We start from the raw sequence: 138,936 nt of genomic DNA on the forward strand, positions 1-138,936 counted from the left end.
AGAAAGGGCCCTTGTGTCTTGTCTGGTCCTGCTTCCTGTGTTTGCCTCCCTGGGCCCTTCTCACTTCGGTTAAATGGATTCCTTGCGTCCCTCACTTGCGTCGTTTCCCTGTGACTAGTCCCTCCCACCAGGGAAGCATGGAGAGACGCAAGGAAACCACGAGAAGCAGGGGAATGAGTTTTAAGAGCAATGGGACGTCCTTTCCTCCGGAGCGTCACGTGAAGCGACGTCCGTTTGTGATGACGCTGCACAGCTGATCGTCTGACAGCAGCTCTGTCCCCCTTATTTCCACAAACACCCCCGCCTCTGTTAGTACACATTTACTGACACAAACATTTGTATCATCTGTTGTAGACCCAAATAAATAAAATCAAATAAGAACTCATTCTCAAAAAAGATAAACGCCATTCTTAAAATGTAAAATGAAAAAAGCGATCATGAAAATGTTTCCAATAAATGAATAAAATGATTTTTGACCACTTTGTTGTTCAGATATATCACATATTTGTAACTAAATGAAACATGAATTGAAACAAAACACAGTATAAACTGAGGAGTGACTCTCGTGAGTTTCATGTATTTTCTTCACTCCGCTGGGAAACTGCTCTCATGTCAAGAAGCATCAGATCAGTGCATGCACTGCATCGTCCAATCAGTGAGCGATACACAGTAAGGGGGCGGGGCGAGTGTCTGAGGATTTCATCAGAGGATGGTCTGGTGGTTCCTCGGTTATAGCTCCTCCATTATCGCTCCTCCGGCAGAAATAAGGCCATTGGGACGCTACTCAAGATGGCGCAGACAAATCAACTTCCGGTGAGACCGAGACCGAGGAAATGAAAAATAAGAGAAGTGAGAAGGGCCCCCTGTCGTTAGTTTCCCTGGTGTGTTTGATTGTCTCATTGTGTTCACCTGTTGCCCTTGTGTTTCTCCTCCCCTGCCCAGCTGTGTCTTGTCCTGTGATTACCCTTCTGTGTATTTAGTATTGTCTTGTCCTGTGTTCCATGTCTGTTCGTCGTCGTTTCATGTCCCTGCTACCTTGTCTCTTCATGTCCTTGTTCCCTGCCTCGTCTATGCTTGTCCATGTCTCCTGCCTGTTCCCGTCTGTCGTGCTCCCCGGTTTTGGTTTTGTTAATTAGTTTCTTGTTTTTCATGTCTTCGGCTTTTTTATAATAAAGCTCGCTTTTTGTTAACAAAGCTTTTTGTATGTTTTAACTGCACTTGGGTCCTATTTTCCCCACCCTGACACTCCTATTATGCAAAGTCACAAGACACTGATAGACCTGCTGGTTTGGTTTCCTCTAACAATGTTCTTATGAGAAATGTAATTAACACAGTCACTAACAAATGATATCACTATGCAAACTAAACAAGCAAACCCTACAGCTTCCCATGAGTAACCAAATAATGTTGTTGTCCCTCCCACAGGATGCAATGCACAGTCAGATGGTGAGTAATGCTCTTATACCTTTTTTTAATTCTTATTTATTAATTTATTTGAAAGGTTTCATTATTATTATTATTATAATCATTATTAGAGCTTTTATTGTTCCCTCATTGCTTGCAGTCTCTTTATAATTTACAAACATTAACTCATTCATTTACATAGTTACCCCCCTTGGTTTGCATATTGTAATAACAAACATATTTCAATCTTTTTATTATTAGTCATTTTTCTTTACTTATTTATGTATTCTTTTTTGTGTCTTGTGAATAAAAAGAGGTTAAAGGTGCTCAAGACGTACATGTTTTAAAACTTTTTAACCCTGTTTAATGTCCTAATATTAGAAATAATAAAAAAACGAAACTACGCTTAATAAAAGGTAAAAACGACACTTATTAAAGATGTTAAAATTACTGCTAAATAAATAACGATGATAATAAATAATGATGATTAAATAATAGTAATAATTATACTTAATTACTAATAATAACATAACAACAATCAAGAACCTGGCAAAAATAGATAACAGATCAGCTAGCAAAGCAAGTGTTAAAAGATTGCACAAGTACCACTGAAAAACATTAAAGGTCCCATATTATACTATATTTGAACAATATATTATGGGGTCATATCTATACAAAACATATCTCTGAAGTGTTTAGCTCCAAATACATTGTAGCCATGCCTCATACCCCTCTATTTCAGCCCTGCTACAAAAGTGCTGATTCTGGGTCAGTAGCTTCATATATCTCAACTTTACTCTAAGTCCCTCTCGTAGACATCCTGCTGAATACAGACACACAGCTGTGGGAGGGGATTCAGCTAGCCGACTGCTGTATGGGGAGGATAGGTTGGGCCACATTTTAGTAATGTATTCATGACCGCAGCAAATCTGGATCAGCTCCATTGTACCCCTGTTTTTAGAGATGCGGGTAAGGAGGCAAAGAGAGAGGGTTTTATACATATTTATGTATAAAATACATAAAATAGTGGATTTTGGATAATAGGTGACCTTTAACACTAATTAAAAAAAACAGACAAGAGTTAGAAAAAACTTAATTAAAGCATCACAATCAGGAATTTACATTGCATTTTGATGAGTGATAAAAAATAGACAAACGATTCTCTACTGTACAGTTTTTAATTTTGTCTCATCTGATTTGAATGAAAACTTTATTACAGACTCAGGGTCCAGATAAAAGACAAGGCATTACATATAATAAATTACATACACAGCATAAAAATAATTCATAGTTTAAGAATAATTTAAATCAGTGTCCTACAAAGAGACAACTATACAAATGTCTCCACAGCTGCGATTGGTAGCGTGTAGTACTACACCTTATGTTCGATAAGGCCAAGAGGATTTCATTATCAGAGTCATTAAGCCGGCAAATACATTTATACATAAGATTTCTTAAAGCAGCTTGATTTGATTTCACATGTATATAGGTTACTAATTCCTGCATTTAATTTTATCCACTTGTGTTACATGCAACAATTCATTTCTTTATGTTTTCATGTCTTAAGTATAATATATAGTATTTTTGGAGGAACCTGGGACTTCACTTTCATTACAAACAACACATCTTTTGAAAGCTAAGCTAATCACCTGACTCTATTCCCTATCCATGTGAGCATCTCAGTCTAAACAACAGTATTTCACAAAATGTCAAACTGGCCTGAGCGCACTGAATAATATGGTGATATTTATTGAAGAAACTTTTCTCTGAACCCTGATGCACTGTGTCCCTGCAGTCTGTGGCATCGCACCGCTCAACACTAAGATTGTGGGGGGGGAGGCTGCTCCTGCAGGCACGTGGCCCTGGCAGGTCAGCCTGCACCGTAACTTGAGACATATCTGTGGAGGCTCTCTGATCAACAACCAGTGGGTGCTGACTGCAGCTCACTGCTTCTCCAGGTGAGACACCACTCTGCACCTCACCTGTCCAAACCATAGGTCCTAACACAGTCTGCTAACACAACAAAAAGAGTGTGTACTGAGGGTTTGGCAGGGAACATTCAAATCAGCATGCTCTTCTTTGTGTAAAATATAATGTGAAAATGTTCAAAAAGCTGGGTAAATAGATTTCATGGTTCCAGAGTAACTGCTTCTCCTTAAAACAATGTTAATGATAATGTTGAGGATTGTGAGGGGGGCATTTTTGGCTCATTCCTCACTATTTTCAAAAAGCAAATGGGTGGTGGAAAAAATAACTTAGTCTAAAATACTCCAAGTAAAAGTCCTGAGTTAGACATATTTTGCTCATTTTCAGGTTCATATTTGTATTTTGTGCCATGTTCAGAAAGGTCTCTGTCTGAAACCAGAGCCCAGTCTGCTCTGATTGGTTAGCTGGCCGGCTCTGACGTGATTAGTCAACCGCTTAGAGATGTCCCACCACTTAGCACGTACAATGTGTTGGAGCGCTAGCCAATGGAACCCCGAGTAAACAAACGAGTCTAAAAAGAATCAAATCTAAAAGTAATTCTTATGCTGAATGGATCTTTTAAAAGTTTTGTATTTTTATAGTTTTAATATTTATAACTAACAAATACATAACGTTTTTTTTGTTTTAATCCTTCAATGCAGAGAAAAGTTTGGATTCTATGTGTACTACTCAGTAAATGATTAGTATAGTACAAAGTGGCAGAAACTTGTAATACTCTGGCAGAGTACAGTACTTGAGAAAATGTTCTTAGTTACATTTCTCCATTGGAAACAGTCAATGGATTAATGGATAAAACAATGAGAAGCATGGGCGGATCTGGGGGGGGTTGTATTTGTCTCTTTTAATAACTGTGTATCTCTTTGTAATCTTTTGTGTCTCTTGTCATTTCCCGTTGTATTAGTTTGTGTCATTGTCTTGCTTTGGTCGTGTTGTGTGTTTGTGGTTGTTTTGCCCTGTTGTGTAGATATTTTGAGTCTATTATCTTTTAATTACCTTTTTTGTGTGTCTTTCTAATTATTTTGTGTCTTCTTGTTGTCTCTTGTGTCAGTTTGTAATAGTTGTCATCTTTCGTTTTTTATTTATTCTCTTTGTCATCGCATTTTGTCTCTTTGTAGTCATTTTCTGTATCTTCTTCAGCATTTTAGGCCCCTGTTCATAATGCATCATCCATTTGATCTGACCTGAGTGCTTCCTTTGCATCTGTATTGAACATGTTGTCTCTGTTTCTCAGCTCCAGCACTTTTGGTTATACCGTGTATGTCGGAAGGGACACCCAACAACTCTCCAACCCAAACGAGGTGTCCCGGAGCCTGTCACAGGTCATCAGACACTCAGGCTATGACTCAACCACAAGCGATAACGACATCGCCTTGTTGAAGCTGTCCACACCTGTGACCTTCACAAACTACATCAAACCCGTGTGCCTGGCCGAAGACGGCAGCACGTACGCTGCCGGGGCGACCTGCTGGGTCACCGGCTGGGGAACCATCCGGAGTGACGGTGAGAATTAATTTTATTAAAAAAAATACTATACAAACGGGGAGTAATGGATAACATGGTACGGGATTACGTAATCAGGATACATAAACGGTAACTATATTCCCCTACAGTTAAATAAAAAAACAAGTAATCAGATGACTGGTAAATGTTTTTTGAAATGGGGATTACTAGCAGGATTACAATGTTATAAATCTTGTATAAGTAAGAATGATATATTATACGAACTATCTGAATTTTCTTTTTGCATTTCATTTAGGCTTATTTAATTTTTTTCTTTAAATGGACACATGATTTATTAAACAAAAATACTGTGTTTGCATTTAATAAATGTGTTAAACTAAAAACATTTATAAACTTTACTATTCTTTAACCTAGCCTAAGAAAATAAGAGGATATTGATATTTACTCTATTTATTTGCATTGATATTAAGGAAATCCAAAAGTAACGAAAGTAATCGGGTTACATTACTTTTAGATTGTGATACTCAGATTACGTTGCAGATCATTGTTGTACTACAGGTATCTAGTAAAAGTACCCCTCCAATCCTGTATACAAACCAGAAATACTCATCAAAATGTGAAACCATGTGCCAGGATAGTAATAATATTAATAATTTATTAGCAGCTTTCTGATGATTCAGGAGTTAATGAACTCAGTAAACTGTTTATAATAAATGTGAAATTGACTTCTGCCTAAATGCACCTATTTTAGCCTCTTCAGGCCACACCCCCAACCAGTGATGTCACAACAGGTGTTTTCCACCAGGGACACTGAAATAGCAGACACTCCCTCTGGTGACATTCGCAAAGAACTGAGTCATCCTGCAAAAGCCCTGCTACTTGTATTATCATCCTTCATCAGACGGACGTCTTTGTGTGCGGGTGAATGTCAATGATCTGGCCAAACTGGAATGATCTACGTACGTACTGCTTGTTGTTGGTTTCGCTAAGGGCCCGAGGGAGTGCATTTATGCCCACAAAGTTATTTGGACCAGTAGTTCAACCCGGAGAGACGTGATGTATGGAATACATATTTATTGTTACACGTCATATGAATAAAATGATTGCCATGATAATACAACAGGAGAATGGAATAGTGTTTGGCGATTAGGACCCGGTTTGCAGGATAATCATTCAGGAGGGAAAGAACCGCTCCGATGAAATCCCCGGGGTCTAGACACTGGTGATGGTGATAAGTAGGTGGGACCGGTCTGAAGGAGGAAGGTTTTAGCTTTGTCCTGGAGGAGACGGGAGGCGAGAGGGGTGGAGGAGGGTTGCGTGTGGTCACCTGAAATGACAACTGACAGGAAGGAAGAGCAGGCATTTAAGGAATTTAACATGTGCAGCAATTGGCTGTTGAGGGGTGACGCCCACGCATTTAATGAGGGGGGAGAGAGCAATAGAGTGATGTGTAAGTGACTCATTGTTAGGTCTTCCTTATTGAACTTGCGCTAAAGCTTTCATTTCTGTAACAAACTGACTTAAACTGGTCTGTCTGGTCAGACTTGTGTTGGCATTGTTGCTTAGCCCTAAAAGTGTCAAAGAAGAAGAACTGTGTAACGTCAGATATTAACCCTTACTTATCAGGGTTAATGCTCATCAATTCATTTTCTAAGTAATCTAGGTCATTGTTAACACCTTAAAAAATCGATAAAAACGTTTTTACTATGAACCAAATTTTCACTATCGTGATCGTCCGCCATTTTTCTGTGATATGACGTTAACTTGGCAAATCCTTTAGTTAAAAAAAATGCTGCTTATCTTCTGGTGGTAGTTCTGAATTTGCACACACTCCCTAGAGGAGAACCATTTAAATGGACCTATACGGCAATGCTGATTTGAGTTGTCCCAAGGCCAAACATATCAAGACTCTTTAGCCTTTTTTCCAGAATGGTTAAAGGTAACATGTCCCAACCCATACTATGTCATATGCAGTATTCTTAAAATACCAGGATGTACAACTGCATATATGGTTACATTTTACAGTAAGGCTGGCCATTCATGAGTCATGACCCACAGTCCTTTGCACAGCATATGATCAAGATGGTCAAATTCGCAGTATTTCCCAATAGCATGCACACATGAAACAGTACGTGCTTTTTAAAAAAGGTGGCTGCGATTCTTATTAGAAGTTAAAAAGAGAGTATTACATTTGGAAAGCGACTGTAGTTTTTGTGTTTTTAAAAATCTAAATCATTTTTTAACTGCTTACTGTAATTTATATCAAACAACCAGGAGAAAATATATTTATTTTTTTTGGGACTTTTTTTAGCAGAGTATAATCAATTTGATGCTCTTTGTGTGAGCAGGACAGAGAACTACATTGTATGTTTATGGTAATAATGAAGGACCATACTTAATACTATTTATTTGTTTTTCTTCAGTTTCACTCCCGTTCCCTCAGCGCCTGCAGGAGGTGAGCGTCCCCATCGTGTCCAACACGCAGTGTAGCGCCTCCTATGATACCATCACAAGCAACATGATGTGTGCAGGTCTGGATGAGGGAGGAAAGGACTCCTGTCAGGTGAGTCCGCTGAACTGTCCTGTGTTTGGTGTGCTTTGCGAGAGTAAGAGGGATCAAAGCTGGGCTATAGGCTCAAGTACAAGTCCCTCAGAGTTGTACTTGAGTATATTTCTTGAAAGTAAATGTACTTAATATCTTAGTCTGCTGCTGTTATAACCCACATGTCTGGCCTCTACAGGGGGACTCAGGCGGCCCCTTTGTGAGCAAAAGCGGCTCCAGGTGGGTCCAGGCCGGAGTGGTGAGCTTTGGAAAAGGCTGTGCTCTGGCCAACTACCCAGGAGTGTACACCCGAGTGTCGCAGTACCAGTCCTGGATCAACACTCAGATCAACAGCCCAGACAACAGCACCCAGCCGGGCTTCGTCACCGTCACAGCGGACGGGTCGTCCTCTGGAAGCACTCGTCTGGCTCCTCTCTCTCTGCTGCTTTCCTGCCTACCCGTCCTCTTCTCTCTCTTTGTGCTCTCATAGGACGTCTAGAGGTCATTCTTCTCATTCTTTAAAACAACCAAAATAATCTGCATATAAAGTGAAATATTTTTATTTCAAGGAATTTCCCTGAACAATTTACGGAAGTCCTCAGAAGCAAGTGAGAATTTCCTTTCTGGTGATCCAAAGTCTGTGTTTTAATGGGTTTTTTTTTAAGGCCATCTTGGGGAAAAAGTTTGCTTGGTAAAGAAAATTCCCCCCAAAAATGTTCAACTATATAAAATAGATAAAAAAGATAGTTTTAAAAAGGTGTTTGTTGTTATAATGGGTTACTATTTTCAGCGACAATAGGCTGAGATTGAACATTAGCCAATAATATAATAAGGATTAAAATCATTCATGTATTCTCCCAGGGTAGTTTTAAGACATTTCACCTGGAAGAAAACAAGATTCCTTTTAATCAAATTAATACAGTAATAAGTAATACACACTTAGACAAATTCTCCTGACAAAAAAAGTCCCCTGCTTAACTTTGTTCACCTGATACACAGATATGAAAAAGTGACATTCCAGAAAGTTGGTCATGTTAATTTCTATTCTCTCCTATTCTTAAATCATAATTACAGGAGAGAAGACATTGTAGATCCTAAAAAATGGAACACCAGATTTGTTTTCCTCACTTGCATCTCAGGGCAACCAATATCAAGACTGACACTCGTTTTTAAAAAAACAAACATAATAACTTTGCTCATTCTGTTCTCAATTAATCAAAGGTATTTTCTTTACAACGAGAGAGATAAGGCAATATCTAAATATACTTTTGGCATATCCTTTCTTTATTCTTCCCTTATGCTATACAACTTGTATGCAGCAGTTTTGCACAAAACATGTAGTTCAGAAGAATATAAACATCTAAAATGTTATAACTCAAGGATATGTAGCATAACGTTATGTCTGATGTGTCGTTAGTTTTTGTTGGGGCTGCAAATAACGATTAGTTTCTTTAAAGATTTGAATGCAGATCATCTTTCTTGATCTAAATCGATTTTTTTATAAAATATTTAAAAATTGTGAAGAAAAGATATAACTTTTGCACTGACGGTGAATTGTAGGGTTAACAAACCTCTGTGATGTGAAAGAGGCAATACTAAAGACATGTATTTGTGTGATTATACTAACATTAATCTCTTTTAAATTAATTACTGTATCTTATGACACATTTTCTAAAATGTTTTGTACTGAGCAAATGCAACGGTGATTTTATTCAAGCTTTAAATACATGAAGTACAAACATTTACAATACATCATTTTAAATTTAGTCAAATGTTTAACTTCATTGAGATTCCAAATGACACCAATAAATCACAAATGAAATGTGTATGTCTGATTGAATATATTATATAAAAAATATATTAAAATCTCTAGTAAGATTTTTTTGATTATGAAGTTTTCTGATCATTCGCTTGGAAAAGGAAAAGTAGCATGGATAAAGTAGCAATAAATGCAGGGACGTGCACAGGTACGGGCTAATGTTGCCAGGGCAACGGCCCGTTTTCCCTTTTTGGCTGACCTGCCCCTCTGGAGAGAGCGAGGTTTTTGTTTTTTGTTTCTGTTGTGGTCGAATCAACATGATAAGCCCACAATTAGTATTGTAGTGTCTCGCTACGGGAAACACACCAGCTTCATTCTTCTTCTACTACTTCTTTGACTTCTTCTTACATCTAATTGCCCGCGAAATGATGAATGAAGAACTCGTTTCAGTGTGAACTCATTCCACAGTATGACCACAAAAGTGTTTTAAACCAGGTAGGCCTACGTTTTTAATATTTATGTTCTATATCGCTAAGTGTGTGATTACACATGTTACGTGTTTGGGGCAAAACAATGGACTCCAGTGAACGCTATAGAGGTTTCTCAATACTCAAATGTCCCCTCCTCGACTCCTCGGCCGTTTCTCAAAGTAGATATCTACAAACAAAGAGTCGATATTTTTCTAAGACCATTTAGTGCTTCACATAATAAAATACACAACGGCTGTAGCCTGATTATGCTTTAGGAGCTGTAGGTGTGAGTGGTACAGTGTGTGTGTGTGTGTGTGTGTGTGTGTGTGTGTGTGTTACAGTGTGTGTGTGTGTGTGTGTGTGTGCAGTGCAGTGCGTAGATGCGGCGGACAGACGGGTCTCAGTTGGTTTGGTGTCCTATGCTTACTTTTAATACTTATATAACTTTTGGCCCGTAATTTCAATTCCCCATTTCAGCGACCAGAATGAATGAATGACAACTTTATTACAGACTCAGGGTCCAGATAAAAGACAAGGCATTACATATAATAAATTACATACACAGCATAAAAAGAATTCATAGTTTAAGAATAATTTAAATTAGTGTCCTACAAAGAGACAACGATAGTTACGGCTGTAACTACGGTTCTATGAGTCCCGGATGACCGCCAGAGGCGGTGCTTTCAGCACTGGATATGTCGATTGCGCGCATGCGCAGCTCGAGTACCAATACCAACAAAGTCACCTGTGACCCACGTGACACCGGCTATATCAGCCGGTGTCGTCAGAGGATCTGTTCCCAGAATCTTCTCGTGAGCACACAAGAATTCTGAGTGACAGGAAACTCTGGCGGTCATCCGGGACTCATAGAACCGTAGTTACAGCCGTAACTATCGTTCTATTTCGTCCCTACTGACCGCCAGAGGCGGTGCTTTCAGCACTGGATGACTTATACCAACAATGTCATGAAGAATCCAAGCCCTTGCTCACCACTGGAAACAGCGGAGCTCGGCAAAAGGACCACGCCCAAAGAATGGGGAGTGGCGACATTGACCTGATGACAACTGGAGAATGTGCCAGAAGACACCCACGACGCCGTGGCGTAGATGGTCTCCAGGGGCACCACCCTCAGGGCAGCCCAAGATGTTGAGATGCTCCTTGTAGAGTGGCATCTCAGCCTGATGGCAGGGGGGCGGCCAATGGCCCCGTAAGCCTGTGAGATGGTATCGACAACCCAGTGGGGCAGCCACTAGTTAGAGGGCATAACCTCCTTTAGTGCCGCAAGGGCAAAATCAAGAGTTGCTCCTACTACCGTATACAGGCAGTAGCCTTGATATACGCCCTTTGGGCACCCCCAGGGCACAGCAACTTCGACGTGCCGTACTCCTGAATGTCAAAGCGTGCCAGCTGGGCAGGCTGATTGAAGTGGGTTTGTGGAAGGACCCCGGGCCGGAATGCCACATTTGCCCAAAGGGCAACGCCTGAGTCCCACCTCGGGCATGTATTGTTTATGGAGAGGACATGCAACTCCCCGACTCGCTTCCCTGAGGCTATGGCAAGCAGAAATGCTGCCTTCGTGGGCAGCCACCTAAGCCCCACCTGGGCCAGGGTCTCGAAGGGAGGAGATGATAGGGCATCCGGCAGCAGGGGCAGGTCCCAAGCCGGAGCCCTCGGGGTGCTAGGGGGACGCTGCCATAAAGCCCCTCTCATAAAGAGGGACACCGACCTGTGGCACCCCGCCGTGGCGCCGTCGACCCGAACATGTTGGGCAGAAATCGCAGCCACATAAATTCAGAGTGGAGTGAGAACGTCCACCATCTAGAAGGGACTGTTGTCTAAGCAACAACGTACATGCTGTCCCCAAGGAACACACATTCTTGCCCCCCAGTTGGGGTAGGAAGTGCGTGAGTGCAAGCTGCACAGCCCGAAGCTCTAGCACGTTGATCTGGCGCGCACTCTCCTGGGCAGACCGCTGACCCTGAACGGTCCTGCCCTGCCGCACTGCACCCCACCCTGAGAGACATGCACCTATGTTGATGGTCTCCTGGCGTGATGGGATGGTGCCCATGGGCACGCCCACTAGGAGATAGGCCCTGCCCCTCCAGCGTGACAGAGAGTGGAGGCAATGCTGCAACACCCTGACTTCCCTGTGCCTGTGCCACTTGGCGTCCAAGTGAAGGCTGTTCAGCCACATCTGCATGGGGCGCAACGACAGCGGGCCTAAGGGCCCAGCGGCCGAGGCAGCTGCCAGTCTGCCCAAGGGCCGGAGGAACTGAATATAAGGCACCATCTTGCCCGGCCCACGTGGAAGTAGGCATCCCTCAAGTCCACGGTTGAGAACCACTCCACCTGTGCATATGCAGTGGTCAGAATATAGAATGGCAGCACCTTCGGGAATCTGTTGATTCCTCTGAGGTCCAAGATCGGGCGAAATCCGCCGACTTTCTTGCTCACGAGAAAGTACGCCGAGTAGAACCCCCTGGGCTAAGCAGAGGGTCTTACTGGCTTGATTGCGTCCTTGGACAGAAGGACGGACAACTCTTGGGCCAGAGCTAGGGCCCCTGCCGGATCGCTGACGACTGTCAATTAGACCCAGCCGAAGGCTAGGGGCCGGAGCTGCGGTCCGTACCCCTGGGTTAAGGTGAAAACCACCCAAGGGACGGAAGTGCAGACCACCCAGTAACTAAGCTGCTGCTGGGAAAGCAGCCGACGACCGGGGGGGCACGAGGCCGTCTGGAAGGCGGGCGACTTGGGGCACGAAAGTCATTGGGTCGCGCCGCTAAGACCTCTGCAGACCACCCCTGTAATCCGGCGGCTGAGTGCGGCTGCTAGAGCGGCCCCTGGGCCTGCTGGGAGTGGGCACAGGTCTGCGAAGACCCGAGAGCTGCTGCCTGGTCTGCCTAGCTTGGGCGGCACGCTCCAGTGCCTCCAGGGCAGCTGCCCTAAACAGCTCCCCTAGCTCGACTGGTACGCTACGGAGGACTCTCCTACATGCCTCCGTTAGTGGTGACTGGGCCAGCGAAACCTGGCAACGAGTCTGTACCAGCGACAAGGCCTCCTCATACAGAGGTGCATCAACCGAAGGAGGTGCGTCAGCCGCCAACCGAAGGAGGTGCGCCAGCCGAAGGAGGTGCGCCAACCGAAGGAGGGGCGTCAACCGAAGGCCCCTACACCTGGCCCAGGCTGAAGGACCAAGAGGCGACTTCATCATGCCCCTATCGGCAGCTAGCCGATCCACTTTAGAGGACAGCTTTTCTAGTCCTTCTATTGGGGGGAGCACACAGCCATCGCTCCCTCAAGTCGCCGGGAACGGCCGAATTGATCTGGAGGAGGATGTGACAAGGAGAGGTGTCTGTTGGCTGCTGCCAGACGTTCCACCTCAGTGATTCTAGCCACTCTGAGCGCCCGAGGCATGCAGCTACAGCTCATGCAGGCGTTTACCGTGAGAACCTCCCTCAGATGCTCACATTTCTCAATGGCTCAAAAGAAGCCATACAGGCGCTACATGAATGAGCCACTCCGGTAGGTAGCCAGATGCAGCGTAGCCGGGAGCGGGTGCGGGAACACAGCCTTCACCAGCTACCTGTATAATGGAAAGAGTAGAGCGTTGCTGCTACTCGCCGAACAGAAAGAGGGATGTAATTACACCCACGTTACCGGCAGAGGGAGCGGGAGCGAGAGCACTGCCTTCACCTGGCTGGATTAATAAACACGGCAGTTCAGCGTCTACCAGGAGCGGGGGTGAGAACACTGCCGGCTGAGTTAGAGACGAATGCCAGATGCAGCATAACCGGGAGCGGGTGCGGGAACACAGCCTTCACCAGCTACCTGCTTAACGGAAAGACAAGGCAGTTCAGCGCCTACCAGGAGTGGGGGCGAGAACACTGCCTTCACTGGCTGAGTTAGAGACGAATGCCAGATGCAGCGTAACCGGGAGCGGGTGCGGGAACACAGCCTTCACCAGCTACCTGCTTAACGGAGAAACAAGGCAGTTCTGCGTCTGCCAGGAGCGGGGGCGAGAACACTGCCTTCACTGGTTGAGTTAGAGACGAATGCCAGATGCAGCGTAACCGGGAGCGGGTGCGGGAACACAGCCTTCACCAGCTACCTGCTTAACGGAAAGACAAGGCAGTTCAGCGCCTACCAGGAGTGGGGGCGAGAACACTGCCTTCACTGGCTGAGTTAGAGACGAATGCCAGATGCAGCGTAACCGGGAGCGGGTGCGGGAACACAGCCTTCACCGGCTACCTGCTTAACGGAAAAACGAGGCAGTTTGGCGTCTACCAGGAGCGGGGGCAAGAACTGCCTTCACTGGTTGAGTTAGAGACGACTGCCAGACGCAGCGTAACCGGGAGCAGGTGCGGGAACACAGCCTTCACCGACTACCTGCTTAACGGAAAAACGAGGCAGTTCAGCGTCTATCAGGAGCGGGGGCGAGAACACTGCCTTCACTGGTTGAGTTAGAGACGAATGCCAGATGCAGCGTAACCAGGAGCGGGTGCGGGAACACAGCCTTCACCGACTACCTGCTTAACGGAAAAGCGAGGCAGTTCAGCGTCTACCAGGAGCGGGGGCGAGAACACTGCCTTCACTGGTTGAGTTAGAGACGAATGCCAGATGCAGCGTAACCGGGAGCGGGTGCGGGAACACAGCCTTCACCAGCTACCTGCTGAACGGGAAGAGTAGAGCGGTGCTACTACTCACCGAACAGAAAAAGGGATGTAGCTACATCCGCATTACCGGTAGAGGGAGCGGAAGCGAGAGCACTGCCTTCACCTAGCTGGGTAAAATAAAGAAGCTTAACAGTACACGCAAGACGTTAGCCGAGCAGCTGCTGCTAACGATCAAGCGATATCAAGTCAAATAACACACATGTTTAAGACCAGATAACTAGCTTCGAAAGAAGAGAACAGCACAGAGCTGTAGTTACAGCAGTAACCATGGCCAGTGCTCACACGGCATATAACCGTAGTTACAGTAGTAACTATGGCCAGTACTTACACGGCTTAGAACCGTAGTCACAGTCGTAACTATGGCCAGAACTTACCCAGCATAGAGCCGTAGTTACAGTAGTAACTCTGGCCAGTACTTGCACGGCTTGGAACCGTAGTTACAGTAGTAACTATGGCCAGTACTTACATGGCTTGGAACCGTAGTTACAGTAGTAACTATGACCAGTACTTACACAGCATAGAGCCGTTTATGGTATTGACTATGGCCAGTACTTACACGGCTTGGAACCGTAGTTACAGTAGTAATTATGGCCAGTACTTAGGGCTTAGAACCTTAGTTACAGTAGTAACTGTGGCCGGTGCCTAAAAGTGTCAGCCAAACGGCTGCCCACTAGATAATATAATATTGGGAGGATGAAATCCTCCTTAATGGCCACACATGCAGAGCACACAGCACACAGTGAAGATTGTTCTCTGCATATCGTCCTAGTGCTAGGAGTCTAGTACTAGGAGCAGTAAATACAACGATATAGCGCTACTGCAACCATACCATGCGTTTACCGCTGAGTTAAATAATGAAGCTTAAAGACCCCGTGAAGTGTGCGCCTGTGCATGATCTGTTATGCTAATACGTATAGTAATGACCAAAATTGTCCATTGGAACCATATCAAAAGATGTTGGAATAGCAACGAATTTGACGAGTTTTGAATTTGCCGCAGGGAAATCCGCAGTTGACCTCCGCCTTCGTGGGCGTGGCTTGCGATCTACTGCGTGACGTCACGAGATGGTCGCCGCCGAAGTGTTTACATTCATCACAGTTTATTGTTTCTCTGTTTCAAAGTCGAATTTATCAAAGTTTTTGAGCGAGTATTTTACTGGAAAGTGTGTTGGAGTCGACTGGAAGTGATTGCCAATCGAGAAAACCTGACAATGGAGGCAACAGTGAAGAAAAAGGGAGGAAAAACACACGGGAAGCGATGCATTGCCGCTGGCCGTATTAATGTCAAGTCTGCCGAAGTGGCAATGTTTCTGTTCCCAAAAGATGAAGGTGAGCCTGGCTGGTGTCATTGTTTCGTAGATTCGTTGATTGTTCATGACAAATAAAGGCCACTGGTCGATTCGAGAGAGAGAGAGAGACTGAGAGAGTTACAGGGTTGTTGTTAGCATCTGGTGCTAGCTCGGAGCTAACGGAGATTAGCTGTTTCAACAATAAGGAGAGGGAGAGTCCTCTCCTGTGGGACAGAGAGATAACGTCAGCTCAGGGAGGTAAAGGACTCTGAGTGATTAGATTGTAAACTGTAGCCTAAGTTATCTCAGTGGGTTTAATAATTTAATAGTTTAATAATACTCTAGCACATGACATGTACATAAGCTAATTATTTCCCAGAGGCTGAGCCCAAGCAGAGATTGGGCTCCCCCCCCCCCCCCTATTTTCCAATCGACAGTGACAGCACAGTCACTGCTAACCTGCTAACCATTCAGTGTTCTGTAGCCGGTCAATGTCTTCCCCATCGTCCATGTCGTCGCCATCATCCTCCCCACTTGACGTCCCTGACGGCTCAAATCTGTAGGGTTCAATGATGTCCTGCACTTCCATCTTCTGTGCCACTTTCCTCATCTATCCTGTCAAAATCAATCATTTCTCTCGCACTTGTATCACTTTCCAAAGTCTCCGCCATGTTTACAATCACAACAGGGCCCATCTTGTGACGTCACAGCCGCTATCGTCTTAGGCTTAGACGGCCGTAATTATTCAAATTAATAATGAATTAAGTAATAATTAAAAATTATTTTAGCCATGAACAGGCGCAATGATATGTAAGGAATGAAACTGCCATTTCATTTTGGCGCAAAAACATGCACTTCACGGGCACTTTAACAGTACATGCAAGGTGTTAGCCAAGCGGCTGCTGCTAACAATCAAGCGACCAAGTCAGAACACAAATGTTAAGACCAGATAATAGCTTCTAAGAAATACAAAGTACTTACCTTACTCTCTGCATCTAAACGAAAAACGGGTTAAATTGAATGAGGGACACAGCCAAAGCTGGGACTCAAATGCTAATGATAGCTCGGGCACAACGCCACAAGCAGAACTTTCAAAAGAGCATAAGGGCAACTTTATGGGAGAGGAAGCGGGAACACTGTCGTCACCAGAAAGTCTAAGCCAAACAAAAAATAAGACAGCAATCAGGACAACTTGGCTGGGAGAGGGTGCGGGGACACAGCCATCACCAGCAACAAGCTGACACCAACCTGTCTGTCGAGGCTCTGCACAGCCGGCCACAGCTCCTGGAGGACGCGTTAACGACCCGTAGCTCCGACTGTCAGTCACGAAGCTGCACGCGGCCTGCTGCTTGCAGAGAAATCCCTCAGATCAAACGTTCAAACCTGAACGCTGTAGGCTACAAAAATGTAGCCGCGGTACCCTCGCACAGCGAGAAGATGAAAGGAACAGATCCTCTGACGACACCGGCTGATATAGCCGGTGTCACATGGGTCACAGGTGACTTTGTTGGTATTGGTACTCGAGCTGCGCATGCGCGCGATGGACATATCCAGTGCTGAAAGCACCGCCTCTGGCGGTCAGTAGGGACGAAATAGAACTACCAATGTCTCCACAGCTGCGATTGGTAGCGAACACCTTATGTTCGATACACCTTATGTTCGATAAGGCCAAGAGGATTTCATTATCAGAGTCATTAAGCCGGCAAAAACATTTATACATAAGATTTCTTAAAACAGCTTGGAGAGTATTGACTCCTGCAGCCACAAACATTTCACTTGCACTAGACCAGTGGTTCTCAAATGGGGGTACGCGGACCCCTAGGGGTACGTTGGAGTACTGCTGTACGTGAGATTTATTTTATGCTAATGAAAAAACAAACATAATTAATGCATTTAAACAAACTACTAAGATGAACTACTTTATTCAAAGGTTTTCAGAAACTCTGGATAATAAAATGGGAAAATAAACGGGGTGCTCTCTTTTCCTCTCCCTCTCCTGACAGCCCGTCAGTCTCGTGCAGCTCGCTGAACCTCTAATAAGTGACCCGACAGTAAAGAATAAATAAATAAATATATTCTTAACTAGTTTAGCTAGTTCCAGAGTATATAAACTAGTTAAGTGTGTTAGGTATACCCCCTAATCCCACCAGGAGCGTCTGCGCTGCGTTGCGCTGCGGCTGCGTTGCGCTGCGGCTGCGTTGCGCTGCGGCTGCGTTGCGCTGCGGCTGCGTTGCGCTGCGGCTGCGTTGCGCTGCGGCTGCGGCGTTTTTAGCGATCGCGGCCACTCTAGTCAATGGGTGCTATTCCACCAGACCCGCTGCGCCGCGGCTCGAAGCGTCCCAGAAGCTCCTCGCTGCAAGGAATTTCTAAAATATAGGATGAATTCTATTTTTGACGCGGCGCAGCGCAGCGCAGGCAGGAAGTGGAATGTTCATCCAACAACTGCGAGGCTGCACACACGACGCTCCGCTTCCGCAACGTTTTGAAACGCGCCTGGTGGGTTATGACGCATGAGGAGGTCACAGCGCGGCACAGCCGCAGCGCAGACGCTTCCGGTGGGATCAGGGGGTTAGTGTATTTTGCTCCACTCAACGGTGCGTCACAGCGGCGGAGCTGTGATCTTGCAGAGCTGCGTGTTCTCCGTCAGCAGCAGCTGATCTGATCTCATCTCTCTCTCCCGTCCGGTTAGACTTCACTCTCGTTTATGTCCAAATCTATCAGATCTAGCTAGTTCTAGTTAATTATATGACTGCCTGCTTATCAAAAGGACCTAAATAATAAGCGTTGCTTGACAACGGCGTGTGGCCGCAAAGTATAGCGCAGCATTATGCATATGCTTATATGAGGGGTCAAAATCCCATGCTCATAAAATGCTCATATATTTTTTTCTCTTCATTCCCCACGCCCCAAAATAAATAAATATACAAATTTTAGGAAAAGTAACGAAGTTTGAGCAGTGTGGGTTTTATATTAACAGAGTTACACATATTTCAAAACGCAAAGTGTAATAACTACAGTGGCCTCCCTGTCAGAATAACAAAGATCCTCAGTGAAGCACAAGCCCATGTTTCACTATACATTGTAAGGACAACTTATTAAAAAGATCAGTTCAATGCAACTAATGCCGTCTTAGTGTTATTGCATGATGTTAACATTTGAAATGTAGCATTGAAGTGTTTCTCAGTTACAATGTTGTTGTTATAATACATCAGACTCTGATGGTGCAGCGCTGTACTGTACCTCTTTATATAGGCATTTTTTCCTTAACAAATTGTTGTTGCGCTGATCAGGGGGTACGTGGCTGCATTTTTTTTTCAAAGGGGGTACATGATTGAAAAAAGTTTGAGAACCACTGCACTAGACCATCGAGGTCTCTTCAGCAATATTCTCATGGCATCATTATAAGCTACTTGAAGTTTCCGTAAACTTGCTTTTCTGTAGTTTGGCCACAAATGTGCCGTATAGAGCGGTGTGCAATATGCTCATCTGTACACGCACTAAACTTACGTAGGAGAATGTTTGCTTGTGCACATCATGCGGCATTGCCTATACATATCTTCATCATCTGTCATTTGTTCTGTAATAAAGTGTCCAAGATATTTTAACTTATTACAGACACTAAGATTAATATCAGACAATTTAAACATTTATCCTCTTTGGTTCTAAAGATCATGACAGCACTCTTACTGGCGTTGTATTTGATGTCATGTTCCACACCGCACAGAACAAACAGCAAGAAGCTGCTGGAGACCAGCGCTATGGACTCAGCACAACAAGATCATCTGCATACATAATATGGTTCACTAGAGAGTACTACCAATCATGCATCCAGTATTACAGGCTTTCAGTCGCTTGGACAGATCATCAATATAAAGGTTAAAAAGAACTGGGGACATCATTCCACCTTGTCTGACACCATTGCTAACCCGAAATGGGGCTGAGAGAGAGAGGGGGGGGGGGATATCGTCTCTGATTGTGTTACGTTATTATGAGTGCTCTCATACTTGTTTGATTCTGAAATTGTATAAATATATGTGTGTGTGTGTGTGTGTGTGTGTGTGTGTGTGTGTGTGTGTGTGTGTGTGTGTGTGTGTGTGTGTGTGTGTGTGTGTGTGTCCGCATCTGTAGGCTGTTATTCTCTCATTAATACCGCACTGTCAATTAATCAAAGTAAATATAAGTGGTCATGAACACATGTGTCCATCAGACAGAGGGCTGCTGTGCCTCCTGTCATCATTAATGGACGTCTCTTTAAAATGACCGCTCAGAGGAGAGGAGTTCTCATTTCTCTAACCGCCTGCTGCTTCCCTCCTCTCTCCTCGGTTCCACAGTCCTCCGGTCGCATCTCCTGTGGGCGGGACTAAGTATCGAGGATTGGAGTCGAGGAGGGGACATTTAAGAATTGAGAAACCTCTTATTACGGGCACTATAGAGCACGCACAAAAGCGCGAGCGCACCGGAGCGCACGCATGCACACCTGTCCCTCCACAAAGAGAACACAGATGAACTGGTGCACAGTAGCGTGGCGTGGGGAAAAATGTAGGGGAAGCCCATTTTTTGGGTCGGGGGGTGGTCAATAACGTAACCAGATGAGTGATTACAGCGCCCGGTATCATTTGACACACATTTGTATCACACAGATGCAGGACTTGCACACGCCTGTTATCTAACCGACAGGTCCGCACGCACTCTCCAGCTGAAACTCTCTCCTTATTAATTTAAGCATTTTACTTATTAATGTATGCAGACAATCACACAATCTATGTGATTTTTGGATTTACCGTGCCTCTCAATTGCCCGTGACAGGTTGGCAAGGTCGATGAATCCTGAAGTTGCCCAAGGATTGTTCAGGGAGCACGAATCCTTGTCAAAAAGAAGACATGGCCAGCAAATTAGACGCTGAAGTTTAGCGCTTCCAGTTAGCCACTCCGTGCGGACATAATTGTCCTCATTGAACGTCCGATTCTCTCCCTGTTTCCTCTGCGTACACAGCTCGAGTGCGGGCATTGGCCTGTCATCTGATTTAATTTGTAGTTGCTGCTGTAGCGGAAGTTTAGTAAAGTTATGTTTGATTAAGTACGCCAAATCTCCACCCTCCATAATACTTCATTTGCTTGATAATTTCTAACGGCGGTGATGACAGTTACAGTATTAAAACTGATGTTGATGTGATTTGATTGGATGGCAGTGTCCAATCAAATCGCCAGCCGCCAGCCGCCTCTGAAGGGAAGCAAGAGGCGGCTAGCTTCCCTTGGCATGGCCCTGACCAATCACAGGTTGGCAGGGGCATCACGTGGGCCTCATCTGATTGGTCAATCCCTCCATTTTTTTTCACCAAGGGAAGCTAGATTCGGCTGGCCTCCTCTCGCAACAGTGAGTGCAATCTACTGTTTCACCATAACATCTAGAGGGGCGCTGTTTGTTTCACTCTTTGTAAAATAATCAATGAGAATGGGGGAGAGCCGGGCCGGCAGCAACACACAGCAAAGGAGAATTATCGAAACAAAACAAAGTGTTTGTATTTATTTATTTAAATTATAACTACAATCCGAAAAAACAGGGGAAGCCTGGCTTCCCTTGGCCTCCGGGAGAAAACGCCACTGCTGGTGCATGCAGGAAAATCCGGATTTTGAACTATAGGTGACACTGATGAGTCAGAATACATTTATATGGGTTCAACAGCTCAGTAAAATATTTTTATTATAGGAAATTAATCATTCACGTAGCCTACTTGGTGACCTATTCAAGGGTGATGTTTTCTTATCTTTCTGGCAGTTACAAGAAATATTTAGATCACGTAACAGTATTTATTTGGATATCTGCAAATAAGGCATTTTGTATCTTCACTGACTACGTTTTTCTTTTAACCTGCCTTGCAATGAAACAGAGCAGTTTATCTTCTTGCTGCCACATATCCCACCCACCCACGGACAGGTGCAATTGTAACGAGATAATCAATGTTCTTCACTTCACCTGTCAGTGGTCATAATGTTAAGGCTGATTGATATATTATTGTTCATTGATTTTAAAATGTCTCCCGTTGGTGACATCTAGTGGAAATATTAAGAATGACACCAAACCTAGTTTGACTGCCTTTACTATTTAAATTAAGCATTAAATAGATGTGTGTTCAAATAATTTATACTCAAACACATTTCTTATCCTTTAAAATGAAAATATCAAACCGCTTTTTTAATTTTTTACTCACTGAATGTATGAACAAATAAATGAAAACAAATTGATTTTTGCATCTTGAGTTTTGATGCAAACAACACATTATCGTTTATCTGTTGAAAGAACCACCTAAATAATCTGCAAACATTTGACTGGCAGCCATCTTTATTCCCCAACGTGTGCTTCAAGAAAGAGTGATACAAATGATATGACATAATATTAAAATGTAGTACCATCTGATCCCGACAGCTTGTTTGGGCATTAAATACTATTAATTAAATACTTTTTATTGCTTTATCATTATTAGGAAAAACTAAAAAGATTCTCCTGGAATGTAAGTGTGTTTCTTTAGACTCAAATATGAACCTGAAACTTGCAGCTCAAACATGAATTACAATCATTTGTTTTTCTTCAGTCAGTCTGCAGATGGAGACAAAGTGATGTAACAGCCGCCATTAATTTAATTAAATAAAATGAATTTGGACGGCTGAAGAGAGCGACGAAGGAGAAGTTCAGCCGAGGAAGGTGGAGATGAAGACGCTGGTGTCCAGGTTGAGGGTGGCGTGCCACCAGCGGTCGGGGAAATACAGAACCTGACGGAGAAACAACCAAAACAATGAGTCTCAGACAGCAGAGCTGCAAACATATTTAGAATTATATTAACAAGTCATTTTTCATGCAAAAATGTTTTTAAGTTCAGTTTTTTCAGCCTCTTAAATGGAGATTTGCTGCTTTCTTTTCTTGACTTAATTTCATTTTCTATTTCAGGAATAAACACATATTCACTCTTTTGCCCACAGTTTTTATCCAAATTGTTCTAACTTTGTATTGGCCAGCCAGAAAAAGATGACGATGTTAAACTGCAGGTAAAGATCATTTATTTTACATTTATTTATTGTTTTTGTATGTTTTTCTTCACAGAGAGCATCAGTAGTCCTAACAGAAATGTTGAGTGATGTTTCAGCTAAAATAATGTCTGTATCCTTGGGCTTTGTCCAATGTGTTGAGTACATTTAATTTCTCATAAAACATTTGCACAGCTACTTATTACGCTTTTGAAGTATTTAAAACCTGCATTGTTTTCATGCTTGCTTGTGTTTTTCTCTTTCTTTAATGCTCTGCAAAAAAGGTTTCTTAGTGTACTGAATGGAAATGTATTTAAAAATCTGCTCTCTGCTGTTTTTAGTCTGAGTAAAACAGACTCACCTCTCCAGGCCTGATGGTGCACTCCAGCGGAGCCTCCTCCTCAGGCAGGTGGGGGTACGTGTCCCTCAGCCAGGACAGGGTGGTGCGGTTCGGGTGGAAATGAGGCTCCCTGTCCGGCGGGTAGAGGAACCATCGCTGTGGCAACATAAGGTAAACAAGATGTTTATCTGTGTCAACACGTTCAGGATATTAACACAGATTAAATTAATCAGCATGACGTGCAGAGAACTGAACAAATAAGAACCTTTCTGCCATAGATGACCTCAGAGTAACCGGGGCCGTGCCAGTGGAAGGGGACGCCGGTCCCAGGACCTGAGGACACAAACCAGGATCTGAAAGTTTTTATTCAACACATAACACTGCTGAAAATAATTAACAAGCAAACAATAGGCGCTTTCACACCGCAGTACTTTTCCCACTTTAGTTAGTTCCGAAATGTCGCGTTCACACCAAAAAAATCCAGAACAAAAATGAGTTCATGAGAACCTTTTTACCCCCTTTTCCGTCCCTGCTAGAGAGCAGGGACTTTCGTGGGAGAAAAAGGTTCCTGTGTCTGATTGGCTGGGCGGATTGCAAACCACGCCCCGTAAAACTCCCAAAAAGTTTTGTGAAGCCGCCATTTTATTATCCTCGCATTGAATTAATAGCATTAGCATTAGCCCAGCGCACAAACGCAGAGAGACTAACTTATGGCAACACAAAAGAAAACGTGGGAGTGGTGGAGATGAGGAGGTGTCGGCGTTCTGGCGATTTACTCTGAAGGCTTCAGTAGAAGCTGCTGGGACTCCCAGCAGCTTCTACTGAAGCCAGTCCCCAACTCCGGGGACTTCCGGCCGGGGACTTCGGGTGGCAGTATACGCCGTGAAGTGGTTTGCGGCCTGCCAGTAAGCCCAAAGCAGAAGAAGAAGATGTGACGTCAGCATCATCTTCATTTGCCTAACGGCCCCTACACACGGCGGCGTGCGTTGAAGCTTGCCGGCGGGCATGTCTGAAGCTAGACCAACAACCAATCACCTGAATCTCCCACCCCGGACACACAAGCAGCAGTTTGATTGGCTAGAGCTTGTACTGGCATATGATTCGATTGGCTGAAGCTTCGAGGCTTCAAAAGTAGAACAATACGCTTTGCTCCCACAATGCAGTTCGGCGAAGCGTGACGTCAACCCATTCAAAGTGAATGGGCAGAAGCGTTGAAGCGTCAACGCACCCCGCCGTGTGTAGGGACCGTAACCCCTAGATTCCACCGGGTCCGTCTGCGTCGTGTTACGGACGCATTACGGACGCGTTACGGACGCGTTACGATATGGCGCCGCGGCGTTCGCAAAGACCGTGGCCACTCTAGTCAATGGGTGCTATTCCACCAGACGCGCCGCGTTACGGCTCAGAAGCGTCCCAGAAGCGTCTATGCGCTGGGCTCCGCTCAAAATAGGATTCAAGTCTATTTTTCGACACGAAGCGTTGCAGAGGCGCCGGGCAGGAAGTGGATCGGTCAGAGCATCCAGCCCATCCCCAAAATAAACAAATGTATCCCTCCGTAGTCTTTCAAGTAGGAGGAGAAATACCAGCGTTCTCCTCCGGTTTACAGGCACTGTGTCAAATATATATATAGAATAATTATGATGATGAATGCATTTTTTACCACTAAAATACAGCAACACATCTTTGATTCATGTAGATTCATGTTTGTCTGTACAAAGTAGCCTGTGCAGGAAATATGCCCAAATCAACAAAAACTGCGAGCCGGCAGGCAAGACGCTCCGCTTCTGAAACGCGCCCAGTAGGGTATGACGCCGGAGGAGGCCGGACCAAAACCGCGACGCAGACGGACCTGGTGGAATCGAGGGGTAATCCTCCCCCAGGGACTTATTCCGGTGTGAACGCGATCTGTAGGCTACTTAGTTCATGAGAACTAAATAGTTCTCATGAACTAAGTTCTGGTGAACCTTTGTGGGAAATGTACTGCGGTGTGAACGCGGCTATAGAGGCAGGAATTTTACAGTCAAGTTAAGGAGAAAAAAAGAAAGAAAAAAGTAACATTAAGAAAAGTGAAACAAAAGAATGACATCAAGGAGCTCAAAGAAATAGAGAAACATAGTAAACAACAGAGAAAATCTCATCAAATCCAAGAAACACTTTTATTCAAAGTAACTGAGATAAAGTGCAATCAAAAGTACTAACTCAGAACAGCGATAACACTGCTAGTACTTTAGCTTAAAAAAACAGCAACTTTTTAAAGTTCTTTATTTTTTTTATTGTTTTGGCCAATAGGCTTTGGCCACATTGCATTCAGCTAAAGTGGAACATCATTCCTTCATGTAGAACATGATGACATTTTCTCTAGGTCGAGACCAAAAACGAAGCAGAGAAACAATATTTATATAAATCTTTTGATGACCAAAAGAGACTAAATGATTTATCGTTGATGATCTTTGTAGATTATTTCATCCTTAGGAGTATTTGCATGCATGTGTTTAAACGTTTGACATCACAACCAGCGTAGGACTAACAGGCCACACGTTGACATTCTGCAGCATTGGGTGTGATTTGTAGAACGAACCTGCGATCCCGAAGCTGTACGCTCCGCTGGTGCGAGGCAGGACGTACGGGGGAGACTCGTACTGCTCAAACAAACTCTGCCACTCTGTGAAGTTGTTGTCTCCAAAGAAATACAGCGTCTCTGCAGGAAGAGAAACATCAATATAAAGCTCTGTGTGCAGACATGGAAGAAGAGTCAAAGTAGAAACACTATGTTTATATATGATGATTTCAATAATCCATCACAAAATCCTGAATCATTTATTATACTGGTAAAAATGTGCTTTAAGTGTTTAAAGGTGCCTGTTTTCAAGTTACATGTTAAATTGACAGATTTTGAAATTGAGTTTGGTGCGAGTAGCAGCCGGTCTCGGGGCTATGCTATGCTAGGCAACATTTTGCATTTGATGCAATTGATTTCCTGGTAACATTTAAATTAAATAAAACCCAGAGGTGGATAAAGTACTCTGAAAAGGAGAAGAAATCTGCATATATCCACCTGCAGAACCTCTAACTGAGACAGGGTTCATTACTGGTGGTGAGTCACATTCAAAACTCTGAAACTAGGCCTGAAAAAGATTTTAAATACACACAAAACATCTTTTATCTACGGAGCCCTGGAGGGTTCATAGAGAGAAAAATAAATAAAACGTGGCCACGTTTTACTTTCTCGTGCGCACGCTTTAGTAACTCGTGCGCACGAGTTACTAAAGCATGCGCACGAGTTAATAAAGCGTGGCCTCGTTTTATTTAAATTGAGGGATTCCTGTCCGTGACTCACAGTATCTGCTGCCCACAGCTGTTTTATAGAAGGAAAACCTCCTTCACTTTATGAAATCTCAGCGGCACCAGTGGCCTGTACTACGAAGCAGGATTGGCTATTTACACTATTCATTCATGAAGTATGACGCTGCGCTGTCAGCACGCGTCTCCATGTTTGTGATTGGTCAAATGTTGCTAACCCCGTCCCTTTCACCTGAGCGCGCTCTCAGCCGGACAGAGAAACCCTGGTTGATTTACTGAGTTGATAACCAGCTTCGTAGGACCGCTTATCGACATCGCGTTTGTTAGGGTCAGTTAAGCCGGGTAAATCGAACATATTCAGGTCCAGGGTCTGTTGAACTGGCTTCGTCGTACAGGGCACTGGAGGCAGTAACGTGTAACTCAGCAGAATCTGAGAAGAGCAGCACCAGCTGCAAAGAGCTGTGCCTTTTACTGTTTACTTCACTGCGTTTCCCTTCATTAGAACCGCTGAATAGAGATCGAGGCTGCTACGTTTAACCACACACACCTATACACACATCGAACTACCAGAGTATTCCCCCTCGCTTTATGAAGGAGATGTCCTGTCACCGGGGCGCATGATGTGTGTGTGTGTGCTCAGCTCCGCTCTGTGTGCGTGTTCGTGTGTATCCGACACCACCGGCATTTTTTTTCAAATTACCACGAACAGTACTTTAAACAAATCTGGTTCCCCATAGTTAAGTGTATTCCCAAGTGAAAGAAACGTGTTTAATCTTAATCTCGATGTGCACCGGAACGAACGATACTATCATAAACAAATGCCCCCCCCCATATACACACACACACACACACACACACACACAAAACGAGGCCATGCTTTATTAACTCGTGCGCACGCTTTATTAACTCGTGCGCACGCTTTATTAACTCGTGCGCACGCTTTAGTAACTCGTGCGCACGCTTTAGTAACTCGTGCGCACGCTTTAGTAACTCGTGCGCACGAGTTACTAAAGCGTGCGCACGAGAAAGTAAAACGTGGCCACGTTTTATTTATTTTTCTCTCTATGAACCCTCCAGGGCTCCGTATTTATCCTCAAATCCTTCTTTCAAGTAAGGCTAAACACACATTGTTTTTGAAGTTGATCCACTTCTTTTTCATTAAGATTTTGGCTTTCCAATATTTGAATTATTAAGACAAGATATCGGAGGTGGAACAATTGTTCTGGCACAAGTTAATGCTCTGGTTTTGTGTTTTGGTAGAAATCCAACACACCCCCCCTTTTGTTTGCAGCATTACCGACTCAATGATGTGGAAGATACTTGATTTAAATATATGTTCGGCCATTTCAGTAGGTTGTGGCAGATCACTACGACACATTTGATATAATGAATTGTTCTCAGAATGTCTTTAACATGTATAATATAATAATAATAATAATAATAATACATATGTATAATATTCAGTAGGTTGTAGCACTACGACAGTTTATCTTATTTAGATTTTTTTTTGTCACTAGTTTGTGACAGTACACTATCTTATTTATTATTATATTGTATTTAACTGCATTCACAGTTACATATTAGTATTGTATATGACTTTAATAAAAAAAACTAACTTAATTATATTTAAAGTTCAAGAAAATCCACAGTTAGAGTTATTTATTTATTTTTTTAAATGCATGACGGTTCCCGAACTAAAGCTGAATCCTCCAGAGGTCAAGTGTCAAGGTCAAGGGCGTTATTGTCATATTCACAGACATAACATCTTAAGTCCCAAGCTCCTCCCACAATGCAACATAATGTATATAGGACATACACAAATAAAACATATTTAAAAATAAAAGTAAATACTCTTTGAACTCACCGCTGCCGAGTGCGTCTGCAGACTGCGGCCGCAGCAGATCGTCCACATACTCCTGCAGAGGGATGTCCACTGGAACAAAATAATCACTTATAAACAATAAATAAACAACAACAAACCCTGCGGGGTACATGCAGACTGTCAGTTACCTTTCCTGTAAGAGAACGTGTTCGCTGTGCTGAGACGAACTTTGCGGGCGCCGTATTCTTCCAACAAACTGGCCTTGGAGCACAGCGACCTGAACCTCTGAAAGTATTGATCCGATTCTTTATCTAAGTAATAACAGAGGGGCACGTTCTGCCCACCTGTCACTTTTTAAACACTTGTTGAGGTTTCAAATGGTGACTTTCAGCTGTCATTTCAGATCAAAAAGAAAGGAGTTGTTTTTTGTTGTAATATGTCAGTTTCATTCAAAACAATTCACAGAGATGGAAACATTTATATTATCAAAAATATAATAGGGCAAAAAAATCAAGAATTAGTGCAAGAAACATAAATATACAAAAATGAATAATAAAATAAAGATATGAGAAATTAGTGTGAAGAAAAAGTAGAGTATATCTAAATGAAAACAAGTTGTGTGATGGAGGAATGTGCTAAATTAAATACAACATCCTGAAAATACACACAATAAAATCCTACTGACAACTTCCTCTAGTCTACAGTATGTGCATAATGGATGCATCAAGGAGAAATGCAGTAACATGATGTACTTGCACGTGTTCAAAATACGCACCGTGTTGTCAGTCAGACCTCTGAGGATCACCGGTCTGCTGTACGCATATCTGAGGAAACACTTGAATCAGCAGGGTTTCATTCAGAAATCAGGACGAATGATGAGGAAACAAAATGGAAATAATGTAAATGTCGTTTTTTAAGACAACTTTCAGTGTTTCTGCATGTTTTACAGAGAGGCTGTTTTTCAAATGAGCAAACTGATTATATGATAATGGTGTTTATACATTTAAAAAAGTTATGCTAATTACAGGACTCCTGAATTCCTGAACCCGACAACTCCGCCCTCTATGTTAGAGGCAGAGCTGGAGTATAACGGGGGATCAACACCAATCTCCCGGGGGGAGGTCACTGAGGTCGTCAAACAACTCCACAGTGGCAAAGCCCCGGGGGTGGATGAGATCCGCCCGGAAATGCTGAAGGCTCTGGGTGTTGAGCGACTGTCATGGTTGACACGTCTCATCAATGTTGCGTGGAAGTCGGAAACAGTACCGAAGGAGTGGCAGACCGGGGTGGTGGTTCCCCTTTTTAAAAAGGGGGATCAGAGGGTGTGTGCCAATTACAGAGGCATCACACTACTCAGCCTCCCCGGGAAAGTTTACTCTAAGGTACTCGAAAGGAGGGTCAGGCCGATTGTCGAACCTCAGATTGAGGAGGAACAATGCGGATTCCGTCCTGGTCGTGGAACGACGGATCAGCTTTTTACTCTCGCAAGGACCCTGGAGGGGGCCTGGGAGTACGCTTATCCGGTCTACATGTGTTTTGTAGACTTGGAGAAGGCGTATGACCGAGTTCCCAGGGAGTTACTGTGGGAGGTGCTGCGGGAGTATGGGGTGAGGGGGTCTCTACTCAGGGCCATCCAATCTCTGTACTCCCAAAGCGAGAGCTGTGTCCGGGTCCTCGGCAGTAAGTCGGACACATTTCCGGTGAGGGTTGGCCTCCGCCAGGGCTGGGCTTTGTCACCAATCCTGTTTGTAATATACATGGATCGGATTTCGAGGCGTAGTCATGGGGGAGGGAGTCTGCAGTTCGGTGGACTAAGGATTGCACCACTGCTTTTTGCAGATGATGTGGTTCTAATGGCTTCATCGGTCTGCGACCTTCAGCACTCACTGGATCGGTTCGCAACCGAGTGTGAAGCGGCTGGGATGAGGATCAGCACCTCCAAATCTGAGGCCATGGTTCTCAGCAGGAAACCGATGGACTGTCCACTCCAAGTAGGGAATGAGTCCTTACCCCAAGTGAAGGAGTTCAAGTATCTCAGGGTCTTGTTCTCGAGTGAGGGAACAATGGAGCGTGAGATGGGCCGGAGAATCGGAGCAGCGGGAGCGGTACTGCAGTCGCTTTACCGCACCGTTGTGACGAAAAGGGAGCTGAGCCAGAAGGCAAAGCTCTCTGTCTACCGGCCATTTTCGTTCCTACCCTCACCTATGGTCATGAAGGATGGGTCATGACCGAAAGAACGAGATCGCGGATACAAGCGGCCGAGATGGGTTTTCTCCGCAGGGTGGCTGGTGTCTCCCTTAGGGATAAGGTGAGAAGTTCGGTCATCCGGGAGGGACTCGGAGTTGAGCCGCTCCTCCTTCGCGTCGAAAGGAGCCAGTTGAGGTGGTTCGGGCACCTAGTTAGGATGCCACCTGGGCGCCTCCCTAGGGAGGTGTTCCAGGCACGTCCAGCTGGGAAGAGACCAAGGAGTAGACCTAGGACCAGGTGGAGGGATTATATCTCTTCGCTGGCCTGGGAGCGCCTTGGGATCCCCCAGTCAGAGCTGGTTGATGTCGCCAGGGAAAAGAAAGTTTGGGGCTCTCTGCTGGAACTGCTACCCCCGCGACCCGACCACGGATAAGCGGGAGAAGATGGATGGATGGATGGATGGTAATTACAATAAAGTAAACATTAAAAGCAAAGACGAAAGGAAACATTTTTCAAACCTGAACTACTTACAGTAACAGTTTCAAGTTGTACAAAAAATAGATGCTGTTTAAAACATAAATACAATTGATACGATTTGGCGACTGAGAATTTCTAAATAAATTTGACACAAAAAAACATGTAAAACTGGTGTTTTATGCTTTTTTTCAAAGACACAAACATGTTTGACAAAACTTGGTATGTATGACCTTTGTCTATTAGTAGCAATATAGATAAGCCTTTTGGAGAAAATATGATTTAAGCTAAACCTACATTCAGTTATTTTCCATAGAATGGGGGTGTCACAATCATGTTCAATCCGTGGATAACTTTGAACAACAATCGAATTTTACATCAGTATTTGACTAAAGTGATCACATATTTTAGGGGCATTATTAATGCATTAAGATTCAAGATTCAAGGCTTTTATTGTCATTCGTACAGAGCTACAGAGTAGTTATGACAATGAAAATCTGAGGTCCCAGGCTCCTCCAACAGTGCACAATAACACAGATAAAATGATGCAAGTAAATACAATAAAATAGAATAGAAGTAGTGCCATAAGAATCTATACAAGTGATACATCATTTGTAAGTTAAAAACTGGTGAATGTTATGGATGTTCTAAGTTCAGGTGTTTAACAGTCTTCTGGCCTGTGGGATGAAGCTGTCTCTGAGTCTGGTGGTTTTAGCCCGGATGCTGCGGTACCGCCTGCCAGACGGCAGCAGACAGAACAGTTTGTGGCTGGGGTGATGGGGGTCTTTGATAATCTTTCTTCCTGAGCCGCTGGGAGTAAAGGTCTTCCGTGGATGGCAGCTCTGAGATATTTAGGAGATATTTAGGAGATGTTAATACTACACGTACCTTTCAATGAACTGTTGATGTGAGAGGGAAAAGCCGTCCAAAATGTCGATGTTACAATTTCCTTCATCCTGTAGTCTGAAGCCTGAGTCTGAAGACCTGAACACACAACATACATGAACATAAGAACAAAACAAATCTTCTATTCAGAAAAAGACATATTAGACACTGTGGTAATTGTATACAAAACATTATTAAACTTGTGTTTATTTTATTTTGGAATCAAGTTAAGAAGAGTTTGGTCAGTTGAATCATGAAACTTTCTGCTCAAATCACTTGAGCTGTCGTAATAAACATTTCAGTTTGCAGTTTATTCCAATGATTCCATTATTATTCAATCCACCCTGCAGTGTACTCAGTTAGTTTCCACTTCAGGTAAAGTGAGAAATTGCTTCAGGTGTTAAAATCTGCTTGATTTGTAAATGGAGCTTGGTGTTAGAGTAACAGCAGGTGTCAGGACGGATGTGTGAGACACTTTGCATGTGTTGCAATGTATTATGTATAATCCAGAGTCAGTTCAAGTAAAAAAAACGATTTATCAACAAAATGTACTTACAATATTAAAAAAACAGTAGGTAGTATTACGGCATCATATCACATAAGGAAGGTGGTTGTTTAAGTAAATGTCAAAAAATGTCGTGCAGTAAAAAGTACAACATTTCCCTTGATGGTACAAATACCTAAATATTCGAAAAATGCACATGCCTAATAAGTACACAACTCGGGAAAATACTTATTTACGATTCACTAATAGTAATTTAAAAAACTTCTCCTAGTGTTTAAGTTTTAGGGAAGACTTGGTAAACTGACAACATTTTAAATGGGATTCGGTGTAAAGCTCGGTCAGAGTATGAGGGCTGAACTAGGCAACATGTTGCGTGTAGTGCAAGAGATAAAATGGTCAAATAAAAACATTATGTTAAAATAACTTCACACATAGGCTATGTCAGTTTTTCAGTGTCGACTCGACTCACCATCCGCCTCCCGACGGTTCAGCTGCTTTTATCCCAATAAAACATAATAAAACAAACTGAGCACATGCAGTTAATACAGCCGTATTATATTCCATTCAAAACTTTATCACAGAAATCTAAATTATAACTAAATGAAGGAGAAACCCTGTGAATTTCTCGCATCATCCCTGAGAATGAAGTATTTTCACTTCCTGCCAAAGAGCCAATCAGAAACCACCACATTAGAAGCTGAATGCGTGCTGCGTTCAAGTGTAATGGGAAGAACATTTGATTGTTTCACTGTCTCGATAATACAACAGTGTTCTGGATACATTACCGATAACTGAAATACAATGTGAGACGTCATGCTAAATTTTAGTAAAGATATGATTGCATTTTTTTTAATATATCATAATAACGTGCTGTATATATTGTGTATATAATTCAGTATTTACTGCTTTTATTTTGTTGTGTATCCATTTCTGACTAACTCTCACATGAAAGTGGCAATAAAAAACACGATGTTGGTCGTTATATTTTATTGTTTTACAGCCTTAAATAGCATATTATTTATATACCACCCTGCATGACCTCTTGTCACTGTAAAATGTTCTAGATCCACCGCTGTATGCTCAAGCAATGCAGTTTGTAGAAACAGACGGGTGTACAAGCAGTGGCGTTTTCTCCTGGAGGCCAAGGGAAGCCAAGCTGCCCCTGTTTTTTTGGATTGTAGTTATCATTTTAATAAATAAATAAAAACACTTCGTTTAGTTTCGGAAATTATTTGCTGTGTGTTGCTGCCGGCCCGTCTTTCCCCCATTCTCATTGAGTATTTTATCTATTCTGAGCACGATCTCTGTAGATAAATAAAAATAAAGAACTACGACAGATGTGTAACATATTTAATGCAGCCGAACCATTTATTACAATGCATTCATGTGATGACTTTCAAAGAGTAAAGCAAGCACTGCTGAATAAAGTATGATTTTATCTTTTACGAAACGATTTTTTTCATATGGAATGCAGTTGGAGGTCAACCAATCACAGAGTTTGAGAACTAATCACGGGGTTTGTCAAACAGAGCACATGGTGTAGTCCTAAACGATAGCTGGGGATTCTGGGTAGTGTAGTGTCTTCTGCCATCCTTTACTCCGAAAAAATATTTGTTTCTCCGAATCGAAGGGGAAAAATACAAAAGCATTGCACACAATTTAAACCAATCAATGTTGTGTAATTAACAAGGATAATCTGGTGTTTTTTAGTCGATGAGTAGTGCAGATATCACTGTAAAATCAATCGACAGTAAGGGGTACAATGCTCCGTTATCCAATGGGAATGGACGCTCACATTGCCTTTAAAGGCAGCCGACACAAACGAATGCCGTGCTTCCATGAGCGTCAAATCCCGCCGCAGATGGGAATACATTGCAAGTTGAAAGCTATTTGCGTCCCTTTATGAAGCTGAAGGAGCCTAGGAGCGTCACAACTGGACGCCACGGACACTGACCAAACGTCGCTCCTGGACGATTATGGAGTGAGAGTGTGTTGAGGGAGGAGGACCTGCACCAGCTGTATGGAGTCAGATTTGGGTCAATATTCTCGCGCGTAAAACAAGCTACTCACGGGCGGGAAATGTGCTTTTACACGCGCATAAAATGACCCTCGCGCGCAGATTAAACCCCCGCGAGCGGCTCTGCGCTCGCTCGCGAGAGAGACAGCCCTCTTGCTTGCTCACGGGAGTGTCAGCCTCGCGGAGTCTGTCTACGCGCGCGTGAAACGTTTCTGGCACTTTGGGGCGGAGCCACTGGACTTTGATTGACAGCTGCCAGGAAACCCGGGGTTGCCAGGTTTGATAAATGCCTGAACTACCAAGAGCCGAGCAGTGACGGTAGCTAAATCTAGGTGCGTACAGCAGACAGTAGCTAGCAGTTTTCGACGGACACAGCCCACTGAAAAATATATTGTTTTATATCAAATTAATGTATATTACATTACATTACATTGCATTTAGCTGACGCTTGTATCCAAAGGGACTTACAATAAGTACATTCGACCAGGAAGACACAACCTTGAAGAAAACAGAATCATATATATATATATATATATATATATATATATATATATTAGCTGTACACTTTACGAATATAATAGTTTTTTATGGACAACTTTACCATTCAATCTCGTCCAACTGATTTTGCTGCCGTCACTGCTCGGCTCTTGGCAGTTCAGGCATTTATCAAACCTGGCAACCCGGGGTTTCCTGGCAGCTGTCAATCAAAGTCCAGTGGCTCCGCCCCAAAGTGCCAGAAACTTTTCACGCGTGCGTAGACAGACTCCGCGAGGCTGACACTCCCGGGAGCAAGCAAGAGGGCTGTCTCTGAACTAGCGGCTCTGCGCCCGCGGGGGTTTAATCTGCGCGCGAGGGTCATTTTATGCGCGTGTAAAAGCACATTTTCTGCTCGTGAGTAGCTTGTTTTACGCGCGAGAATATTGACCCAAATCTGACTCCATACGGCTGCACCTACAGAACTTAGCCCATGCTGGGCATAGCTGTTACCACCTGCACAGGCCTAGTCTGTCAATTAACAGATTAACATTTAGTGTAATTTATGTATATTATTTATGTATATTATTTCGTTATTTAAAAAAAAAAATGGTGATGGTTCATGCTTGATAACTTTTAGTTCACATTTCAATACATTGTATATGCTCTCCTTTTGTCCGTTATTCTTACTGAAATGTTAAATTACACATTCACATCTGACTGAAGATTGGTACCATTTATTTGTGACGTTGCAAACTCTGCGGTAGAAGGCACAAGTATTGTGAAGCTCATAAAGTGAGGCAAATGCATTTGATCAGCTGACTGACCAAACTTTATAGGCCTGACAATAATCACACTTTCTCTGAGGTGCAATGTAAAACACAAAAATGAAGTTCCTGTTAGACTACAAAACTAGTCAGTGTTACAATATAAGTGTCTCTTAGTGAATGTCCTGTGCTCTTAAATCATCAGCTTCTCCTTTCCCTCTTGGATGTTCTTCTAGACCAGGGGTGGGGAACCTCCGGCCCCCGGGCCGTATACGGCCCGCGAGACCATTTGGTGTGGCCCTCGAGGTAATTTATAAACACACGCAAAAAATTAAAGAAATCTAGACCGCAAAATAATTAAACAAGTGAATAACTGTTTTTCCTGGCTAAAGTCAGGGTCCTTGAACACAACACAAGCCTAAAACTTGTCATCACGTGGTATATGTCTCGTCTGACAGAGGTGCAGTTCTGACCATGGATGTATAATAAGGTTCTGACCCTTATTATACATCCATGGTTCTGACGGGGAGCAGTGAGCACCAGAACGCAGCTCCGTTCCGGCACTTCCAAAAATTGCAGTACCCATAAGGAGCCGTACACATGCCGCAGTTTCTGCGTGTCTGTGTCTTTAGTTGAAAGCCCAGTGGCGATCTGTTCATCTGTCATACTGATCATACAGTCAATAACTTTGTTGTTATTAGCATCTGGTTAGCTAGCTATGCTAACGAATATAAGAAGCTTTTTCTACAACCAGTGAGGTAAAGGCACATCTTTATATGATCATTATAGTTATAAAAAAATAAGAGAATAAAGTAAACAGGTATAAAATACTATATGACAGTAAAAAAAGTTATTATTAATAAACAAGAATACAGTTTGAAAGGGGAGTGATTTGTAAAATATCCATAAAGAAAAAGAAAATCTGCTTCCAGTTCTGTTTCATATGGGTGTTGAGAGATGTATCCATAGCTCTCTTAATGTTGCTCTCAAAGTGCACCAGATTGATGCTTTGAACTTCAACATTTAAAAAAAAATCTTCCCGGGGGAGCATGACCCCCGGACCCCCCTAGAAGAGGTTAGGTCCCCCCAACTTAAATCATGTTCACATGGATAGGAGTCTAAATACATTTGCACACATCTTGTGTCCATATCTTTCTGTTTTGGTGGTCATGCCACAACCGTGCACGTGCATGCATGCGCGAGTCATGGTGAGATATCTGGATTTAGAGGTTGCTTTTTCTTTGCACAGCATGAAAGAAAGGCGAAATGAGTGGGCTGTGATTTTAGTTTTTTTAAGCAGAGGTCAATAATTTGTACGGCCCTCGGAGGATGTTGAAAATATTGAAATGGCCCTTGAGAGGAAAAAGGTTCCCCACCCCTGTTCTAGACCCTCAGAGAAAGAGAAAATGGTGAAGCAGTCCTGTCTCTCAGGCGTGTCCTTTCCTAACAGAAATATCAAAAAACATATTATTGCAGAGCAAGTTTGTTATTTAAGAAAGAGGTGTCTTTGTCTTTGTTTGTTCAGGGGCTATAGATATAATGATTTTCTTATTTAAATGTGTTTTTTAAATCCAACAGTGTACTACAAAGATAATCAGGTTATGAATAAACCGTTCTAAATTAATCAACATTGAAATAAATGGATTATTAAAATAATATGTAACTGTTATCAAAACTTTTAACATGTTTTTACAGTCAATATGCAGAGACAAAGGGTCGCAGTTCTCACTATGTTCAATCATATTTGCCTTAAATACATTGAAATGTGAAAGTTGAACAAAAAAGTTATGTTGCTTGGTCAAATGTAAATGATCTAGTATTTAGTTATGTTTAATGGCATGTATATCAGTGTATTAGAGTCATTACTTGATGCATTATTTGTAAAGTATGAAAAAGGTGTACCTTGGAATCCGTGCTGAAGTTATCTGCTGTTAGGAGTCCCGATCTGTCTCTCCTCCTCTAGTCCAGCCTGTCTGGATCACCTTAAGGACACTGTTACGACCCTGGTCGTTCTATTTCGTAGCTATATGGCTTCGCCCTCTAAGGCTATCGCTATTGAGTAATCCCCCTGGGCCCCCCGTGCAGCACTGAAAACTTGTAGTCCACGCCCACCCGCAAGGTGGGCCCCACCCCCGGCAATCTGCTCCCTCTTTTCTTCAGCAAACCAGCACAGTTACTGAAGCACAGCAATTGAGAATCATCATGAACAACAACTGTGTCCGTGATTGTCCCTCATGTAGCTCTGGGTTCATAATGAATTATGACCAGCAGAGATAAAAGCAGTATGCGAATCCTGCCTGGGGTCGGAGCACGCGTACGCGGCTCTAAACCAGCAGGTAGCATGCACACACTGCGCCCGTCTCCCCTCGGGCGACAGGAAGCGGAGAGCGGACGCTCTTGCTGCTGCGGCCGAGGAGGACGATTGGCCCGTCCAGGCTTACGAGCCGCGGACGGGGCCTCGTGTCCCTGGGGCCGAGAGCCGGGCAGGAGTCCGAAGAAAATAAATAACCCAGCGACTGTATTCGCCATGACACAGGCAGTCTGTGGTTTGTACTTGTTTAACTTTTGTCAAGTTTCTGAACAGATATGAGGAGCTGTGAGCTCTGAGTGCTAAGAGCTAACGGCTGTGTTGTTTTTCTGGGGCTCTCACTGAAGATGACGTCACGGCTCCGCCTACACTGCGTTACTATAGTAACTACTCCAGTTCCTAAACTGTAATGGAAGCGCAGCATTAAAGTGAGCCGGGCCTAATAAGGGCTAACCAAACCGAGCGAGGCCGACCGAGGCCTGCAGTGGAAACGCGCCATTAGTCTAGGAGGCGAGCTCGAGTATTGACTCGCGTATATTAAAAAAATCAGATACCTTGCTCGTTCCATTCAGGTGCTTTATTGAGAGGTTCAATAGATCAGCTGGCGGCCAACTGCCGACGTGCAACATTTGCACGGTATTTAAACAAATAAACAAACAAGATAGGCCTACATTGGTCATACAGATGTGTGCGTCTGGATCACTCTTCAGCCCTTCTGTGAAGTAATGGCAAAAATATATAGGACATAGGAACAGGAAATTGCCATTACATTAAGTGGAATCGGTATGCTCTCTCCTTCTGTGTCCCATATATTTTTTCACAGCATGCCTGACTTCACAGCAGATGTCGAGTTACACAAATCCGACGCAGTGCCTCAGGAAGAAGCCAAACCTGTGGCCGAGAAAGTGGAGAACGAACCAGAAGTGGAAGTGAAGATGTCAGATGGACATACTGCCTATAGACTTGCCATTCAGACAAGAAAATCCCAGCTTGCCCAACAACAAACATGTTACCGAGCAGCTCATCTGCGATTTTGCTGTTATGGTACCTGGGCACCGACTGAATCCAAGTGACAGACCTGAAGAAGTGACTGACTCATCAATGCAAGAGCCAATTGTAAGAGCCATTTAGGCACATTATTTTATGGTAATGAATTATGGTTTTGTGAGCCAATTGAATATTCTTTAATTTAACTTAAATGAGCTGAATAACTATGAATTATTATTATTATACTGTTTTTGTAACGTGTCATCAGCTCTAGTTTATGTTTTGTTATTATTTATACAAAGCAATAGTAGGGGCGTGCTCAGGTATAAATGACGCTGCCAGCATGACACAGTAGGAAGTCTAGAGGAAGTTGGAAAAAGTTTTTGACCGCACACATCCGTATGACCAATGGATCTTGTTTGTTTATTTGTTTAAATACCGTGCAAATGTTGCACGTCGGCAGTTGGCCGCCAGCTGATCTATTGAAAGATGTCGGTCTCGTAAACCGAAGATCGCGGGTTCGATTCCCGTCCGTGCCTTACCCGTTTCGACCCGACTTTACTTCTTTTTCGCATACATCTTTAACTGCAGATACCGAAGCATATAATTGTAGATATTAAATAGATTGATGTCAACTAACTGCAACTTCTGCAATTAACTGCAACTTCAATCAATAATGCAAAGGTCACATAATTGTACAAACACATGTATAGGATTAATTGTACAAGTTATTAGTAAATAAGCCCAATAAGTATTTTGGATTATGACTGAATGCAATTTCTACACACAAATGCTCTCCCTTTGTGAAATATATCTTCAAAGTACACAAGAAGGCGCTAAAACAACACTTATAGGTCTAAATAAGATTTATTAGGGCACTGGAACGCTCACCTTGCTGATCTGATAACTGCAGATTCAAACATCACACCTGCATGACTAAAATCCTGACTAAAATGACAGTTAAATGAGGCATCCTAATAAAAATGGTCGTTTTCTCACTTACAATGAAGATTTCTAACTTTTGGCAAAATGCAAGTGCACAAGTCATAACAAATTTAACATAAGCCTTTTTTTTGGACATTTTAATGCAGAATGTTACAAATTATATACCTTTCATTTAAGGTAAAACAATTTGTGTACATCTTTATCACAGACCTGCTTTTTCATCAACAAATATATCATACAGTTAATGTGGGTGTGTAAAGTTACATTGCATTAGTTGATATTGTGTGAGCATTTTAGCTAATGCTCACTATTAACAACCTCCGCCCCTCCATTAACTGTAAGCTCAACCGATTCCCAGTCAAAGACATTTCCTCTTGGTACTCTCTTCCCTGAATTCATGTCTTGGATGGTGCTGTCTGAGAGGACAGAGTCCCACATATTAACATCACTGATCGACCCAACAAAACTCTGTTTGGCATCAAAACTCCCCAGGTAGTCATCCGGATCTTGCCCGATGATAACCTTGCCTCCGGAGCGCATCCTGTGACCCTTCCTGTACATTTTGGTCACGCTTTTCCTCCCATCCATGAAGATGGCAGCCGCTCCTGAACTGGAATCCCAGGTGACACACATGTGGGTCTCAGTGGGCCCAAGCTTTGGGGCCTTGAACATAACACCATCTCCACTCAGGTAGAAGGAGTATCTAAACACACAGATATACAATTAATCAGAGTTCAAAGGGTTTATGTTACTCCAAACTGGGGACTGGTCAGTGTTGAAATAAGTACTCAGATCCTTTATTTAAGTAAAAGTACAAATACCATGGTCTCAAAATACTCCATTACAAGTAAACGTCCTGATTTCAAAATGTTACTCAAGTAAACGTAGAAAAGGATTAACATGAAAAAAAAAAAACTACTGAAGTTGACATTTCAAACTCAGAGTAGGAGAAAAAACTCATTTTGAGAAAACGACCTTTAAAGATTGCAGTGAGGCGCTATACTAAACCCTCCTGTTCTTTGGATGACAGCTTGCGCATCGACGCACTCCGTGAAGGTATTTCATGTTCGGGGTCATTTGTTTTTTGTATAACCTTGCTTCGTGCAAGTGACAATTGTTGTCGTCTTCTCTGTGAACGTTTTTTTCGCTGTTCTTTTGCCATTTTGAGATTTCAATTTCTAGCGGAAAGCTAACCAGGAAGTGTTTTAGCACACCACGTGACGCATCTGAACGAATCACGTTGTCAGAAATAGACACCAGCCAATGAGGTTTCGTTTCTTGGTTTAAGACCCCTTTGTACTTTCACGATTGGTTAATTATCACCTAGATGTACTTCAAGTCTCAAAAGTAAATGTACTCGTTATGCAGAATAGATTTTTTCACAGTATTTTATTATTATGGTTATTATATGATCCTGTTTTTATACATGTAAGAGCATTATAGTATGGTAGTTTGTCAATGTGGACTAGATTTAGATACTTGAAATACTGTGTAGTACACAGGCCCGGACTACATACACCGTGAAGTTGTTTGCAGCCTGCCAGTAAACCCAAAGCAGAAGAAGAAGAAGTGACGTCAGCGGCAGCGTCGGAGGCGGGGTCTCGTTCTTTCCTATGAGAGCTGCTCATTGGCGCATGACGACAAAATGGCCCAACTTTTGAGAGAGCGAAACGTCACAGATTACCCATCATGCCTGTCAGAGCAGAAGAACCCGTATGTGAGCTCACAGAGCATGCGCCCCTTAAGCCCCGCCCCCCGAGCTCCCACTCTCGGCTCAGTAGAATGAATGGAGACAGAAAATAAATCTAGATTCAGCTTTTAGTGCATTTTACAACTTTAAGAACCTAATGATTCTAATAAGGGCTATAAAATATTTCATACTGGGTAGTTTATTTAGTTTTTAAAAAAAAGTATCCGCTGATTTACAGACATCTCTTTCCCAATGTTAGTCTATGGGAAAAAGTATTTCTGGGTCCATTGACGTCACGGACTGATACGGAAATTGTAGTACTGCCGTTTGGACACAACGAATATTTTCATCAGAGTCCGGCGCACTTCCTGGGGGCTTGCTTCATTTGCCTAATCCTCCCTCAGGGACTTATTCCGGTGTGAACGCGATCTGCTCTTTAGTTCCGATGAACTAAGTACTGGGAACTAAGGCCCAATCCCAAACCACGCCCTACACCCTACACACTACCCCTCCGTGACAGAGTGAACTCTGTGGAGTGACACTCGCAGCTCAACGAGGCTCCCTCCTGTCAGATGGAGGGAGTAAATACTGCGGCAAGCTTTGGGACGAAGTCCCCTCTCTCCGGCAGAAACAGGAAATGCCGTAACTAATGCTAATGCTAATAATGCTAATGCGAGCAAATAAAATGGCGGCTTCACAAAAACCTTTCAGAGTTTTACGGGCCGTGGTTTGCAATTCGCCCAGCCAATCAGAAATTGGAACCTTTTTCTCCCCAGGAAAGTCCCTGCTCTCTAGCAAGGACTAAAAAGGGGTGAAAAGGTTCGCAAAAAAGGTTCTAGTTCCAGATCTTTTTGGTTTGAACGCAAAATCCCATGAACTATCGGAACTATTCCTGGGAAAAGTACTCCAGTGTGAAAGCGCCTATTGTCCCTGTTTCCGTTGTGTTTTCATCTTTATTGCAGGGTTTTGTATTTGCAGCATTTAGTTTATGCATATTTTAGTAAACGCTGCACATGTATTGTGAAGTTGGTCATTTGTGTTTTTATATTTGCATCGTTTCTGAAGCTGCAGTGCGTTTCTCCTAATGGAAATGTTTTGAGCGAGTTTGCATCTATCGGCCACCCTAGTTTGGGACTTAAGACTCAAATTTTAGGACTTGAGTGCAAAACCTTGTGACTTTCAAAACAAGGACTTCTGGTAATGTTAGTGATAGAAGAAGAGAAGTTACTAGAATCAGTTTGAATATGAGGGATATTTTGGCATGCAAATGGTGAAATGTAAAACAACAATCTAAAACAATGATCACTGAATATGTTCTTATGTTAGAGTCAATGTAAGCATGTTGTTGTGTGTACCTGCCGTCCAGCTCTTGCCACACATTCAGCTCGTCAACGTCTTGAGTCCGGTATGCAAACAGGATGATCTCGCGCTCCATATTGGGCAGCTCTGTGGCCACTCGCATGCACAGGGCTCCCGAGGTTCAGGGGCTTCTGGGGGACCATCTCCACATAATTGTTGTTCGACTCATCAGGGAACACCAAGGTCTTTAAAAACACACTCCCTGAGGGACAGTTACTTAAAAAGATGCTTTGGATAACATAAATCAGGTTATCACTTACAAGGAATTTGATTTGGCGTAAAATGGTGCATGGAAAAACACAGTAGGAGTAATTAAAATGGAAAAATAAGAGATAATTAAAAAATTTAAAAAATACAAATAATATACAAATTACCACGAAAAAATATTTACAGTATATCTTAAAATAATATAGAATAGCTGTGCAGTTTATACAGAATCCAGGTTTTTTGGCAAGTCAGTTTTCATAAACTAAGGAAAATAAGTATATTTAAAAAAAATGTCAAGGAAAAAAAAATATACAAAAATAATGACAAATACTGTAATGTACAGTTTATTTGAAATATAAGGGTACGAGCTGTAAGGCTATGAATAGGACTCAAAATAAATAATGGTAAATTGGCTGAAATTGAATAAAATAAGTCTTAACTAAGTGAACTTTAAGCCATTTAATATATACTTGTATACATGCACAGATATGAACATAAAGACAGGAGGACAGGGTATATAATTACCTGCCAACACAGCAGAGCTGGCAACGAGGAACAGGACGACGGAAAGTCTCATTTTGTCTGAGCAAACGACATTTTACAATTTACTCTTCAACTCATCCATACAACATTCAATCTTAAATCACAGTGTTTTCATGCATACAAAAAGGTTATATAAAGATATAAGGAAGGTGTGTACTTACTGTGTAGCTTTCTCAGGTGCAGCTGCAGAACATCTGAAAATTGGGGCTTTTATGTAGTGACTCCCTGAACCCTCCGCCTTGTTATGTATTGAATTTGAGCCTGAGATAAAAAAATGTGGGCAAGATTATATTGTATCAGTGAGGACAAACGGATCAATAGGCAAATAGTCCAGGTATTGCAAAATGGGGCTTCACGGGACAAACATGCAACTGGCTGGCCATAAGGACTACAATGAGAAGCTAAACGACTACAAAAAGATGCAGAAACAAAAACAGATGTTAACAAAGAGTCACGAAATTCCCCAAAACAAACACACAAAATGGCCAAAAAACCACTAACACAAAAATAAGATGACAACAAAGAGATGCAAAACCACCAACTAAAGACACAAAAGGACTACAGATAATCAAAACTCTACAACAAAACCTCAATATTGACTAAAGAGCAGCTTCAGTGATAGAAGGAATGAGAAATTAGTCTAAAACATGAAACTCAGGGTTCGATGAGGACGTTTTATCAGGTGCTCTTTCAACTGTTATCTAAGGACACTGACCCAGAGTTAATGTCATGTTGGCAGATCTGATCACAACTTGGTTCACCTCCTATGTATCAACCTCTGGTCAACAGACAGTAGTGATGGGAATTATGGCTCTTTGAAGGGAGCCGGATCTTATGGCTCCGTTCCTTTGCGAGAGCCGTTCAAAAGAGCCGTTTTTTTTAAGGGGGCGGGGTTACTAGGTTTATCTGTGAAATATACCTTTTATAATTCAATAAAATGTAGCCCTGTTTTGACTAATGATTTATATGTGCACACATATATCACTTAAATGATTCAATACATCCTTTGTACTGAAGTATTCAAAAGTAAAAATTACATTTTTAATATAAATGATTTGCTGTGGCCAATTGTTTTCATTGCAACTCTCTGATTGTAGAACCACGCTAAAAAAAGCAGATAGCAACACCTATACAAACTGACAACAAATCTTTGCTGAGCCTAAAAATAATCATAAATAAATAATATAATGAAAATAAATGTATTGCAATGCTCAAAACAGCAGCATCCAAGGTATTAGTGATGTGCGCGAGACACATCACTAATACCTCATTCACACCAACGCAATTCCGGTTCAAGCTCCGTGCTAGAAGTTTTCAGGTTCAGAACCGGTTCTTCGGTTTAGCTCTTTTCACACCGCCCAGAGTCTGACTGGTGCTGCGTCATCGTTTGCGTCATGACGTAACCGTTTGTGTGCCTGCTTCATAAAGCCAAACTGCGCGGAAACCCCTCACAGCTCACACCGACAACAACAACAATGACCGATTGTGTTGAAGCGCTACTCGTTTTGGTTTTGCTCTGTCGAAACGAAATGGAAGAAATGGGACGACTTTACTACCAACTTTACAGTCGTTACATGCTACATTCAAAACTGCTTTACAATCGTAATCATCAACGACGATTCCGATTCCCCCTGTCCCTGCCCCCGCCTCGACGTAAGCGTGACGTATGCGGTGCTTTTGCTCTAGATGGAAACATTTTTGGTGCTTGAAACGAACCGGATTCCAGAGCTAAGAGGCTGCTCCGCTGTGGTGTGAACAGGAAAACCCGTTGCTTTTCAAGCTCCAGCTCCGAACCGGCCCTGACACACCGTTGGTGTGAATGAGGTATGACAGACAGCTGGTGCTCACACGCAGCATGAATAAGTGGTCTGAGGAGTCTGACTCCCAGGCTCCGCCCTCTACTGGACTCTATGGTTAGTCCCCCTTGACCTTACTATGCGAGCGTTCACCTACTGACATATCTTTAAACGTAGCCGGCCCCTCAGGGCGGGCCTACCTGAGTGCGCGCAAGCCCACCCTATAAGGCGGCCTTGCCTCCTAACTGTCATCCTTTACTCTTCAGAGAGCAGGATAAACAACTGAGAGAAGCGGAAGAAGAGTAAAAGGAAGAATAAAAGAATGGACTCACCAATCCTAGAGCACCGACGCTGTCCTAGTTGCACCGGCCTAATTGCAGGTGCCGATCCCCACCGCCTTTGTTTCGAGTGCTTGGGGCCTGAACATGCCGGGGACAGCCTGACCCAGTCTCCCTCCTGTAATGCCTGCCGGATGCTACCACAACTTAGCCACCGGCACCGCATAGGAATATTTTCAGGCCTACTACGAGGAAACGGAGGACCACGTGGACCTCAAGGTGGTGGAGATGGAGGAACAGGATGCGGCTGGGGGGGGTGCCATTCGTTTTCGACATCCCGGCGGGCCGGCCGGCCGGCCCCGTTCGTCGAAGAGGAGGAGGACGAGGGTTCCTCGATGTCGGGTGCTTCCGGCTCGGACGGGCCGCCACACAGGTCCGCACGTCAGGACTTCCCATCGGTGATGGCCATCGCGGCGGAGCGTGTAGGATTACTGCTCCCTCCGCCACTACCGCCAAAGCCAGTGAGCCGCCTCCGTCAGGGGTTTTATGGGCAGGCTTCCTTGGCGCAGCCGGCCTTCGTTTCGCCCCCGTTGCCAGACATCTGGCGGTGTGTGGAGGCGACGGCCGCTGAGAGCGAGGGCTCCAGTGGCAGGTGTGTCCGGTGTCCTAGGGGTGCAGGGCCGCTCGGACACGGTGTGTCCTGACGTGCCCCCCCTTGATGAGAGCCTGGCGGCTCATCTGCTTCAGCAGGCAGCTGGATGGGCGGAGGGGAAAAAGCCTCTGCCCCCGCTGCCTTGTGACCGGGAAATGCCGGAGTATTTGGACAGAATATTCCGGCTCGGTGCGCAGATGGCAGCAGTGGCCAATAATCTCGGTGTGTTGGGCTATGAGGTGTGATTTGTGCCAAAGAACAGACAACTGGCTGACTGAGCGGATAACTAACGTGCGCTAACGCCTCCATCAATTTTGAATTGGTTGACGTAGAATACAGGCGACGTCACCACGATGTCAGACGTCACGGCGACGTATCATAGGTGCGCTCAAAGTATGCGCTCAAAGTATGCGCTCAAAGTACGCGCTCAAAGTACGCGCTCAAAGTACGCGCTCACATGGCTGCAGTGTAGCTTGGAAAGCGCTATCTTAGATATGCTTGATAACGTACGTGTGGATATGCGAGTGAATAACGTATGTGTGGATAAGCATGTGAATAACGTACGTCTCGCCTCCGTTTGCATTGTATAGCATTATCCTAGCATCAGTGGCGTTTTTATATGTACAAAACTGGTGGGGCACAAAACACTTAGATGTCTATATATAAGCAGTGACGTGCAGTGAGGTTGATGGCTGGTGAGGCACTGACTCTTCAGGTTTACAAATATTATATTTTGACCTAAATCAAAATATAATATTATTTTCAAAAGCTTTTTTTGTCTGATGCTTCGATTAATTTTAAACAGACAGTTCAACAAAAGGATACCCAAAAAATGTAATTTTATCATTTAAATATTGAATTGTTCTCTCTTAGTAAGATTTAATTTTCAATAAAATTGCGGTCTTACCTTGACTTGAAGATGAAGTCCATTTGCCTATCCTTCTGGACAAAAATCTCTATTACTTTTTTGTAAAAGAATGGACGGTTGAAGCACTTTTAGCTGCTTACACTTTATTAAACTTTTACATAGAACGTAGCATAACATTTACACCCTGGCTTCATTCGCATGCCTGCTCCGGTGTGTGTTCCCCTCAACAGGGTCCGTGTGGAAATATATAACAACTATTGTAACACTTATCTTCTTGTAGTTTCAAAAGTCTATCATAAATCTAATCGATAGATTTATGATTCAAAAATTATAAAAGTAGGGTAGAAGTGGATATTATCCGGCTGAACAAAACGTGCATTTATCTAACAGGTACGTTTCCCACAGATCTTATTTTGAGCTATTTTCTAAAATCCTATGGTGAAATCTCATTGCTTTTTTGTGGAGGGAACTATGGGAGGGAACCCCATGGAGGGAACCCATGCGCAGCTTACTTCCGGGTTTTAGGACGCGTCCCTCGTCTCCTCTTCACACACCACACTTTTCGCGGCACACGTACTTACAGCCAATCAGCTCTGAATTATGTGAGATGACGTATGGTGGGGATGGCAGCTCACTGCCCCTATGGTCATTATTTTTTTAATGGCCCTCCCATTTGACATTCCTGCCCTCCCCCAATAAACACGTTTTTATTATTTATAAAAAATATATATATTTGATTTTTTTAATTATAAATAAACTGTGAACTTTTATGCTACGATGTATGTGATGTCAGAGAGTAACACAGGCTGCGTCAAATAAATGCAGGTGTCTGTTGTGATTTCTGATTCGTCCACATTTAGACCAATCACAGCGTCACACTCTGCCGCCTATTCTGGATTTGTTTATTGTTTATTGTGCATTCTGTAGACTCCCATTTCTGTTTGAATTACAAAACGGACATCAGAAATTGGCTTAAAAGGTCTAAGGATTTATTAAAACGAAATAGCGATGAAAGAACTGTAGCCGATGCAGCTGCTGGCGACCCTGCACCTGCCGTTGCAGCAGCACGCCTTAATGTCACAAGCTTGACCTCGGCAAACCCCGTGGGTGAGTTAGCGAGCCCAATCCTTGACTCATCAAGGCGGCCGCCACCAACGCTGTCCTCCGAGGCACAGCTCCTTGTGCCCCTACCATCACCACCTGCGTTGCCACACCCTGTACCACACCCGCCAGCATCCTCCTCCTCCGTGCCGGTGCCCCCACTACAGACGCTACCTTGCAGCACATCAACGGGTATTATTGGGCCAGCAACCGCTCAAAGACCAACAGCCCCAGATGATCTTGTGGTTAATAAACCCAACCAGGTGAAACTGGATCGTTATCAGGAAAGAAGCGCACTTTTGCCACTGCATGGTACAACAACAGAACATGGCTTGAAGCAACCGCTCAAAGACCAACAGCCCCAGATGTGTCATGTCTAGGAAACTAATAGTGAAAGTTTATTCTTTATGTTAGTTTTGTCATGTCCCTTTGCCCTGTGCTTTATGTTTATTCCCTTAATTAATCTTCCCTCTCATTTTAGGCCTCCACGCTCCCCGCCCCCTTCTGTCTCCTGCGTCCTTGATTGTTTTCCCCGCCCTGATTGTTTCCACCTGTGTCCCCTTTACCTGTGTATATATTGTGGTAGCTTCCTCCTGTTCATTGTCAGTTCGTTGTCTTACGACCCACGTTCCTGATTACCTCACGGACTTCCCACGGATCTACCTCATTGATCACTTGCTAGTTTTCCTCGAAAGAGTATATTTGTTTTCCTTGTTTTGATTACTGTGCTAAATTCCAGTAAAGTCTTTATTTTTTGAGAACACTATCTGAGTCGTGCAATTGAGTTCATGCCTCAGAGTCTCTCCTTGACAGTACGAACTGACCATTAAAATGAACTCAGCCGACTCAGACCAGCTAAAGAACGCCATCCGCTCTCAGGGCCAACGTCTTGGGCAACAAGAAGAGCAGATGGCCGCCATACAGCACGGAGTGCAGCACCTATCCAACAGCCACGGGGAACTACAATCATCGGTGACAACCCAGGTGAATCTGCTGGCAGCTGAGGTCCAGCGTGTGCTCACTCACCTGCAGGCTGCTTCTCCTCCCACGACTCCCCCGGTTCTGGCGGCGACCGGTTCCGATCCCAACCGGTCTACTGAGCCGCACAGTACTTCCATGCGTCTGGCTCCACCCGAAAAATACTCCGGAGACTCGGAGGGCTGCCGGACGTTCATTGTGCAGTGTGAGTTACACTATCACCACCAACCGGCTGCTTTTCCCACGGACAATTCCAAAGTGGCTTTCATGATCTCCCATCTCTCCGGCCGAGCAGCAGCGTGGGCTACGGCAGAGTGGTCCCGAGGCTCTCCCATCTGCGGGTCTCTGGAAAATTTCATAGACACTATGAGAAAGATCTTCAATCAAACCACGCCGGGCAGGGAAGCAGCTCGGGCTCTGATTAAGCTGAAACAACAACAGCTGAGTATGGCTGACTACGCCATCGAGTTCCGGACTATGGCAGCCGATAGCGGCTGGAACTCCGCTGCATTGTTTGACGCTTTCGTCAGCGGTCTCTCGGATTCCCTACAAGACCAGCTGGCGCCTCTTGATCTGCCCGCTGACTTGGACTCTGTCATATCCATGGCAATACGGATAGACAATCGTTTGACGGAGAGGAGAAGGAATAAATCCAAGGATGCGGTTGATCCGCCTCCCCAGAGGAGACGCTCGCCGCTGGATACTACTTCTTCTTGGAGGCCCCGTCACCCCTCACCTGCGTTCCGGACAACAGCGCCCCCTGGCTCCGTGGAGGAGCCAATGCAGTTTAGCAGCGCCAAGCTTTCGATGGCAGAACGTCAGCGTCGATTAAAGGAGGGTCTGTGCTTCTACTGCGGGCAGCGCGGACATCCACAAGCGGCTTGTCCGGTAAAAGAGGAGGCTCACCAATAAAGAGGAGTACGTTGGTGAGCCGGATCTCTTCCTCTGACTTTCCTCCTCGCACCCTGACCCGCATCCAGGTAAAAATCAGAGACAATGTGGTTACTCATGGTGCACTCATTGACTCAGGGGCAGACGAAAGTCTGATGGATTGGGGTTTAGTTAAAAAATTGGACATAAAAACTAAACCTCTACCCCAGCCTCTTGAAGCGAGTGCTCTCGATGGGCGGCTGTTGTTTAAAGTGACTCACCAAACAGAGCCTTTAGAAATAAGATGTGGTGATAACCATCACGAGACAATGTCATTTCACTTGTTTAATTTAGTCCAACATCCACTCATTTTGGGGTTTCCCTGGTTGAAACTTCATAACCCTCACATTGATTGGCAATCTGGGAGGGTGGAGGGGTGGGGAAAGAATTGCAGAGATCACTGTGTTAAGCAGGTAGCGGAGATTGACAGAAGAGGTAACACTGGGAGGGTTAGGCAGGGAACTATCCCAGAAATATATTTTCCTGATGTTCTTTCAGTCCCTTCCTGCTACCACGATTTAAGTGAAGTATTCAGTAAATCCAAGGCTCTGACTCTTCCGCCTCACCGCCCCTATGACTGTGCTATCGACCTGATTGCGGGGTCTACAATTCCTAAGGGTCGACTATATGCTATTTCAGGACCTGAGAACGAGGCCATGAAGGACTATATTGATGCCTCCCTCAAAACAGGCCTTATTCGCCCTTCCTCATCACCAGCAGGAGCGGGGTTTTTTTTTGTTGGGAAAAAGGATGGGTCTCTTAGGCCCTGTATTGACTACTCGCATCTCAATGACATTACGGTTAAAAACCGGTACCCCCTTCCTCTCATCTCGTCAGCCTTCGAGCAGCTTCAGGGAGCCAAGGTTTTCACCAAGTTAGACCTGCGTAACGCTTATCATTTAGTCAGGATCAGGGAGGGTGATGAATGGAAGACGGGTTTCAACACCCCTTCAGGCCACTATGAATACCGTGTAATGCCATTTGGATTATCAAACGCTCCTGCTGTGTTCCAGGCTATGATCAACGACGTGTTGAGGGAGTTTCTGAACCGTTTCGTTTTTGTATATCTGGACGACATTCTGATCTACTCCCCTGACCTTGACACCCATAAACAACATGTCCGCCAGGTTTTACAAGAGCTGCTCAAGAATAGGTTGTTTGTTAAAGCAGAAAAATGCGAATTCCATGCAGAGACAGTCACTTTCTTGGGCTTCATCATTTCGCCAGGTCAGGTTAGGATGGACCCAGAGAAGGTTAGCGCAGTAGCTTGTTGGCCTACCCCTGACTCTCGTAAGAAAGTGCAGCAGTTTTTAGGCTTTGCAAATTTTTACAGACGTTTTGTGCGGAGGTTCAGTGCTATTGCAGCCCCTCTTCATGTCCTCACGTCCCCTCAAGTGCCTTTTTTGTGGTCTCCTCAGGCTGAGGAGGCTTTTTCTCGGCTTAAAGGAATGTTCACCTCTGCTCCCATACTCACCTTGCCGGACACCACTCGTCAGTTTGTGGTAGAAGTGGATGCCTCCAACGAAGGGGTGGGAGCGGTCCTCTCCCAGCGACTACAGAAGGACAACAAACTTCACCCCTGCGCTTTCCTGTCCAGGAAGCTCTCCCCAGCAGAGAGAAATTACGACGTGGGAAACCGTGAGTTGCTGGCCGTGAAGCTGGCACTGGAAGAGTGGAGGCATTGGTTGGAGGGAGCCGAGCATCCTTTCGTGGTTTGGACCGATCACAAAAACTTGGAATATATAAGAAAGGCCAAAAGACTGAACTCCCGCCAGGCTAGGTGGACCTTGTTTTTCAACCGTTTTGACTTTGTTCTTTCCTTCAGGCCGGGGTCTCAGAATGTCAAGCCTGACGCTCTGTCCCGTCTGTTTGACCCTGTGCCTGCAGTCAAGGAGCCGGAACCCATCATCCCATTAAACCGGGTGGTAGGAGCGCTGACTTGGTCAGTAGAGAAGGAGGTCATACGAGCTAATGCTGGAGCTCCTGCACCAAGGGGTTGCCCGCCTAACCGGCTTTTCGTTCAGGAGGCCGAGCGACCACAGGTGATCCACTGGGCTCACACTTCGCTGCTCACCTGTCACCCTGGAGTCAAGAGAACTATGTTCATCATAAAACAACGTTTCCGGTGGACATCCATGGAGAAGGAGGTGAAGGAGTATGTGGAGGCGTGCCCTGTCTGCGCTCGAAACAAGACCTCTTCCAGGGCGCGAATAGGACTATTACAACCACTCCCTATTCCCAACAGACCCTGGTCAGAGATCTCCATGGACTTCGTCACTGGCCTGCCCCTCTCTAGAGGTAAAACCACAGTTCTTACGGTAGTGGACCGTTTTTCTAAAATGACACATTTCATTGCTTTGCCCAAGATGCCCTCAGCGAAGGAAACGGCTGAGGTCATGATGCATAATGTGTTTCGGCTTCATGGTTTCCCAAAGGATATTGTCTCCGACCGGGGCCCCCAGTTTGTGTCATGCTTCTGGAAGGAGTTCTGCCGCCTCATCGGTGCCACGGTCAGTCTCTCGTCAGGATACCATCCGGAGTCTAACGGCCAGACAGAGCGCCTTAATCAAGAACTGGAGACCTGTTTGCGCTGCTTGGTGTCCCAGAATCCATCCTCCTGGAGCGAGCACCTCACCTGGGTTGAGTATGCGCACAACATCCTCCCTACTTCTGCCACGGGCCTGTCCCCATTTCACTGTGTTTATGGCTACCAGCCGCCACTGTTCCCAGCCACGGAGAGGGAGGTCACGGTCCCGTCTGCCCACGCGCTGGTCAGGCGTTTTCGGCGCGTGTGGGCTGCGGCTAGGAAGATCCTCTGCAGGAATTCACAACTGGTGAAAAGAGCAGCAGACTGAAAACGCCGACCAGCTCCTGTATACCAGCCAGGCCAAAAAGTCTGGCTTTCTACACGAGACCTTCCCCTCCACGTACTCTCCCGTAAATTGGCTCCCCGGTTTGTGGGTCCTTTTCCCGTCACCAAGGTCATCAACCCGGTTTCAGTGAGACTACGGCTTCCCAGGTCCATGAAGGTACATCCCACCTTCCATGTAGGGAAACTAAAACCCTTGAAGGAGAGCGCTATGGTTCCCACCGCCAAACCCCCCCCGCCCCCCCGGATGATTGATGGAGGTCCGGTTTACACCGTCAAGAAGATATTGGCTAGTCGGAAAAGGGGTAGAGGGCGACAGCTACTGGTTGACTGGAAGGGTTATGGTCCTGAGGAGCAGATATGGATTCCTTCCTGCTTCGTCATAGACAAAAGCCTCATTGAGGATTTTGACCGCCTCAACTCAGAGGAGCCTGGGCCGTCAGGAGCCGTCCCTAGAAGGGGGGGGTACTGTCATGTTTAGGAAACTAATAGTGAAAGTTTATTCTTTATGTTAGTTTTGTCATGTCCCTTTGCCCTGTGCTTTATGTTTATTCCCTTAATTAATCATCCCTCTCATTTCAGGCCTCCACGCTCCCCGCCCCCTTCTGTCTCCTGCGTCCTTGATTGTTTTCCCCGCCCTGATTGTTTCCACCTGTGTCCCCTTTACCTGTGTATATATTGTGGTAGCTTCCTCCTGTTCATTGTCAGTTCGTTGTCTTACTATGACCCATGTTCCTGATTACCTCATGGACTTCCCACGGATCTACCTCATTGATCACTTGCTAGTTTTCCTCGAAAGAGTATATTTGTTTTCCTTGTTTTGATTACTGTGCTAAATTCCAGTAAAGTCTTTATTTTTTGAGAACACTATCTGAGTCGTGCAATTGAGTTCATGCCTCAGAGTCTCTCCTTGACAAGATGATCTTGGGGTTAATAAACCCAACCAGGTGAAACTGGATCGTTATCAGGAAAGAAGCGCACTTTTGCCACTACATGGTACAACAACAGAACATGGCTTGAAGATTCGTTAAAAGCAGACGCAGCCTTTTGTTTCCCCTGTAGACAGTTTAAAGTAAATACGTCTTCATCTGATGCGGCTTTTACTGTCAAAGGTTTTTACGACTGGAAACACGCATTACAGACTGATAAAGGACTGCAAAGGCATGCCGCATCAAAATAACACATTTCATGTGAGAGTTTGTGGAGAGAGAGACAGATACGCGAGGAAACAAATAAGGAAATTAGTACTTTGGTGCACAGATCAGCTGGCACGGAACTGTTATTACGTGTCAGCTGTCGTTGATATTATAGCTTTTAGCTGTCAACCAACCAGGGGCGGATCTAGACAAATATTCATGGGGTGGCAAGAGGGTGGCAGGAGATTTTGAGGGGTGGCATCCCCTGGCAGAAGTATATGCTAATTTAAATCGCAGTGTAACGGTACACGTACTGAAATTATTATTGAACGCATCCCTGTGACCAGCTCTCATAGTATGCCTCTCGTCCAATGAAATGACTTGGTCGCTCTATGATATATACCTAAGATTACTTCCAGAAAGTTGTTCATGTTCTCAATTTTTTACATTTAACGTTATATTCGTTCGGTACCCTTCGGTTCACACGTGTACCGTACCGAAAACGTACCGAACCGAACTGTGACCTAAAAACCGAGGTACGAACCGAACCGAAATGTTTGTGAACCGTTACACCCCTACAATCAATGTTAACTTGGAAAGCCACAATATTAATATTTTAACTCAATGACATTAGGTGATATTATTGTGGCACATCAGTAAAGCCTTACATATGTAAGGTGGCAAACGTAATTTAATGAATTTTAACTGAACAATAACTGAATGAGTTTGTCTCACTCTTAGACCAGCAGGGGTACCAAATCTATGCACTGCTGCAATAAGTACATTAATTAACTGTCTCATCGATGTTTGTCTGAATGAATATGATAATATTAACAATCATATTATTCCTATCAGCTGTCAATCACTGTTATGATTCACATATTCATTTATTATTGAATAAACTATATTTTTTGGAGGAGTTAATGATGAATGTTCATCAAGATGCTTGCTCACCCTCCTTCAAATTTGAAAAACAAGTAATTATATCATTATTGATATACAGTTACAACCTTGACTTTACATCAGAAAGAACAAACATTAAAGAAGTGACTAACTGCATCAGTCCCTAACTTAGAAGTTAGAAAACGTGTATTCAGCTAAAACATCGCTGCAGTTATTATCCAGTGGAAGGTCCTTACCTACTGGCCTAGTTAAATCAAAGTGGTTACTTTCTGTTGGCTGGGCAGTGTAGTTTTACACACCGTCTTATTTTACTTTCTCAGGACTTAAAACTGTTTTTTGGGGGCAGATCCCACAAAGAAAAAAAATATATACACGCATACAAGGTCATCATCTTAACAGTTTGTTATGCTCATCGAGTCATCCGTGAGCAGAGCATCAAGTTGGCATGCCTATTACAGCTGAATGCGGCGATTACCATTTTGTTCAGCAAAACGCCTCACAAATGTATTAAGATCAACAGCTGGAGTGCGTTTTGATTCAATGCTGAGTACAGCCAAACTTGACATTCTCTTCTCTGTCATTGTAGATCGCAACTACCTCATTCCTTCCGTCTACTTGGGTCCGAAATGCTTCTCGTTTTGCGCCGTCCACTGTTCAACTGAATTCGCCATCAATCATATTTCCAGTCTCGCGCCAGGGCCGGGGGAGGGGTTACAAGACTCGCGTCTTGTGCTACATTCACTTGCACTCGGACATTAGAGATTTTCTCTCATAAATGTCCGATGAGCCACAACTTTTCTTTCAAATAAAGATGCCAACTGGGGTGGCAGCTGGGGTGGCAGCTGGGGTGGCAAGGCTATTGTTTAGGGTGGCAGTTGCCACCCCATGCCACCCCGGTAGATCCGCCCCTGTAACCAACTCCCTCTCAGAGGTGACCACGATTCACTCCACAGCATGTGCAGTGCATAGGAAAATTAACCATGCCCAAGGCGGGCTAAACAGTTAATCGTCTCCGTCTCTACTATTTCTTTCGGAGTGCAACGATGAGGAAGCTGCCATCCTTGCTCCTCACGTGCCTTGCTCGTGATTTACCAGTGTTTGTGCTGCCACGCACACAATGTTTCAAAAGTGGTTTCTATGTTGCCCTTTATTTGTGTATGTATTTGCGATAAGTGTGCGTCTTTACCAGTGGTGACTGGTCATTAGGGGCAGGTGGCGTCCCACCTAGTGTCAGCAGAAAGTATTACAAAAAAATGCAAAGAATAAATACAAAAATTAATGCTGTCAAAATTATCGCGTTAACGGCGGTAATTAATTTTTTGAATTAATTGCATTAAAATATTTAACGCATGTGCAGAATGGCCCGCCCCATACATCCCACCAGTGGCAGCGCTGGGGTAGGCTACACCCATACCAAGAAATGGCTTAGCCCCACCATGAAAAAATGATGTTAAAGTAAGCAAAATAAAGTCCGCCAACTCGCGCCGAGAATTGCACAGACAGCAGTTAGTAAGATTGATTTCAGTTGTAACTTGTCTGGAAATACCGAAGACCAGAAACGGTTTTGAAAACGTTTATCACGTAGTGATCGTCTTCTCAATAGAACATCTTTGATAATGTCTTCTGGCCAATCAGAATCAAGATAACGTAGTGGTGTTGTTGCAGGAAGTCCAGACGGAGAATACTTTTGCTGTAGTACAGGTAACACATAACTGGTACGCAGGTTATGTGTGTAATCTGAAATGCGTACCGTCACTTGTGTCACAAAGCGCATTTGCGTACCGACGTACTTGTGAAGCTTTTCCAGAAGGCGGTTAAATCACCGGACGACAGAGTCGGTCTCCGTGTGCACAGACAGGGCTGCTGTTAACGTCGGTCTGTACAACGGAATTGTGCCAAAACTACGCCAACCGGCTGCAGAGGGAGACTCCCCCCCTTCACTGGAGAACTGCACTAAAACAGCTGATCACAACGTTCACACTCTGTGGTCACAAAGTACTCCACTAGCCCCCCCCGTCGACTTTCCTGAAGTACTCCCCCGTTGAGAGAAATCAACACGTAATGAATTAAGACCCCACGGTTTGATGATTGATAGGTGCTCTCTTTCATTTTGACACACAGACATTTTTTACAATAAACATGTTAAATGGATATATCCGCCTTCTTTCATTTATCTTTCCATTCCCACAACAATATACATAAATAAATGATATATTTTGGACATAGTTCGAATGGTGATTAATCATGATTAATTAATTTTTAAGCTGTGATTAATCTGATTTAAAAATGTAATTGTTTGACAGCCCTAAAAAAAAAAAAAAGTATATTTTAAGATCATGTTTAATCATCTGATTCGTCTGTACATTGCTGTTTTAGTCTGTGTTCTTATAGTGTCTACAGTGTGTGCCTATTGAGCAGTTTAGAGCCATGTGGGACAAAACCCGATCATGCCCCTCCCTCTCCCTGTCTAGGTGAATGGTGACTGTAAAAACTACACTGCGCATGCTCAGAGTATTGTCCTATTTAATGTGTGTGGCAAAAAAAGAACGACCATAGGGGCATAGTGCTGCCATCCCCACCATACGTCATCTCACATAATTCAGAGCTGATTGGCTGTAAGTACGTGTGCCGCGAAAAGTGTGGTGTGAAGAGGAGACGAGAGACGCCTCCTAAAACCCGGAAGTAAGCTGCACATGGGTTCCCTCCACAAATAGCAATGAGATTTCTCCATAGGATTTTAGTAAATAGCTCCAAATAAGATCTATGGGAAACGTACCTGTTAGATAAATGCACATTTTTTCAGCCGGATAATATCCACGTCTACCCTACTTTTATAATTTTCGAATCATAAATCTATCGATTAGATTTATGATAGATATTGAAACTACAAGAAGATAAGGAGGACTTTTACAAAAAAGTAATAAAGATTTTTGTCCAGAAGGATAGGCAAATGGACTTCATCTCCAAGTCAAGGTAAGACCGCAATTTTATTGAAAATGGGATCTTACTAAGAGAGAACAATTCAATATTTAAATGATCAAATTACATTTTTTGGGTATCCTTTTGTTGAACTGTCTGTTTAAAATTAATCGAAGCATCAGACAAAAAAAGCTTTTGAAAATAATATTATATTTTGATTTAGGTCAAAATATAATATTTGTAAACCTGAAGAGTCAGTGCCAGTGCCTCGCCAGCCATGAACCTCACTGCAGAAGCTTATGGCGCGTTTCCACTACACGGCCTCGCTCGTTAGGATTGGCTCACTTTGTTAGGACTGGCTCGCTCGTTAGGACTAGCTCACTTTATGGCGCGTCTCCATTACAGTTTAGGAACTGGGGTAGTATCTATAGTAACGCAGTGTAGGCGGAGCGATCGGCTTGTTGTTGTCCTTCACTACGCGATACTCACTCTTCATCTTTTTCAGTTTTTCCCTACACTACAAGACAGTCCTCGAGTAACCGCTTCCGCACATCAGTGTAGAGACCTCCTGAAATACTTTCATATTGCGAGTTGTCCCGTCGAGCTCCCGCTGGATTTTGTGTAGTGTAGGAACGTCGTAACTTCCTCGGCGGACCACAGTGTGCTTTTCTTTGCCATTTTTGTTGATCCTCTGTTAACAAAAATGCTGTTTATAAAAATGCAGCAAGCTTCGATATATATATATATATATATATATATATGCGACGCGTCGACGCATATATTGCGACGATTCTCTCTGACCAATCAGCAGTCGAGAGTGACGTCACAGCCTGGTTGTTCCTGGCCCTAGAACCCCGATTTTATGGGGCCAGAAAAACGGTGAATTAGGACCCGCTAGCCGGTACTAGGCCAAGTGGAAACGCAACCAAAAGCGGGCCGCTGACATCACAGCCCTCTTGAGAACAAACTCAAGCCACTTCTGCAAAGTTTGATGAGGGAAAAAAATATTTTTGCCATTAGTTCTTCCTGAGTTTGACACTGTTGGACTCAGTAGCCTACTAGTGAAACTACTCCCACAAGTACTACGAAGTACTTTTACTGTGTACTTTTTGAGCCAGTGGTTTCCTGTTAGGCCAACTCAGCATACAGTAAGATGAACAAGTCTTTTTTTTTATTATGAAAAACACTTTACATTACTTTTTTCCATTTTTTTTTTTTTTACAATTATAATTGATTATCTTTTATGAAAATATCTGGTTGTATATATTGCTCATTTTCCATAAAAGAAACAAATGTATTTCAGTTTGTGTTTTATTTGAGTTTGATGCATTCAAACTGTACTTGATGATTGTTGAAAATGTACTTTTACTAGAAGGCCAGCTCGACCAGTTGGTAGAGGCTCATAAAAACAAAAATGTGTGGTCAGTCAAAAAAAAATAGTTTGTGGTTATTTGGGTCCCATTTGATAAAAACAATGCAAGCAAATAATTTTCCATAGCTTTTTTCTTGGTCTGGTAGTTAAAGGGTTAAATAGGACTATTTATCTGCTCCTAGTTTATTCCTCGCAGAGTCTTCCATCAGTGAGTGAAGGCCAGAGCTAAATTATAGATTGTTTGATTGTGAAATTACAAGGTGATAGAAAATAAATGCACTTCCTCCTATGAAACATATTTTATTTCCTTTTCCATGTTATACTTATATACTTACTTGTATTAGAACATTTGCATATTGAACTGCTGGATATCTTCCCAAGCCTCAAGGAAACACAATAAAATAAATGGTTTCATAATTTAAAAAAATGATAAAAATGTATAAATTAATTGTTGTGTGCGAACATTTCAAATTTAAATATTAAATGAAAAGTTTACTTTTGAAATGATTTCTTACAAAAACCTTTCTAAATTATAATTAATTGTAAAAAAAGTTTGAGTCAATATCCATTTTTCTGCCTAAAATAGTTTAAATTGAACGTAAACACCACATGCATGGCAATTAACCAATTTTTGCCCGCTATTTAAATTGTATCAATATCATTAAGAACTAATGGTAACATTTTATTTGTATCATTCATCAGAGATAGCAGAAAACATGCATTATGTACTATGGAGGAAACCTCTGTAGCAATAGAGAGGCGAAGTCCCTCCCCTTCCGGGAGCCTCCATGGGACCCCGGAAGGGGAAAATTATACATTGAAGTCAATGGAGAGAGAAAAGTTATCTTTTGATCCCGTTTGAATTGTGCAACGAATGACACATACAAATGTGTCGTAAAACTGTGAAGTTACAATTTTTTTTGTGTGAAACCGCTCAGTGAACTACAGGTCTCTGGTCTCGCACAATACGCGTCACCATCACAAAGACGGCCGTCACGTTAGCAAATTTCACCTGTGTGAGAGAATATTTTAATCCGATCTGTGTATTTAGAGGTCCTCAGTCTTTCTGTAAAAATGTTAATCACAAAGTAATGCTTTTCGTTTTACCGTATATACTCCTGCCTGTAATGTGATCCTGCGTGTAACTTCTCAGGAAGACACAGGTCAAGAGGTCCTCTGACTTCCTGTGGGGGAGAAGCTTGGCTCATGTGGGTTTGCAATGCAACAAGTCTTTGTCTCTATCTGGCTTGCATTAAAGGAAAACCCGCGTTTTCTAAAGCCCTCCTCTTCTCATGTATAGATGTGTTCCTGGCTCCTTTGTCTTCAGAGTTTGCCTGGTGTCCCATAATGAAAGTTGTGGCTTTACCTTGTGAATTATCCGGCCGCTTGTTTGTATGTTTGTATTTAGAATAAACTCAGTGCTTTGGCTAACGACGATTCAGTCTCCTTCATTGAACTGAACATTGAAAGACAGAAGTTTTCATCACAGATTGGCGTCGCGAACATCGTACCAAGAAATCTTCAGACTGGTAAGTGTGATTTCAAATCTATATTTGGATATTGCCTTACCAACTCTGTGATTGACGGTATCAAAATTACCTGTGAAACTGAGCGGATGCAATTTTTTTGGTCTCTCTACTCTTTCTGTCCTGGCCGATTTTTCCTGTGATTGCTGCTGGGGCAAGTGCCTACAGAAGCAAGCACAGCTCATGTAGAAAACAATAAGAATATTTGGGGCTAATAAATAACCTCGGAATATCGACTTTTACCGATTTCCTCTGTGTGTGGTTCCTGGAATTAAATTACTAGACAATTACACACGGCAAATATTCGGAGAGACCTTAAGGAGAGCATCAGCAAGGTGGAACTTCTGTTCAAAAACAATGTGAGGATTTGTAATTGAAACGAATCGCCGAATTCTGGAGATTTCAACGCTTTAACTCAAATCAATCCACCTCGGATTTTCAGCTCAGGCTGCATGAGGGAGGGCGAATTTCCCCCTCCCCCCTGTGGTGAATGGCACACGAGGGAAATAGAGCACAGGGTGGTATTTTGCTAATCACACCATTAAGTTTTAGAACTAAATAAAACAATTATTAATGGGAAGGGTGATACCAGAATATTACATCACACTGTGTTTCATAAATTGATGGATTATTGAATTTGGCTGTTGTTTAAAAAAAGAGTACTGAATTAATTAAAAATCTCTGCTCTCGGTCGGTACGAGCGGCACCGCCAAATTAGCATAGTGGTTTGATTGAGAATAAAGTAGTTATTACTCTTCAACAGATTACAAGTAAATATGGCTGAGAAGAGCCCATATTGAACAGATATTTCAGTGCTCCCGTTGAGGCCTCCTAATTCGGATTAAATTAAACTGGATGGATTTTGGCCAGGGCGCTGAGTTTGTTGCGAGTACATGTTTGTTTGTCTAATTGTTTCTATATTGGTTTGTCTACCCGCCGTCTTGTGCATGTTTTGTAACAACTAACAACGAATCAGTCCATAGCCAGGGTAAAATGAACTAAACTTTAGTTATCTCACCAAAAGTAAATGACTTGAGGAAAAAAAATAAAATAATGTAAAGCAAAATTATACATTGTAATATAAAGGTGCTGCAAAAGGAAAATAAATAGCAAAAGAGTGTTTTTATATCCTGCATCTGTTTTACAACCGAGACCCTCAGAGGCATCACTGTTCATAACTACCGGCCTGAGGAAATCAGGGTTGAAAAAAAATCTGTCTGCTCAACTAGGTCAATGTTGTATTATTTGTTTCATTTATTCTTAATCTATGTATTGTATGGTAATGATGAATAAAAAATAAATAAAAAACGTAATGTATTGAACACATTCCGAAACAAAGCAGATAAGCAGAATAGACTCAGACATAATTGTGATTGGAACCTTTTGCACTGTTGCTGCAAAATGAAAACTTTGTTGATTGTCTATTCCAACTGGCCACTGGAATCAGATAATTAATATAAGTTGAAGTTCAATTACAGTTTTAAATATAGTTTAACATTCTTTATTAAACTGTTTCAAATTATTTCCAGTACAATTGGTCTACAGACATTACTACAATTATAATAGTTGTTAAACTACTGAGCTTATGAACAATAGAGTAAAGGTCGCTGGTTAAGCCAGGATCAATATATTTGTTGAGGTTTTTATTGTGTACATAATAAATGGGTTTAAATGAATTGAGCAATTTTTAAAGGAGTATAATGTTGCAATCTCTTTGTGATAAGTAATTGCAGTTCCAAGATAGATGTTGTTTTCCCTGGGCCTCTCCTTGACAGGCCCACACAATAAATCATGAGACTTCCAAATCTGAACAGACAGAAATCAGTATCACAAATCCATGAAGGGGTTCTAATGGGCCCAATTTAAATACCATAAAGAGAGTATTCACCCAGCTGTTTTGATTTCTTAAATGTTTTAGTCTAGTTTCCTTCGAGTTCAGTCTAAGCTATAATTGTTTCTCATAAAAATACGCACCGCTGGTTTTAAACCTTGAGCAGAGAAGCTGCACACACACACACACACACCACACACACACACACACACACACACACACACCACACACACACACACACACACACACACACACACACACACACACACACACACACACACCACACACACACACACACACACACACACACACACACACACACACACACACACACACACACACACACACACACTTTGGATGAGGAGTTGCCTTATTCACTTTTTGCCTTCTTTAGAGTTATTAGTAATTCAAGATTAATTATTGAATTAAATATGCTACATAAGATAAAATACTGAAGCTTTGACTTGATCATTTCGGTCACAACATTAGACCTTGCTACATCTAATAGAAATATATAAATGCATTTATTTGAATTGTGTAGCAGTCAGTTTATAATTTTGGCAGCACTGTTGAGCATTTTGAAAATGTATTTTCATGCCTCTGTGCAAGGCTTAGTCTTTCTATCTGTATAGCCACTGTTGTTAAGTAACTAAGTCCATAAACTCAACAAGTACTATACTTGGGCACAATTTTGAGATACTGGTACTTTATTTGAGTATTTAAATGTTTTGCTACTTTATTCTTCTACTCCACTACAGTTCAGAGGTACATGGTGTACTTCTACTCCACTACATGTATTTAATACTTTTTTAGTTACTTTCAGATCTGGATGAATGATGTGAAATATAATCAAGTGTTGAATCAGACTTTAGTTCCACCTGGAGTAAATCCACAAGCTACCCTGCAGTATACAAACGTTAGCCAGAAACATTTTCAGTTCGCTTCAAGCTCTGCCGCTCCGACAGGGAGCTCTGCTCTGAACACACCGTTCTAACAGTTGTTTACCAGCGGTCTAGTCTGTGCCACAGTCACTCCGGACTACACAGCTAATATTAACGAACACATCCGTAGGCAGTAATGTACCTGAACGCGTTCATATTTTGGGCGAACGTGAACCGAACGTACTGTATTTCCGCTAGATCAGGGATCACCAACTACATTTGTCCAAGGGCCAAAATGTATCCAATAGCTTGGTTTCACGTGACGTCACACCGCTGCGTTCCTTTGGCGCGAAATTCCATTGGAGGTCAGGAAGTAATTTTCTACAGAGGATCTAGCTGCTGTTACCATTGTGAAAATGCCGGTGTGTTGTGTAGTTTACGGTTGTTCCAATCGATCCGGCCGAGAGAAAAACAAGAGGTTTTACCGAGTGCCGAAGGTTGTCGTCCATAAAGCTGAGCAATTTAAGAAGCTAACCGAAAAACGCCGGAAAAAATGGCTTTCAAACCTACATCTGCGGTCGGGAGGAGCAGAGTCGTCTAATGCACGGGTCTGCAGCGACCACTTCATCAGAGGTATTAGCTAACTTGGTTTTTGTGGCTTTGTTTAGGTATTATTGGGTTGTGGTTAAATGCGTATTTACTTAGTAATACCAGTGCTTGAATTGGAATGAAAAAGGTGCCAGTACTCTAAAATCAGCAACTTTTTCAAGTCAATTTTATATATACAGCCCACAAACAAGAATTTGGCTACTATAATGCTGGTGGGTTTGTCTCTTTACTACTGTATATTTTAGAAAGGTTCACTGTACTTAACATTTTTTATGATAGGCAGCGGATATGGCTAAAGCTTAGTAAGGTCAATATTAACTGAAAATATAGCAATCAAAGTCTAGATCTTCTGCTGAAGACACATGAAGCAGAGACCTTTCAGGTGAGAGCCCCTCTGGTGGTGTTCAACATTAATGACAAGGAAACAAAGCTCTGGTCAGAAGCATTTTTTATAAAAAGCTTTAACAAAATTAAGTATTTCTGTACATTTTGAATGCAATCTAACTTTCCAACTCAGAAAACGAAAAAACGAAAAAGTGCCAAAAGTCTTCTCACATGGCTGAGCTGCTTTGCAATATACTTCACCACTGAAGAATACAAATATGTATAAAGTAAACTATGATGCAATCTAACTTTCCAACTCAGAAAAATGATAAAGAGCATGAACAAAGAACATGTAAAAACAAATGCAAAATTTGCACAATCTAAAATGAGAAACTGTAACTGCAAGTAACAAAGTCTGAGCCATGGTAAAGAGTTACATTGAACACCAAGCTGATCAGATAACTCCCTGGTTGGTCTGAAGTCCTTCTATCTCCAGGATCTGTACAAATCGGCACATTATGCCAAAAGTCTTCTCACTGGGTGAGCTGCTTTGCAATATACTTCACATTGTTAGAAAAGGCTCCAGAAGGCCTTGGGGACATCAGTATCAGGGGCTGGAGCTGGACATTACATTACATTACATTGCATTTAGCTGACGCTTTTGTCCAAAGCGACTTACAATAAGTACATTCGACCAGGAAGACACAACCTTGAAGAAAACAGAATCATATAAGTATATCAGGTTTCATAGAGCCAAACATTTCAAGTGCTACTCAACTAGCTTTAGGTAATCCAGTCCTTTATTAGTATAAAAGTGCTTCGTTAATCGTTCTAACGCTCGAAGTGGAGTCGAAAGAGATGAGTTTTCAGTTTGCGCCGGAAGATGTGCAAGCTATCTGCCGTCCTGATGTCAATGGGGAGCTCATTCCACCATCTTGGAGCCAGGATAGCAAACCCACGTGTTTTCGCCGATGGGAACTTGGGTCCCCCTCGCAGCGAGGGCGCAACGAGTCGTTTGGCTGATGCAGAGTGTAGTGCACGCGCTGGGGTGTACGGTTTAACCATGTCCTGGATGTAGGAAGGGCCAGATCCATTCGCAGCACGGTAAGCAAGTACCAGTGTCTTGAAGTGGATTCTAGCAGTTACCGGAAGCCAGTGAAGGGAGCGGAGGAGCGGAGTGGTGTGGGAGAATTTAGGAAGGTTGAAAACCAGACGAGCCGCTGCATTCTGGATGAGCTGCAGAGGTCGGATGGCACATGCAGGTAGACCAGCCAGGAGGGAGTTGCAGTAGTCTAGGCGTGAGATGACGAGAGCCTGGACCAGAACCTGCGTCGCTTTCTGGGTCAGCTGGGGACGTATCTTCCTGATGTTGTAAAGCGTGTATCTGCAGCAGCGGGTTGTAGCAGCGATGTTTGCAGTGAAGGACAGGTTGTTATCTAGGGTCACACCCAGATTCCTTGCAGTCTGAGTCGGGGAAACAACTGAGGTGCCGATGTTGATTGTCAGGTCAAGAGTTGGACAATCTTTTCCCGGGAGGAAGAGCAGCTCAGTCTTGTCAAGGTTGAGTTTGAGGTGGTGAGCAGACATCCACTGAGAGATGTCAGCTAGACAAGCAGAGATGCGTGCGACGACCTGGGTCTCTGAGCGGGGAAAGGACAGAATTAATTGGGTGTCGTCAGCGTAGCAGTGGTAAGAAAAACCATGCGGGCTAATGACTGATCCGAGCGAGTTTGTGTACAAGGAGAAGAGGAGGGGACCAAGAACAGAGCCCTGAGGGACCCCCGTAGTTAATTGACAAGGGTCGGACTCAGACCCTCTCCAAGTCACCCTGTAGGTACGGTCTTTCAGGTATGAGGTGAGGAGGGAAAGTGCAGAGCCAGAAACTCCAAGTTTTTGGAGAGTGCGAAGGAGGATCTGATGATTCACCGTGTCGAATGCAGCAGACAGGTCCAACAGGATGATGACAGAGGAGAGGGATGCAGTTTTGGCAGTGTGCAGTTCCTCCGTGACAGCAATGAGAGCAGTTTTCTGTGGAGTGACCTGCCTTGAAACCAGACTGGTGCGGATCCAGAAGGTTGTTCTGATTGAGATAACAGGAGAGTTGTTTAAAGACAGCGCGTTCAAGTGATTTAGACAGGAACGGGAGGAGAGAGACAGGCCTGTAGTTTATAACATCAGACGGGTTGAGAGTGGGTTTCTTTAGGAGAGGGTTTACTCTTGCCTCCTTGAGACTGTTTGGAAAGTGACCAGAAGTTAGAGAAGTGTTGATGAAATGGGTGAGAAACGGTAGAATATCAGGAGCGATAGTCTGAAGGAGGTTTGAAGGGATAGGGTCCAGAGGACAGGTGGTAGGGCGGGCAGAGGTAATGAGGGTAAGAACCTCACTTGGAGAGAGAGGGGAAAAGGAGGTTAGTGTGTTGGTGGAAGGAAGGTCTGGTGACCCAGCGGTGAGTAAAGGTGAGTCAGAAAAAGAAGAGCGAATATCATTAACCTTTTTTTCAAAGTGGGTAACAAAGTCGCTTGACAGAAGTGAGGAGGGGGGAGGAGCTTTTGGAGGGTCCAAGAGGGTGGAGAAGATGGAAAATAGTTTTTTAGGATTGGAATAGGAAGATTGGATCTTATCTTGAAAGAAAGTGCTTTTTGCCTGAGAGATGGAAGCAGAGAAAGAGGAGAGGAGAGCTTGATAGGTTAGGAGGTCGTCACGGTGTTTGGATTTCCACCATTTCCGCTCTGCTGCGGACAGGCTCTTTCATCAGCACTTCTCCTTCCCTTTGCCAGCCAGGACCTCACATACTGTTCCGGATTGAACTGTCCTAGTGATGGTCCATTACATTTAATGAAAACCAGGCTGGACAGTCGGCTGACAGAGAGAGCATTCCTTTTTGCAGTAAGGATATCGTTCATGCAGCTGAATGCCCGCTCACACTCACTAGTGGAGACAGCGATGGTTCGGACTGCTTTCAGTAGAGGCTCCATGGCAGCAGGTGTACGGGATGCCCTGGTTTCCTTGTATTCGCGAAAGCCCTGAACAGTCTCTCTTCTGTCCACTTTCAGCACTTCGCACAAACGTAGCACCTCTACGTCCCCATACTGTACGTCTAACTCCTCTTCAGGCCAACTTCCAGGATGGATAACTTTCATGTCCTGGATTAGCTGATTGTCCCGGGCCTCCCGGCCATGTAATGGGATTTCTCTTGTGCTGACATGAGAGGAGGTTGTGGAAGTCATTCTGTGTCTCCGATTCTCTACCATACTGCGGAAAAACTGACCTGCATGAATCTGTACAAGCCTGCCATTCTCACGCAGGGCAACACCCTTGAAGGACTTCTCAGCTAGAGCTGTATGAACTGTAGTCATGTGTGGGCCAGGCATGGTGACCATGGATTCAAAAACTCGTATTTATCGAGTTAAGAGCCTATCTGCTGTAGGCAGTGTCATCTCTCTTTTTTGGAGTTGCCGAGAGAGGTCGCTGAGCTCTGTGAGCGCATCGTACATCAGTCCCAGATTGCTGACAAACGTTGCAGATGTGAGCACATCATCCAGGCCCTTGTACTTTGCTCTGTCTCTGGAATCCCTGCTCGTGTCGTTTGCAGCATTTGTGAAGTGATCATGAAGCACTCGGTAGTTTTCCCAGACTGCTCTGACGCTCCTTTCACTTGAAGCCACCCAGCGGATGGACAAAACACGCCCTATCACCAGGAGACGCTGTCCGACTGCTTGCGCACACTGCGCTAACTGCCTCTGATTTTTGGGGGAGGCATGGAACAAGGAATAGAGTTTGTCAAAAAAGATCTGGAAATGATTGAGCCCTGAGACCTCCTTGACCACATCCCCAACTGCCAGCTCTAGACGATGATTGGAGCAGTGCCACACAAACAGGCTTGGGAATTTACTACACAACTGGGTAGCAACGCCTGTTCTCTTCCCTAGCATGACTGAAGCCCCATCACATGCAAAAGAAACGAAACACTGACCTAAAAAGTCCTCGTTAAAATCTCTTCCAAGACACTCCATTAACGCCTTTGTGATGTCATCAGCCGTTGTTCCATCCAACTCGATCAGCTCCCAAAAAAACGTTTCGGGCTCAGCATCAGCTAATGCTGAGCGGAGACACACAACAAGCACCGTTTTACCACTAATAGTGGTAGATTCATCGACCAAAACACAGAGTTTTCTTTGGTTTTCTGTAATGTCTTTTGCCATTTTTTTCTTCAGCTCATGAGCTATGTGGTCGATGATTTCGCCACAGGTTTTATTGGAGTGCAAAACCCTGCCCACGTTCAGCCCATTCAGTTTCTGTACATTCAAATCAATTGGCATGTCTGTGAATGGCCGGCTATGTTTGCCAATTTTATATGCCGTTCGAAAAACTCTGATAGTGGTGTCTAATTCAGATTTATGCATAGACTGCACTTGATGTTGAATAGTTTCACGTGAAGCAGATGTAAGGATGTCAGCAGCTTTTACATGGGCTTGTGATTCTTTATGTTCTTTGATTTTTTTTCTCAGGCTAGCTTGTTGTTTGCCCTTGTCAACACCGAAATGAGACACTGCACACTCACCCCATTCAGTTGACAGTTTCAGTCCTTGTCCAGTGTGTATTCCCAAAGATTTGACATCTCTGCATATCCGACATCCTAGCTTCTTATCTTTAAGAAGGAGCCATGCATTGGTCTTGCAAAAATATTGCACCTTGTCCGTTGTCCAGCAGTCAGGTGCATCGCTTTGCCCGGTGTTGGTGGTGGCAGTTGAGCCAGCAGCAGCTAACTTTAGAGGCTCTGGAGGAGGCGGCGGAGCTAATGCTAATGCACTAGAACTTGGAGCAGGAGGATCAACCAAAGAAAGCTCCCCATCAGACACAATTTCCAACACAGGCACAGCATTCTCTGTATTTGAAGTTTCTTCCGGCGACAACCGCTGTCTTTTTGCACTTTTATTAATCCACTCTAACATTTTAGAAATGCTAATTTGTGACGTGACTTGCTTTCCTTCTCTCGGGGGCGTGCCTGCTCTGTTCTATCACTCTACATAGCCACCCACTGGGTGGGAGTTGCACTGCATAAACACAACACACGTGCATCTAGGTATGTAAATTGTAAAGCATTAAAACATGGTTTTACTAACAGTTTTCCGTATGTTGTTACTTCGGCATTATTATTATTATTATTTGAAACGTGTATTACTATTAAATCACGGTCAAATAGGTTAATTTTGACATAGTCGTTTCCACCACAGTATTTACATGGAGAAGATAAGCCCCGCCCCCTCTCCAGCACGTTCTGTTTGAATGACAGGAGTAAACAGCTGACAGCCGCTGTGAAACTCCAGCGGTTAGAGCGATGAGAATGTCCGTTCGGCACCTCATGACGCATCTACTGAGTACCGGGCGGCTGTATATATATATATATGGATGTATAATAAGAACGGCGGGAGAGTGTTGAGTACTGGCACGGTGCATGAGTACCGGAGTACCGCCAGCATGCCGGTACTGAGCAAGAAGTGCCGGTACTCCATGGGTCAGAACCAGAAGTGCCGGTACTGCGTACCGGTGAGTACCGGCCCAATTCCAGCACTGAGTAATACTGATCATGTTTAAGTTACCTGTAGTCTAATATGGACTTTGTTGGGACTTTTTAGGGTGCCCTAGCGCTTTGGGTGACGTTGAGTCGGTAGACTGGGCTCCCACTGTTAGCCTCGGTTACCACACAACAAGTAAGCCCAGATCAGAGGCATCTCTTCGACGAGAGCAGAGGATGGAGCTCAAGGAAGACCAACAAAGACAATCAGAATGTGCAGAGGCTTTGTTGGATCTCCTGCAGACAACCGAGAGCCCAGAACCGACGCAGCCCCCGTCTGACAGCCCACAACCAGAGGACACCAGTGGGATATTAAATGACCAACAAGGTAAATTAACCACCAGCATTATTATTAAATATTACAAATGTGATTGTCAGAAAATCAATGCTAACTTTGAATTAGGTTTAGAAAATAGAGCACTAATTTGAGAATCTGCAATAATTGGAACAGAGAACTTGCATGTCTGTAAAAAGGTTGTCAAAAAGATAACTTCACAAAAATTCACATTCATATTTGACTATTTTAAATAACTAATTATGCTTGCTACTGCTATATTGTATGCAGATGCAGGATGCCAGACTGATTTAACGATGGAGGACATCGAGAGGATGGAGGATGTTCTGAGACAGAACACAACAGAGCTGGGAGATCTTCGGACAAAGGCACTGGACACAAAGTTACATTACATTACATTACATTGCATTTAGCTGACGCTTTTGTCCAAAGCGACTTACAATAAGTACATTCGACCAGGAAGACACAACCTTGAAGAAAACAGAATCATATAAGTATATCAGGTTTCATAGAGCCAAACATTTCAAGTGCTACTCAACTGGCTTTAGGTAATCCAGTCCTTTATTAGTATAAAAGTGCTTCGTTAATCGTTCTAACGCTCGAAGTGGAGTCGAAAGAGATGAGTTTTCAGTTTGCGCCGGAAGATGTGTAAGCTATCTGCCGTCCTGATGTCAATGGGGAGCTCATTCCACCATCTTGGAGCCAGGATAGCAAACCCACGTGTTTTCGCCGATGGGAACTTGGGTCCCCCTCGCAGCGAGGGCGCAACGAGTCGTTTGGCTGATGCAGAGCGTAGTGCACGCGCTGGGGTGTACGGTTTAACCATGTCCTGGATGTAGGAAGGGCCAGATCCATTCGCAGCATGGTACGCAAGTACCAGTGTCTTGAAGTGGATTCTAGCAGTTACCGGAAGCCAGTGAAGGGAGCGGAGGAGCGGAGTGGTGTGGGAGAATTTAGGAAGGTTGAAAACCAGACGAGCCGCTGCATTCTGGATGAGCTGCAGAGGTCGGATGGCACATGCAGGTAGACCAGCCAGGAGGGAGTTGCAGTAGTCTAGGCGTGAGATGACGAGAGCCTGGACCAGAACCTGAGTCGCTTTCTGAGTCAGCTGGGGACGTATCTTCCTGATGTTGTAAAGCGTGTATCTGCAGCAACGGGTTGTAGCAGCGATGTTTGCAGTGAAGGACAGGTTGTTATCTAGGGTCACACCCAGATTCCTTCAACCAGGAGTCCTTTGAGAACAACGAAGAGAAAACAAAGTTTTACACCGGGCTCCCCAACTTCTTAGTTTTACTTCAGGTTTTTCAACTGTGCGAGCCCTATATCACCTGTGGCCCTATGTCTGTGCTCTCCAAATTTGAACAGTTCATTTTAGTTTTGCTGAGGCTGAGACTAAATCTCCCTCTGAAAGATTTGGCTTTCAGGTTCAACATCTCTCTCCACTGCTTCTAGAATTTGGCATAAGTTAATTGACATACTTCACGAGAGTACAGAATTTATAATTGAGTGGCCAGAGCGACATGTACTTCAAGCTACAATGCCAATGGGATTCAGACAGGCATTTGGATGTAGAGTTGCTGTGATTGTTGACTGTTTTGAAGTTTTTATTGAGAGGCCCTCTAATTTACTAGCTAGAGCACAAACATGGTCCAACTACAAGCATCACCATACTGTTAAATTTCTGATTGGTGTTGCTCCCCAAGGCTATGTTACCTACATATCTTGTGCCTGGGGAGGAAGAGTTAGTGATAAACAGATCACAATACAGAGTGGGCTCCTAAAAAACCTGTTACCTGGAGATATTGTCCTAGCAGACCGTGGGTTCGATATTGCCGATAGTACTGCTTCACTAAAGATGCCTGCATTCACCAGGGGGAAAAGTCAGCTGTCAGCATACGAGGTGGAAGAGACAAGAAAAATAGCTAATGTGCGTATTCATGTTGAAAGAGTCATAGGATTAGTCAGATTCTGCAAAGCAGGGCTGTGCCCATAGAGCACATGCTAACAAAACCAGGTGAGGCACTAGCATTAATTGACAAGATTGGGTTATTTGCTGTGCCTTGTCTAATCTGTCAGTGTCTGTCGTCCCATTGGAGTAAAGTCATGGAGCTGTAGTCTTGTAAATAAGAAACCATGTATTATTCAGTATCATTTAATCTTTTCAGTAAACATCTTTTTGTGTTCAAACATCTTGTGTTCAAGTCTTTTCAGTAAACATCTTTTTGTGTTGAAAATTGTGTAGCCCTACTCAATATACAACTTTCATCTACATTCAGGCTTAATTCATTCAACAATATTCTAGAGATGACCATTGGTCTGGTGACGCTCCCATGTATGGCCATTGAGGGTTATTGTAAATGTAAATAAGAAACCATGTATTATTCAGTCTTAGTATCATTTAATCTTTTCAGTAAACATCTTTTTTACAATAGCAATATATCACACAGCCCTACTTCCTCTAGTGAGTGTGGTCAGTGAATATGAAGGTGCTGTAATGCAGGTTAAAGAGCTGCCACTGTGCAAATGTTACGTTCCCTTGTAAATATAGGGGTACAAAGGGAAGTAGCGACACACAACATAACCGGCCGAGAGGAAACTGATCTCTGACGCCATAAAGTGGTCTTTTAATTAACACAATGAAAAAGGGCTCACCAGCCAACTTGTCAAACAAAGCTTAAGATAAGGGGAGAGCGACCTTCCTCATGTCCTATATGGAGGCGCTGATTGGAGATTGGGAGCACCTGGGGAGATCAGAGGGAGAGAGAAAAAGACACCCACACACACCCAAACACCAGCACCCACTACGGCACGTAATAATAATGCAACAAGGAGAGAACCACAACTTCCGGGACCAGGACAGACCACAGGTGCTGGTAATCACGCCTTCTCTCCCTCCTGATCATCTTGCAACTGAAACTGAAAAATGGAACAGCAGACAGGGAGAGGAGGCTTGATAGTTATGCACTAACATGTTCTTGTGGAAAAAAATGAGCACACCAACTCTTTATGACTTTTACCTTTCCCCTTGTAAGTTGCTGTCCCAACACTTCAGAGAGAACACATAGTCTGAAGAAACGCTCAACTCTGGGAATGATGTTGTCCCACAGGTCCACATCACGCACAATTCTCTCTACAAAGATGTCATTTTTAGTCCAGACAACAAAGTCGCAGTAGTCAACATCAACGAGGTGGAGCCGAGCCTGTATTTGATGGTAGTAGGCATGTCTCCTGTCCAGCTTCACAGTGCTCCCATCGTTGACGAGACAGAAGCCCTGTTCTCCAGCACACAGGCGAAGATTGGCCTCCTCTTGTTTGCTGTGTGGGCACTAAAAGTTCAATGAAAAGAAAAGTAATATATTGTACTGTAAATAAGTGTCTGCAGCTCAAAATGTATTGGGAGAGGATCCCCAGACTCAGGATCACGTCACAATCCTATACTTACCCGCTTTACTGTAGCACAATACTGAACAAATAACTTACCTTTATCTCACAGATACCAGTTCCATGGCAGGTGCACGTGACACCCTCCGTCGCTCCCATGTATGGGACACACACACACACACACACACACACACACACACACACACACACACACACACACACACACACACACACACACACACACACACACACACACACACACACACACACCACAACACACACACACACACACACACACACACACACACACACACACACACACACACACACACACACACACACACACACACACACACCACACACACACACACACACACACACACACACACACCACACACACACACACACACACACCACACACACCACACACACACACACACACACACACACACACACACACACACACACACACACACACACACACACACACACACACACACACACACAGTATTTTTATGCATTGAATATTTTGTGAATCATGTTTTGTAATGATAATGAATTTAGTTATAAGTTACTTGTACTGTAACTTACTGATATACGTGATATAATCAGCGTATACCACGGGTAGAATTGTAAGTTACTTTTCACAACAAGTCGGTATCCCTCCGCGTCTGAGAAAAACTGTATACAGTTTGCTTTTCTGATTGGCTCCCTAATCCCTAATAAATACCTTGTTGCAGCTGTAGAGAACTTGTATGCCTCTGGGTAGGATATGGACTTGATCAAGGACTTTGATGGCTGTGCAAGACTAGTCTGTAGAACCTGCTTCAGTCTTGAGGCTGTGATCATTCCTGCTCTTTGGCTAAACCATATTGCTGATAAGCTCTGGTTTCTGGTCTCCTCCTCTACTGCCTGGACCTGTGGCTGTGTCAGCTCTTCCTGTCTGAAGTCCTGGCATGCATTCTGCAACTCTGTTGGGGATAGCTGTAGCATCTCTGGTGTCCTATACTGAGGTAGTGGTTTAGGTAGCTTGCTCACAGATTTAGGGACAAATTCTCTGTAATATGGTTCCCTGGACATCAGTGCAGCACTTCTTGGGGAATTTCTGCTCAAAGTCTTGAAAAACTGCATATACCTCTCTGATCCTCGCTCCAATTTTGAACCCTGGACTGTGGGACGCTGAAATGTGTGCTTCTCACCTGTCCTTCCAGCAATGGCATCATCCAGTTTTTGCTTTTTGGATTTTGCGGATGAAAAGTCTATCATCGCAACTGGAGCAGCAGGAATCTGCACATGTGAGAGACAGACCAACATGTATGTGAACATACATGTAGGTGCAGTGTAACAATGAGACAGGCAAGGACGGCATGAACAGCTGACTGACCACTGGGGTCTGAATACCTTTTTGACATGTGATGGCATTAGCCACTTGCACTTCTCAGTGGTGCAGGATGCAGTCTCTCTCATCTTCACACCTGCTTCGATTGCAAACAGAACTGCTCCAACATGTGAGCAGGATTCTGACAAACTGTATAGACAGAGACATACTAGAATAACTAGATTGATCGTAAAAGCTAGTAATGGTATAACATGAATATTATAGCAGGCATTATTTTGTCTGAGCTTAAGTGTTGTGTCAAATATGCTTTGGGTTGGGATATTTATTTTATGACTTACCCAGCCATACAGTTACAGTGTGCTGTAACAACCTCTCCATCTTCTTTAGCTACAATCCACGTTTTTAATGGTGTTTCTCCAGACCTCTGGGAATGGTTGACCTACACAATTGAAGCTCCAGTTCACAACTTGCGAGTTGGTAACATACATTTAACAACATCACAAGCAACACATAACCAGATGGTCTTGGTAAAGAGGTTGTTTTTAATATTAACCTCAACATAGAGTGATATAAACAACGTGCAGGCTGTTCAAAGGCTCTGAGCTGTCTATACACACAAAACACAATATATCCTAAGCTAAACACATAACAAACATACACATATATACACACACAACACACTCACAGGCCAGTTAATGCTGAAGGCAAGGCGACAGCCGTAACACTGCCTTACATGAGTCCATGTAGCTAAAGTTAGCTAGCTAGATGTCTCCTAATAATGCTACTTAGAGGTAAGAAGGTATAGGTAGTTAACACTCACCCGGGCAAAAACAAGGCGACATTTGTTTAATGCCTCTTTGGTGCCGAGGTCATTCACCCATCCACACACGAAGTAGTTGAAAGCTTCCAGGCTTTTATACGCTTTCATCTGGCTAGCCGTGTAGTAGGAGGTATGAAGGACGAGGTAGCTGGTGATATCCATCGCCTGGACAGCGGGCAAATCGGATAAATCACGAGAAAAGTTTTTTTTCAGCTGATACGGATCGTATCCGATGTGTGCTGTGATTTTTTCACGATATCTGCGCCGTGCAGGTTCATTTAATTGTTTGACATAGTCGGTGTCCTCCATGATTCCTGCGTTGATGAATGATTGCGTTTTCACTTCCTGACCTCCACTTGAATTTCGCGCGTCATAGAAGTCACGTGACTGAAACCAAGCTATAAAGCACCAGAATGGAACGAGCAAGGTAGCCTAGATTTTTTTGAATATACGCGAGTCAATACTCGAGCTCGCCTCCTAGAATAAGTAGCCTTTGAACATTAATTTTCATTGGACAATTGGCCACTACAATAAGTCAAAAACTGACCGACAACGTCGTGAGGATTACTAGCGTGTAGGAACCTACAATCACTGGAATTGTCGAATGTGGATCTGATCGTCGCTACTGGAGCCGCGGCAGAAACGAAGTGGATCTGATCGTGGCTACTTGAGCAAATGACCATTTGGATTATCCTCTACCGTGTGGACATGGACTGCAGGCTGTCACGCTACTCTGCATGCCTTTCCGTTGGAGTTCGAGCCACTTGGTAAAACAGCTGTTGTCTTTTGTTCAGCCAAACCAGCTGAATAATGTCGGAGGACAGAGCCACTGAGGGTGCGTTTACGGTCGACGCCCACAAGAGGGCAGCAAAACCAACAGAAAAGGCCATGGAGCAGCGGCGACAGCTCTGCATCAATGCAAGGAGAGGTAAATTAAGACGACTCACTGCCAAAATGAATGAAGTTGAGCCTTTAATGGGCAACACCTGTAACTTGATGGAAGTTATCTCAAAGATGAGACTTTTCAAGGTAATCTTTGAAGAGTTTAAAGACTGTAACTGCTCAGTTGTGCTTTTTATGGACGAAGAAGAACAGAGCCATGTATTTAGTTTGTTTATGGAAAACCTATGTCAAGGGGTGTAGGTGAATTCCTCCCCCAAAAGTAAATGCAAACGTTGTTTGTTAGGAGTATAATTGAGCTATTATTAGCCATATGTTTGTTTGGAAATGACTCTTGTTATTATTATTAATTATAAGTCTTCCCGCCTTATAATTAGGGGCCGGAATTGTAAGAGCCATTTAGGCACATTATTTTATGGTAATGAATTATGGTTTTGTGAGCCAATTGAATATTCTTTAATTTAACTTAAATGAGCTGAATAACTATGAATTATTATTATACTGTTTTTGTAACGTGTCATCTTGCTTATGGACAGCTCTAGTTTATGTTTTGTTATTATTTATACAAAGCAATAGTAGGGGCGTGCTCAGGTATAAATGATGCTGCCAGCATGACACAGCAGGAAGTCTAGAGAGGCAGTTGGAAAAAGTTTTTGACCGCACACATCCGTATGACCAATGGATCTTGTTTGTTTATTTGTTTAAATACGGCAGTGGGCCGCCAGCTGATCTATTGAACCTCTCAATAAAGCACCAGAACGGAACGAGCAAGGTATCTGATTTTTTGAATATACGCGAGTCAATACTCAAGCTCGCCTCCTAGACTAAGTGGCCTTTGAACATGGATTTTCTTTGGACAACTCTCTCCTGGCTGGTCTACCTGCATGTGCCATCCGACCTCTGCAGCTCATCCAGAATGCAGCGGCTTGTCTGGTCTTCAACCTTCCTAAATTCTCCCACACCACTCCGCTCCTCCGCTCCCTTCACTGGCTTCCGGTAACTGCTAGAATCCACTTCAAGACACTGGTACTTGCTTACCGTGCTGCGAATGGATCTGGCCCTTCCTACATCCAGGACATGGTTAAACCGTACACCCCAGCGCTTGCACTACGCTCTGCATCAGCCAAATGACTCGCTGCACCCTCGCTGCGAGGGGGACCCAAGTTCCCATCAGCAAAAACACGTGGGTTTGCTATCCTGGCTCCAAAATGGTGGAATGAGCTCCCCATTGACATCAGGACAGCAGAAAGCCTGCACATCTTCCGGCGCAGACTGAAAACTCATCTCTTTCGACTCCACTAGAACTATAAACAAAGCACTTATATACTAATAAAGGACTGGCTTATCTATAGCCAGTTGAGTAGCACTTGAAATGTTTGGCTCTATGAAACCTGATGTACTTATATGATTCTGTTTTCTTCAAGGTTGTGTCTTCCTGGTCGAATGTACGTATTGTAAGTAGCTTTGGATAAAAGCGTCAGCTAAATGCAATGTAATGTAATAATAACAGACGTTACATCTCGTATCGCATCTGTCAAAGCCTGGGTTTCATAATGAATTGGAAGAAAAGCTGTCCTCTTCCCTCTCAGACAATCGTTTATCTGGAGTGGAATTAAACTCAGCCAGCATGAGAGCACGGCTCTCGCGGCAGCGAGTGGAGGAACTGCTGTTTTTAACCTATTGGTTTATAAACAGCAGAGCTCGCGGCATTCCTCTGTCCCAGATATGCCTCCTACACACGGTCATAATAAATCCACGAGCACCGTTATAACGCCTCGTGTGGACAGCATGCACACACCTCTCATCCTCTGGGCGTGTATGCGCCTCATGATGAGAGACGGAGTGAAATGCAGCGTGTGGAGACTCCCTCGCAGCCCTTTCGCCTCATGGGCAGCGATGGCATGGCTCGTCACCATGACGACCATTACGGCACATCACAGAGAAGCCTCTCCCCCCAGCAGTTCCATGGGATACAAGAAACACTCCTGTCATCCCAGGAACAGTGTCTTGCGCGGTTTTTACCCCCGCTATTTTTCTAAATCTCGGAAAAGAACGGGGGAGTCGCCCCGTTGCTGTACAATCAAACATGTGTTGATTTGCACAGACAACAGGCCACGGCTATGGAAGTAGCCTACCTCAATCGCCAGGGAGGAGTACGATCTGCGCAGCTTCTGAACGCAGCTGGCTGCTGTTCTGGGCGCGCACACACGTTGCTCTCCATCAGAGCAATGTATATTCCCGTCGATTTGAACAGAGGGGCTCGCAGAGCGCAGCAGCCGTGTTATGCGAGGAGTACGGAGACTCAGACCGGTGTCATGCGCACTGGCGCCTCAGTGGGATTTGGCTTTGGTGTTACGCGCACTAAGCAAAGCCCCATTTGAACCTGATCAGGTTCCCCTTAAACTGTTGTCAGCCAAAGTAGTATTACTCTTGGCTCTAACAGCAGCGAGAAGGGTGAGTGATTTGTCTGCTCTCTCTGTGGCTCCGTCATGCCTCCGGATCCAAGGAGATGGCAGTTCAGCTGTTTTACGCCCTAACCCGGCTTTTATGCCAAAGGTCATCACAAGCTCTTTAGAGTCGAGAGTGATCACCTTGGATGGCTTCTTTCCCCCTCCTTACAGGTCGGAGGAAGAAGCCACGTCTCATCTCCTCTGCCCTGTGCGCGTGCTGTCCTGCTATGTGGCGCGCACGGCTGCCTTGCGCCGTTCTCAGCGTCTGTTTGTGCACTATAGAGAGCGCTCGATCGGGCAGCCTCTGTCTGCACAACGGCTGTCACACTGGCTGTGTCACAGGCATATGTCTCCTCTGGGGTGGAGCCCCCGGAGAAACATCAATGCGCACTCCACCAGAGGAATGTCCTCCTCCATGGCTTTGCACGGAGGAATGTCAGTGGAAGATATTTGCACTGCTGCATCTGTCACGATCTGTCTTTGTGGTGTTTTGTCTTGTCTTGTTTCATGTTTTATTTTGAAAGGTCTTCACCTCCTGTCTTGCCTGTTTCTGTCTGCGTTGTGTCTTGTTTGGATTTGTCTGTGGTTCCCTGTCGTTAGTTTCCCTGGTGTGTCTGATTACCCGATTGTGTTCACCTGTGTTTTCTCCTCCCTCCTCACCTGTGTCTTGTTTGTGTGATTAGTCTTGTGTGTATTTAAGTTCTGGTTTTTCTGTCTGTCTTTGTCGGTTCGTCTTTTGTCATGACTAGATCGTCGGTGAGTGTTCTGTTCTGTCTGTGTTATCACCTAGCCTTGAAATAAAGGAACTTTCACTTTGATCTGCATTTGGGTCCTACCTGCTTCACACACCGTGACAGTACGAACCAACCAAATATGGACCCAGCGGATTCAGCTTTTTTGAGGCTACAGGCGGACCGTCTTGGGTGCTCTCTGGAGTATATTTTTTATACGTGGGATGACGCCTCATCTATACGGGGTAGAGTGGCTGCTTTGAAGGAGGCACGCCAGGAGGTTGCTCGCAAGCCCTGGCTCAGGAGTTTGTTGCCTGAGTGGCTACAACTTTTTACCAGTAGTCCTGGAAACTTTTCTCAAGCCTCTAACCCTTTCCTGGGATCCGACTACTGTACTGGTAGAGGTCCACGGTGTCTCCAAGGGGCCTGTAGGAGACGCAGGGCCAGGATTCCAGCCCGTGCCCCAGCAACCATGGTTCCGGCTCCAGAACCGGACCTTACAGCCATGTTTCCGGCTCCAGAACCGGACCTTACAGCCATGTTTCCGGCTCCAGAACCGGACCTTACAGCCATGTTTCCGGCTCCAGAACCGGACCTTACAGCCCTGATTCTGGCTTCAATTCCGGCCCCCGCAGCCATGGTTCCAGACCCAGCTCTTGCCCCAGCTGCCATAGTCCCATCTCTGGTCCCCTCTCTAGTCTCTTCTCGAGTTCCCCCTCTAGTCCCTTCCCAAGTCCCTTCTCTAGTCCCTTCCCTAGTCCCTCCTCAGGTCACTTCTCTAGTCCCATCTCCAGTTCCCTCTCAAGTCCCCTCTCCAGTTCCCTCTCGAGTCCCCTGTCGAGTCCCCTCTCCAGTCCCAACTCAAGTCCCTACTGAAGTGCCGTTGGAGGTTCCGCTGGGGTTCCTGCCAACTCCATGTTCTGTTCCGTTGGGGGTCCCGTCGACTACTCTCCTGCTGGGGGTCCTGCCAACCCCTTGTCCTGTCCCGTTGGAGGTCCCGCCGTCTACTCTCCTGCCGGGGGTCCTGCCAACCCCTTGTCCTGTCCCGTTGGAGGTCCCGCCGTCTACTCTCCTGCCGGGGGTCCTGCCAGCTCCTTGTCCTGTCTCGTTGGAGGCCCCGCCGGCTACTCTCCTGCCGGGGGTCCTGCCAACCCTACGTCCTGTCCCGTTGGAGGTCCCGCCGTCTACTCTCCTGCCGGGGATCCTGCCAACCCTTTGTCCTATCCCGTTGGAGGTCCCGCCGTCTACTCTCCTGCCGGGGGTCCTGCCAGCTCCTTGTCCTGTCTCATTGGAGGCCCCGCCGACTACTCTCCTGCCGGGGGTCCTGCCAATCCTATGTCCTGTCCCGTTGGAGGTCCCACCGTCTACTCTCCTGCCGGGGGTCCTGCCAACCCTTTGTCCTGTCCCGTTGGAGGTCCCGACGTCTACTCTCCTGCCGGGGGTCCTGCCAACCCCTTGTCCTGTTCCGTTGGAGGCCCCGCCATCCTCTGTCTCGCCGGGGGTCCTGCCAATCCCGTGTCCGGGTCTTCTTCCGTGGGGGATCCTGCCGAGGCCTGTCCCACCAGCTCCGGTTCCTGTCCGGCTGACACCGGGTCCTGCCCGGCCTCCGGCGCTGGCCCGTCAGCGCCCTCGAGCCCGGCCCCCTGAGAGCCGCGGTCTTCGCCCTCGATCCCGGCCCCCTGAGAGCCGCGGTCTTCGCCCTCGATCCCGGCCCTCTGTGAGCCGTGGTCTTCGCCCTCGAGCCCGGCCCCCTGAGAGCCGCGGTCTTCGCCCTCGATCCCGGCCCCCTGACTCTTCCTGCCACTGCCCTTGTCCTCGAGCCCGGCCCCCTGACTCTTCCTGCCGCTGCCTTCGCCCGCATGCTCGGCCGCCCGAGTCCCCCACCTTAGACTCTGCCTTGCCCCCGGGCCGTCCGCCCGAATCCCCCTTTTTGAACTCTGCCTTGCCCCCGGGCCGATCGCCCGAGATCCCTTCCTGGTCCTCTGCTGTGCCTCTGGGCGGTCAGCTCAGTCCCGTCCTCCTGACCCCCTCCACCCACCCTGGTGGCCTAGTGATACGTCTAATTTACCCGATTGTGTTCACCTGGTGTCCCTGTGTTTTCTCCTCCCTCCTCACCTGTGTCTTGTTTCTGTGATTAGTCTTGTGTGTATTTAAATTCTGGTTTTTCTGTCTGTCTTGGTCGGTTCGTCTTTTGTCATGACTAGTTCGTCGGTGAGTGTTCTGTCTGTGTTATCACCTAGCCTTGAAATAAAGGAACTTTCACTTTAATCTGCATTTGGGTCCTACCTGCTTCACACACCGTGACAGCATCTTGGTCTTCCCCCTGTTCATTTACTCAATTGTATTTGAGGGATGTCTCCCATTCCTCTCTACTGAGTGTCCTGTCAGAGTGAGTGACGTCAGGGAGCCAGCTATGCGCCTCTCTCCTGCCTGTCGGCATGCGGAGAGCGGCCCTTTTTCCCCTCTTATAGGAGGGATGTTCCTTTTTCCTCTGACACACTTGGTGCGGAGTGCCTGGTCAGAGTGAGTGACGTCAGGGATCCAGCTGTGCGCTCTCCTGCCTGTCTGCACGCAGGGAGCTGCTGTTCCCCGTCTTTTTTCGCTGGACAAAGTATGACCTTCGTCTCTACTTCTCACAGCGGCAGGTATGTATTGTTCCCAGCCTTCGTCCCCCTTGGAGAATATTCATGTTATGCTATTTTCCAGGGACGGTGATGCGCCATTACGCATGGCACAACAGGCAGGGGGTGTTATTGAGCAGGTGTGTCTGTGCTTCTAGTGCCGGGCGGACCCAGTGGGACGCAGACTACATCATGCTTCGCCCTTAACCCAATAGCGATAGCCTTAGAGGGCGAAGCCATATACGAAATATAACTGAGGTTACCTACTGTAACTCCAGCTTCTATGAGTATTGGCGTATAGCCCTCTAAGTGCTGGGCCCCACTGACTCTACGAATAGCTGAAGAAAAGTTATTGTGTATGGGAGCAGATTGTCGGGCCTCCTTCCTATTTATACCGGAAGGAGCCCGAGGGTGGGGCCCACCTTGCGGGTGGGCGTGGACTACAAGTGTTTCAGTGCTGCGCGGGTGCGCAGGGGGATTACCCAATAGCGATAGCCTTAGAGGGCTTCGCCAATACTCATAGAAACTGGAGTTACAGGTAACCTCAGTTTTCTTCCGTAAAATAATGACATCACTACACTCGCGTTTATGTTGGCGCTCCGACACATTGCACGTGATTGGATAAGGGGCGGGAAATCTCCAAGCGGTTAATCAATCACAACAGCGCCGGCCAGCTAACTAATCAGACAGAGGGTGAAAAGAGGTGCTGCAGCACAGGCAGTATGAGACAAATAAAGAGTTTTTGAACATTAAAGCATGTGAACATGTCATAGTAGAGGCACTAAATGAGCATAATATGTCCTAAATAACAATGTAAAAAAATATTTCTTGTGATGTAGCTAAGTGGCTAACTTGTTTTACCAACAGATTTTATTTTTGGTCTGTGACGTAAATCGGGAGACAGTGGCATTCTTGGGCGAGATCTCAATAAAAGGTTTCAAAATCAATATATAAAACAGTAATTACAACCTATGGAAGCCCATTTCAGCCTCCAACAAATAAATATGATGATGAAAATGTACCCTTATGATGAAAGAAAAATTATCCTGATCAGTTTAAGGACATAATATAAAAATAATAACCACTTTGTACAGCAAGATAATGATTTTGTATCTCAAGAAAAGGACATATTATTGCAAAATTATGACACAGTATCTCAACAAATGTATAATAACTTCCTATATGTAAACATGAATTGAACGTTTTTCATTATTATAGAACATGAATTAATTGATTTTACTAGTCACTAGCAGGATCTTTTTCCCCAACCAAAATTCTTGAACTGGGCCAACATAAATTAAAAAGTTCAAAATAAATTAACAAAATAGCAAAATACATATAGAAATATAACAGATAACCCAACGATAAAGAGATATACATGTTTAATTTAACTGAGCACCACAACAGCTTTCAAACATTTGCATAGTTTTAAATTCTCTCACAATAATGATGTTTTGGATTTTATCGGCACAAATATTTTTCTTCCTTGCGAATTTTAAAGTAAAACATGACAATTCAGCATTTCAGCAGTTTTCAAGTTTGTAAAGTGCTAATGCTTTCACACAAAGACTGTCTCTACTTTAAAAATGTATTTAAACATCCTTCATTAAAGGACGTCCTACGAGTATAATGACGGAGAGACACTAAGGAGAATAAACACCATGTTTGTTATTACTGTGAATATTCTTTGCAGCCAGTTCAGACACAACTAACTAAAGTGAATCACTACTCATCTATCACCAGTGCAATTAAGACAGTGTGGACCTGAAGACCAGCCTGTGATCTGAAATGTGTGAAATATAAAGTGCATCATGTGTTTCTACATGTCTCTGTGGAGGAATGTGCAACTACTGTTTTTGGACGCAGAGCTGCTCTGAGGACAGAAATAAATAATCAATTTGTCAATCAAATCACTAAATTAGTTGACGCCTGAATTGATTAGGGAGATTAGGGAGTAACCGAAGTGGAGAAATCAAATGTAACGCTCTTTGATAATCCACACAATCCAGTGTAAACCGTTTTTATGGGGACTACTTTCAACCAAAGAAATAGTCCCTATGAAAAGTGATGGCAGTGGCACTTTTGAACACGAGTTGAAACCTTTTAGACAAATGATTTGGCCTATATATAATGCAATCCTCAATATTTTCTTTATAAAATCTCAAATTATTTTAATATCACTTGTATATTTGAGCATGTTTAATTGTATTCTGTGTTGGTAAAAGTGTGTTGCATTTCTTTTTAGTGAAGCACTTTGAGCTGCATCTCCTGACGTGCTCTAATGATAACATGTTATTATCTAATGTGTAACCTAACATAAACACAAAAAGCTGCATAACTGTTTTGTTCTCCCCATTAAGATTTAATAATACAAAAAAATATTATTTCTGTCTGGGGAGCTCTGACTCCAAAACGTGGGAGCTGAAACAGAACTCAGCTCACTAAATGTGATAACTCTTTGTAAACAAGTCCAACATTTAAGAGAAATGTAATATGGTGTATTTGGGTCACCTAAGGTTACAAACAAATAACCTTCGAGCCGGGGGAGGGGGTAATATTTAGGGGGAAAAAACAGCCTTATTATTTATTTTAGTGCAACAAAAACATTTGTCCTGGTGCAAGAAACACATTTATTCTGGTGATACAAATGGTCTTATTTTAGTGCGAAATGACAGTGTAATTATTTATTTTATTTTAATATTTAGGTTTTCGGCTGGTGACTTGTTTTTGTTATTTGTTTTTTTCAGTATTGCCAAGACATTTTATTTATAATTTAAATCTCAGATAATTATCCTTTCCCGTAGATTAAAAATGTGTCTTTGGGGATATTGAAAAAGAAATTCTCGTAAATGTGTTCCATGAATGTACATATGTATTCTCTGAGAATATCTGAGGGTTTTTATTCCAGTGAAACTTCTGATTCTTTTACCATCATTTTACCATTTTGATTTTGGAGAATATTTTTTCATCTCGCAAATGTATTTTGTAAATGTTTCACTGTAATCATAATTCAGAATGTATTTCACCTCCCATGGCTCTGTACTACATTTAGTCAATGTTTGACCTGAAATGATCCAAAGCTACCCCTTAGATGTTGGACTGTTCCTTTAAAGCAGCTGCCTCCCTGTTAAATCCCCTGTGTAGTGTGTGAAACAGATCTTTTATCTGGATCCTGGTGCTGTGGGTCAGAAGGGGCGGGGGAGTCAGAGGGGGCGGGGCTGATGCAGACCTGCTGTCTCCGGGCTCAGAGCCGGGCTGTGTGTTGCCTTCGAGGGACTCCAGTTCCCCAGAGAAGCCTGCACGGCCTTACGGTGAGCCAGCCTGTGAGTGATGGAGAAACCAGCGTTTCCCTCCAGCTGAGACAAAACCACCAGCACCTGCCTGAGAGAGGAACACCTTCACATGCACAGGAATACATGTTCATACATCTTATACAGTATTTATCACAAGTTCAATGTGAGCACATTCATGTAGCTCAATAAATCTAAACTGAGGAACTATTCACATCTTTTCCTGAAACAATAATCATTTTATAATTAAAAGAAATAACAATAATGTTTAACACTAATAAGTAACGGTTGTTGTAGATATATTTATAGATTTGATTTAAATTAAATACATAAAAAAATGATAACAGAAGGTTCGGTAACTGAGTTTACTTTAACGCAGCCTTAAAAACCAAAAAAAGACAACACACAATAAAGAAATATTGAAAATCTACGACCATATCTAGCCTTATGTCACAATATCAGTATATCATATGGATATATGGCCCAGCCCTAATTGATGTAGGTTATACAAGTTGAACTGGCTGGAGAATCTATTTAAATTACATGTAGACAGCGGAGGAACTAAATAGTATATCTACTCAATTACTTTTCAACATCTTTGCCTAAAACTTTAGGTAAATAATAATAATATTTAATAATGATACATAACAATCACAGTAGTTATATATTTGATTAATGGTATAATAATACAAGTACACCAATTGGGTTTGGTTCAGGGAATCGTAAATAAAGTATATATATACATTTATTTTAATGTAAAATATTTTGTAACTCAATTGAATGAGATTGAACTTGTTTGACAGGGCAGATGGAGAAACTCTTTTTAAGTTTCTATTAAGATTTATGAGTAATGATTCGATTAAACATCACAATATACACAGGAAGGCTCTTTTTCTTGAATCAATGTTTTGTCTGACCTAGCATTAGAGCAAACAGACAAACATAAGCCTTGATAATGTTTTCGAGATATTTTATCCTGTCATCTGTCCTGTCAGTTTGACAATAGATGTAGTTTGTAACCTGTGCAGAGGCGGGATGCTGTCGATGGTTTTGAGGCTGCTGCGCGTCGACACCACGTTGAAGCTGTCGCTGCAGTCACATGACACGTGGAGGTGATGTCTCGGGTGTCTGTTCTCCACCATGACGATAAGCCCCGCCCACCCATGGGTCAGGTAGTAACAGGTCATCCCCTCTCGACCCTGGGGAGGAAAGTATTTGGTAAAAGTACATGAAGCTCACCTTATAACAAATACTCACAGAAAAACTCCTGTGCATTCAAACCCTTACTATTGACAATGAAGTACAATGTTCTTAATGTTCTTAAAGTAAAAGTATTCATTGTGCAGTTTACTGTTCCTTCATTGTTTAAATACATTATGTTTCTGGAGTAACATTACTGCTGCGTTATAGCTGCTGGAGATTTTCTAACTCCTTTACATTCTGCAGGCCAGTTTCATCTGCAGCAATGCATCATATTCTATCAAATCACAATATGTTTGTATCTTTTCCTGTGAGGACCATGTTGACCAAGTCAACTTTTCAGTTTCAGGAGAATCTTCTTAACAAAATCGGTTTTCAATGGAAAGCAAAGTAAGAAATACCTTGAAATAGTTTTTAATAACAATAATCAGTGTTAGGATCAAAAATATTTGATTTGTCAACATTCTCTTGTACTAGAAGTAGTGCTTTACTTTGTTGTACAATTGTACTATCAGTTAATCAATAAGCATTACAAAATGTCCTCCAGATGGCAATGTAAACTGTTGTTGTAAATCGGTTAATGACCTTATCGTTTCTGTAAAGCAGTGGTTCTCAAAGTGGGGGGCGGAGAGGCATGCCAGGGGGGGCGCGAGAGACCAGGAGGAAAAATGGTTCTAAATATTATTTTTTTTAAATAAAAAATCATATCATTTGAAAAATTATTGATTCGAAAATAATATGATGCAGTACTATTACGTCTGGGTCTCTGTGTTTCATTAAAGCTCGGCTCTGTGTGTGTGTGGAACGAGCCATTTTGTGTGCGTGCGCGAGCGAGAGAGAGAGAGAGAGAGAGCGCACCGGTACCGGAGATCGTTGTTGTTAGCTTTTGGTGCTAGCGAGCTACGCTAACGGATATAAGGAGTTTTTTCAACAACAAAGTGGAGGAGAGTCCTCTCCTGTCAGACTGAGAGGCTCAGTGAGCTAAAGGACTCTGAGTGTTTAGATAGTTAACTTTAGTCTAAGTTATCTCAGTGGGTCTCAAACGTTTTGGTCACCATTAATGTAAACAATTATTTCCGAGGCACACGTTTATATGATCATTATAGTTATAAAAAAATAAGAGAATAAATGAAAAACAGCTATGAAATACTATATGACATTAAAACAAGAATAAAGTTTAAAAGGGTGATTTGTAAAATATCCATAAAGAAAAAGTAAATCTGTTAACAGTTCTGTTTAATATGGGTGTTGAGAGATGTATCCATAGATCTCTTCATTTTGCTCTCAAAGTGCACCAGATTGATGCTTTTAACTTCAATATTTAAAAATAAATCTTCCCGGGGGAGCTTGCCCCCGGACCCCCTTGTGTGAGGTCCACTCCCCACTTATAAAAATAGCACTTGACCCCTGCTTACACCTATATGCCGTAAGCTGATATCGAGCCTTCATTGTAACAGTCGCGGGTGCACTGTGTGTGTGTGTGCGTGGGGAGTGTTGCAGTAGAAAGTTCCACTGTAGCGACCGGTACATTAATGGGAAACCCTAAATGTTTGAGCACCCTCTATGAAACGTCAAGCTACCCCACAGCACCCCCAAAAGAAATCTCTGGCGCCGCCACTGAGCCTGACTATTTGTGTTGGGGGGGCCCGACTTTTTTTTTTCTCCAAAGGGGGGGCCTGACAGAAAAAGTTTGAGAACCACTGCTGTAAAGTACCAATAGTGCAATGAATTTTCCAGCATTGAAAGCAGTTTATTGTGTGTGTTAGGTATGTACAATAAATCTGAGTTGACAAACTGACCTCGTGTCTCTCTCCTTTAGTTTCGGTGAGCTGGATGATGGCGTCGGCGATGGTGTTGCTGGAGGCCGTCACCTGCTCCACCATCACCAGCCTGGAGCTGTAGACCGCCAGCATGTAGCCCGGCTCCTCAGAGGCTGGGAACACACAACATTAATACATTTAAATAAGGTGCTGCAAAACCATCATTCTTATTGACATTTAAACTGGCCTTGGTGGCCTAGACTCTGTCTTTTTAACACAAGTTCCTCTTCCACATTATTTATATATTAGGGACATTCAGATAGCCTGAGTCTGTTTTAACTGAGAAATATAATGGTTGAAAATCTGCCATTTTCTTGAAAAGAAAACCTCCTGATGTTGCACCCTTACTGTTCCCCTCTGGGGGGCTGCTGTGCCAGTGGTTGAAGGCGCAGCAGAGCACGGCGTACTCTCCCGGCTCCAGCATCACGTCGCAGCCCACAAACCTCCTCACAGAGCGGCGGCTGTGAGCCAGCAGGCGGCCGAGCGTGGGCGACCCCGTGCGGTTGTAGGAAACTCGGTACAACAACACACACAGATCCAGCAGGTGGCTCTCCGCTGTGTCCCACCGCCTGAGGACACAGGAGCAGAGACGGGTTCAGATCAAACAAGGAGCAGTCTGCGGTCATTAAAACATTTTTGCCTCAAAGAGCAATCATGAGAAATAAACCCAAACCAAGGAGCTGGAAGAGAAGGTAATAAAAGTCATACAACTAAAGAAAAAGTGGTTCGTTTTCTGTAAAAGGTAGGACTTTATAAAGTTCTACATTTATGAGAAAAAAAACCTCTTAGCTTATATTGTAAAGCAATCACATACTATTCCTTGTTTTTCCCAGTAAATGTAACACCTTCATCTCAGGGAATATCCAGGTCTTTGTTTCTTTCTGTCTTTTCTTTCTAATACATTTAAAATAAATATCATCCCCCGTCCCCTGCCGTCATTGCTTTATGGTCGACATATGGAACTGACTCATTACAAGGATTACATGTTAAGATAAATAGGATTCTTTGTTTGTCTGAATTCAATCAAAACATTTGTTGTATTTGTTTAAGAAGGAGGGAAAGGACGCTTATCGCTGTGGTAATATAACTTTATTCTCACTATGAAGAAATGTTGCTGCTTTTAACGACTTCATGACCTTTTTTTTTTTCACGAGGGCAAAGGATGAGGTTTTCAGAATTGTATTAAAGTATTTCAAAATGTTTAACTGCAACTATTGACTGCAAACAGTAGGTTTAAAAAAAGGAAATCATTTTGTTTGTGTTATTATTGACTCTATTGTCTATTGCCTGACTCTAGGTGATGTAAGGTGACCTTGGTAGTATTCACCCTTGGCTCCATAGATATTTTATCATAGATTTAGTTTGACCTGAAATGGTCTTGATACCCTGAAATAAAATGTGATGGGTTTGTTAAATGTGCATTAAAGAATGATTTGTTTATCAACTTGCTTAATGCTGTTTTTATTCTCCACCAACATTAGAAACTTGTAGAGCCCAATCTGACGTACTATAGTTCTTATTGTCTGAACGTACCATCTCTAACTGACTGAGGGGTATTAGAAGGGTCTCAGGTGAGTAGAGCTGTAGTCCTACCTGCTGCCCTGCTGGAACAGAGCCAGCTCCATGGCGGTCCTCTCCAGCACTGTGATGGACACCAGCGTCAGCGGGACGTCGGCTCCTCGGGGGAAAACACCCGGCGTTCTCACCTCCTGCCAGTCTGAATGAATCTTACAGATATCCACTGAGTCAAAGTACCTGCCGGGGTCAGACAAACACATAGACACGTGTAACGCAAAAACACATAACACACATTTTGGGGGTTTTCAAAATAAGGGAAATTCCTTATTTTTTTGACATGAGGAAACTATGGAAAGCCTGAGAAGCAGTTGAGGAGGAAAAAAACGTGGGGTTCCCCTTACTAAAAGTTGTCTCTCCTGTGTTTAACGTGGGGGAAAAAGGTTGTACGACAAATAGTTCTGGTGAATGATTATCATTGGCTGAGCCGCTTCGTAACTTATACTCATATTACTTACATTTGACAGCATAATCTTTTGAAATGACCCCTCTTTCATTGGTAAAGGAAGGTGGAACAAAATGTGTCTGGATATTGTTTTTAATGTAATTTCCCCTTTTTTGAAGGAACAAAAAGATTATCTTTTTTTTACCTTGAGTCATAACTTTTGTAACTGGATTCCAAGAATATCCTTTTTTCCCCCACCTCTCAGGGCTTCCTTAGCAATCACAGTTTTTAACATAGTTTGATCTGAAAATGTAAAATGGATGGACAGAACCTAAAAGATCACAGCAATAGAAAAGTACAGCGTTCTTTACTTCTGATTAGGGCTCAAAGATTTGGAACAAATAATGAACTGCAATTGTTTTAAATGTGATTGTAACTCATTTACAGTATGATTCACGATATTTGGGGGAATGATCATTTCTGCATCAGTATTTTAATTTCCATTAGAATATTTATATACTTCGTGCGATTTTGATTATTTGGGTATTGAACTGGTCCATATTGAAGGTCGTAACATTTTGATGAATTGTGCGCTCTGTTCTGGATCTACCTGATGAAATCCCAGAAGTCCATCCAGAAGAGGCCGTCCTCAGCTCTCTGGGCACAAAGCTGCCTCTTCAGGTTGGGAGGCCAGCTGGGCCAGTCATCGGCCCAGGATCCCGTCCAGGAGAAGCGGCCCCACGGGTTCCTCAGCTGCACTAACCTGAGAAAAAACAACAGATGTTAAAACACTATTAAAACAATTACATCTCAAAATAAAGCATAAAGAAGTACAGTGCAACCACAAGCTACATCATAAGCAAACTGTGACTCCAGTCTGTGGGGAAGCTTTCTTTTCATGGAAATGTGGGAATAGAGCACTGTTTTTTTTCAAATACCAGAGTTTGGTAATATCTATCGGGAGAGAAAAGTCAGTTTGTTGCATCTTTTTTGTTATTGATAATAAGCAGAACTATTTAAATTGAATACAAGTTGAAGGTACGCTAACTGGAGTATCATTTGACTTACTTGAAAACACTGTCTCCTCACCTGTGAGCGTCTACATCCCTCACGTCTAGCACAGAGTAAGCGTGTCTTGGACGTAAACCCAGGGACTCGTACTCCAAGTCACCCACCTTCATGTTACCACCCCCACAGGACGCCCCCATCAGGAAACTAGCAGCACAACAAACAGAGTCAAGATGCATCTTTAAGGGGGGACACTACAAATGAATAGGGCACAAATGCATATAATTAAATCTTATATTTAAATATGTTCAAACAAGCCTAAAAGAAGACATGTTATAGAAGCAAAATATTGGATCAGTGCATGTTGTTTTGCATGTAGTGTCTTGTCTTTTCAGAGTCTTTCCCCGACGCTCACCCTGCCTCTTTGGAGCTCAGCATTTTGGCCCAGATGAGGTCCGTGTCGATGGGCTCCTCCTTGGGGTTGGTGGTGCTGACCTGCAGAGCCAGAGACTCGCAGGGGGCCCCGGTGAGCGTGGACAGACCCTCGATAGCACGACCTGCCTGCAGAGCAAAGTAGGAGCCGTGCAGCTTGGCCAGAGCTTTTTCAATCAGAGCCACCCAGAGCTGCTTCCGCTGGGCCTGGGGAGGGAGAAGGTTAGTTATCTTCTGCACTGCAGCTTGAAAAGCACATTAGGGGACCAGCAACTGCATTAAGAGATAAAAGGCAGTGTTACCCAGAGGAATTATTGATGTAACTCATAAAAAAATAAATATATATACAGTATATAAGTACTGAGAAATAAACTTTACATTTAAGGTTGAAAACATGTCTCTTGATAGTAGTAGTAGTATAACCTTTATTTAGCCAGGAAAATCAATTAAGAACAAATTCTTATTTTCAATGACGACCTGGCAGGAGGCAAAAGGCTTCCTGAGGGGATGGGGTTGGGAGGAAGGAAATAAAAAGACAGACTCCAGGCACTACAGAACCCAGGAGACAACACAATGACACAGAGCAGAGATGACAGGCATAGCAGTTCAACATATAACATCTCTAAAACAATACTGCTGGGGTTCAATCAGTCATTCAAATAATATAGAACATTCATCCATTCATCCCTTCATGGCAATGCATACTATAGGAGAGGTCATTGAAGTGTTCTGTTTCTGAAGGTTGTGGTGTTATAATTGTATGAGGTTGTTTATCTTTCATTTACATTTTCACAGCTGTTTTTGCACAATGGGTACTGTACTTTCAAAGGGTTATATTATTATAGATTATTATATTATCCGGTAAGAGCATTTTAATGTTGTAGTTTGTTAATATGGATCCAATTTTAGATATTTGATATTCTTCTGGGGAGATAAGTAGTACAGTACTGCATTATATCATATGATTTACATTTGAAATAAATGTAGTGCAGTAAAAAGTAGAATATGTACATGTGTGAATATTTTGTGTGTATGCAAAAATGTTTAAAATGCATGCTCGTAAGTTGTCACAGCAATTGTGAATTTTCTCTTGTTCACTTGCTCACGGGGGACTCAAACATATCATGAATAAACTATTTGTTTGTTCTTGATGAATGAAAAGTCAAATGAGTATTTGGTGAAATATTTTTCACCTGAGAGAAGAGGAGGTGTCCGTTCTCGTCACACGGCAGCATGTCGTCCACCAGCACGGTGGTCCACGAGCCGTCTTTGCACAGACGCACCTGATAGGCTCCTTCTGCACACAGCGCGCGCGTCACCATCACCTTCTCCACCAGCTCGGGACGTTCAGCCAGAACAGCCAAGGCACTCAGGAACCTGTTCTCCAAAACATGCAGACACACCGTATAACTGACCGGAAGTTTAAAGTGAGACATTACAAGTAAAGACATCTTTCTTTTCTACTACTTTGGGTTATTTAGTTTCACTAACGTGTCTTTTTTTAAGACTAATTGGAAAGAAACATCCAACATTTCTACACCAGGCTCCGTATAAAAAACGACCATTGCTCAAATACAACTTTGAGGAGAGAAAAGTACGATGGGCTAGCAGAGTGAATTAATGATGTATTGTTTATTTTTGCTTACAATTTTATAAAGAGAGATTCAAAACAAGAAATACATTTGGCCTTGTGCATTCTACATTAACCGTGGGCTCACCAGCAGTTACCCAGAAGTCCTTGCAGGATGTCGGACGGACGAAGCGTTCGGAAGACAGACCACTTCACTGTGCGGTCTCTCGAGTTGCAGCAGTTGATTTCGTGAGGACGAAGCCACTTTCTGACCCGATGCTGGACGCTGTCGTCCACTGGGAAGCCCACCGACTTCGGACCGGGGGGGAAGCTGTCGTCCACAAACGTCACGGCATTCTGGGCGAATCAAGTCACAGAAACAAATACACCTCAACTTTGTTGTAGAAACAGAAATGTAATAGACCTAATGGTCCACTTTCAGATTCACTTGTAAACTGATTTTTGCATGCTTAATTTAGTTTGGCTGCCATTGTTTTGGGGAGTGTGTGTGAGAGAAACTCCCTCTGCGAGGAACTTGGGATTTTAGCCTTCAGACCATTTACATGCACAAAAACCTATAGAACACACTATAGGAGAGGGAAATCGCCAAAAGCATATAGGACCCCTTTAATGTTTTTTTATTGTTGCAGCTGGTAAAAATGTAGCTTGTTTTAATTACCTTTATACCGCTGGCTATTTTATTCAATACAAAATCTTCATCATATATGGGTTGACTTTATTTTGTGTTATTGAGTCTGCAAAGAACTGGTAAGTAATATTGTCAGATATATGTAGTGGATAGAAAAGTACATATTTATACCTGAGATGCAGTGGAGTAGAATATATAAAGCAGCATCATTTGGAAATACTCAAGTAAAGGAAGTTTGTACTTAAGTAAAGTACTCGAGTGGACAGACCTCAGTGCAGAAGCTGACGATGTTCTCCCACAGCTCCTTGGCCTCTCCTTCATCGCTCTGCCGCAGCTCCTCCACCAGCATGCTCTCCTTCCTCCCCGGGGACGGAGCGTGCTTCAGCTGCCCGCCCTGCTGCTGAGGAGTGTGGCAGGCCAGGCAGTGTTTGGCTTTGCCCACGTTAATGAGCGTGCACGCTGGACACGCCCACTCCTCCGTCCTGTTGACACTCTGGTGGAAAGATGCAGGGCCGTCCGGGGCAGGGGACAGCGGGGACATCTCCTCCTTCAGGATGCTGAGCCGCCTGCAGGGCTGCTGCTCCGGCTGGGTGGACAGATGTGAAATAGCGAACGTGGACGGAGAAGGACTTAAGTTGTGAGTTTGATTGAGGCAGCTTTCTGGAGGTGGCACCTCTCTGCGGCTGCAGGGGAGGGGGTTATTATGAGAGGAAGACCCTGCGCTGAGCATCGAGGAGGAGTTTGTGTGTGGAGATGAAGCTTCTACGGGTAAACTCTCTCCTCCGGTGGATATGGAAAGAGAAAGCGCGCCGGCTGCAGGCTCTGCTTGTTGCACAGTTTGATCGTCAGGCAGGAGCAGGGCGTCTGCAGGGATCTGGGGGAGAGACAGTTTGCGAGGCCCGCCACATGCGGAGCAGGACATGGAGGTAGGGGTGTTCTGCAGAGTGCACCTCGAACACTCCCAATGCAGGCTGCTTTTAGCTGCATCTTTTGTGTTTTGCTCAGAGTACGACGTCCTCAGGGGTCCGGAGCAGCTGCTGGAGCGCTGGGGCCGGGTCTGCTCCTCAGAGGAACGCCGGGGTCGCTCCAGTGCTCCACTGTAGAGACACAGAGAGCAGGACAGGCTGTCGGGGGGGTTGGCGAGTGTGCAGCGTGGGCAGGACCAGCGACCATCCTCCCTGCTGCCCCCTGGCTGCCACGTCCAGCGCCGGGGGGCTTCACAGATGGAGCAGCGGTGGGCGCTGGCTGCGTTTAGAAAAGTGCAACAACCACAAACCCACTGGCTCCTCTGCATGGGCATCGAACCTGAAGAGAAACTGCAGAGAAAACATAAAACTTAAGTCATAATAATTAAAACATTAACATTCCTCTGTTTTTTCTGTTCTTTTACATTTAAAAACACACATATATTTATATATATATATATATATATATATATATATATATAAATATAAATATATATGTAAAGGGGATTTCAATATAAAAAGATGAAAATGTATTTACATTTCAGAAAAAACTATAAAAGAGAGATCAAACTTAATTTAAATTTTGATTTCATATATTTTGATTTGGTTTGAACAAATGTCTTTCTACCCATGTTATAGAGATGGTTATGTAAAGTTGCTTTTTGTCTTGCTTTTGTTTGGATATTTGTTGTATTGTAAAAGGGCTATATAAACAATAGGAACTATATTTGTATGCATATAATCAATATCCTAACTGATTTACTTCAATTAGTTGATAGATCTCGCACGATTACGTGCACTATTCTTTTATATCTGTAGGAGCCTAAAAGCTTGTTGGTTATTGTTGATTGTTTGTACTTTGATCATTATTTGTTTACACCATTGTAATTGGTCACTTCCTGCGATTGTCACCTGGGTGTGGTTTAAGGTATGAGGTCCACCAGTTGGGTGCTGTTTGTTGACCATATGGTCTTGCTGTAAATGTTTGTTTATTTGGGTTATCAAATTGGATGGAACGAGATCTTCAGTACAGACTGTTCATTGGGAACGAGTCACAAATATCAACCAAACGTAGCCGCGACTTCATTCACTGGGGGTTTTGTCGCTACCATACCATTGTCCTCACTTATTGTTGAGAGCTTTTCTAAATCTTGTCTCTCTAAATTCTTTTTTTTTTTTACTTCATTAAAATGGTTCTTTAGTTTTTACTTAGTCTGTGCTGCAACATCTAATGAATTTACCCTCTGGCATAAACAAAGTCTCATCTTATTTCATATTGATAAAGAAGTGTCTTGAACTCATGTAACTGTGAAATCCTGAGGGGAGAGAAGAAAGGAAAAGCCGGGAAGACGAAATATGAATGTGTGCATTAACATATTTCTGTACCCTGTGGTGGAAATGTAATTTCATGAATATGGAAGTAATACAAGAAGCTGCACGACAACAACACTAACTTTTCCTCTCAGATCATATAAAATGATTTCTTCAGCGTTTTATTATCAATCAATCAATGTTTATTTATATAGCCCAATATCACAAATGTTACATTTGTCTCAGTGGTCTTCACAGTGTGTACAGAATATCAGTATGACAATACGACACCCTCTGTCCTTAGACCCTCTGTCCTTAGACCCTCTGTCCTTAGACCCTCACATCGTACAAGGAAAAACTTCCAGAGAAAACCCAGTTTTTTTTCATTACAGCCTTTTCACCATCGCTAAGATCAGTTTACAGCATGTTCAGCTCTTTGTAAAACACTGCATTTGGTGCAAACACATCTAAGATTTATGTTGCACATTGTGCTCAGGCTGTGAAACAGATTATCTTTGCATCCAGGGGGAGATTTAGACTGGAGCGACATCTGTGTGCACGCTGCCCCACATTGTCTTGCCGCGTTCTAAGTAGCTTTGGCATGAAACCGGAGACTTGCAGCTTACTGCAGAGCAAACTGTGAGATGCAGGTGTTCCTGATGCAGAGCTCAGCCAGTGCTCCTGGCAATGAATGAAGCAGAGAAAGAGTTGCTATTGAATGAGAGTTTATTTACAAACTAGCTTCAGTATTTCATAGTTTCATAGTGTCTCAGGGGGCTTTACAGTGTGTACAGCATACGAGACCCTCTGTCCTTCGACTCTAGCAACGTACAAAGAAAAACTCCCAAGAAACCCCACAAGTATTGGGGAATAAATATAAGAAACCTCAGGGAGAGAAGCAGAAGAAGGATCCCTCTCCCGGGATGGACAGAAGTGCAATACTGTAGGTGACATGATCCAGATGCAATCTTTAATACTGGCAAGAAACAAGAGGAGAGAAACCAAAACTCTTTGGATGCTGAGTTAGTACACATGCATTGTTGGGACTTGAATGCATACAGATAAAGAGAAATACAAGTATAAGAAGAGAGGTGAAAGTCGAATGTCCCCCAGCAATCTAAACATATAGCAGCCTAACTACGATAACTATGAGCTTTATCAAAAAGGAAAGCATAAAGGGGCCCTATTGTGCTCATTTTCAGGGTCCTATCAGTAGTGTCTCCGCTGGGACATGTCTCCATGCTTTAATGTTCAAAAAGCTCTTCATTGTTCTCATACTGCCTGTGCTGCAGCACCTCTTTTCACCCTCTGTCTGAAACCAGAGCCCAGTCTGCTCTGATTGGTTAGCTGGCCGGCTCTGTTGTGATTAGTTAACCGCTTATAGATGTCCCGCCCCTTAGCCTAGTAGGGCCTATATATAAATATATACCCCTTGATATTGTAGTACACAAGCTACTGGAGCCATCAGCCTGATATTTCCTGTGCTAATATATGAGGTGCAGGGGGAACTATAGTGCAAGTGATCAACAACTGGTCAGTTTGCAACCTTGTTTGTCTGGGGATTAGGGATTTCTTCTGGTCAAGAATTGCACGCCATCTGTGTCTGGGCTGTAAGTGTGTCAGGTTTTGTCCTGTGAGTGTCAAGCCAAAGATAGTCTTTCATCTTAATCTCTGCAGCAGCTATGTGTTTATTTTTTTATTTTGTACCCACAGCTAAGGTGTCTTCCATTGTTCATCCTATTGAGAGATTTCTTTTGTATATTGATGCAATACTTAGGTAAAAGTATATGGAGCTAATTTCCTACCATAACTCCACAAACAATCTAAACAGGTTTTACAAATGCCTCATGATTCACTAACAAACACAATGTGGTTTGCAAATACAAAACACCATCTACAAACTAATGCATTTAGTTTTGCAAAGAAAAAACGTATCTATCAAACAAACACATAACATTTTTCTAATAAATCATGTTTCAGAGACAAACTCAGCATAGGTTTTACAAGTAGGGGAGACCAGGGACAGTTGTAACACGGGTCGGTTGTAACACCTTCAATATCTCCAATCACAAACAAGCTAGAGTGATGAAACTCACTCTGCACATGCGCAGTTAGATGGTATTATCGCTGAGAAAAAAAGGAGCCATGTTTGAATTTCTCGCGTAAGAAGATATCAGCAAAAGTGTGTTTCTGAGGTAAATTATTAACTACAATTATATGATGTATTTTTTGGATACTGTCTTGAGTTCAAATGTCTAGGAATCCAAACTAGTATTATTAGAATCACTGTTTTTTAAGCTACAAATATAACTAGCTAAATATGGGTCAAGCTAGCAATCAGGCAAGACTGGTGGTCCTGGGATGGTTGTCACGGGACGGTTGTAACATGGCACATTTACAATGATGGCTCATTTGCTTGAATGATCAATTGTTCATTCAAGCATACAGTTGTATTGTTGATTGGTGTGCATTGTCCCTGTACAAATAAACAGAATATAATACTGTACAGTCAGTAGGCCTAAAGTGTGTGCGTGTGTTTACAGTATGCCAAATGTCAGAAAGAGGAAGACAGACAGGGGAGTGCCACTTGCTCTGCTGCAGAGGGCCTCAAATGAAGTTGAGAAGGGCAAATCATTCAGGGAAGTGGCAAAGTCCCTGGATATATGCCATGTCACCCTGTACCGGTTCCATACAAAGAGGCTGAGGTTGGAGAGTCAGGGATCACAAACACCCCAAAGAGTAGGCTACTGGACACCAAAGAAGGTGTTCTCAACAGAGCAGGAGATGCTTTTGAGAGACTACCTGATGGAGGCAGCTGATTTATATTATGGTCTCAGCTCAAAGGAGGTAGGTCTACATAATTAAGGTAGAAGCACCTCTCAGAGAACAGTTTAATCCTTCACAGAGGATGATGCTGTGTGTGTTATCTGTTATCCTCATTGTTTGTTGGAGGATGTGTGAAACCCCATTCAAATCTTGTTGCCTTAGAATTTGACAGCGTTCCCTATGTGTTGTCATGTAGTGTGAAAAAGGCAACCATTATTAACATGTTACAACCGTGCCTGGCATGTGTTACAACTGTCCCTGTACACAAGGACAGTTGTAACAGTTGAGTTTTTTTTAATCTTAAATACATTGTTTCAGTAGCTGACATATTGATAATGTATAATATAGCAAAATGGCTATTCTATTGTAAATGGTTTTTTACTTATTGGGGAAAAACCCCAAAAGTGTTGCAACTGTCCCTGGTCTCACACATTTTTTGTACAACTACAACACTTTTTCTTCTCACGGCGGAATATTACTGCCAAAAGTCACGTGACTCACTCACGTGACTTTTGGCAGTAATATTCCGCAGGGGCCGGCACATGCATAGATATATATATATATCTATGGGCACATGCTCCACGGCAGCAGGGGCGCTACTGAGTCCATTGGGAAGGCGGGAGGTTGAGCAAAGCATGGAACAGCCCTTGCCAGCCTGATGACAGCGGGACCAGCTATCCAGGCCAGACTCTAAAGACTTTCCAAGGTGTAAAATGCTGCTGCCGGAGTACTGACTGGAAGTATTGCTGATATTATGTCTACCATCCTCTTAAAGTATAAAGGTGTTTTAACGCTTGTTCAAAATAGCAGAGAAACATGCATTATTGTACTCAGGAGGGGACATTGACAGAGGATTACTCAAAAAGTACACAGTAAAAGTACTTCCTAGTACTTGTGGGACTAGTACTGAGTCCAACAGTGTCAATCTCACGAAGAACTAATGGAAACAAATATTTTTTTCCCTCATCAAACTTAGCAGACTTGTGGTAAAAAATATTTGTATCACTCATTGAATATAGCAGGAAAGAAAATGAAGAGTGCAGAATCGCTGTATAGTTTAAATCTCCTTAGTTACAATGTTGTCCATTTTAGACAAAGGCTTATTATATTTACAGCCCTAATAACATTAATGTTCTGGGCTCAATATATGTGTCTTGGCTGTTTTCGTTGTGATCGCTAAATTCACCTTGTTCAAACCATAGGTTCAAACACTGACCCAGATCGCTGGATCGCTAGAAACACTGCTGTCATCAGGCTGGCAAGGGCTGTTCCATGCTCTGCTCAACCTCCCGCCTTCCCAATGGACTCAGTAGCGCCCCTGCTGCCGTGGAGCATGTGCCCATAGATATATATATACAGTGGGGCAAAAAAGTATTTAGTCAGCCACCAATTGTGCAAGTTCTCCCACTTAAAAAGATGAGAGAGGCCTGTCATTTTCATCCTAGGTACACTTCAACTATGAGAGACAAAATGAGAAGAAAAACAATCCAGAAAATCACATTGTCTGATTTTTAAAGAATGTATTTGCAAATTATGGTGGTATTTGGTCAATAACAAAAGTTCATCTCAATACTTTGTTATACACCCTTTGTTGGCAATGACAGAGGTCAAACGTTTCTGTAAGTCTTCACAAGGTCTTCACACACTGTTGCTGGTATTTTGGCCCATTCCTCCATGCAGATCTCCTCTAGAGCAGTGATGTTTTGGGGCTGTCGCTGGGCAACACGGACTTTCAACTCCCTCCAAAGCTTTTCTATGGGGTTGAGATCTGGAGACTGGCTAGGCCACTCCAGGACCTTGAAATACTTCTTACGAAGTCACTCCTTTGTTGCCCGGGCGGTGTGTTTGGGATCATTGTCATGCTGAAAGACCCAGCCACGTTTCATCTTCAATACCCTTGCTGATGGAAGGAGGTTGTCACTCAAAATCTCACGATACATGGCCCCATTCATTCTTTCCTTTACACGGATCAGTCGTCCTGGTCCCTTTGCAGAAAAACAGCCCCAAAGCATGATGTTTCCACCCCCATGTTTCACAGTAGGTATGGTGTTCTTTGGATGCAACTCAGCATTCTTTCTCCTCCAAACACGTCTAGTTGAGTTTTTACCAAAAAGTTCTATTTTGGTTTCATCTGACCATATGACATTCTCCCAATCCTCTTCTGGATCATCTAAATGCTCTCTAGCAAACTTCAGACGGGCCTGGACATGTACTGGCTTAAGCAGGGGGACACGTCTGGCACTGCAGGATTTGAGTCCCTGGCGGCGTAGTGTGTTACTTTCTTCACACCAAGCTGCTTACCTATTGCAGATTCAGTCTTCCCAGCCTGGTGCAGATCTACAATTTTGTTTCTGGTGTCCTTTGACAGCTCTTTGGTCTTGGCCATAGTGGAGTTTGGAGTGTGACTGTTTGAGGTTGTGGACAGGTGTCTTTTATACTGATAACGAGTTCAAACAGGTGCCATTAATACAGTTAACGAGTGGAGGACAGAGGAGGCTCTTAAAGAAGAAGTTACAGGTCTGTGAGAGCAAAAAATCTTGTTTGTTTGTAGGTGACCAAATACTTATTTTACCGAGGAATTTACCAATTAATTCATTAAAAATCCTACAATGTGATTTCCTGGATTATTTCCCCCCATTCTGTCTCTCATAGTTGAAGTGTACCTAGGATGACAATTACAGGCCTCTCTCATTTTTATAAGTGGGAGAACTTGCATAGTTGGTGGCTGACTAAATACTTTTTTACCCCACTGTATCTATGCATGTGCCGGCCCCTGCGGAACATTACTGCCAAAAGTCACGTGAGTGAGTCACGTGACTTTTGGCAGTAATATTCCGCTGTGAGAAGAAAAAGTTTTGTACTTGTAAAAAAAAGTGTTGTAGTTGTACAAAAAATGTGTGTACTTGTAAAACCTATGCTGAGTTTGTCTCTGACACATGATTTATTAGAAAAATTGTATGTGTTTATTTGATAGATACGTTTTTTCTTTGCAAAACTAAATGCATTAGTTTGTAGATGGTGTTTTGTATTTGCTAACTGTAAAGGAATATTTTAGTCTGATGTCTTTGTGTGCTTAGCTGTCCTGAGAAACTTCACATGAGTGACTACTCTTTTCCTGTGTGGGGGAAGGGTTTACTGCCCGAATGCCTTTACAGACAGAGCATCTTTGTTTGTTCATCTGGAATCGATTGGGGTAAAGGCCCGCGTTTCTAGGCTCCGCCCCTTCTCAGAGACCAGGTTCGAGCGGTTCCGTCTTTGTGTGGGCAGAGTTAATTTGGCAGCTTGCATTAAATAGTGCGAGTTGCTTTGTTAATCCTCCGGCCGTTTTGTCTCTCAATAAATATCAGTGTATTGACTAAGGCGAATCCAGTTTCCCTCATTTCATGATTGGCTCAACATTGCTGCAAAGAAGTTTTACTTCACACTAACCACACTGTGTTTGTTAGTGAATCATGAGGCATTTGTAAAACCTGTTTAGTTTGTTTGTGGAGTTATGGCAGGAAATTAGCTCCATAAAAGTAGCAATACTAAATTGTAAATATATTCTGTTCTAAGTATAAAGCCAGCATTAAAAATCTTGAATTTTCAAAAGTATTGGCATCAAAGAATACTTCACGTACCGAGAGTAAAAGTACTCATTAACTGTGTGTTTTGGCCCATTTCAGCATCATATATTACAAATGACTGGATTATGATTATGGATGCTTTAATATGTCTTTTACAGCCAGTAAAGGTGAGGTTGATTTGGAAATACGTTGTGCCATATCTTATCCCTATAAAAATATATTAAAGTTGATTTAGTGATTTGTTGATTTACATGTTGTATTAGCTAAAAATAAGAAATGGAGAAGTAACTTGTAACTAAAGCTGACTGATAAATATATAGTGAATTACGATACTGGCTTCCAAAATGTAGTTGACTACAAGTATAATGGAGCATAAGAAAAGAAAATACTCAAGTAAAGTTCAAGTAAATGTATTTTCTTGCCTGCTGCCTAAAGAAAGAGGATGTCATGTGCTGAATAGATGGTAAAGCCCCCTTACATACATAACAAATTGGTACCCAGTAAACATTTCTCTAATCGACTTCTTATTGAACGCTTTTACATTTTTATTGTATTCTTATTGGCTGATCATCTAATTTGGACTTTTGATATGATTGTTTTCCATTGTTCCTTATTAATTGCTGTTTATATATTGATTCTGTATCGTGTCATCCTTTTCTTAATGTGTAAACTGTATAGAATACATTTATCTTTATACTCTCAGGTTTAGTGTCAAATATGAAAGACTCAAATGTCAATCAAATGCAGTGTTGATGGGAAAATAGATAAGGACTACTCATGCATGTTGGGGAATAATTTGCTTAGGTATTCAACCTTCGACCCAGTTCATCGTTTTCTCTCTTTAGTGTCTCTTTTCCCATGGCATAGTTCTACGGCCTTGGGTATTGCTGCTATCTCTCTTTAGGAGGGGCAGCTTGGGAGCATTGTTGTTGCCAGCTTATGACCGAGCACAATCTATCATGACATCTAGAGGTCCTTCTTTTTAGGAACGTAGGTTCCCTGGCGCACATTCTTTTCTATGGACGACAGCTCTAGTTGGATTCAGGGTCCATATTTGGTGCACCAATTTAACTAGTTAAAACCTGGAACTACAGAAGAGTTCTTCAGAATTGATTGTGGCATCTCTACCGTGTGGTCAACTCCGTGACGTCGTGTGAATTCTCCGGCCGAAGCTCCAAATAACCGTCAGTGTTTGCCATCAAAGCTCCAGCTCTCCTCGTGTCTCTCTGAGTCCTGACTCCATCAAAGCTCCAGCTCTCCTCGTGTCTCTCTGAGTCCTGACTCCATCAAAGCTCCAGCTCTCCTCGTGTCTCTTTGAGTCCTGACTCCATCAAAGCTCCAGCTCTCCTCGTGTCTCTCTGAGTCCTGACTCCATCAAAGCTCCAGCTCTCCTCGTGTCTCTCTGAGTCCTGACTCCATCAAAGCTCCAGCTCTCCTCGTGTCTCTCTGAGTCCTGACTCCATCAAAGCTCCAGCTCTCCTCGTGTCTCTCTGAGTCCTGACTCCATCAAAGCTCCAGCTCTCCTCGTGTCTCTCTGAGTCCTGACTCCATCAAAGCTCCAGCTCTCCTCGTGTCTCTCTGAGTCCTGACTCCATCAAAGCTCCAGCTCTCCTCGTGTCTCTCTGAGTCCTGACTCCATCAAAGCTCCAGCTCTCCTCGTGTCTCTCTGAGTCCTGACTCCATCAAAGCTCCAGCTCTCCTCGTGTCTCTCTGAGTCCTGACTCCATCAAAGCTCCAGCTCTCCTCGTGTCTCTCTGAGTCCTGACTCCATCAAAGCTCCAGCTCTCCTCGTGTCTCTCTGAGTCCTGACTCCATCAAAGCTCCAGCTCTCCTCGTGTCTCTCTGAGTCCTGACTCCATCAGAGCTCCAGCTCTCCTCGTGTCTCTCTGAGTCCTGACTCCATCAGAGCTCCAGCTCTCCTCGTGTCTCTCTGAGTCCTGACTCCATCAAAGCTCCAGCTCTCCTCGTGTCTCTCTGAGTCCTGACTCCATCAAAGCTCCAGCTCTCCTCGTGTCTCTCTGAGTCCTGACTCCATCAAAGCTCCAGCTCTCCTCGTGTCTCTCTGAGTCCTGACTCCATCAGAGCTCCAGCTCTCCTCGTGTCTCTCTGAGTCCTGACTCCATCAGAGCTCCAGCTCTCCTCGTGTCTCTCTGAGTCCTGACTCCATCAAAGCTCCAGCTCTCCTCGTGTCTCTCTGAGTCCTGACTCCATCAAAGCTCCAGCTCTCCTCGTGTCTCTCTGAGTCCTGACTCCAATTGCTTCAGAAGTTTCCCCCACAATGCACATATTAAAATAACACTGCATAGAAGTATAGACCTGACATTAATGAAAGTTCATGTGCTACCTGAGTCATGTGACTAAATCACTTCAAATTCTCTTGTTTTATAAAACTTCATCATTCGTTTTTTCCCCCGACACTACTGTTGATCCATTAAGATCATTATGCAACAAACTTAATGTAAAAATTCCCTCTGGAGATATATTTTCCGAGACTCTTGTCTACAGTGCAGCCATCAGGGGTTTCCCTGGTCGCCTTACACTTCCTGTCAGAGAGTAACCTGACTCCGGATCAGTCAGTCGGAGGCCGGGACAATGTGGCAGCAGAGGAGACTCAAAATACACGACAGCACATTAGACAGAGACGCAGTAATAATTAATAAGGCTGAGGTTTACTTTATATCGAACAACTGATCAAAGATTCATGAACACATTCTGGAGCACGGGACTACCAACCAAATGTAGGATATAAATTAAACATCCATCTGAATCAGCCTCCACAATAAAGGTGCAATGTGTGGAGTATTGACATGAATAACTTATTGTTTTTACACGCAGAGTTAACAAACTAACACAACTGACAGCCTCTGATGGCCTTTAACCTGTTATATATTACACAGGGTTGAGTAGTAACAGATAGCATGTATTCAAGGATTAGGTCATCAGATTACAACATGTAAACAACTTGTTTTAAATGTATGAATAAAAAATGTGCTTTGTAAAATACAAGTTGTACACCTGGAGTGTGTGCCTCTAGATTTTGTAAGTGATATTTAATTTGATCAACAGTAATGCTAGATATGCAAAAAGAAATATAAATCAAATATCAATATTTGTGAATGTTTGTGCCATATTTGAATTAGGTAGTATTAGGTGCAACATATTACAAATATTTGTGCGTTGATTGCAAATGAGCAAAAATATAGTTTGGAAAAGATGTAATGAAATTAATGTTTGTATTGATCGATCCACGGATGCAGCTTCAACACGTTTTCTTCCACTCCCCAAGATCTCAAAGTGACATTTAAAATATATATATATATATTCTAAAATAGCTAAAAAAAGTTTCGTAAATACAAAAAATGCATATATTGCGAAGTTGTACTTCAAAAGCTGACATTTTGTTGAATTTCTTAGATAAAGTGTTCCTCTCTTTGCGCCTTGGAAGTAGGTGCAGCTGTGCCAGTAACCAAGTTCTACTCCCCGTGAAACTGTTTTAAAATCACTTGTTGCCGACAGGTTTCCCTTTTCTTCTGTCTCTTAAGCAAATGAGTGCACGAAAAGAGAAACAGACACAAGTCAAATAAACAGACAACTAAAATCAAGACCACATACGCAGCTTATCTTTTCATTTTTCATTTGATCTAATCATTCTAATACAACAACATGGCCACCTGTAATAAAACTAAGTGGTGCTTGTGAAAATGTTTTTATTTTGTATTTGTGTGTACAACAACAGCTTGTATATCTAAGTTTGCTGTAGGCTTGTGGTGCATTTAAACTTTTTGTCCGACTTGCAGGCAACGTACTGTAAGGCAGTGAGCTCTTTCAAACTAATGAGTGTCAGAGTCTTTACCTGCGCTCTCTGTGCCTGCTGGGTCTGTGGCTCTGTCGAGGGATGGAGGTGCTCTGGCTGCTCCTCAGACATCCCATGACAGGGGAAGGGGGCAGAGCGGCACCCCGGGGGGCAGATTCCCCCTCGGCCTCATCAACAAGGGAGGAAGTAGAACCTCCCATGCTGCTGGCTCAGGAGGAAGCGCCCTGAAGGAGGAGGCAGAGGGAGAGTTTGAAGTGAGATCAATTATTCTGATAATGGAGTACAGAAATGTTTGCAACAAATAATGTAGAATATTCACAGAAAAGTGGTTGCTTTGTATTTGGATAATCAATAATGTAACTTTTCATGCAAAAATGTAAGAAAAATGCAAATCTCAAAATGGGGATTAACTGCTTTTCTCATTGTTGTATCATACTAAAGTAAATATGTGTGACAAAACAATACTTTTAGAGTGATCACCTTGGACATATTTCTCCTTTTTTGTGCACAAAACAACTAATCGATAAAACTAAAACATATTCAGCAGATTCATCGATAATGACAGTGATTAGATTTTGCAGCCCTAACTTGTTTTTACAGTCAGTAAATGTGACTCATAAAAGATGTCATGTGTAGACATGCAAGTAGCAAATATTTTCATTGTTGCTTAATTGGTTTAATTAATTAATTAATTAATTAATTAATTAGCTGCTTGAATTAGAAAAAAAAAGAAAATAGTAAATGACTGTTTCTTTTTGTCTTTATCTAAAAGATATTCAGTTTGCAGATGCGTGAATAAAGAAGACAAATATTGACATTTAGGAAACCAAAACCAAATAATTTTGACTTTAAAAAAAAAAGACTACTCAAACTGATTAGTTAATTATCAAAATAGTTGGTGATTATTTGAATAATTTAAAGACTAATCGATGAATCGACTAATGGTTGCAGCTCTTGCTTCCGCTCCCTCCCTGCTCACTCCACAGTTTTGTCCTTGAACAAGGACTTAAAATGTGTGTGATACCATCAGGAGCTCCAGCTTCAGATGTGTGTGTGTTACAGACTCACAGTTCAGAAGACAAATGTTCTCCATCAAAAATGTCCTGTATCATAATAAAGATACAATCTTAAAGCATTTGTCACATACTGTATATCTGGTTTTTCATGCATCTGCTTCTGCATGACTAAAATCAGTACATTAAAATGTAAGACTCAAAAGTTGAAAGTGAATAAATACTCTGTGTGGTTTGAAGAAAGCATGCAGGCTGAGTGAATCCCTCTGCACCTCAATGCAGATGCTTCCCTGCTGGTAGTGAAGTTCAAATAGACTTTAAGGTAACCTGGTGCACCTGCAGTACAGCTGGTGGCTGCGTGGGAAGCTGCAGAGCGGCCGGCAGGAGGACGCTGAGACACAAAGCAGCGCAGGGGAGAGTTAGTGAGACTTACCCGACTGCAGACAGGACACTCAGTGCACCAAGGAGAAGAATATTCCTGTCAGCTGCCTGAGATCTCCATGCATCCTCTTTCATTTAAGCCCGATGTGCACAGTCACCACTGTTCTCCTCTCACCATCATAGACAAGCCACTGGGAATAAAACACACTTCCTGTCACATCATTCACAATAAAGCTGCTTTTGACAGATACGGTTTGCAATGAATATAAATGCATGCTTTTGATAGGCAAACAAATAAAAATGTTCATGTGAAGTGCGATTCTGTCACGAACTCATCATATATATTTGTTGTGATCTTTTAAATATCATTTGGAAAATCAATTGATCTAGCTTGAAATATGTTCTTCTTTGCACTTTTACACTTCATATATGCTTTGTTGACTTTATGTTTTTAATTATTAATCAATTGTTTATGTTTTTATTTGATAATCTATTGTTTCTGTTGTTTTATTCTAATGTTATTCATTTTTGAACTATTTCTTAGCTATCAGCAACTCTTTTGATAATGTATTTACTATAACTTGTTTTACAAACAAAACTGGGAAAACGTTTTTGGTTCCAGCTTCTCAAGTGTAGATATTTGCAGTTGACATAATAGGGTCAATATAATATGACACATACAACATTTTGGGGTGCTGGTTGGACAAAACAAGCAAACTGTGGACATCTACATTGTACCTAACAATAATATTAAAAACTACAATATAAATGAATACAACATTCTCACTATTTTTCACACAGACAGACATGTGTTTATTGTTTAAGGTTCCCTCTGCTTCCGGTCCTCGCAGTGGCTGACTGTGGCTAGCTTCACTGTGCAGCTCTGAGCTCTCTCCCTTAGCCCGCCGCCGTGGAGAATTACCTTTGTTTCCCGGGACATCTGTAGGACGGAAAGGACACCGGGCAGCAGCAGCCGGGACGTATCGAAGATGAATATCTTCTTCCCACATTAAGTTCCAGCATAATGGAAGCTACATACCGAGACAGTCGGTTCAGTTACATTTCCCCACCAGACTCCATTATAAATATAGTAATATAATATTGCTTGATTTATACATGTGCGTACATTCTGTAAAACATAAATTAAAGTTTGTCTTAGGAATCATTGCTGCTTTCTTTTTAATTCGGCATAGAGATAACACACCAACCACTTCAAACACGTATAACAACATTAAGTAAATAATAGCAGCACTACTTAATTTCCAGGAAAATATCTTTCAACATTCCTAGGTTTTTAGCAATGACTATGGTTTAGTCTTTGAACTAACAATGTTCCTGTCAAATGGTAGGCTATACATCTCTGTTCGTCATACTGTACTTATTGGAAAACATATGTGTACATATCACAAAAGTGGTTGAGCAAAGTAGTTTGAGGTAGTTTATGAATGTTCTTACCTGCTCATTTTAGTTAACTTAGCATTATGAAGCTTAGTTGCTTTTGAACCCATTTAAAGTTGTTTCGATTCGGAAAACGTTGCTTCTTGTCGTAGTACATAGCCATTATTGTATTTAACCAATGTTTACACCAACAAATCTAAGTTATAGATTAAGTTTTCCTGGTTTGTGGCAGAAATAAACCGTTAATTGTTTGTCTACCATTTTGAAAGCCTATTTAACGTTCACGTTCAACAAGAAGTAGACAGGCGAGGGGAACCAATCAGATTCGACCAAATACAAAAAACTCTTTTTGAAATTAAAACATTTGTATTTTGCCATTTTCTTGTTGTTTTAAAAGTTGTTTCCCTTACATATGACTTTAAGAGTATATGAACGTCAAAAAATCAACAAAAAGACAGGCTGAATCATGCAAACAAATAGTAATGTACCCAAACGTCAAAGATCCACCTGGAACAACTATAAATACAACACAAATAAATGTTATTGAGGAACATTCATGTTACAGTAACATTTACTACAAGTTGATTTATTTAGTTTAATACCAAAATGTATCCCTTAAAATCGCATCTGTAAAACATGTGATTCAAATAAACAGGCTAAACAAAAATATCTTTTACATCAGAAGCAATATAATTTATCAAATCTCAATGTCAGAATAAACTTCAAATCTGAGTCAGTGTTTGATTGTTGAAACTTGAATTGAAGATACTTTAATAGAAAAAAAAGTTTTAATAGAAAACTGCAATGATTACTCTCAAACACAGGCAGAATAACATTTCTGAATGGAGGAAATATGGAGAGACAACTTCTATATTTTTATATCTAGAGGTTTTAAGAAAAGTCCTATTCATCAATATTTAAAAAGGTTTATCTTCTGTACAGTGGCCTTTTAAGGACATTACATTAATCGCCTGATCTTTACGTCATAACTGACGTGTTTTTAGTGTAGAGCAGCCTAGGATAAAGAACAATGTTTTCTGATGAACTAAAACATTCAACAGAATTTTAGTTGTGTGTTTAACAGCGTTCCCTGAAGGCACCACGGTGTCCCAGCTTCTTCTTCTTCTTCTTCTATGGTCATTTTCTCCAAACCTCCTCCCCAGAAATAAATGTGGCTTTGACGTTGAGGGTCTCATCGAGCAAAACCAGGTCTGCAAAAACAATAAATGGATTATCGTTTCCGTCTGTACGCTGCAGAGAGAATGATTCATCTTCCAGTAAATCCTCACCTGCGTCCGACCCAAAGTCCAGGTTTCCCTTCCTGTGGCTGAGACCCAGGAGTTGAGCGGGATGCAGCGAGGCAGCTTCCAGAGCCTCCTCTACACTGCAGCCTGGGCGTATAAGAAATTGAAAGAAGATTAGTTAAGTTAGCAAACAATTTGGTTATCTTTTAACAGTGAGACATATTAATCCCTGGGGAAATTGAGTTTTGTTACAGTTGCTCCATTTCAATTAAATCAAAAATAATTAATTTATTAAAATATGCAGACTGTACTGCAATATATAACAACAATAGATATGTAAACATATTAATATTCTAATATATACAATAGTGAAATAATATTGTTTCTGAAAATAAGATATATACAATTGTGTAAAAAGTGTTTAACGCTGAGTGGCACAATTAAGGTACGTACAAATATAGCTTGAAATATATATTCTAATGCAGTATTAATGCCAAAGTGGTATACATTTTACACAATTTAATTGTTTTTGCTGATATATCTATTTTTTTCTCTTTAATTTGTCTCTATTTTTGTATTACTTGAAATGTTGTCCAGAAGTTAGCTGTAGTATAGGTTATGCGTCAAGTATCAGTATCATTTTGTTTGTTGAACTATGTATTCTTTTAAATTGTCTTATTTATTGTTGGATAATAGCATGTTATTGGTTTTTCCATTTCCTCGAAAAGTACCTGCAGGATTCTTGATTGAATATTGAAAATAATGTTGATACTATAGAACGAAGATGTCCTGTCCAACCTCAATGTTATTTTGTGATCAATTGTCCTTATTTCTGGTTCTGACAAATCCTTTTTGGTGAGATATCTCAGTATTTTCTGGGAAAACAGAGATGTGTATAGATTTTCCAAAATGCGTAATCTCTTATTTGGTTGCATAAAAACTCACCTGAAGCATGTTTAAAGTGCCGCACACACATATCCATCGTGGCTATGCTGCCGCTGAGTGTCTTAGTGCCTATAACACAGAAAGATTTCAGAACATGTATTTATTTGATAATACATGTGTTGCCTCTCAGAAAATGTGTTACTTTTATTTTTCAAACCAAGATAGGAAGTAGAGACCTGCCACGTAGGCATGGAGACCCTGGATCTCGATGACCTGCTGACCCAGAGTGTGACGACCAGGGGGGAGCCCCATCGCTGTGATCGCATCCGTCACCAGCACCAGACCTGAGGGTCACAGACAAGAGGACGGGAGGTGATGTCAGGACAAGGGCAAACTCTTACTACCAAACACAACAACAACAACAACCATGATCTCTCTCTACTGCCTACTGGGCCAAAGAGGTTAGGGGCAAAAAGAGTTGCAGCATGACCTCCAAGATACAAAACAACCACAAAAAGATTCACAACTTCCACAAAAGAATGCAAAATGTCCACAAAGAGACACAACAAACCAAAAATAACTCGAGAGGCAAATCTTTGTTGACTGATAGAAACAAAAACAAAAAAATGCAAAACAATCAGAAAGAGATGCTTCACAAACCATAAGGAAACAACAACAATAATACATAGAAAATAACCAAAAAGAGAAAACATATCAGCACGAAGAGATGCAAATGTACCAAGAATAAATGCAAAACAACCAAAAACAATAGAACAATATCTACAAAGAGGTAAAAGGTACAACTAACTTAAACAGACACAAAACAACAACAAGACAAAACAAGACCACAAAGACATGCAAAATGACCAAAAGAGATGAGAAATAGCCAAAACTTCACTGAACCGACCTGAGGGGTGGGCTCTGTGTGCGATCCTCAGCGCTGCAGGGTTGGTGTGGATCCCGTCAGCGATCATGCCGTAGTAAACCGTCCGGCCTGCAGGGACCTGATCACTGGTCAGCAGACCCACGATACCAGGGTCCCTGTGGTGGAACTGCAGAGCAGACAGCAGGAATTCATGTGAGCAATGACATCAGGAGTGAAGGAAGTACTCAGATAGTCTAATGCAATAAAAGTACTTATACCACACTTATACCATATTCTCTTACAGTTGTATTGAAATGTTCCGTCAGTCATAGTTTAATCAAGAAGTATTAAAAGAAAAAAAATGTGCAAGGCTGTGACAAATGAAATGATTGTTTATGTAAATAACATAATATCACAACTAATTTGACTCAAGGGGTTACACAGGTCAACTAGACATAGATGACAGATCAAAACAGCCCGAAGTGACACCTTCACAAAGTACAGTAAAACAGAAACAAAGGGAAAGTCGCCCCACTGTGATGTAAAAAAAGATACTGTAAGTTATTTTATCAAGAAACTATCTTTAAATAATGACTTGTCATTTGTTGGACTCACAGGCAGCATGGCATTGAAGAGGTGGGTGATGAAGGAGGCTCCGTGTTGAACGGCCTCCTCCGCCTGAGACATGTTGGCCACAGAGTGACCTGCAGGAGCATTCTGTTAATAGAGCCAGAGGAGCTAAATGCAGCTAACAAAACTGCTTCATGTGTTTTTGATTTGTTTACATTTGCTAAGGACATGTGTAGCTTTTATTTACATTTTAAATGTTGGCTGTGTGACTTTTTATTTGTATTGCAAGTGTACCCTCAGTTTCTTTCAAATGTACATAATAAAGTTGTTTGTAATTTGAGGTGTAAAACACACCTTCTCAAAGCAGTATTTATCCTTGAGTTTTTTGGATGTGAGTAAACGCTGCTCACCTAATGACACCGTGATTCCCTTCTGGCAAAGATCCCTGATCACCGATTGGCTGCCGTCCAGCTCCGGAGCCAGTGTCACCATGGCAACGCTGTCCAGGCCGCCGTAGGTTTCCATCAGGTCCCTGAACCCGCCGCTACTGAAGGTCCTGAGAAACTGCTCCGGGTGAGCTCCTTTCTTCTCCAGGCTGATGAACGGGCCCTCCAGGTGAAATCCTGCAGACAGGAAATATACAATTATATTTATAAAAAAGATAGATACAGATAATACAATATTTTGAAGGGTATGTCTGCCAATGTTGGGGTATATCAAAACCTGATGTATCTCAGTACTGTCCTACTGACACAAATACTCTCGTGAAAAAATGTTGTTACATTTGCAGATAAGTAGAAAAGCAAAGATTCAGAAGTCCTAACATTTGGGAAAAGAAGGTTGTAATATTTAGAGTGGTTTTATTTCAACTCAATCCCACAAACACCGTCCTTTTGACACAAATACTCACTAGAGAAAAAAAGTCAAGCAAGGTGGAAAAGGACAATTATAATTAAAAAATGTTTTAAATGAATTTATTTGAAAACATTTATTATATTTTATTTTTATAATTCTAAAAGTTACCAGACATTTTGTGGGGGTAATTCAAGCTTTAAAATACTTTTTATGTAAAAATTGTTAAAAAATAAGTAATATTTCAAGAAAAAACAAGCTAATATTTAAGAATGAAATAGAAAGATAAAGAAAATCTTAATAATTCCTCCTTTTTGTTGATGAAGTTAAACAGAGCCACCGACAGGAAGCAAGACAATATTAAGAAGCAATAACAAATAGTTGGTTTTCATGGGAAGACAAAACAACATAAATATACAGAATATATCCAGACTAATCCTCTAACATGATTCTGTCAGATTACACTCACCAAGAACTCCAGCTCCATGCGCTCCTCCATCGTGAACTTTGACCTGAGGCAAAACCTGAAACACATTTTGAGTAAGATTCTATTTTGTAGAAATACAAATGTATTTCAGTCCTCATTGGAAATCCAAAACAATGCACATGTTAATATGTTTATAAATAAATAACATGAGGCATTTAATTTGTAAAAGATATCTTATTACAATTATCTAGTCTGATATTGCAAATGTGATATGATCCACAATATTGTAGGGAATTATACTTTTTGTATAAATATTCTTATTCTTTATATATAAAAAATAAAATATATGAAAATTTAAAAAATATATGAAAATAATTATGGTGTGATTTTCGCTTTTAAGCATCTCTTACGATTTGGATTTTGCAGTAATCAATATTGTGAAATGAATTCATTCTTATTGATTGCAAATAGTTTGGTGCTTGATATACAAACAATGCAGGACCTATACTGGCTATCCCTCCTCTGGTTCCTGAAGTGGAATAAAGATTGAAAGCTGGTTATAAGTGTTACCTTGTGGTAGACGTGGGGGGGCGAGGTGACCAGCGTGGGGCAGAAGGACGTCACGCCATGCTCCAGGATCTTTTTGGCCACTAAAGAAACTCCGCTGCCGGCATCGTCGCAGGCCTGAGAGAAATCGATCCCGTATCCTCCTGCAGAGGAAATGACATGTTTCATCTGAATAATCTCCAAAAGGAAGATTCTCATGGTTTGCTCATTAAGCTTCAGAGTGTTTGTTTGCAGTTAAGAATGAGTTGCAGGTTCAGTTTTTAGTTAGGGGACCAAATTAAAAAAACATTTGCGATCTCTCTCTTTTGTTTAACCTTTTTCTTTTAAATCACAGATGAATAGAGTGGCACAGTGACGCGTCCTAAAACCCGGAAGTAAGTTAGCATTTTACCACTTCCGGTTCCTTCGACAAAAACCAATGCAATTTCTCCATAGGATTTTGGAAAATTGCTGGAAATAAGGTCTGTGGTTGAGACACATTGAAGAGACAGATCACGTTTTGTTCAGCCGGATAATCTCCACATGTCTATCCTACTTTTATAATTTACCATTGATCTGAACGTCTATAAAGCCCGGGGCGATGATGCTGCCTTCACAGTCCACACACTTGTCGGCGTAACCGTGCTCATCGAAGAAAAGTTTCTCTGGATCTAAAATCTTTCCGTCACGCACCCACAGGTCCTCTCTGCATGAAAACACACACACACACACAGGTACTTCAATAAAGTATTTCCATTTTAAAATACATTTAAAACATGTACTTTTTACTCCATTAGATTTATAGATTACAGTTTTTATATAGCTTATGTAGAGCAGGTAAGATACATGTACAGTAAGAAAACATCAGGATGTAGCGTTCCTTTATGAAGAACATGTTCCCTCCTCTAGACTAAATATTGTCTTTAAAAGAACTCTTGGATCAGCTGGAATATGTATTGTCACAAAAGCCAAGAATAGTTGAGTTTCTAGAGATATGTGGTTCTCATTGGATTGGACAGTGAAAACGCTACAAGAATATGATGATCCTGTAGATTATAGTGCTGCAGATTAAACTAAAATGCAACATAATGCAGCAGTAATAATACATCAGAAACATCATTTATAATAGTGTAGTGTGTGTGTGTGTGTGTGTGTGTGTGTGTGTGTGTGTGTGTGTGTGTGTGTGTGTGTGTGTGTGTGTGTGTGTGTGTGTGTGTGTGTGTGTGTGTGTGTGTGTGTTTACCTCTGCAGACAGTGGTCTCTCAATATCCTGCAGTTGATGAACTGACTGATGGGAGCATCGGACACTGATTTGTTGGATGGCATTTTTTTGAGTGGAGTGGATAAGCTTCCTCTGACTGAGAAACACAGCAGAATAAATCAAACACTCCTCTTTGGGTGCATAATGTCATTAAATGTAACACGTAATGACAACAACACATTTGAAAATCAAAGTTCCCAAAGATCCCACCTTAAAAAACAAACATGGAAATTAGGGCTGCAACTAACAGTTATATTAATTTCAGGACATAACCTAAACCCCTGCACCTTAAATAGTGGTTGCTGCCAATGAATCCACATTTTTTAGATAATTTAACAGATGCCTTTTTGAAAGTGTGTGTTGACTTGTAACCCTTTTGATAATTACCATCTGAAAGACATGTCTCAATCACTTTATCTGATGCTGCACCAGTATTAAATCATATCTCAAATCTTATCAGTGTAGGTGCAGCAGTTGACTTTGACCTCTGGTCTGCTTGTTGCTACAATAACTGTCTGGCTCTGGTTCTCTGGGGGGAAATGCACAACACCAAACTCCATGCAAATAAATAGTAAATTAAAGCTTTTGATAACTCTGACCTACTTTACATACCTTGAGAGACAAAGACGTAAAATGTCAACACTTGGAAGAGTCCAGTAGTCAACTCGGCATACACTAAATGTTTAATTCAACACGTCCTCCAGTCAAATATGAACTTCTTCTACCGCCACAGTCGCTCTGCTTCCACACAAATACAGGAGATAGCTACGTTAAAACCCCATATTTTATAACCGAGTTCGTTGACAGTACATTCCGTATTTCCCTTCAGATATTTTGACTTTAGCAGGCAAAACTTAAACGAACTGTTGTTTTACAGTGTTAAAGTACTTATCTAGAGTTGGTACCTGCCCCAGCCAGGAGCGTGTTCAGCTGATTCTGTGGAATAGAAACAGGGGAAACGGATGTCATGTGACGAAACGGAGCTGCAGGTCAGCTGATCAAAAAAAACAAAAAACTGTCCCTGCAGTTTGATCATTTGAATCCTGCTGAATACTGTATTGCGACCTAAGATTCCGACACTATACTTCAGTACAAATACATTAATGCAGTTGTATTGTGGCATTCCTTCATTTAAAACCACAAGTTTGATATTTTTCAAAATACATTTGAGAAATTACTGCAAAAATAAATAAATATGCAAAATTATATTAACTGTATTCACACAAAGGAATAGCTATGCAGTGTGTGTGTGTGTGTGTGTGTGTGTGTGTGTGTGTGTGTGTGTGTGTGTGTGTGTGTGTGTGTGTGTGTGTGTGTGTGTGTGGGTGGGTGGGTGGGTGGATGTGCGTGCGTGCGTGCGTGTGTGTGTGTGTGTGTGTGTGTATACATGCTCAGAAACTAAAGGCACGCGTAGACACCAGGTGGAGCTCAAACACAACACTAGTTCTTTCCCGAAATACAGAAACCTCACTTGACTTCTCTTCTAAAACCCTTTGTCAGTGCCATGAGTTCTGTATATATATATGCATTAGTACATGATGCTTTTGAAGCAGCATCATGTATGTCTATAGCTACCTCTGTTATTCATATCTTAAAGTCTAAAATGTTGTTTTGTTCTGATTACATCCTTTATGGAAAGCCAATTCTCTGCAGGTTAAACACGTTCGGCTTTTGATACATTACTGATAATCTTTACTTGAGTTTACTACATTAAAAATGTAGGACTTTAACTTGTTATTTTGGCTGCTACTAACGACTGTTTTCATTATTGATTTACCTACAAATTGTGTCATAGATGTATCATTTACAGTGTACAAAATGTTAGAAAAAAGTAAATACAAGTCTACCCCAGTAACTCAAAGCCCAAGGTGATGTTTTTAAATGTCTTATTTTTTGGTCCAAAACCCAAAGATATTTGCTTTAATATGAAAAAAGAGCAGCAAATATATAACAATTAAAGGCAGTCCTGCATGAGTTACTTCAACGATTGAAGAAGAGCTTTCTTTTCTGTGAATCTACTAATGTTTGCAGCACAGTGTGACTCATGAAGCTTTGACTGCAGCTTGTACTTGTAATTAAGTACTTTTACAGTCATCTTTTTATACTTTTAATAAAGAAATCCTTCTAACCCGACAGCAGGGAAATGTACAGTGTTAAAACAGCAAAGGCTTACACATTAAATACATATAGTAAATTCAGAAGCTTGGTTAAATGAAGTAGCAGCATCATAAAAGTAAGTGAACTAGTTGGCAGAAATAAACAGTACAGTATATATTACAGTCAGTAATAAAGTATTTCTACATCAAAGTATTTGTCCTTTGATCTCAGTAAAGTACTGCTGCCACACTGTACGTTTGCACACAGTGCAGGTGCATGACCACTTACCGTCCCACCTGATGTGAGGTTAGCAGGACAATGAAGTTAACCCTCTGCAGGATATCTTCACTCTACCAGGAAGTAGCACCAACCTCTGTCTGCAGCCCTACCCCCCCCCCTCCCCTTGCAGCAACCCCCTCCCCATTCCTGAAAGTCAACAATAAACTATGTTTCCAGTAAGCCGGATACCTCCCGAAGGCCTGCTCATCCCCATGGAGACCACTACGAGGGTCCGCAGGCCTGCGTCCCCTGGCCAAACCCGGCCACCCAGGTGGGAGCAGCTATGGAGAACTCACATATAAGTAAATACATATACAAGTAGTAGTACAATAATGCTGCTGCAGCTGATCTATAGTCTGGAGTCCTCACTAGCACTAAGAAAGTGGATCACTCCAGCTCTGAGGTCTTTACTCTGACTTCCTTTCTGCCAATACTTGTTACTTCAGAAATGTTGATTATCTTAAAACACTAAAGGGTTAAGGGCCATGATATGTTTCCTATCTTCTGCTACATTACGAACCATGTAGCTCAAATTTCCCTCTTCTTTATAACCACTGATATCAGGTAGCATAAAGAGGAAAGACTCGAGAAGGTACAAGTACCTTAAATGTGTCTTTAATAGAGACCTTGAGTAAATGTACTTTATTACTTTAAAACACTGGAAGAGAAGGACAGTTATATTTCCTCCAGTATGGATCAGAAAAATCTCCTCAAAGCGTCTCTGCATGGACATAAAGAGCATTCTTGGCCGGTGAGTATTTGCGAGGAGAACCAGGACTGGTATAATATATTTTACGGTCTCCGTGTCCTCCTCTTTTGTGGGCCGTGACGTCAGTGTTCCCCTCAGTGACACAGTAGCTTTGTTTTGGAGTCTCCACATCTCATTCACGGCCGCTTAGCTCAGAGTCCGGGGTCTGCGCAGTGGCCTTTCAGCATCCCGACTCCTTAATCCTACAGTTTTTTAAGACACTGAATAAGCAGCCGTTTGTGTGCTAGGTTTAGGGGCGGCGGAGTGCTTCTTGTTACGCCCAGGCCTAGGGGAACCTCGGCGCAGCACAAATAGCCCTCTCCCCACTCTTCCCACTCCCAAGAAATGGTCAATGACACAGGAACATGCGTTTGGTCATTTTAATTACCTGTTTAACGGGAAATGTCGACTTGCAAAACAATTGCTGAGGACAGAGAGGGGACGATTGCTGGCAAGGTCATGGTGAAAGGTGACACTGCTCACATTTGGAGTTGGAACACAAACAACAATATGAGTTTCTTCTGTGTTCTTCTTATATGATTTTAAACTGAACATTTTTGAGATTTAAATTTGTTGTTTTCAGCTCACATTTCCTGACATTTTAGAGACAAGGTTTGGACAGGATAATAAACGGGCCTATTGGCCCCATCCTGCGGTACGTGGCCAACAGGTGCAACCGCTTTTAAACGGGTCAGAACACTTACATTAGGAGAAACACGCTGCAGTTTCACAGTTTGACACAATTGTGCCAAAACTAATGCAAAGGAAGAAACATCCTCACCAACTTCACAACACATGCAAAGCATTTAGAAAACATTCTCTAACTTGACGAAACATGTGCAGCATTTACTAAAAGCACCACGTAAACAAAAGAGATTTGCATTTGCGTGCTTGTACCTGTCAGCCACCGTACTCAGGGGCCCAACAGGTGAGAGACCCTGTTTGAGGTAACTGCTCAAATGTCCTAGATGGAAGTTACAAATAGACACAAAATGATCACAAATAGACCAAAACTAAATATAACAAAAACACATAATATGATCACAAAGACACGCAAAACCAAGAGACACTGAATGTTTAAAAAAATATGCTAAATAACAAAAAAGGGAAACAAAAAGACCAAAAAGACACACACTACAACCAAAGAGAAAAGAACACAAACGGATGTAAGACCTACAAAAAATTGAAATACAAAAAATTGAAAATGAAGAAAGTATCTATATATAAATAATAACACAAATAGGAACCAAATATAAAAAAGAATATATATAACTTCTCTACATGTATACATATATATATATATATATATATATATATATATATATATATATATATATATATATATATATATATATATGTATACATGTAGAGAAGTTAAAGTTTAGATGTGGACATTTGAGGTCAAAGTCATCCAGATGATCTCCACCTCTCCTCCTCAGCGACACCGTCACATCCTGTGAGATCTGACGGGAATTGGATTGTTTGCAAACAGACGTGGAGGGCTGGAAATAAAAGTGAAATCCATTAGCAAACAAAGCCCCAGTGAAGCGGCTTCACACTCACTAATCTGCTCAATCTGTTGTCGTTTGTCCTCAATGACCAGCGCCCCCCCCCCCCCCCCCCCCCCCTCTCATCCACGTCCTCCTCCTGGTTTAGATGTCTGAGGTAAGAGAACCACAGCACAGACAGTTTCCATATTCATATACTAACAGGGCCTAAAGAGAGTCAGTGAAATGATTACATGAGACAAAGTCAAGCAGGACCACATTTAAAGGATTCTCTAATTATTAAAAACAATTGTTACCAACAACTTTTTGCTGGTGGTTGACACTTGATTAATTGATCATTAGTTAAAATGTACCTTTAAATAGTATTAATTATTTGCATGATTTATTTTCCTTTTTTTAGTTGTGCTGGTGTACATTTCTTTCTATTGTATCTGTATTTGTTTCTGCTTTTGTGCTGCAACACCTGCTTCCCTATGGACATGTTCCATTCATGGGATTTAAATGTTTTTTTTATTTGACCTTAGTTCATCTTTTTTTCCTAATTCTTAAATATTTGTCATTCTTTTATGTTATGTTATTAATTTTATCTTTTCATTATTTATCTTCATTTTAATTGACCTTAATCTATAATAATAATAAAGCTTTTATTTGATCTCTTAATCTTATTTTATAATCTTGTAATTGTATTTAATGTTAATCATATTTTATTTAAATTTAAACGTCATGTTTTATTATATTTATTTTCTTTTTTAATTGTATCTTAATCTAATCTTATTTTATCTCGATTTTATTTCATTAAATGTCATTTATTTTATTTATTTGAATTTTCTTCATCATAAAAATCCAAGTAATTAATGTATATTAGTCATATAATTAAACGTGATGTGACTTCATGTTCAGTCTGCAGCAGCATGTATTATTGTTCTAGAAAGCTCTGCATCTCCTGGAAGGGGAGTTTACAAGAAGTAAAGGGGGAAGAGGATAGAGGAGGGGGGGGGGGAGTATCTCCTTCTTCTCCTTTCCCTTTCTTCACCTCACATCCTCCCCCCATCACCCCTCCACCCTCAGCAGCTCAGGCCTATTTGCATTCCTCTCAGTTAATAAGTGTTTGTCTGATCCCTGGCGGGGGGTGTAAAGATCACCCCACACAAACACCTCCTCCTCCCACCTGACTCACCCAGCTGTAAAGACAACAGGAGTGATGCTGCGAGGAACAGAGGGGGAGGAGGGGGGAAGGCGTCATACACGCTGCTCAGCCATTCACTTTATAACAACCAGCAGGCTGCAACATTACATTCAGTACTGTGGACAATCCCCACAGGAGCAATTTGGGGTGAAGTGTCTTGCCCAGGGACACAACGACATGCTGCAGTGGGACTCGAACTTGCTATCCCCTGATTTGAAGTCCAGCACACTATCCACTGAGCCACAGCCTCCTACATGCAGGGTAAACACACGGCTGAAATCCATGTAAAGGAAAAATCTAAAACAAACATTCAGGTGTTCATTTTTATAACTTATGCTGTTTGGGTCGTAGATAATTTCAACAAGAGTTAGCGCGAGATGATGCCATGTTTGCAGCACAAGCCCACATTTAATAAGATCATGCCTCATATGCATATTTAAACATAACATGTCAGAACACTTGTAATACAAAAAATAAGTGTCCTAATGTTAGTAGTCATCTGGGGAAGTTTTGTGGTGACCTCTTTCGGTTACATCTTTTAAACAAATATTACAGTACATATCTTTAAAGGCTGTTTTCTCCAATGAGTTTTTTCTCTCTCTCAGCAAATCTCCACTTCAGTAGCACTTACATACAGCAACAGTTTCATTCCAATCTATATTCTGAAGCTTTTTACAGAGGGGTTTGTTCACATATCACTTAGAGCCTGATTACAAAGAGATATCCAAAATCCCAGAGGTAAAAAACTTTCACCCTAACATGTGAACAATGTGTATATCTAGACATTTCACCCTGTTCACTTGTATCGCAAAGGTAAAGCCATAACTGGCATTTTACATAAATAACAATAGCCATGGTTTCCTTGTGTTCAAAGTTAAAACCTTCTGTCAGCTTAAAGTGTCTGTTGGCTGCGGCGTCACTTTCCTCATGTCAAGTCAATCATTCCTCAAGTAAACAGGTTATTAGATCACATATTAAACCCAAACTAAGTCTCTGGCGTGGTTTTTTATCCTGATTTCGGGGAAAGAGCAGGGCAATGTCATAGCCTTTTCATTTGCAGGACTTTACTGGCTACTAAGGCCCCTTTATAGTGAGCAAACTATGTTTTTCTTTCACAGATTTTGAACACCAAAAATGATGGCTATTACATTTTTAGTAGTAACATTTATTAGGATCACCTATGGAGTCTGTTACTCACATTAACAAAGAATATAATGTCAAGTCAGGGTTTTTTTCCTGGATAGGTGAAATGCAGTCGAGGACGAGGGAGGGCTCCTCAAACAGAAGCTGGAGCGGTGATAAAACACGGCTCCATATGAAATCAAAAGCTGCCATTTAACAGTCCTGCTGCAGCACACTGATAGCAGAGAGAGAAAAGAGCAGGTTGTTAAAGAGCAGGGCCAAAAGACGGATGGACTTTATTGAATTTGGGAAATTCTTCTGTTACAGCAGCAGCAGCAGCAGCAGCAGCAGCAGCAGCAGCAGCACATTTGACCTTATACAAGAGCAACAAATAAAGTTAAGTAAAACTACAAATGTATAGTAAATACATACATATCAACATTAGAAATAGTTTCTATTAGATACACAATATCAATTATAAAGAAACAAGTTGGAGCACACAATATAACTCTAAAATACAAACATAGGATGGATTCTACAAACATTACACAAGTGGGCAAAGAAAAAACCTCAAATGTAAATGTTAAAACATCCCGACTGTGAGCTGGTTGTGGGAAATGGAATCTTCCTGGAAGCCGCCTCTCCCACGTCCACGTCCACTCCGATCAGCTCATTCTGCTGACGCACTGAAACACAACAGAGTCTTTGCTGGGGGTGTGAGGGCCGTGCCGAGCATTGGGGGGGGGTCCGGGCCCCGCACCAGGTCTGACGGGGCGTGCCTGCAGGCAGGGTGCCTTTTGTGGCCGGCGTCGCCCCGGCAGCTCACCTATTGAGGGGAGAGTCTAAGATATGTAAAGCAGCAGTTGGAAGAAACAAAGACATAAAGAAATCAAATGAAAGTTTGGGAAGGAGTTAGCGCAGAAAGTGTCCTCTGTGCTAAATGCTTATGCTCTGGGCCAAGCTGATGGGTGCTGAAAAACGGAAAAAGAAAGGAGTGATTAAAGAGACGCAGAGGTATTTTTCCTTTTCTCATTGAGCTGGTCCAAGTCCTGCAGCAGGCGGCTGGGTGAGGCCCCCCCACCCCACAGCATTCAGAGGCAGGCCTGGGCATGCCCGGATGCCAAGGTCAAACTGTGGCCGTCAAGAACGCACACAGGGATCAGCCTCCCCCCCTCAGCCTCCCCCCTCAGCCTCCCCCCTCCCCCCAACCACCACCACCACCACCACCGCACCCAGCTGCATGCACGGCTCGGTTTGTTTGTTCAGTGGATTCCCTCCTTTTGCATCAGCATCCCTCCTCTTTGGAGCAGCACACGCAGGTATTAGGTGACCTTTTCTGTTAGTGATGTGCAAGAATGAACAAACGTATATTTTTCAATTCAATCTTTTTGAACACATTTTTTTTAAACAATTGTTTTTAGTGTCCAGCATGTACCGACTTCTCCCATCTTATTTGCTGTACTGGCTACTACTGAGAATATTCTCCTCAGATAGTCCCATTTCAGGGGTTGGGAAGTTTCATGAGCTGTAAGTCATAATGAGGAAAGTTTAAAGTATGTATGTGACGGGCTCATGGATCAGATGAGCCAAGAATACATTTTTCCAACACCACTTGAATGTAGCACAAACACCCTTTAGATCATTGTTCAGTGACATCTATGTGACAGCGTATCGATTACCCTACCTATAAATGGGATGCTAAATAAAGCATACTGATGAATATTTTATTATTTAAATGTATTCATGATGACTGTTATTGTATAAGAGAAGTTTTAAGGGAGCACGAACATGTGTACTATAACAGACCAAGGATTAACTGACGCCATTTCATGACAAAATAAGGGCTCAATCAATTCTAAAGGCTTGATTAATTGACATGAACCAACTTAAATTGATACTGTGAAAAGGGTTGGTTGCACATGCCTACCACCCGGTTGATTTCGTGATTTCGTAAAAACAAAAATGTGTTTGTTCTTCTTTTGCACATCTCTACTCCCAGCAGCACCATGTGGCTGTCAGTGTCAGAATGTCACCTTATATATAGACCATCAATATACAGTATGTTACTCTAATATATGTGGATTGAGATTTTAAAGAGCCATGTCATTGCCTTGTCAGCGCATGAGAAGCATCTGAAGCACACAATGCACATATCTGGTGTGAAATGTCGCTGACGTCGCAGTGTAAGCTGAGAGTATGTTTGGTAACTGACTCGAGTGTTTAGACCACATTGTTCTGTCCCTGCAGTGAGTCACTAACCTTTAAGTTACCTGGGGAGCAAAACACTGCAGACGACAACAACAAGCAGGAAAAACATCTGACATATTAAAAGCAACTTTAACGACATTCAAGTTTTAGTTGAAGTTTCTCAAGCGTGAGCTGCTACACAAGTGGCACCATTTACAAGCCTGTCTGTCAAATATGTTTATATATACGTATAGGTATATGTATATGAAGTTGATATACTACTAACAGAAGTAGTGTTGATGCACTTCATGTATAGGTGCTTTGTACTTTGTTTTAAAATATGCTTTATGAATCTTACTCACGTACCTACTTATGTAAGATATTCATGAAAAGTAGTTCAAAAAAGAAAAAAGAACAAATTGAAATTCTGATGAAATAATAGAATTCGAAAAAGTTCAATTCTAAATGGACTTATTACTGGTTATAAATAATCCAAAGAAAATTCAAATACTACACAATTTTTTGCTATCACATATTTAGACCTTTTGACCATCTTAAGCATGAGTCTGTCGTCCTTCCCTCTGCTTGCATAGCTCACATGCAAACACTTGGGGTCAAAGAGGTCAAATTACAATAAACAAGCAACAGTGACCTAAAAAGAAAAAACAATTCCTTTCCTTTTATTGACCAAAAATGTATCGCAGGGTCAGTAGTTGACTTATCAAAAAAAACATTGAGAAGAGTAATCCTTTTCAACAATAGGTCATTAACATCCGCCTCCATATTGACCAAAATAAACGATGAATTATAATAATATTCCAAACTTTTTTAGGTTTAGAAACAGTCTGGAATGTTCATTATATCTAAAGTTACGATACAAATTGTCATATTGTGTTTCAAACAAAAAAGCATGCTACTTTAACGCCTTTTGGTGTCAGGTCCTGGCATTTAGGATTTGCACCACTTAAAACCCCCGTTTCCATTCTCAACTTGTCACAAACAAACAAATTGCCAACGAGCTACGGGAAGGCGGTGGTACCCCCGTCATGGCATGCTTCCTGCTTGCTCTATGCATGCGCCCCCCCTCGCCTAAACCAAACAGAGTATTTCTAGTAAGAGAAAGTGTCAAATGATACTTGTTGTGTTCGACAAGTGAAAGGAAACTCAGAAAATGATTTCAGATTCAGTGGTCTCCTGTGTTAGTCTCCTGTTAGTTAGTTCGATCCATTCCTGTCTACTATGTCGCTCTTTAAATACGTCCCGTGTATAGTAATACACTTTCAAAATGACTTGAGAAATTACGATCTGATAAAACTGTATTGTCCAATTTTAGTGGACAAGGGGCATGCTGAACTCTCCTTCCCTGCTCTCTGTGGAAGTTTACTGGTCACTCCAGAACAGGCTTTGTCATGCCGCTCTCCTCCTGAAACACCTACAAAAGAGCGTCCCCCCGCTCGGCGTAATGAATGAAGAGGCCCTCCCACTGTTTCCCTGGGTATTGTCTCCATGTTGTTACACCGAGTTTGTATTGCTCGCTAAGCCTGTGATGGATGTCGGATTACCCCTTGGCCTGTGTCTTCCTGACAAAGAAGGCATCAGCCTGCACTGCAACAGAGGACACACACAAACACACACAGGCAAACATGCAGACACACACGACCCAAACATACACCCACCATCACCCTGAAGATCCCGCATACAATGATCTACGAATCTCTGTCGTGACCCAGACACCCCGAACTCATCCACACATATGGCACTGACAGGATATTCATGTGTTCTATAGACAACTGTCATGTTTTACTGCATTTTAATAGACTTTGGCATGTAGATATATTGTATCAATCCTATTTGTTAAGCATTTAGGAAATTATGAAATTTTTCTTTTCAAATGTTGTTCTTAGTTTGGGAACAACAAAACGCAAAACGTCTTGTGAATGGAGATTGTACAGTCCACATTTCAAAAGAGAAGATAAATAGGTAAACATTTTAACAAAAATGGCTAAAAATATGCCATTACTTAAAGCAGGCAAATTCTTATAAACAGAGACACAATTAAGCTAAATAAAATTATGAATCGCCATGATGAATGCAACCACAAAACCAAAGAAAGTGTCTGTAAATGCAGGAGGGAAAATGTAATGAAAAGTGAATGTTTAAATCAATCGGTTGATAGGATCTTTTAAGTGTATTGAAACCTGTTTAACCCACCACCAAAACTTTTTTTAAGTATTAGAAGTCCTTTCAGAGCAGAGTTTAAGCAAACAGAAAATAAACTATAAAACTTAAGAGCTACTCAGATGTATTTTATGAAGTTGAGTTTTCATGATGAGATAAAATGCATTTTCACCTCCAAAGAAACACAAACTGTTGTCCACCTTTATTATGACTGGGAATGTGTCTATTTACCTTCCTTTTGGGGCCAGATTACACCTTCTGAAAATATTCCCAAAACAAAAAGTTGGTTTTCGTCATATTTCTAGTCTAGTATGGAGTCCCACAAGGTTCTATACTGGGTCCTCTCCCTTTCTTTCTTTAGATGCTCTTTAATGGTCACAAAACACAACCTCTTTTGTTACTGTTATACTGATGACATTCCCATCTACCTGGAGAAATATTTAGATCCTTTACTTCAGTAAAAGTAATATACAACAATTTTTAAATAACCTGTTACAGTAATAGCTATAACTATACCACTATATTAACGGATGAAGGATTTTATTCATTGGATGTCTGAATCTTTAGTTTTCAGATAAACAAGGGAGAAACATGTTGCATCTTAAAACTGCTTTAAAAAGCTGACTGCAATGATGAACTCCCATAATCCCAAACTGCTTCCCCATGTCACCTAACTAGTTGGTATTTGTGTTAAATCCTCCATTGACGCTATTTCTTTCTTTATTTTTGCTTTTTCTTTTCTTTATTTTTTCTCTTTTGTTCTGTAAAGCACTCTAGATTAACTGTGTTAAGTGTAAAGTGATATATAAATAAAGTGAAGCTATCATGCTGAAGAAAAAACTGACAGAAGGGGGCCAGGAGCCTCACTTTGGTAAGGTACGCAAACTTAAAAAAACAAAACAGCTCTGTAATAAAGCTGGGGCTCCTTCCAGGCCCTCTTTCTCCACCATCCCTCCACAGCCCTAATCAACCTCACAGCCTCCGTAAGACAACCCCCTCCCTACCCCAGCCCTACATGACAATAGCACCAGCAGTTACCCAGGAAACAGGTCTTTCATTAGCTGTGTGATAAAAAAGATGTATACCCGTCTCCTCTCCATCCACTTTTTCCACATCTTGTTTTTTTCTGAAAGATCCTGCAGATAAGCTTCATCTCTCAAGGGCTCACAAACATTATTTTCTTTTCTAAGACTTCCTCCACAGGAATACCAGTCAAGTCGTGGGGCAACGGAAACAGACAGGTCCAGACTACTGAGAAATGATATTTTCATGAGTTTCAGACCTCCCAGTGCCAGTGTCTTTGAATTATCTGTCTGGACTTTAACACAATATACTATTCTCTCTCTCCTTCACTCTGTGACTCACATGCTAACAAGAACTATATTAACATGCACATAGACATTCCACTTAAAGACCAAATGGGGAAATATTCAACATTTGATATGGATCATGGATTATTTGGGATTATTCCATATTTCTTCTTTATGTAGCTTAATCTGAAAAAGAAATGCCGATATTATTCTGTTTTTTGGAGCATTCTTTGGACATGTTTACATCACATTCACAATATACTGTACAGTATATCGCAATTATGGTTTTTATTTGAGTTTGCAACACACAGCCTCTTGCCTGTTTAGGGTCAGCTCTGTATGTTGGATACAAAACAAACTGGCCAACAGTTTGCAAACCTTGGGTTGAGAAGCACGTTTAAAGAAATAAAAATGAGAAACAAACTTACTTTAGCAAACATGAGCAAAACCAAGGATATCAACGGGTTTCTGAATATGCTCTAATAACACAAAGCCTATCTTCTCTAGAAGGGGGTTGAAGGAGTGATAAAGTAGGCTGTGTTTGCATGGTCATAGGAGCACTGTTGTAAAACTTAAACATTTGTTATTCATATCCTATTTTAATTCCTATTCGGAACTATGACAAGGGGACATACTACAGTAACAGTAGTGTAATGTAATATAATGTAGTTTTGTGAAGAATGCATGGCTGCATTTATAAGTAAATATTAGTGGAATATTCATTGTCATTTGCCATGTAAAGCCATGTGAACACTTAACTGAGGAATTGTGAACATTTTCATCTATTTACTTACCGCGCATACCAGATTATTTATGGAAAACGTCTTTTACGTCCTAGTTAAAACAAACGCTTCAAATAAAAGTTGTTATATCAATCCATTTTAGGAAAAAAACTGTGCATTTGTGGCATAGAAAATCAAACAAATTACGAAATAGGGATACAAGAGGGCAAACTATTAGTATCTTCTTGCCTCTTTTAGAATGAACCTGACCATCTTCCCTGGTGTGGGCATTTAGCACTTTCAGTTTGCAGCGTTTCTGGGTTGGAACAAGCGCTAAGGGTTAGCATTTCACCAGGAGGCTCTTCTTACCTGCAGCCATCAGCGAGGCCAGGGAATAATACCTGCATCGGGTTACCTTGGGCCTCTCATCTAACCAGCCTGCCACATTATAATTATGAGCCCTGCAGTCCAGCTGGAGCGCTAGGCCCAGCAGGTAATAGCTGTCCAGGGGGGAGGAAGGGGAAACGTCAGCTCTCCTTTCCAGGAAAAAAGCGCTTGGGCTTGGGCATGAACATGCAGGATCCTGCTCTTCCAGCAGCGTGTTGGGTGTCCATCATACAGAGGTGTAGCGTTACAGCACTTTATTCTCAGTCGTTATTGCCTCATCAAAGAGAGACGCGCTTAGTGACAGTCAGAGAGCCTGTCTGTTCACGACCTCCGGGGGACACGCAGGCTTCTTATATTCTGTGTATTTGCATTTGATTACTGGCCGCTATTCGTTTGACTCTCTGAACGCGAGCCACCTTGCCAATCTTCAGCGGGGTCAGAGAGAGATGGTGTGGTCTACAGCGGGGCAGACAGGCAGTGATATATGGGGCCGTGGGACACTTGTCCCCGTTAGACCCCACACCAACCCAAAGAAGGACCACAGATCTAAGTGAACAAGAGTCTGACTGAGCACAGACAAAGTCCTGAAAGAGAAACCCAGCCACCCCCTGCTACCATTACCCATCCACTGTCTGATCACAGCAAGGGCCCGAAAGAGATGAGCAGGAAAAGACCAGCATAAATCTCACGTACAGGCACACTAAAGCAAAGGGAGGCTGGAGGGGGAGGATAAAAGCAGAAGAAAACAAGTCTACAACCATACAAGCAGCTCACAATGATAAAGTCAACATGCTGATGTACAGTGGGTAAAATGTTCACTGTTACATCAGTAAACATGGCTAAGACAGGGGATTGTCATTAGTTCTGCAGGTATACGATCATACACCAAAGTATTGCAAACATTTTATGTTTACCTGATGATGTCATTAGATTCAACCAAATCTAATGATGGAGAAGAATTAAATAATATCCTCTGGGATCGCTACAAAAGTTTGACCAATCTATCACGTTAAAAAATAGACATTTCCCTAAACAGATAAACAAGTAAAGTCAAAGAATCTTAACGTTATTTGACTTTATCATCTGGGAAACATGAATATCTCAACTACATTTCATAGCAATTAATCCAACAGTTGTTGGGATTGTTTCAATAAAATACAAACCATTTAGATCTTATTATGATCAATTGATCCTCTGGGGAACATGCATCTATGTGAATATAAAATCACCAAAGTCGTTACCGTCTCTGGGGATCAAGAACGTTTTTACAACATTTCGTGGACCTTGTAGTTAGATATTTTATAATAATTTACTCCAGTCACAAATATCAACTTCATAATTAGCATTATAAGAAAAGTCAGATGATAATCAAAGTCAGAAGGATTGAACCTCTGGGGAACATACATATGAAAAATAAACGTTTACTTATCCATCAAGTAGATATTTTATTGAAAAAAGCATGTTAGAGCAAGTCAGACATTATCTGAAGTCAGTATTTAGTAGGATTCATTGATTGAATAAATGATAAAGTTACTCCATGAAAAGTCAGTAAGATGTATCCTCCAGGGAACAGGAATGTCTTTTATCCAATAGTTGAGAAAAACAAAAAAATAATCTTTCTCTGTAAACCATAGATGTTGAGATGTTTCAGTGAATACATTCAAAGTGGATGGTGGTGCTACATGAAAGCTCATAGGATCCCCTAAATCAGTAAGGTTCATCCTCTGGGGATCACAAATGGTTTTTTGAAATCTCTTGATAATCCATGTGATTGTTGATGATAAATTATAGCCTGACCCAGAGGGAAACCAAGTCAAATGATTAATACTAAATCAAAGATATCATTTAAATAACAAGATGCAGTAAAACATGTTTTTATTGTCAAAGAAAAGTGGAAAATAAAATAAAAACAGGAAAGAAAAGATCACATACAGTGTGTCTATCTTTACAGAACCAATCATGGTATAATATAATATGCCATCATAACGCTTTAACGTGTTATTTGATCAAGAAGAGCTGACAAACAATTGTTTCATGACAAAGAGTTCTTTGCGTATTCACACCTCATAATACACAAGCTAGAGAAACTGGTGTCTGGAAAGTAAACTGCATGTAAAATATAACAAGTATCGCTGTACATTGATTGCACTTTCACACATTTTAGAGGAAAACAGGAGCAATGAGTCTATCATTAAAGTTAAGACTATGTGTATTCATGTGGAGTTGTTTGGTTATCCAACAACCTATCAGAAGTTATGTTTTAGAAAAAAAGGGAAATTCCTCTAAAAAACACTGCCACCCTGTCGAGTCCCAAGTGTTGTTCTTGGCACATAGAAGGTCAGCTATTCATTTACAAGGCTCTTTGGCCTTTCTAAGATGAGCTTTTTAAGGTCCTAATAGAATTTTGCCTCAAGCTGTTTAGGCTTTTACACCTTGAAGCTCAGACGCTCTTCCTCAACTGCTTAACATCTACTCTGCTAAGAATCACTACTTCAAACTTCTAAAAGGAGTCTGATATGAAGGAGTCCTCTTGAAAAAAAGATATTTATCCTGTATAATAGTTATTAATCTAATAAACTGCTCCTAGTTAATTTTGAAAGATGCACACAGAGAATAGTTAGTACCAAAAACCCCACACAAAAAAACAACATACAGTAAATCACTCCTACATCAAACATCATTTGGCAAATATTATTTATCATCATAGTGCTGGTGTCACAGTATTTACATAATAAAAACAAATTCTTAGAAACTTTTGTCAATCATATCTCCGGCTTTTACTTGCTGGTACCAGTTTAAATTGTGGATCAGTTGTTTTCTGAACAGTATTTAGGCCAAAAATAACATGAATAAACACTTTTTATGACGTAAACAGAGACCGTGATACCTCAATCTTAACGGCCGCATTTAAAAACTCTGACATTTGGAGAAAAAATCAGTGAAATGGAATCTATGGCGTGTCGCAAAGTGAATCAATCCAGATCTTTTGCATCAACTTAAAACACCGATTTGCTTCATTAACCATTCGCATAACTTTCTGAGCCTTGAAGGGATGGAGAGTTCAAAATGGAGAAAGCTTTGTAGCTTGGTGTGTCACCAATCTACTGTCAGACTAAATACTGTTAAAAGACAGGGGGCCATAGTACTAATACAGCTCATTTAAAGCGCAATAAAGTCAAACTTGTTTACCATGGATGTATTATACGAACTGGATACCAGATTCCAAGATGGCGCTAAGTTAATCGAAAACATATTGCTTGAAGAGCTCATAGGCGTTCTGACTCCCAACCAAGCAATAACGCGGTCAGTGGCCCTACCAAGCCCCCAGGAAGAGCGCTAAGCTTTACAGCACATTTTTGTTGTGGCTAAACATTGAATTACAACTTCCATGTTAGACACGTTATGTCATGTGCCCCAAAAATACTTTTCCCATTGATTTACATTGGGAGGAATGCGTGTCATTTTTTAATAGTAAAACTACTTCTTAGTAGCGGCTTGGAGGCGGGGTTTAGGGAAACGCAACATGGCATGCTCTACAGTCCCCATGAATGCAGACGGTCGACAGAAGGTTCAGGTGATTTTGGACTTGAAAGTTAGGCCCTTTTTGTTACAGTACATTGAGGTAAGAGGTCAGGGCAGATGGACTGGGTCAAACCAATTCAATATTTTCCAGGTGGACTTACTTACATGACCCAAGCCACCATTTGTACTATATATTTAACCATATATAAACCCTAACCCTAAACGTAACCAAGTCGTAACTGAACCCATCTTATATCGAGTATGTGACGTAATGTTGAGGTTTATCGGACTATCCTGCATGTTGAATTACGAGACTAAAGGAGTAACAAGTTCTTAAGAAAAATGTATACCAATGGGACCTGACTCATTAGTGCTTTTCCGTTAAATGTTCACAATGTCACACTCCTTCAAATCTCTTACTCTAGTTACATTTGACAAGAACTAAACCTATAGAATTCGTTTTTCTATTTGTAGAAAAACAAAGTGATTGATTATTATTACCTTGTTTGGAATTCAAGCTTTCCTGTCAGTTTGTTTGTTGTAGTAGGTATACAGTTGGCCACTGGAGGCACTGCATCCAGCTGTCTTAATCCACATCCATCATGCTAACTAACTACGTCACCAGGGTTCGTGAAGATGGATTATATTTCTGTTTAATTTTGTGGTGTGACCAGGCCCTATTTCTGGATTTCTTTTTGTCATTTCGTACATTTAGTTTGAGTTCTTTTTCTGTGTGATGATGTTTCTGCTGCTGTACATCGTGGCATTTTTGTTCATTAGGCATTGGGAATTCACTTCCTGCATGAATCAGCAACAAAAGCTCATTCTAAAAATACTTTAAACATCTTCAAAAAGCCAATAAACGTTGCTATAGTGTAATAAAAAAAGAGTCTGTTATTCCTCATGTATGAGTTTTCATTTTCCAACTATTCCTTAAAGGAGGGTGTCAATCCGGGTGTTGGGGTCCCCGCCTAAAGAGTCTCCAAGATCAAACAGCTGGTCCAGGTTGACGGAGGAGCTACACAGGAAGTCATTGCTGCTTTGTTCCTCCTCTTCTGGCCACGGGGTCTCTAGGAAGGCGGTGGCGAGGAAGGTCTCCTCATCAAAGTCTGACACCTCATTATTCCTTTGGGTCTCCACCAACACGTGGATGTCCGCGGTCCCTGGGGGGGCTTCGATCGGAGAGATATGGGTCCCCCGCACCATCAGGTCTTCATCCTTCATGATGGGGCTCAGAGGTTCTCCTCCATCCAAACTGAGCTCCCCATTGAGAGCCGAGTCCAGCAGGGCGTCCCAGTCAAAGTCTCCCTTCAGAGGTCCGATCTCCTTCTGTTCCTCGACGGAAAGCAGCGGCGAACTTGAGCGCCGGGGAGCTTTGGTGCCGCCATTTCTTGATCCTAGTTTCCTCTTGTGGCCACTTCTTCCCCTCACCACCGGCCAGGACCCCAGCATGGTCCCTTCAGCCATATGGGGGTCCCAGTTCTGGTCGGCACCGGTTGCCTCTTCGAACTCCTGGAGAAGCTGCTGAGACTCGGGATTGATGCACAAGCCACTCTGACTCCCCGCAGGGATGCAGGGGCCTCTGGTTTGTGGGTGGACGTTGATTCGGAGACGGTTTTGCAAGGCTGGGTTGATCTGGACAGGGGGCATTCGCCTCTTCTTGTAGGCGCCGCTCAGGAGACGCTCAGCGTACTGAGGGTCGATCTTCCAGAAGCCGCCCTTCCCGGGTTCATCCTTCTGACGCGGCACCTTGATGAAGCACTTGTTGAGCGATAGGTTGTGTCTGATGGAGTTCTGAAAATACAGATGAATGTTTCAACTTACACTCGTCGTACAATGGTTTCATCAAACAGCATCCTGAAGGAACGACATCTTTTTTTAGGAAAACCCAGAAATTCGCATTGCATAACCACATAACTTATTAGAGGCATCCAACCAAAATCCCATTGAGTTCCAGGTGAGAGAATAAAAGTAAAAAAAAGCTAAATTATTAGGATTTTAAATATATATTTGGTAAATATGCATATTATATTCTTTATTATAGTATAATAGTAACACCACTCTCTTGTCTCTAATGTTAATATAGCGCTACAACAAGCAGCAAGTTGGCTTAGCATGGTAACAATCTAAACATCTAAACATCAGCCTGTCGTGGGGCAGGAAGTACACATGGCAGAGCACCCCCCCCAGCGTCTTCTTCACTGAAGTCTAAAAAGAGCAGCGACCCGATGACCTTTGTTAAATATTATCTGCCCCATGTACTGCCTTACAATAACAGAAAGCTCAGACGCTGAAGCACAGGAGTACAGCTAACCGCTTCATCAATCATTCATTGAAATTAAACTTTTTTCTGAAAAATTCCTAAACTTTAGAGGAAGAATCTCCTCCACCTCCACCATCACTTGTTTTTGATCGAGCAGAAAATACAGCTATAGCAAAAGCGTCGATATAAATAGGATTTTAGTGTTTACTGGTTTTGTACAGCTGGGGGGGGTATTTAGATTAATAACCACATGCGAAGTTACTAATACGTCAGTGTGGCAGCAGGCCAAGGACTCATTGTGTTAAAAATGTTCTTCTACTGTTCTTTAAATAGCAATATTTCTTGTTCCCAGCTGTCATTTGAAACTTAATTTCAAACAATGGAAACTGTGTTAGAACAATAAACTCCACATGTCTCCATAGTTTGGTGTGAGAAATTTGAAATAAAAAAATTACATAGCAAGTTTTGTAATAAGTAAAGTAAAATTAAATGCCCAAAAGTAGCAATACCATAGAATAGAAATACTCTACTCGAAGCAAAAGCCCTGCATTGTAATATAAGTAATAGTAGAAAAGTATGCAAACCAAATAAATGAAGAGGATGAGAAGAAAAAGCACTGATGCAGGATGGCCCATCAGAAACGTGTATTACTGTAAATAGTGTGTTTAACACTTAAGTATTGCAGCTGGTAACTGTGGAATACTGCTGGTAGGTTAAGTTATTATGTTAATTAATCATCATTTATATTAAATAAATATAATCTGGATCCGTAAAGTAACTTAAGCTGTCAAATACATATAGAAACATCTACAAGTAAAATATGTTCCTTTAAATAGATAGAGCACGAAATACTGTGTGTGTGTGTGTGTGTGTGTGTGTGTGTGTGTGTGTGTGTGTGTGTGTGTGTGTGTGTGTGTGTGTGTGTGTGTGTGTGTGTGTGTGTTTTAAAATACCTGCCAGGTGGGGTCCGCGTGTCTGTAGTAGCAGAAGTTGTCGGTGATCCACTGGTAGATGCAGGACAGGGTGATCTTGCTCTTCTTGCTGGCCTGCATCGCCATGCAGATGAGCGTCGCGTACGAGTATGGTGGCTTGATGCGCGTGTTTGTCTTGTAGTCCACCTCGTCTGGGCAGTGCCCGTGCGCCACGATGCCCGGCAGGGACTGCATCCTGCTGTAGGCTGCCGCTGTGGGCTTCCCGGGGGTCAGCGGCATGCCGATGGAGGAGGCGGGGTCCCCGGCCACAGGGGAGGCCGGCGCGTCAGAGCCCAGCCGCTGGTGTCCGAACAGCTGCTGCTGCAGGTGGAGCGCTTGCTGGGGCACGTTGGCACCGAGGATGGAGAACTCCTGCAGCCATTGCAGGCTGGTCAGGCTGTCGTCCAGGTTCACGGAGCTGCAGATGCTGCTGTTGGTGTCCCGCTCCTCCGCCTGAGCAGCCGCGGTCACCACCTCCTCCTCCAGCCCCACGGAGCCTTCGGGCCACGGGTCGGCGCAGCTCAGAGTCAGCATGGCTCTTTCTTTTTTCTCTCTCTCTCTCTTTCTCTCTTTCTCTCTCTCCGTTACCCTCCTTCCCCTGCCACCGTCTGACAGGACACAAAATATACACCCGACTTTAACAAAGTGTGAACAGGCAGGACAATGATGAGCCTTATTTGAAAACAGAGCCTCTGTGTGCGCGTTTGTGCATAAAGTCAACGTCTTTTCAACAACCATTTAAATCCACTGGCTAGTCTGTCACCTGGATGTCTGAGTGATGACGCTTTAGAAACTAAACTTTGAAAACAATGGTGACAAAAACACTGGCCTCTTACTTTATGTCTCAAAGTCTCCATGAAAAACTGGTGCGCACTTGACGCTCAGCGCAGAAAAGAGTCATTACCAACTCCAATGATCAGCTTTAAACCTAACCCAATGTATTAACTAGTTAAATAAACGTTTAACTATATCTTTTTTTTTTAAACACCGACTGTTATATACATTGAGATGTAAAGACATGCTCACATGTTGGAGGTTTTACGCGTAACATCCGCACATTATAATGGGCATGGTTTGCTCCAAATAAAACTACTAAAATGCTTGTGATTATTCTACGGTCAATATTTCAATGCAAATGAAATAATAAGCATGCCATATATAGTTTATGATCAACAAACTAGTCATACATAAACGTGCGTATTAACAGGATATCCAAGGCCTTTTGGGAAAGTTTACAGGTGTATTATATTCTGGGGATGGATCAAATTTAAACTCACCTTTTTCTGCTGTTATGTTGAGTAGAGGTCTTTTTAAATCCAGCACGTATAGAGCCTCAGCCTGCTTCACCTGGGGTCAGAATTGTGTGAGAATTAGGGAACGTTGGATTCCTGTGCACGGTGTTTGGCGCGGTGCTGGCCGCTTCTCCTCTAACGGGCAGGATCCTCCGGTGGGGGCCGTTTAATACCTGGGGCTGCAGGAGGTTTGTCCAGAAACCATAGAAACGGTGCACCCCCCACTTGTAAACAGCTTCCCGTTCCTCCATTGGCCTCCTGGTTTCTATAGTGTTGAACATTTTTAATCACTCTCAAGTCAACTGAGGCTGCAGTGTTTCAAGCTGAGGCTCGCGGACCAAAGGAGGGACCTGAGTGAACTGTATGTGCTGGAAGAATTTTCCAGATCGTTGACTGCAGTAAAACTATAGGCTACTTATACCACATTGAACATTGTCCTGCATTTAAAACATTATATTACAAGTAAGATATGTTTCAGCCAAATGTAATTAAAATACTAGAATTCAAGTATTCATTGCGCAGTAAAATCATGCAGGAATGTAAGAGAATGCCACTTTCAGTCTCTTAAATGAGGACATGTTCAGCTTTTTTTTGTTTTATATCATAAAGTGAAGATCTTTTGGTTTGGACTGACAAAACAAGGCATTTAAAGACATTACCTTAAATGTTGAGAAACAGGACATTTTATACACCAAACCATTAATCTAGAAAAATAATCGGCATATAAATGATACAACAAATCAAAGACTCAGAAAGTGGAAGCAGATTTGTGTATTGGTTTCTTTCTCTTATTCATACGTTTACTGCACACCA

The 138,936-nt window shown here is 42.6% G+C and overlaps 7 protein-coding genes, 1 long non-coding RNA gene and 1 pseudogene across 12 annotated transcripts in view; 2 read left to right on the top strand and 7 right to left on the bottom strand.

Moving 5' to 3' along the window:
* LOC117539819 (serine protease 27-like) overlaps window positions 1-9,219 on the top strand; it is a 12,452-nt gene extending 3,233 nt beyond the window's left edge. Inside the window, exons 2-6 of the mRNA XM_034206156.1 lie at window positions 1,426-1,446; window positions 3,200-3,362; window positions 4,622-4,890; window positions 7,275-7,414; window positions 7,593-9,219. Coding sequence (XP_034062047.1) covers window positions 1,426-1,446; window positions 3,200-3,362; window positions 4,622-4,890; window positions 7,275-7,414; window positions 7,593-7,883 — 884 coding nt within the window. The 3' untranslated portion in view covers window positions 7,884-9,219. The remainder of the gene's footprint in view (window positions 1-1,425; window positions 1,447-3,199; window positions 3,363-4,621; window positions 4,891-7,274; window positions 7,415-7,592) is intronic.
* A 12,549-nt stretch (window positions 9,220-21,768) lies between these two features.
* Window positions 21,769-32,778, bottom strand: jmjd8 (jumonji domain containing 8). Its single transcript, XM_034206148.1, has 9 exons — window positions 32,585-32,778; window positions 31,614-31,709; window positions 28,840-28,888; window positions 28,253-28,349; window positions 28,107-28,175; window positions 25,521-25,640; window positions 23,208-23,275; window positions 22,964-23,098; window positions 21,769-22,350 (listed from the first exon to the last, which is right to left on the bottom strand). Exons 1-9 carry the CDS (start codon window positions 32,677-32,679, stop codon window positions 22,270-22,272), a joined length of 810 nt encoding a protein of 269 aa, XP_034062039.1. The 5' UTR covers window positions 32,680-32,778; the 3' UTR covers window positions 21,769-22,269.
* A 6,738-nt stretch (window positions 32,779-39,516) lies between these two features.
* On the bottom strand, window positions 39,517-43,829 carry LOC117539805 (annotated as a pseudogene).
* Window positions 43,830-63,798: 19,969 nt separating this feature from the next.
* LOC117539827 lies at window positions 63,799-71,708 on the top strand. The gene is made up of 4 exons (XM_034206164.1): window positions 63,799-64,085; window positions 70,023-70,289; window positions 70,527-70,638; window positions 71,681-71,708. Exons 1-4 carry the CDS (start codon window positions 63,869-63,871, stop codon window positions 71,706-71,708), a joined length of 624 nt encoding a protein of 207 aa, XP_034062055.1. The 5' UTR covers window positions 63,799-63,868.
* A 684-nt stretch (window positions 71,709-72,392) lies between these two features.
* On the bottom strand, window positions 72,393-73,434 carry LOC117539824. The gene is made up of 2 exons (XR_004568076.1): window positions 73,274-73,434; window positions 72,393-73,172 (listed from the first exon to the last, which is right to left on the bottom strand). It is a non-coding gene; the product is annotated as an uncharacterized LOC117539824 (long non-coding RNA).
* A 774-nt stretch (window positions 73,435-74,208) lies between these two features.
* LOC117539828 lies at window positions 74,209-76,134 on the bottom strand. Its single transcript, XM_034206165.1, has 5 exons — window positions 75,797-76,134; window positions 75,315-75,415; window positions 75,039-75,165; window positions 74,368-74,924; window positions 74,209-74,227 (listed from the first exon to the last, which is right to left on the bottom strand). Exons 1-5 carry the CDS (start codon window positions 76,103-76,105, stop codon window positions 74,209-74,211), a joined length of 1,113 nt encoding a protein of 370 aa, XP_034062056.1. The 5' UTR covers window positions 76,106-76,134.
* A 7,147-nt stretch (window positions 76,135-83,281) lies between these two features.
* Window positions 83,282-108,488, bottom strand: LOC117539810 (calpain-15-like). Of its 2 annotated transcripts, none has more exons than XM_034206143.1 (13): window positions 108,356-108,488; window positions 106,949-107,133; window positions 94,696-95,743; window positions 93,927-94,135; window positions 93,402-93,585; window positions 92,192-92,415; window positions 91,858-91,983; window positions 91,379-91,531; window positions 90,402-90,563; window positions 89,157-89,377; window positions 88,788-88,921; window positions 86,809-86,987; window positions 83,282-85,879 (listed from the first exon to the last, which is right to left on the bottom strand). In XM_034206143.1, exons 2-13 carry the CDS (start codon window positions 107,107-107,109, stop codon window positions 85,702-85,704), a joined length of 2,979 nt encoding a protein of 992 aa, XP_034062034.1. In that variant the 5' UTR covers window positions 107,110-107,133; window positions 108,356-108,488; the 3' UTR covers window positions 83,282-85,701. The 2 variants fall into 2 exon arrangements, with proteins under 2 accessions (XP_034062034.1, XP_034062033.1); XM_034206142.1 differs by having other exon boundaries at window positions 89,151-89,377.
* A 1,952-nt stretch (window positions 108,489-110,440) lies between these two features.
* On the bottom strand, window positions 110,441-117,313 carry amdhd2 (amidohydrolase domain containing 2). Of its 4 annotated transcripts, none has more exons than XM_034206136.1 (13): window positions 117,257-117,313; window positions 116,964-117,089; window positions 116,334-116,448; window positions 115,660-115,796; window positions 115,115-115,254; window positions 114,587-114,641; window positions 113,676-113,888; window positions 113,311-113,399; window positions 112,738-112,882; window positions 112,067-112,174; window positions 111,891-111,959; window positions 110,991-111,092; window positions 110,441-110,912 (listed from the first exon to the last, which is right to left on the bottom strand). In XM_034206136.1, the coding sequence occupies exons 3-13, from the start codon at window positions 116,414-116,416 to the stop codon at window positions 110,839-110,841; spliced, it is 1,215 nt and encodes a 404-aa protein (XP_034062027.1). In that variant the 5' UTR covers window positions 116,417-116,448; window positions 116,964-117,089; window positions 117,257-117,313; the 3' UTR covers window positions 110,441-110,838. The 4 variants fall into 4 exon arrangements, 2 of the variants coding, with proteins under 2 accessions (XP_034062027.1, XP_034062026.1); XM_034206135.1 differs by having other exon boundaries at window positions 116,964-117,092; window positions 117,257-117,305; XR_004568074.1 differs by having other exon boundaries at window positions 112,048-112,174; window positions 116,964-117,299.
* A 14,322-nt stretch (window positions 117,314-131,635) lies between these two features.
* Window positions 131,636-138,246, bottom strand: foxj1a (forkhead box J1a). Its single transcript, XM_034206147.1, has 3 exons — window positions 138,109-138,246; window positions 136,814-137,439; window positions 131,636-135,391 (listed from the first exon to the last, which is right to left on the bottom strand). The coding sequence occupies exons 2-3, from the start codon at window positions 137,363-137,365 to the stop codon at window positions 134,531-134,533; spliced, it is 1,413 nt and encodes a 470-aa protein (XP_034062038.1). The 5' UTR covers window positions 137,366-137,439; window positions 138,109-138,246; the 3' UTR covers window positions 131,636-134,530.
* Window positions 138,247-138,936: the final 690 nt, after the last annotated feature.

The sequence above is a fragment of the Gymnodraco acuticeps genome, unplaced genomic scaffold, assembly GCF_902827175.1.
Source record: "Gymnodraco acuticeps unplaced genomic scaffold, fGymAcu1.1, whole genome shotgun sequence".
NCBI lineage: Eukaryota > Metazoa > Chordata > Actinopteri > Perciformes > Bathydraconidae > Gymnodraco > Gymnodraco acuticeps.

Excerpts from the sequence above, each read along its gene's own strand:
- jmjd8 (XM_034206148.1), bottom strand. The coding sequence starts at position 32,679 with ATGGAATATAATACGGCTGTATTAACTGCATGTGCTCAGTTTGTTTTA. Across the intron at positions 28,350-28,839 it reads GAGGTCTGACTGACAACACG|AGGTTCAGGTCGCTGTGCTC; the intron begins GTGCGTATTTTG and ends CAATACTTTCAG. Across the intron at positions 23,099-23,207 it reads AGGTCATCTATGGCAGAAAG|CGATGGTTCCTCTACCCGCC; the intron begins GTTCTTATTTGT and ends ATGTTGCCACAG.
- LOC117539827 (XM_034206164.1), top strand. The coding sequence starts at position 63,869 with ATGCCGGTGTGTTGTGTAGTTTACGGTTGTTCCAATCGATCCGGCCGA. Across the intron at positions 64,086-70,022 it reads CAGCGACCACTTCATCAGAG|GGTGCCCTAGCGCTTTGGGT; the intron begins GTATTAGCTAAC and ends GGGACTTTTTAG. Across the intron at positions 70,290-70,526 it reads GATATTAAATGACCAACAAG|ATGCAGGATGCCAGACTGAT; the intron begins GTAAATTAACCA and ends TATTGTATGCAG.
- LOC117539828 (XM_034206165.1), bottom strand. The coding sequence starts at position 76,105 with ATGGAGGACACCGACTATGTCAAACAATTAAATGAACCTGCACGGCGC. Across the intron at positions 75,416-75,796 it reads GTCGCCTTGTTTTTGCCCGG|GTCAACCATTCCCAGAGGTC; the intron begins GTGAGTGTTAAC and ends TCAATTGTGTAG. Across the intron at positions 74,925-75,038 it reads TGCCATCACATGTCAAAAAG|ATTCCTGCTGCTCCAGTTGC; the intron begins GTATTCAGACCC and ends TCACATGTGCAG.
- LOC117539810 (XM_034206142.1), bottom strand. The coding sequence starts at position 107,109 with ATGGGAGGTTCTACTTCCTCCCTTGTTGATGAGGCCGAGGGGGAATCT. Across the intron at positions 95,744-106,948 it reads AGCAGGCACAGAGAGCGCAG|TTTCTCTTCAGGTTCGATGC; the intron begins GTAAAGACTCTG and ends TTTTCTCTGCAG. Across the intron at positions 91,984-92,191 it reads CTGAGCTCCAAAGAGGCAGG|TTTCCTGATGGGGGCGTCCT; the intron begins GTGAGCGTCGGG and ends TTGTGCTGCTAG.
- amdhd2 (XM_034206136.1), bottom strand. The coding sequence starts at position 116,416 with ATGCCATCCAACAAATCAGTGTCCGATGCTCCCATCAGTCAGTTCATC. Across the intron at positions 115,797-116,333 it reads AGAGACCACTGTCTGCAGAG|AGAGGACCTGTGGGTGCGTG; the intron begins GTAAACACACAC and ends GTTTTCATGCAG. Across the intron at positions 112,883-113,310 it reads TCTTCAATGCCATGCTGCCT|TTCCACCACAGGGACCCTGG; the intron begins GTGAGTCCAACA and ends TCTGCTCTGCAG.
- foxj1a (XM_034206147.1), bottom strand. The coding sequence starts at position 137,365 with ATGCTGACTCTGAGCTGCGCCGACCCGTGGCCCGAAGGCTCCGTGGGG. Across the intron at positions 135,392-136,813 it reads ACGCGGACCCCACCTGGCAG|AACTCCATCAGACACAACCT; the intron begins GTATTTTAAAAC and ends CTGTATTTTCAG.